General features: G+C 36.7%; 3 protein-coding genes, 1 non-coding gene and 1 pseudogene across 11 annotated transcripts in view; 4 read left to right on the forward strand and 1 right to left on the reverse strand.

The window, feature by feature from the left end:
- The first annotated feature begins 3150 nt into the window (after positions 1-3150).
- Als2 (alsin Rho guanine nucleotide exchange factor ALS2) lies at positions 3151-77265 on the forward strand. Of its 8 annotated transcripts, none has more exons than XM_071618907.1 (35): positions 3199-3226; positions 5968-6047; positions 15400-15479; positions 17961-18115; positions 21334-22271; positions 26177-26534; positions 29047-29215; positions 30112-30208; positions 31337-31414; positions 34497-34679; positions 40742-40913; positions 43065-43245; positions 45916-45981; positions 46314-46476; positions 50234-50365; positions 50754-50882; positions 51707-51777; positions 52209-52275; positions 52580-52782; positions 52894-52959; positions 54329-54427; positions 55098-55262; positions 56788-56899; positions 57067-57144; positions 62201-62334; positions 63226-63393; positions 67244-67361; positions 68616-68773; positions 70947-71069; positions 71531-71707; positions 72960-73005; positions 73193-73254; positions 73424-73573; positions 73920-74016; positions 75910-77265. In XM_071618907.1, the coding sequence occupies exons 3-35, from the start codon at positions 15460-15462 to the stop codon at positions 75946-75948; spliced, it is 4974 nt and encodes a 1657-aa protein (XP_071475008.1). In that variant the 5' UTR covers positions 3199-3226; positions 5968-6047; positions 15400-15459; the 3' UTR covers positions 75949-77265. The 8 variants fall into 8 exon arrangements, with proteins under 8 accessions (XP_071475007.1, XP_027797768.2, XP_071475012.1 ...); XM_071618908.1 differs by lacking the exon at positions 3199-3226 and adding an exon at positions 3434-3453; XM_071618906.1 differs by lacking the exon at positions 5968-6047 and having other exon boundaries at positions 3151-3226.
- Trnai-uau (transfer RNA isoleucine (anticodon UAU)) lies at positions 10785-10860 on the reverse strand. The gene has a single exon. It is a non-coding gene; the product is annotated as a tRNA-Ile (tRNA).
- A 6038-nt stretch (positions 77266-83303) lies between the features above and the next one.
- Mpp4 (MAGUK p55 scaffold protein 4) lies at positions 83304-124302 on the forward strand. Its single transcript, XM_027941996.1, has 21 exons — positions 83304-83379; positions 84149-84270; positions 86650-86727; positions 89550-89630; positions 90770-90901; positions 91568-91649; positions 93463-93548; positions 94805-94876; positions 95319-95515; positions 97639-97703; positions 99082-99099; positions 105057-105095; positions 107301-107321; positions 110107-110121; positions 111317-111358; positions 113372-113542; positions 115001-115081; positions 118605-118698; positions 119095-119203; positions 121228-121362; positions 124111-124302. The coding sequence occupies exons 1-21, from the start codon at positions 83304-83306 to the stop codon at positions 124300-124302; spliced, it is 1908 nt and encodes a 635-aa protein (XP_027797797.1).
- Positions 99926-100914, forward strand: LOC114097915 (endosome-associated-trafficking regulator 1 pseudogene; annotated as a pseudogene).
- A 1696-nt stretch (positions 124303-125998) lies between the features above and the next one.
- Tmem237 (transmembrane protein 237) overlaps positions 125999-144179 on the forward strand; it is a 23418-nt gene continuing 5237 nt past the window's right edge. The window contains exons 1-12 of the mRNA XM_071619294.1: positions 125999-126131; positions 128143-128174; positions 128785-128795; positions 129912-129968; positions 130834-130971; positions 134911-135031; positions 135677-135834; positions 139417-139540; positions 139956-140147; positions 140738-140811; positions 141518-141611; positions 142684-142805. Of these exons, the coding sequence (XP_071475395.1) occupies positions 126090-126131; positions 128143-128174; positions 128785-128795; positions 129912-129968; positions 130834-130971; positions 134911-135031; positions 135677-135834; positions 139417-139540; positions 139956-140147; positions 140738-140811; positions 141518-141611; positions 142684-142805 (1165 nt within the window). The 5' untranslated portion in view covers positions 125999-126089. The remainder of the gene's footprint in view (positions 126132-128142; positions 128175-128784; positions 128796-129911; positions 129969-130833; positions 130972-134910; positions 135032-135676; positions 135835-139416; positions 139541-139955; positions 140148-140737; positions 140812-141517; positions 141612-142683; positions 142806-144179) is intronic.

Raw genomic sequence — 144179 nt, forward strand, 5'->3', positions numbered from 1 at the left:
CAGTCCTTGACCCTGATGCCAATCCAATAATGAGGACACAGTTTGAAGAAAAAGGAAAAAAAAGTTTTGCTAGCAAAGAAGAAGCACGGGGGACCCCTTTCCCAAAGGCTGTGATTCTCCCCATCAGGGGAATAAGGAGAAGAGGGGTTTTTAAAAGTTGATTCAAAAGCTACACCCCCAAACTAGGGAGGAGATTAGGAAGATCAAGGAGGAGAAGGTTGGGAAGAAGAAAAAAAAATGTCAGTTTTAGAGAAGCAAGGACTATATTCAAAGCATAAAGTGGGCCACTGTTACAATAGCTATTCACCAACCTACCTAACCTTTTTCCGGAAAACCATATACATAACACAATTGGTAGAATACTACACACATGATCCAGCATCTAACTTTTTTTTCCTCTTAACAACCTAACTTACAGATCATTTTGTATAAATAATCCTCATTCTTTTAAATGGTTGTGCAGAATTGAAACCAGAGTTTGAGATGAAACTTGATGGATGGGTTCTATGCAGGCCTCGCCAATTTCCCTCTTGTTTGAAGAATGAAATCCAACAGACAATTATGGAAGGCAAGAGTAGGATTTATTTAAGTGAAAAGAGATAGAACTCTTGCAATGTGGGAAGGGACCTGATAGCAGGAAAACCTTTTGATGTGCTACCTAGGGGCTGATGTGGGTTTTGAGTATGAACATTGAGGAAAATCTGTTAAACAGGCATTGAAAGAGTACCAAAGCCATTGGTGAAAATACATGTTAAACAGGTATTGAAAAAAATATCAAGGCTATTGACTGGGTCCTTTAGTCTTCTGAGTTTGAATCCTTCCTGTCACTTCCATCTGGGTTCCTCCCACCTTCCATTTTCCCTGGGCTCTGGGACAAAGGAGTTGACTGGAATGTTTCCAGTCTCAATGGCTTGTGCGTATTTCCTTCAAGTTTCAGTATTTCTCTGTTTATCCTAAATCCCTATCTCAGCTTAGCTTCATGGTCTTTACATTGAAAAAGGCTTTGGTGGGGCCTATTACTCTGACTGCCTAACCATCTATTCTTATTTAGAGTGGTTCACCTGTTTGACCATATCATTAGATTCCATAATTAGGAGGCGGCTACTGCTTCCAGTAGACTTGAAAAAGCTTGGATTACAGACTTGGTAAGACTGAGAGGTCAGAAAGTAGAGGTATAACATTAGGTTGCAAAGGAAATAAGGCAGAAAAAAAAATAAAAATGAGACAGAGTTGGGTGCGGTGGATCACACATGTAATCCCAACTACTGGGATGGCTGAGACAGAGGATTGCAACTTCGAGACTAGCTTCAGCAACTTAGTGAAACCCGGTCTCAAAATAAAAACAGAAGGGCTGGGGATATAGCTTAAAGTGCTCCTAGGTTCAATCTCTAGTATGGGGCTGGGGTTGAGGGGAAGAGGAAGGGAAGGAGAGGGGAGCAACCTTATATACTGAAAGATTAAGAGAGGTGGACATTGAAAATACACACAAAAAAGTAGGGCTAAATCATGGAGCAAAGTCTCTAAAGGAATTGGAAGAGATGTCTCTGGAGAAGGGTCCAAGGAGTTCCCAGAGGAGAGGGGGAACTCAACTCAGAACCAGTGGGGTTCTTGGCATCGGTGAAGGAAAAGAATTTCAGCATAAACCAGACAAGGCAGAGGCAGAGGTTTATTTAGGAAGGTAGATATACATTCAAGGGAGAATGAAAACTGACTCGGGCTAGGGTTGGGGGTGGGATGTCCAGGGGCAGGGCTGGAGGTGCACAATTCTGCGTATTTCCCTCATTTTACAAGGGTATGGGCCAAAATTTACAACCTGTTTTGAGCCTCTCAGTGGCTTGTGCGTATTTCCTTCAAGTTTCAGTATTTCTCTGTTTATCCTAAATCCCTATCCCAGAAGGTTTCCCGAGTTCAAGTGGAGAGATTAACCTTGAGAGGTCATAACATTTCTCTTAAGGCAGAAGGGAGATGGCGAGATGGCGAGGAAGGCTGGTGTTGCAAGTAGACTTTGAAATAGTGGCTAGTGGAGTTGAGGAAATTCACTTCTACTGGTCTCATTTTCCTCAGAAATGTAGGAGATGGAGTATTTTATTTTTATTTTTCCAAAGGGGGTGGGGGTTAAGTAAAAGGTTAGGATTACAAGGGTTGGGACTAGCCAGGAGGGAAAAGCTGATAGTCTGAGAAGCAATGTGTAAATGTGACTGTTTTAGGCTCAATCAATAATACCTGACCGCATGGAAGTCCTGACATAAGTTGGACACCTTTGGTTTATAATGGCATCAATTCACAGGGTCGTGTGACTTCCTGCACTGGTGCAGGAGTGGATGGAGCTGGTTGACGTTGCAGAAGAGTTTTGCAGGTGGGTGGAGCATTGAGGAGGCTAGCGGTTGAGGGTTTGGTGAAAGACCATTCGTAGCTGGGAGCTTCAGACTCTGAATTCACATTCATCGTTGGCTGTTTAAATATATGTTTGCAGGTCCAGTGCACCGCCTAGCTTAAGAGAGTTAGCATCCCTGGGGCCTGGGTACCAAGACCAGCGGTGAAGGACTTCAGGGTGCTGGCGGGGTGGGGCTGTGACAAGCAGATGGTTGGGAAACTCATTTTATTCAGACCGTACACTGGGGAGCCCCGCAGGAATCATAGTGGGGAGGCCAATACCCTTCGGGGTTATAACTGAGTGGTAAAAAAAAGTGTGGACACTTCAGCAAACCGGCGCCGCGTGGCGATGACGTCATTCCAGGGGACAGGAAGCGATCACTTCAGATACAGTTCACAAAGGCAGTTTAAAGATATTTCAGGCTTTTTACTTTATACTTCCACCTCCCGCAGTTTGAAGTAGTAACAAAATGATACTACTTCACCGTCGCCCGTCACCATGGAAACGCTGGGCAGCTAGGCCGGGACAATTCCATATTACGTCATTGTTGAAGCGCGCCCGGGAACTGGTGGTTCCACCTTGGCCTAGGGAGGGGCACTGCGCATGGAAACGTTGGCTTCAGTGCTTAACGCATCTTCAATAATTTTGGTCCCTACCAGGCGCCGTCTCCAGTCTTCCAGTCTCACCCCACCTACTCCGGGAGCAATCCCCTCCCGCCCTCCACCCGCTCACCGCCCGCGGCCCCGCCTCTGTACGGAGGCCCCGCCCCCGTGAATCAGCTGATCCTTCGGACCCGCGGGGCTGCTGGGCTCGCGCCGGATGCTGATCGCGGTGCTGCGGGTGGAGCGTCAGGTGAGCCAGCTCGGGTCCCGGGGTGGCCCTTGGCTTCCGAGGACTGATCTATCGGTCGGGACCTCCTGGGTGCGGATGGCTGGGGTCCGGGAGCGAGGCGGAGACTCCAGCCGAGGCCCTGGAGTGCACTGCGGTGGCCTGCGGATTCGGCGCCCGGGTCTTCCCACCCAGTGTCTACAGACGGCGCCTGCCTGTCGAGGAGCTCCGGACGCTGCCCGGGGCCCCAGGTTGTCCCTCTCGCCCGTATCTCACCCTCCCCAGTCTGGCCTCCCCTGCAGTGGTCTCAGTGGCGTGAAATTCCTTCATGCCCTCTCTTCCCGCCTCCACCCACGCTGCTTTCCAGCCATTCATTCTTGAGGATTTATTGACTGCCCACACTAGATGCTAAGGAGATAAACCCGGGTCCCTGGCCATGAACCGTGGTGCGGGTCCCAGGCCGATTTGCCCTACGGTGCAAATCGTGGTGAAGAGTAAACCGAAGGCTTTGGTGTTTTGAAAAGGCGATTGCGGAAAGAAGAAAATGACTTTGATATTAGTAATTAGGAGTTTAGTCAAGTCTTTTTAGTGAGTCAAGTGATCCATTAGAAGAGAGGTTAAGTTAAGAAGTATTAGAAATTGAAGTGGTGTATTCCGGCACGGCATTTCCTTTTTGGTTTATGAAGGTGAAGGAAATAACTGTTGTATCCGAATGAAGATCCTTACTCTGTTGCCTTTATTTGTTGGTGACTGTAAATGTTCTTTAAAGTGCTATAAGAAATAACATTGTGTGACGTATGTTTATCTGAGCAGGTACAATATTTGACAAAGCAATTAGTCACACGTTTTTTTCTGTTGTATTCTTGTGTGACTCGGAGTGACCAGTTGATCTTTAGGTTAGAACTTAACAGATTTTTTTTTCTTTGCTGGAGATTGAACCCAAGTCCTCACGCATGCCAAGCGAGCGTTCTACCACAGAGCTACTACCCCATCCCTTTTTAAAATTCTATTTTGAGATAGGCTCTTGCCAGGTTGCCTAAGCTGGCCTCAAACTTGCAGTCCTTCTGCCTCAGCCTCTTGAATAGCTGAAACTACCATCCTGTGCCGCCGTTCTTGGCTATTCACAGAATTTAAAGCAGTGAAAATTTTATTTTGTAGTAGATTGCACTATTTTAATCTTAATAATATAGCATAGTGGCTTTGGCATGCTTACATCTTTCTTTGAGCAAGTTACTGAAACCTCTTCACATTGGTTTCCTTATCACGAAATCGAGGATAAAATTGCTTTCCTAACATTAGTAACCTTTATATGTAATGGTTCATGTATCTGTTTATTACAGTGCCTGGTTCATGGTAAATATTCAGTATATATTAACTCTTCTTATAATTATTTTTTCACTTCATCTTGGTCCAAACTATTTGGATTTTTTTCCCCTGAGTGGTGAGAAAGATATATTTTAGTAGAACAACTATTATTCATGTTTTTAAATCAAGAGAGTTTTCCAGATAATTTTGTGATACTTATATTTAGAGAATATGCTTTCAGGTTGGTCTCTAGTTACTTTGATATTAAATAAGGCATTTTAATGTGTAAAAGATGCCGTCTATACCTACCTTAAATTTATTACCTCCTAAACAGCGACTAGTTAGGCATATTGAAGGCTCATAATTATATCAAGAAAAAATTTAAAAACTACTTTGTGATGTTAAGATTTGATTAGGTAATGGTCCAGAAAATAAAGTACCAAATCATAATTTTTGGGAAAAAATTTGAGTACCATTTCTCAGACTGCTCATTTCTTAAATTGATATACAAAGTATGAACTGCATCCTTTCTTACCAGATTTGTATTTCACAGTTTAGACTATCATTTGAAACCCTTACTTTGAGCATTTTGACTGTTAAAGAAGCAAAGGTCATGTTAAGAACTTTACTGAGTCCTGATTTTAGTTTTTGTGTGATTAGGTGGAAACAATACTATCAGTCTACCTTTCATAAAAAAACATGGGTTTAAGCAGTAACTGTTGGAGTTCCTTCTAACAGTATTTCTAAAGAAATGTCACAGGATTGTAACAATCTTCTATGATTATTAGTATGAGACTAGTAAGGTATGAGTGAAAAACTACAAAGCAGGATGGAATGGTGATTTTTGGGACTGTGTTTAAGAAGGCTTGCTTTGATGTAGTAGAAAGTTGAATACCTTTTTCAGTCATTTTGAGGAATGACAGGATGATTTTAGTGACTTCCAAATCATTTAGCTTTTCAAAATAACTTTACAGTATTAAATCTACCACATAGTCCAGCTACATTAGACATATGGGTTTTCTTATAGAATTTCCTTTTTTTAGCAGATTTTTTTTTTCTTTTAACCCTTATCCATTGATAACCAAATAATCCAGTTATCACTAATAAGAAAGTAGTACATTTTGTAAGGTGTGGGTCTTTAAGAAACTGCTTGGTAATCACAAATAAAGTGCAATATACTATGATTTGATTCTTTTTTAGTATTGTACTAATTTTCCTATCTGTATTTCCTGTTTCTCTAGATATGTGATGGTGGTGTCTTTAGCTTATGTCTTGGTGTGTATGCAGATGAACTACTTGATCCAATTAGGGTAGAGCAAAACTATTTAAATTAGCCAAGTACTGAATACTTTTTTGGGATATTGTATAGTGTGTTTGTTTGTTTTGGTACTGGGGATTGAAGCTAGGGGAGCTTTACCACTGAGCTACATACCCAGTCCTTTTTTATCTTTTATTTTCAGACAGGGCTTGCTCAGTTGCTGAGGCTGGCCTTGAAGTGGCAATCCTCTTGCCTCAACCTCCCCAGATTCTAAGATTACAGGTGTGTACCACCATGCCTGCCTATCTATATTTCTTTTAAATTTAAAGAAAATGTAGTTTTCTCAGCTCTTAGGAAAAAAAGATTAGGGCTGTTTGGTAGAGGTTCATTTTGCTGCCAATGAAGTATGCTAAGAGAGATTAGCTTTTGTCTAATTAATTCCATAAATTGATCAACTTATGTTTCCCTTAATTATCACATATTATTTAAGTATTTTTCTTCTGAGTCATCACATGGTTCTTATTTGGAAGGTGGCATCTGGGTGGGCTGTAATTTATTTCAGGGTTCTTTTCTCTGACAGCCTAAATTTTTGTTGAACCAATTTCTTAACTGAACTTGGGGCAGTTTCCCAAACAAACATGTAACAAAGATTTAAAGTAGCAATATAATGCAGAATAATAATAATAATCCAACTGTATGTTGTAGGAAAACTGGTTTATGCATGCAATTCAATACTTATTCCCTAGTGAAAATGAACTGTGTCTTTACTTACCAGTATAGATACACCTCAAGTACATAATGTTAACTGAAAAGAATCAAGTTGCCAAAGGATATATAAAGTAAGATGTATTTTAAAGCCATCCAGTTACATATATTGTTTATTGATAAGTATATATCATGTATGTATTATGTATTTATCTAAAGTACATAAAAGTATAAGCATCTGTGTGGGAATGAGATCTATTTTTACTGAGTAGAGCTCCTTCAGCTCTCAATATAACTTTTTCTTCTGTTTTTAAAGAAAGCTGAAGCAAATTTGGAAATATGTTCATGAATCTGTTAAAACTGGGTGATGAATATGTGGATTTGTTTTTTATTTTTACAGTTTTATGTATGGCGAAGATGGTTTGTGAAACTCATACTTTAAAATTTCTTTTTTAATCAGGGTACTTTCCAACATGTTTTCTTTATTTTACTTTGTAACCTCAAAGTAGTAGAATGAAAAATAACTTCTCTCCCTGCCACAGGGAGTGCATCTCCACTATGTGAAGCTGTACTGTTTTGAAGACAGGAGACAGACCAATTCTTTGGTCAAGTTTTACTTTGCAGTTTGACTTTGGGTCCTGGGAAACACTTTTTTTTTTTTTTTTTTTAAGGAAATGAGGAGTGATCCCTTTTAAAGAGCTGCAGGGGAATTAAACTGCTAGAGATTCTGGGAAATACAGGCATATACTGGTCTTGAATTCTCAAAGTATAGAGGAGTAAGTTGAATCATAGTACTATAAAAGGAATTTGGATATAGATTAACTCAGATATGAAATTACCACAGATTTCATGTGATCGTTTGCATTAGTTATTCTCATGGGTATGATAATTCTAGCAATTGAATTTCAAATTCCCAAGTACTGCAACAATTTATGCTTCTTATTATATGGCATTATTACAGAATGTTTCATGGGAATTTTAGTAATTCTGAAAAATTCATTTTAAAAATATGCAGTAGTTACAAAAGAAGCTAAATGAGCTTTTAGCTCTTCCCTTTTAGAGGATTCCCATAATCAGAAGAGTGCAGATTTATTAGGTTTCGGTATAAAATTAGCAAGGCATCAAAAAGTACACTGTGAGGCTGGGCGTGGTGGAGCATCTGTAATCCTAGTGGCTCAGGAGGCTGAGGCAGGAGGATTGTGAATGTAAAGCCAGCCTCAGCAAAAGAGAGGTGCTAAGTAACTCAGTAAGACCCTGTGTCTAAATAAAATTTAAAAAAGGGCTGGGAGTGTGGTTCAGAGGTTGAGTGCCCCTGAGTTCAATCCCTGGTATCCCCCCACCAAAAATAAATAAATAAATAAATAAATAAACAAACACTGAGATATCTTCACGTCCCTGATCACACCAAAAGCTGTCTCCCTGTACTAAGGGGAAAGGGAGAAAGATATTATTCTTCCTTGGGTTGTGTAACATTTGCAAAGTGGCATGAGATAAAAGTGTCTCCATGGTTAGGAAATACCATTATCAAATTGTGTACAAGAATTTCTATTATGAAAGATATTTTACTTTTGTATCTTGATGTTTACTTTTATTATAGTCTCTAGAAATCTATAGCATTTGGAAGACTGTAGAATAGAACTCAAGATTAAGGGCAGTGTCTCCCACTCAAGTATTCACTTAAATGTAGCCAGCTTGTATGAAGTGGTTACTATGGGTACCAGCGTACTGTACCAATGAATAAGGTTTAGTGTCTTGGCTTCAGGAGTTTTGTTGTTGGCAATACTAGAGATCATACCCAGGTCTTGCAAGTGCTCTACTGAGCTACTTCCCCAGCCCTTTTAATATTTTTATTTTGAGACAGGGTCTTGCTAAGTTTCAGGCTGGCCTGAGACTTCTGATCTTCCTGTGTTAGCCTCCCTAGTAGTTGGGATTATTGGTGTGCACCACTGTGCCTGCCTTACCTTTAGTAATTTTTCATGAATGAATGACTTAGTAAGTGCATTATCCTATTGGTAACAAAGTTGTAAATAAGTAGCTTTCTAGATCAGCCTACTGAATTTATTCAATACATTAATTTACTGAGTTCTTCATCTGGGTGAAAATTTAAAGGCTAGTCAGCTCCTGAATTAGAGTTAGGCAATGCTCCCTATGCATCACTTACTGTTGAGAACGCTGGGATTTTAAGTGGATTTGACCTTCCATGGTGGTTGATTTGTCAAGGCTTCAGTGCTAGGCGATCTTCCTTAACCTTCTGTAGTGCTTGGTGAAGGTTTCAGGGCAGGATGTCCAAAAAATAGCAGTTGTTATTGTATAGGTTATTTGTAAGTCAGATGTTTGAGTTAATCCAGATGTAAATATATTGACTGAGACAAACATTTATTAAGCATTTACCCTGTGTAAATTCCAGATACTCTTAAATTATTATTTGCTGTATTCACAATATAAATTCTAGGTTACTACATTATAATAAAATATGACCAACTAAAACTTTATGAAGAAAATGTTAATGGGTACTTGAAATTTTGTTTTTGTGTGTGTGGTGCTGGAGATTGAAACCAGGGCCTTTATACATTGCTAGACAAGCACTGAGTCATGGCCCCAGATCTTTTCCTTTTGTTTTGAGACAGGGTCTTGCTAGGTTGCTCTGGCTGGCTTCAAACTTTTGATCTTGTCTGAGCCTCCTAAGTAGCTGGTATTGTTATTGTTATTTTGTGTTCATGTAATTTATTTTACTAATAATGTCCCCCAAAGTGTAAGAATGGTGGTACAAAGGAGATACCAGGATATAAAACATGGATGGATAATTTAACTCTGATACTGCATGATAATGCATGTAAGAAAAAACATAATAGGGCTTGGTACTGTCCCAGGCATCTGTTAAGGGACTTAGAACTTTATCTCCTGTGTATAAGGGTGGGGACTATTGTAGTATGGAAATTCTTTGAGGCAGAAATTCATATATTTACACATGTATGTTGTCTGTCTACAGATATTAAGTACCTTTCCTATATTAGAAACATGCTAAGCAGCTGGGATATGCACCCTGTGTCCATAGAAATTTTAGACTAGCAAAGTACCTGCAATATAATAATAAAAAAATACATGTAATTTAGATGTTGAAATTTAAGCACTTGAAGTTTTCACTATGATCCACAGATTTATCTGTCACTAAGTTATTAAGGAAAAAGGTCTTTATTCTTTTAAAGTTTACTAGAGATAAATACAGGAAATTCCTATACAATTTTTTCTTTTTTGCACTTGAGATAATAGTCTACTAATGCATTCCTCTACCACAAACATTTTATCTGTATCCTGCCCTGTTCCCTCCAAGTTTAAGGCAGCTTACAAAAGTGTATAAATGTAAGGTAAAATAAAGAAACAGAAAGAATAAAGCCAGGAGTGAGAATAGAATATACAACACACATATCGTAAAGTCCTAATCATCTACAAGCAGCATCATATGGGACATCCTCCTCTAGAATCCATAATCCTGCCTTTGTCTGTACTGATCATCTTTTTTCTTTTAAAAAATATAGACCCTCTTGTGAAAGATGAATTCTTCTACACATGTTCTGGATGCCATTCTCTTGTTTTTTGGTTGCTTTATATAATTTTTATTTTATTTTTTTTTCTCTCTCACTTTGGGACTTTGGTTCTGTCCTCTGTCCTCATCTCCCTGGGATGATAACCAGTGTTGTGCAAACAGGTTCAACTATCTCATCTCCCCCACTTCAAACAAAAGGAAACAAAACCCTTGATCTTCACAGTCCCCTTCAGCTACTGCTCCATTCCTTTGTTTTCCATTTCAATATTTTTCAAAAGAATCATTTCTAGTTCTTTATTTTGGGTCTTCATTTCCCGTTTAAATTCACTTTTTTTACAGTGTGGTTTTCACTCCCCAAACAGACCACTGAAATTGTGACCAAGCTCAGCAGTGATACCTGTCTGTTTTGGCAGATGCAGCGGATACTTTTTAAGATCTCATCATATGAACCCCTGCTGCCTTGACCTAACTGGCCTCCTCCTCTGCTTTGCTTTCATGTGCCCACAACATGGTCATGTTTCTCCTTCCTTTCGGACCACTTCTGACCTCAGTCATCTTTGTTGGGTCCCCATTCTGGTCAAGCTGTATGTGTAGGAGCTCTGTACAGCTTGATCCTGTGCCTTTCCTTTTTCTTTACCCACACTCGATGCCTATTGTGCTGATTTCAGATATTATTCATATGTCTTCCCATATGTCTTTCTTCTGAACTCCATGTTCTTATATTAAACTGCTAATTTGACAAGTACTTTCTTTGCTTTTTTTTTTTTTGATGGTGGTGCTGGGGATTGAACCCAGGGCCTTGTGCATATAAGGCAAGCACTCTACCAACTGAGCTATATCCCCACCCTTGACATGTACTTTTACAGGCAACTTGAACTTAACAAAAACAACAAAAATTTTACCAGAATCTTGTATTTCACTTGAGGATCTTGTCTCTCTCAGTCTTTCCCATTTCAGTAAATAGAACCACTAAGCTTGGGGCAGTGGTACATACCTATAATACTAGCTACTCAGTAGGCCGAGGCAGGAAGATTGCAAGTTCCAGGCCAGCCTTGGTAATTTAGTGAGACCCTGCTCAAAATAAAATTTTAGAAGGATTAGGGGATGTGGCTGAGTGGTAGAGTGTTTGCCTAGCTTGTATGAGAGGCCATAGGTTCAACTCCCAGTACTCAAAAAAAAAAAAAAAAGAACCATTAACATATAGCTGTTCAAGTTAGAACCTGGAGCCCAAACTTGATACCTCTTCCTTTATGTCATTTATTCATCTCTTTCATCTCCACCAAGTTGGCAGACTTATATGAAATGAAAGAGCCCAGATCTCCTCACTCCAATGAGAACATGAGCCAAGGGAGTATTTATAGGCAGGATGTTCCTTGCAAAATTAATTTGTGTGCTGTAAGTGAATATGTTCAGTATAAAATTGACTTAAATGTTTTCAAAGAAATGTTAATCATAGGACTGGGGTTGTGGCTCAGTGGTAGAGCATGTGTGAGGTCCTGGGTTCTATCCTCAGCACCACATAAAAATAACTAAAATAAAGGTACTGGGTCCATCTACAACTAAAAAAAAATTAAAAAAAAAAGAAATGTAAATCATTGCCATTAAGTCATCAAAATATCCATAGAATATCTTGGTGGAAGCAGTACAACTTCCTCCTATACTCTTCAAGGTGAAGTTAATGTTAAAAGTACAAGAAAGAACTGGATCCCTGTGTTTATAATCCCAGCCACTGTGGAGGCTGAGGCAGGGAGATCACTTGAGGCCCGGAGTTAGAGGCCAGCCTGAGCAACATAGTGAGACCCCCACCTGCCACTCCACTCCCCCCAAAAATACATAAACTGAAGAAAATATAAAAATAGTTAAAAGTTGGGAGACATGTACCAAAATGGTAGTTGTTTTAGAATACAAGATTCAAGTCTCTTGTTCAAAACCCTTGGGGCAAGATGTGTTTTGGAATTTATATTTCTTTTTCTCTTAAGAATAAGGTGTATAAACCATATATTATATAATACTTTGTGTAGGATCTATAATATTATTACATTATTATTATGTTAATATTTATGCAGCAAGATAGAGAGATATAAAGGCTAGACTACTTCACATTTGTTCAGGTCAAATTTTGCTGCCAGAGGGTTCAGGTCAGATTAGATTATTTCACCAAAAGAATTATGGAAAAAATCTAGTTTTAAAAGTTTTTAGATTTTGGATTTCTGGCTAAGGTATTGTGGAACTGTAGGTGATTTGTAGCTCTTCTTTCTTCAATAATTAGCACATCTAGACCAGATTAATTTTTAGGGCACTCCCAGATTATGGTATTAAATGATATCCTCAGCACATACCAGCTCCTTTTTCTGTTATATGTAGCAGGGGGATGTGTATCCAGTGGAGTCCAAAAATGGAGTTTGATCATTAAGAACTATTTGCTCTTATTTTTAAAGAGCATCTGAGAGTTTAATTACTTTACATTTTACTGTGGAAGAAATAGTAATTTAAAGTATAGGGTGATATACTTTAAAGTGGATCAAGCTTTGTTCTTTGGCTCATAGAACTTAATAGCTACAAGGAATGCTAGAGTCTAGTTTGCTTACTTTTTGGAGATACCATTGATCTATGGAGAGGTAAAAAGGCAAGAGAAGCCCATGTATTCTGACTCCAAGTAAGTGATGCTTATATAGCATCACACAGCTTCTTTATGAGAGCTGCTTAATCTAAAACAGGTCTATGGAAGAAAGTTATTATTAATAGAAGAAAAGCAATAGTACAGAGATCTTTCCCCTCAAAGAATGGAGGGTAAGGACCTTAAAGAGGAAGCCCCATGATTAAACAATTTTATAAAACTTTTAAAAATACAGCAATGAAAGCAATTAAGGAAGCTTAAGTGCTATTAAAAATCTTATAGATATCTTGGAGAGGCAATTCTAAAAATACTAGAAAAAGAAAAAATTTAGGTTTACTTCCCTTTTCTGTATGAATGCATAATTGAGAAAGAATGTCTTGATAAATTTACACATGTGAGTAAAACTTTATAACAAGCTTTTCATATTTAACTGTGATATTCCAATATTCTTTCTTTCTTTTTCTTTTTTCCCCAGTACTGGGGATTGAACCCAGGGACTGAACCCAGGGACGCTCTATCACTGAGCTACATCCTAGTCTTTTTTTGTTTTGAGACAGGGTGACCCTAAGTTGTCCAGGCTGGCCTTGAACTTACCATCCTTCTGCCTTAACCTATCAAATGGAATTACAGTAGTGTACCATGGTGCTGGCACATCTGTACCCAGCTTCCCTCTTCCACTTTGAAGAACTCTTGTGATTACCTTGGGTCCACCTGGATACCAGAATAATCTCCCTTTCTTAAGGTCAGCTGATTAGTACCATGTCACCTAATAGTCTCAGGGCCTGGACATCTTTGGGGACCATTATTCTGTCTACCCTATACAATAAGTAAAATAGAACAACAAAAACTTTGCAAAGCAGTTTATGGAGTTTTAATTCAATTTGGGTTTAGGGAAACAGGGGGGTGGTGATAAATAAAGATGTAATTGTTTTTTAAAGAAAACTCTGACTGTGTGCAGTGGTGCTCACCTGTAATTCCAGCAGTTTGGGAGGCTCAGACTGGAGGATCACAAGTTCAAGGCTAGTCTAAGCAACTCAGTGAGACTCTGTCTCAAAATAAAAAATAAAAAGGGTTAGGGATATAGCTTAGCATATAATTGCCCCTGGGTTAAAATTCCTAGTAAGCATCTCCCAAAATAACAACAACAAAAACAAAAAAGAATAGAAAAATTATTCAAAACTCTGACACTAAGGATAAATATTGATGATTTTATTCACTTTACCAAAAGATTCTCAATATTCTTGAGGTATTTTCCATGCAGCGAATCTATTGTGAGAAGTATGATGTGCTTATGTACTTCCGCATCCTCCCAGAGGAGTTCTCTGGCTTCCGTAGGGTACTGCTGGAATTTAGCCAAAGGTATAGAACTGCTTGATCTGCAACAGATAAGCACAGATTAGATCTGGCTTCAAAATTTCATTGTACACAACGAAATGTAGATTTTATTAAAGCTAGTTATTTATGCAAAAAATGCAGTAGCACTTAATGCTTGTATTTTTAAAATCAGTAACATTTATTAAATTTATTCTGATTTACTTCCTGTTTACACAGTACCCTTTATCCAACTTTGAATGATTCAAAATCTTTCTAAAATAAGCAGTAGGTAGAAAGTAATTTCCTTAAATATACAGATGGAAAACAGTAAGAATTCACAGGTAACCTGGAGTAAACAGATGGACCTTAGATTACCCCTGCCAGTATGGGCTGTTTCCAGTGCACTGTGAACCATATCCTTTTCCAGAAAAAAAAATCACAAATTTGTGCCCAGTATTTTTGTGGTCCACATATAAAAAGGCTTCATTGCTGTTATTTTCATGAGCTTTGGTAACCTTAAAAATGTAAATATCTGAATTGAAATGCTTTCAGCATTTCTTCAGCTTCTTTATTTTTCAATGTCTTAATATTTATTCAACACTTAGTTTCTAAACAGGTGGGTCATGATATTTGTACAGTGATTTAAAAAAATTTTTTAGATATTGATGGACCTTTATTTTGTTCATTTATTTATATGCTGTGCTGAGAATCGAACCCAGTGCCTCACACATGCTAGGCAAGTGCTCTACCCCCCATCCACAACCCCAGCCCCTGTACAGTGATTTTGATGTGGCTCTTTCCCACTGAATGGTGGATTTTAAAACAACTATTTTAAAATTCAAGCAACTTCTAGCCCTCTAGATGAGGCATGTTATTAGTTTTGAATTGAGGAATTGATTTGGGAAAAATACTGCTAGTTCCAATAAATGAAAAAACTTCCTTTTTTAATAATGTAACTTTTTGTTCATTACTGAAATACATAAAATTATTTGGATCTAATATATTACTGAGGCGATTTTAACAAATCTTCCTCAATTGATATTTAAATCTTCATATTTTCCAGAAACATTTTAAAAGTAACCTTAATATGTATGTAATTTTTGAACTTAACACATTGATTTTTGGGTTAAACCATCTTCTTCATAATACAAAACAAACAAAAAATCAGTTGCCTGGAGCAGTACAGTTTAACTGTAGTAGTCTTTTCTTCCTTGACATTACATTTGGCAGGTCAACAGGCATTTTTATAAGCTTGGTGGGCAGGCTCAGTCTAGATATTTGACTTTGGCAGGCAGGATGTGAAATAGTTTAAATAGTTTTGCTGTGTATTTATTGCCCAGTGAATGTACACTTGTTAGTGGGCAGCATACCCCCCTCCGTTTTCAAGTCTGAAGAATAAAATAGCAAAGTATTCTTAACTCTCTTTGTGTTTACCCTGTTTTTTTCCCATTTAGGTCTTGATATACTCTTTCTGAAGAGGGAATGGTTTGGTGATGGAGTGCTCCCACTGACCGATGGACTCAAAGAAGAGAAGGTAAAATCAATTCTTCCTTCTCTTCTATTGTTCTAGGAAAACAATAAACAATTCTATGCCGGTAGCTTTTCTTCAGTTTAATTTTTTTGGTTGTTGATGGTTGTTAAGTGGGAATAGTTAGTGACATTTGTAGTTGATTGGTAAAGAGAGAATAATATTAAAATTTGACTAGTAATAAGCTTTGTTGCTAGTTTCTTATGCTTGTAAAGACACTAAATAGCTTCACTTCATTATTTTAAAGCTCTTGTAGCCATTTTTTTCTTACAAATAATTTTAAGTTTTCAGAGGTATCTTTACTAATTTTAATCAAACTTTATCCTTAGAAAACTAGTCATAGAAGATATTTAGAAAGAAGGTTAAATTTGTGGCTTTTCTTCCATAGAACCATGGTATTACACAATAATAATTTAAGGGAGTATTGTTTAGCAAAAGTAGAGAAATTCTAGGTATTCAAAAAAATTGTTCCACATATCAACTAAATTTACCCCACTAAAATTTTAGCACCTGTGTTCTAGTAAAAAGGAAAAGGGGGAAAATTATCATTGTGGCATGTAGGAAAACTTTGTAAAGGAAAACAGAATAGCGTAATATACACTTTTCCTAGAAGGGGTGGCAGTTAGATTATAGTCATTATTTTTCAGCTGTGAGTTTTGTATTATTTGAAATAAAATCATCAAATTAGATGGAATTCTTAGGCTGGAAAATGAATAAAGCCTGAAAGATTTTTACTGGCATCTGTTGTAAATTTTTCTTAAATCTAAATAATGGAAAATAGTATAGAGAGTCTTGAAAAACTAGAAAAAGAACTACCATATGACCCAGAAATTCCACTACTGGGCGAATATTTCCAAAGGAAAGGAAACAAGAATATTGAAGAGATGTCTGTAACCCTGTGATTATTGCAGCTCTGTTCACAGTAGCCAAGATATGGAATCAGCCTACATGCCTGTTAACAGATGAATGGATAAAGAAAATGTGGTATATATATGCATAACAGAATATATTCAGCCATGACTGGGCACTGTGGGCATTCCTATAATCCTAGCTACTGGGAAGGCTGAGGCAGGAGGATCACAAGTTTGGGGCTAAGCTGGGCAACATATCAAGACCCCATCTCAAAATAAAACATTAAAAAGGGCTGGGCATGTAGCTCAGTGGTAAAATGGCCCTTGGTTCAATGTTCAATCCCTAGTACCGAAGAAAAATGGAAAAAAAATTCAGCCATGAAAATTTGAAATCTTATCATTTTCAGCAATATGGAGAGAACTGGAGAACATTATGTTAAGTGAAATAAATCAGGCACAGAAAAGTAAATACCACAGGTTTTTACTTAACATGCTGAAGCTGAAAAGTTGATTTCATAGAGAATAGAATAGTGATTGCCAGAGGTTTGAAAGGATTTGGGGGTTATGGGGAGATGGAGAGAGGGTGGTTAATGGGGATAGTATATCACTGTAGGGAAATATGAGTGACAGCAATTAATTACATACTTCAAAATTTCTAGTAGAGAGAATTTTGAATGTTTCCAACATAAAGAAATGATAAATATGCCATTTACCCTGATCTGATTATCTGATCATTACACATTGTAGACGCATATTGAAATAGTCACACTGCACCCCATAAATATGTACAATTATGTATCAATTACAAATCAAAACATTATTTTTGATACCAGGGATTGAAAAACAGGGGCATTTAACCACTGAGCCACATCCCCATCCCTTTTTATTTTTTATTTTGAGACAGGGTCTCACTAAGTTGCTTAGGGCTAAATTGTTGAAGCTGACTCTGAACTTTCAATCCTCCTGCCACAGCCTCCTGAAGCACTGAGATTACATGCATGTGCCACCATGCCTGGCTCAAATTATTTTAAAAACTTAAACAGAAATTATAGATTTAAACTCAGCTTAAAGTGAAATATGGATTTCTATTTCTCAGATCTTTCTCATCAAAACTTTTCATCAATTATAAACTAATTTTAAAATAAGACTTCATCTTGGGGGTACTTTATTTTTTTTAGTTGTAGATGGTCATAATACCTTTATTTTGTTTATTTAATTTTTTTTTTTTAATGTGGTACTAGGGAACAAACCCAGTGGGTATGTTTTAACTTGACTATTTAAACAAGGTATTAATTAATGTATTGAGAAGTTAGAATCTCAAAATTTTATGCTCCCAAATCATAAAACGTCCAAAAATATCCAGTTTTTTTCTTTCCTGCTTAGATAGAGAGAAATAATTTGTGGGCTTAGATTATCTTCCAGCCTTTATGTAAATAGTTGTTGTTGTTGTTTTTTTTTGTCTCTTATATCAAAACCAAAGCATAATGTAGGCAATAATTAAACTTTTAGGACCCAATCATCCATGAATCCTGATAAAAGACATAATTTCATGGAAAGTATTAAGACCAAAAGATACAGTTTTGAATTGTAAGAAAAAAAATATATATATTTATATATTTTCCCCAAATGTTTATAGTTCAACAGAAGCAGAAGGATCCAAAGAAAGAGGCCTGGTCCATGTCTGGCAGGCGGGATCCTTTTCCATCATACCAGAGAGATTGCCAGGCTGGGGAGGAAAGACTGTTCTTCAAGCAGCCCTTGGAGTGAAACATGGAGTTCTTTTGACTGAAGGTATTGAAAAGAATGGTTTAACAAATACTAACTAAAATGGTAATAAATGCCTGAGTGTGTAAAGTCAGGTAAGAGAGTTATTGAATGTTAGGGGTTCTCAGTGAACTTTGCTGCTTATAATAGTCAATGTTTATCAAACATTTGTGTGCCAGAATTAACACTAAACATTTTCCACATTTTATCTTTGAATCTTTACCTTATGACGTGGCTGCTCTTGTTATTTACAGATAAAATGAAGGTCATAATAAATAAACTGACGGTCAGGGAAGTTAAATAATTTCCCTTAGCATACATAGCTATTTAAAGTGTCAGAATCAGGATGGGAACTCAGTCTGATTTCTGATTTTTTTTGTTTGTTTTGGTACTGGGGATTGAACCGGGGTGGGGGTGGGGGCATATAACCACTGAGCCACACCCCCAGCCCTTTATATTTTTTATTTTTTGAGACAGGGTCTTGCCTAGTTTCTTAGGGCCTTGCCAAGTTGCTTAGAGCCTCGATAAGTTGCTGAGGCTGGCTTTGAACTTGTGATCCTACTACCTCAGCCTCCAGAGCCAGTGGGATTACAGGTGTGCGCCACTGTTTCTGGCCCCTCAAAGCCTAGTTTTTAAGTCACTGGACTGTATTGTATCAGTACAGTTTTTCTCAGGCATAAGTAGCAGCTCATAAGAGCACATAAAAACTTGTGCATCTAAAATAGAAACGTGCTAATGTAGAGTTGTCTTTAGTCCCCTGCCTCCAATGAGGATTGAACTCAGGGGTTCTCTACCACTAAGCTACATTCTCCAGACCTTTTTATTTTTCATTTTGAGACAGGATCTTGCTAAATTGCTAAAACTGGCCTTGAATTTCTGATCCTCCTGCCTCAGTCTCCCAAGTTGCTAGGATTATAGGTGTGAGCTTTGAGAGTTGCCTTTAATCTTGATGTCAATTTATCAACTCAATCATGGCAAATTTGATTTGGGCCAGGATTGCCACTGATTTCACTAATTCATACATTTTGCTGTATAAACATTTATTAAATATTAAATGCTGCTTTGGTATTTTCCTTCTAGGAACTAAGGGAAGATAAACTCTAGGAAATAAAGCTTAAATCTGACTTTGGAGTTCTCAAGCTCATAAAAGTAGAATACTGTTGTTTTGAATGAAAAGTTGGAATATGTTCATTAAGATATTTGGAAATCTTCAGTAAAAGCTGGGACAATTGAGGGATAACTTGAAATATATATAAATGTCCTATTATTGTTCGTGTTTAAAGCAGTATCCTCAAAGATGCCTACGCTCCAGAAAAAACAAAGTAAAAAAACCTCATTTCACACAATGTGAGCATATTTTAGCACAAAGATCTCTAATGTTATCCTTTTCAGGTGAGAAAATGAATGGTTCTGATTGAATGCTAAAATGATTCAAGATTCTTTGTCTGTATTAAATTTGACTGTTAGCTCATAATTCATTGATGCTCCATTATTATGTATTTCAGGGTAAAAATAAAGTGGTGGGGAAGTTACATATCCATTTATTTGCAATGTTGCTCTTGCTAGTGGAATAATGTTACTTGAAAGAGTGAGTGACTATTGTTTTATTCCTTGGGAGAAAAGTTTAAAAAGTCTTAATCAGTGAGCTTACTTTCCCATTCTTCTTTTTTTTTTTTTTTAATATTCTTTTTAGTTATAGATGGACACAATGACTTTTTTTATTTTTTATTTTTTTGTGGTGCTGGGGATTGAACCCAGGGCCTTGCACACGTGAGGCAAGCACTCTACCAACTGAGCTATATCCCTAGCCCTGCACAATGACTTTATTTTTTATTTATTTATTTTTATGTGGTACTGAGGATTGAATCTAGTGCCTCAAATGCACTAGACAAGTGCTCTACCACTGAGCCACAACCCCAGCCCCCCATTTATTCTTTATCCAAGCATAAATTTCTTAATAAAAGTTCCTATATCCCCTCTAGCCACTATTGTGTTCTTCCCTATATAACTATTGTGATGAGTTGGCGTGTGTAGCTATATATGCCACACACAATAGGACAGAGATAAAGTTTGCATTTTTTCAATTATCAACTTAATTGCTGCCTTGAGGGGAAAATAGTACTTATTTCTTCATTAATCAAAAAATATGGATAAGTTTCTGTTCATATAGAAAAGAAGGAATAGTAAATTTGATTCAATATTTTTAAAACTTAAGGTCAAGTCTTTGTTACACTTGAATTTTTAGCCAGCCTGGGTCATATGTACATGCTCCCAAACTCCTACAATATAGCAATAAAATTAAGACTTATAGCTACCTGGATACATATAAGTTATAATTTTGTGTATATCTCACTGCCTTTCATTTTAGTTCTAAAGTTAGCTAGTCATTTGTTAGTTTCATTTGCTTTCTGCTATGTTTATTTTGTTGTGATGATTTGCTTTTTAAGTAAATCTTATCTTAGAAAGGCTCTCTAGTATCTAGTATACAGTATATATATATGGAACATCTAAAAATTACATTTTATGTGACTTACATGTCTTGTTGATACTGGTTCTTTCTGTATAACCTAGAGGCATAAAGCCACTTTCCTAGTCTGGGTCCAAATGAATCTTTATTTTTATGCCATTGTATGATTTTCTGTTGCTCCAACTTCTAGACATTAGCAAATGTGTCTATTTTATTATCTTCTGCTTACTTTATCCTATGGTTACTTTTTTCTGAGTATTTGGTATCTGCTTCTCCAGTAGACTGTTACACTAGCTAGAGTTTAGTAGTAGATTCATGCTGGGAGTTTTAGGATGGGGCTGAAGGAAAGAGTAATAATACCCTTTGACTGAAAGTAACCTGCTGCGGTTTGTAAATTCTCATTATAGTATAGAATGTTTATTTGTTAAAAGTTATGTTATTTGTTGGGGCTTGGATTGTGGCTCAGAGGAAAAGTGCTTGCCTCGCATGCGTGAGGCACTCGGTTCGATCCTCAGCACCACATAAAAAATAAAATAAAGATATTGTATCTACCTATAACTAAAAAAAATAAATAAATATTAAAAAAGTTATGTTATTTATTAAAAGACAAATAAGTGTGAAATACTGTGTGTTTGAATCAAATCGCTACAACTGTCCTTTGGAAAGAATTTTTTAAAATTCTGTTTTGTTAAATCTGGGGGCATAGTGCTAGAAGTTTGCTGATAAAATTTTTAGTTAATTCACTAACCTTCTCTTTTTCTTTTTTTTAAACCTTCAGATGGTGAGGTCTACAGCTTTGGGACTCTTCCTTGGAGAAGCGAATCAGCAGAAATTTGTCCAGATAGTCCCATTCTAGAAAATGCCCTGGTTGGGCAACATGTTGTTACTGTGGCAACAGGGAGCTTCCACAGCGGAGCAGTGACAGAAAGTGGCATAGTGTACATGTGGGGGGAGAACTCTGCGGGTCAGTGTGCAGTAGCTAACCAGCAGTACGTGCCAGAACCGAATCCTGTCAGCATTTCTGATTCTGAGAACAGCCCTTTGTTGGCAGTCAGGATTTTGCAGTTGGCATGTGGCGAGGAGCACACTCTGGCATTGTCAATAAGCAGAGAGATTTGGGCATGGGGTACTGGTTGTCAGTTGGGTCTCATCACCACTACCTTCCCAGTGACAAAGCCACAAAAGGTGGAACATCTTGCTGGGCGCGTAGTGCTACAAGTCGCCTGTGGTGCTTTCCACAGCCTAGCACTTGTGCAATGCCTCCCTTCCCAGGACCTGAAGCCAGTCCCCGAGAGATGCAACCAGTGCAGCCAGCTCCTCATTACCATGACTGACAAAGAGGACCATGTGATTATCTCAGACAGTCACTGTTGCCCTTTAGGTGTGACACTATCAGAATCCCAGGCAGAAAACCACGCCAGCTCTGCCATCAGCCCCTCTGCTGAGACCCTTGACAGTCAGGGAGAAGTGTTTGAGAACACGCTTGTAGAAGCTGGACTGCCGCTTGCCTCCGAATTGAACATTGAAAGCGCCCCCACCACAAGTGGTGATACTACTTCCTCCCAACAAAACATCGAGGGAACAACTGAAATTTCTTCTGCCAGAAGCATACCATCATACCCTGACACCCAGGCAGTAAATGAATACTTGCAGAAACTGTCAGATCATTCAGTAAGGGAGGATTCAAAGAATGGTGAAAAGTCAATGCCACCTCAGGTACTTGCTAAATTTCATAGCCTCAGGGTATTATTAGAGTTGAACTGTATGCACTTTGCTTTAGAAACTTGGAAATGCTAAGATTCTGTGGTGTGTTTTAGTTTGTACGTTTGACTATATTTCTGTTTTGTTAGGTGAGCCTAGAGAAAAGAACCTATATTAATTAAAAATCACTGTGTTCACATTCTGGCTCTTTATCATGTTGAAAAATGTCTTGTTGGGCCTATTTTGGAAGTAGTACCCTCCTGTTTTTTCCCCCCTCATTAATGACCCCCTAGCATGGCTAAGGTACTGAATTTTGGTGGATCCCTGAATAGTTTAGTCTAATATAATCACATATGCACAGAATGTTCTGAGTTCTGTTTTGGAAAGTCCTTTACTTCCTAACAGGGAAGGTTTCAGGGTGGCAGATCCTTCAGTTGTAGGCAGAAAGACACTGAAAGGCATTCTGTTGCGTTTTTATCAGTTATAGCTGTGGTCCTTACTGAACTTTATTTGGTTGGGAGGTAATGTTTTCTTATCTTGTTAAAATCATTCTCATTTTGAATACTTGTGGCAAGATGAACAAAAGCTTTTACCTGTACCTTGCAATAAAGTTTGAGTCTCCCTGCTTAAAACTAATTTTTCTAAAAGGATAATTTCTGCTTTTTACTTAGGTGTAGCCTTTTGATTTTGCTTTTACCAAAACCCTAAAATTAAGAAACTAAAATTAAAAAAAATCTAGTCATAGAAGATCTGCCATGTGGTATTTTTTTCATGCTTTAAAAACCATATAGTCTCTTGATTCTTTATTGCTATTGTTACTCTGTCAGAATGAGAGCATGGAGGTATTTTTAGAAATAATCTTTATTTCACAATCCATTCATGAAACCATGTTGATATTTCATTTGTAAAGTTAATAATAGCTGGGTTTTTTCAACTTTTATTTGGCACTTTTAAAATTCTGTTTAGTTAGACAGGACAATAGAATCTATTTTGATGTATTTATACAAACATGGAATATATCTTATTCTAATTAGGATCCCAGTCTTGTGGATGTATAGGTAAGATTCACTGTGGTATATTCATACATGTACACAGGAAAGTTATGTCAGATTCATTCCACTGTCTTTCCTATTCCTATCCCCCTTCCTTTCCCTACATTCCCCTTTGTCTAATCTGCTAAGCTTCTATTCCTTCCAACCCTTGTTGTGGGTTAGCATCCACATATTAAAGAGAACATTCAACCTTTGGTTTTATGGGGATTGTCTTATTTCACTTAGCTGATAGTCTCCAGATCCATTCATTTACTGGTGTATATCATAAAGTCATTCTTCTTTATGGCTGAGTAATATTCCAATGTGTATATATGCCACAGTTTCTTCATCCATTCATCTGTTGGTGGGTATCCAATAATAGCTGTTTTCTAATATTAACTCTAGTCCCCGCTACTCAAGAGGCTGAGGTAGGAGGATTGCAAGTTTGAGGCTATCCTGGGCAATTTAGCAAGGTGACCTTGTGTAAAAATAAAATAAAAATGGCCGGAAGGCTATAGCTCAGTGGTAGAGTGCTTGCTTAGCATGTGTGAGGCTATGAGTTCAATTCCCAGTATTGCCAAAACCAAAACAAAAACCAAAAGAACATTCTTAGACTGCACATGCTTATTAAAAAAAGTGTGATTAAAAAAAAGTCATTCCTTTAATTTACTAAAGTTTAGTTTGTTATATATAGCTTATTTAATTATTAAATTGCCATCAATGAAATTGCATTTTACTTTAGACTTACTTTGTTAAATATGGAAAGTTTTTGTCACTTGGGCTAGTTTTGGCAATGTGTGTTCCTATTAAGTTTAATTCATTCTTCATAAACAGCATTTCAGTCATATATTCAACTTAGAAATTGAGGTTTGGGACAAGATTTTTCTCCTCTGGCCAGATATAACTGAAAGTGTTTCCCATTTATGTGAAGTAAACCAAAATGTTATTGGTTGACCAGTACTCCTAAAATTGTCTTTCATCAAAATTGCTGGTTTTGTATTTTTTCTGTCTTGTTTTTGTTTTATTTATTCACTTACTATATTCTCCAATGTAATTAAATAGAAAGACTGAATTAGAATAATAATTTAATGTTTATATAAGGTACAGATATTTTGTTTATTTGTTTTTCATGTATGTTTTCTTTGGCAGTGCTGAGGATTGAACCCAGGACCTCATATACACTAGGCAATTGCGGTAACTCAGGGCCACACCCCCAGTCCAATAGATAGCCTTTTGTTACTTTTCCACTACCTAGTGGTAAGAACACCTTAATAGCCACCCCTAAGTATATCACTACTTCTGTAATGAACCTTCATAAAGGGTGGAATATTGAGGTTGGTTCTTCTGAGCAAATTATGAGGTAAAAAAAAAAAAATACACACACACACACACACACACACACACACATATTTGTATTAGAGATTAAACCCAGTGATGCTTACCCACCAAGCCACATCCCCAGCCTTTTTTTATAGTTTATTAGAGATAGGATCTCAATGAGTTGCTTAGGGCCTCACTAAGTTGCTGAGACTGGGTTTGAATTTATGATCCTCCTGCCTCAGCCTCCCAAGTTGTGAAATTACAGGCATGCACCACATGCCCAGCTAAGTTATGAGAATTCTATTACCAAAGAAGTAACAGGGTTTTTATTTATCTTTCGTTTCATATGATTGGTATATTTTTTATTTCATTGACTTATTACAGACTACTCACTTTGTGTAGAAATAGCTCTCCTGAATTTAATATTTAATTCAATAGAACATATTGAGTACCTGCTACACTTCAGAAACTATACCAGGAACCAGGAATTATTTAAGAAAATCAGAAGCCAAAGTGAAGTACTATATATATTTTATTTTGTTGTTTTGGTTTGGTTTGGTGGTAGGGATTGAACCTTGGGCACTTGGGCTGAGCATGCATTCTGCTGCTGAGCTATTCCCCCTAGCCCTGGTTTGTTTTTTAATTCAGGACAAATTAAGGAATGTGTGGCTATCCTTTGGGATCTTAGGGTAGAATAAGAAATGATTTTTTTCATTATAATTATGCTTATATACCAAAAAGCTTTTTTGTATTAACTAGGTATATTTAATGACTCTTCTTTTTAGTGAACAATGGTATTTATTAGCTTAGAGTAAGTTTCAGCTCATTTTTTTACTAAGATAGTAGAAAACTTTGGTTTGACTTTTTAATATATCTGTGAATCACATTAAGGACATTGGTTCCAGGTGTTTAATTATTAACGTATCATTTTTGCTCTCTATGGTAACAAGAGCAAAGGTAATCCTGCAAATTGTCTAGGTACTGGGTCATGGAAAATAACTCATTGATAAAGAAGCAGAAAGCCTTAACATAATTCTGAGGATGTTAGATCAGAGGCCTAACTTATTTTTCTGTTTTTATATCCCATATCTAAATTTCCATTTATAAAATGTTCTTAAAATCTAATTTTTTTCTGCTATTTCTGAGTAGCAATCTGCAAGTTTTCCTAAAAGTGATCAGTAGTAAAGCTTGGATTTTTTTCCACCTTATATCCAGGCTGTATCAGTGTACCTTATATTAAAGCAGTGTTTTTTGTATCTTTCCTTCTCCTCTCCTCTTTTCCTTTGCTTGATTTTATGAAAACAGTTAGAGCTTATTTTTAAATGTCATGAGAAAACACAACACCCAGACAGAAGGAAGCACTTCAGATAAGAAACTGTATTTTGTGTCCATCTAATATGTTAACTGTGATCAAGAGGGGATACTTTTAAGTTGGAGATGAAGACTTCTCTTGTTTAAAATTTTTATATGCAAATAGTGATGGCTAAATTTTCTTTATTGATTATTTGTCTTATAAAGGATTATATTTTTATGTTTTTTTTTTTTTTTTTTTATGTGTGTGTATTTTAGCCTCTTGTAGAAGAAGCAGTTCCTAATCTTCACAGCCCACCAACCACAAGCACCTCAGCCCTCAACAGCCTGGTGGTCTCTTGTGCATCTGCTGTTGGTGTGAGAGTGGCTGCTACCTATGAGGCTGGGGCCTTGTCTCTTAAGAAAGTTATGAACTTTTATAGTACAGCCCCTTGTGAAACTGGAACGCAGGCAGGCAGTAGTTCCATAGGCCCAGAAGGTCTGAAAGACAGCAGAGAAGAACAGGTTAAACAGGAATCAATGCAAGGAAAGAAAAGTTCAAGTCTTGTGGATATCAGGGAAGAAGAATCAGAGGGAGGCAGTCGAAGACTCTCCCTCCCTGGATTACTGTCACAAGGTAAGGAAATAACCAGCTTTGTGAACTGACTTCTGGTGAACTGTAGATGTTATCAGTACTGTATGCTATATTATAATAAATTAGGTTTTCTGATTATGGAGCTGACATACTCAAAACTTTATATAGTTTTATTAAAATGGTGGCTTTAAAAAATGGGTCATATATATGCTTTGCTTTAGAAATAACTATAGAACATAATTTTTTCTTGATGTCTGCTTCTGCTTATGAACCTTGTTATGAATCTTATTTGTTCTGGAATGTGGCAGTAGCCTTATTTCCTTATTGGGACCTCTACTCTAAATCAATGAGTTTGTAGATAAGAGCATTGGGTAAGTGAATTTTTAAGCTTCAATAAGAGAAAACTTCATTTCTGTAACCATTAGTAATGTGGTTACAGAGTATTTAGAATATTACACAGTTGGGGTTCTTTTGCATTTTCGAATCAGTTTTGTAATCTCAGCCAAGTAGACTTTTGCTTCCTTGAAATGGTCTGCAGACTAATAACATTAGCATTATCTGGGAACTTGGTAGAAAGGAAGAATCTCAGACTTCTCCCCAAACTTACTGAATCAAAACATGCATTATAACAAGGTACTGAGGTGACTAGTGTGACATTAGTATTTGAAAAGTATGAGGTCAGACCAGAAGTTATCAAATTGTTTCTGTAAAGAGCCAAAGAAAAATATGATTTGTAGGTTACACAGTCTGTGATAACTGCTCATTTATGCTGTTGTAACATAAATGCTACTGCAGACAGTCTATAAATGAATGAAGTGCGTATTTCAATAAAATTTTATTTATAAAGACAGACAGTGGGCCTTATTTGATCTATGATCTATAATTTACCAACCCCTGATTTATACCATTTTGTGTAGAGCTCCAAAATTAGAAATCCTAGCCTGACTAAAATTTACCTCTTATGGCCCTGTTCCCTACATTTGATCTATTTCCCACAGTTTCTTGTGCCACTGTGTACTTCTCTTATCCGATCTCCTGATTCTCATTGCCACTAGATTTTTATATATGATATATATATGATATATAAGAAAGCCCTTGGGTTCTATTAAGTCTGAAGGAGAATTAAATTTTTTTTCATCTTAAATGTCCTTTAGCTTTTTAAGTATACATAATTTTGAGATCTCTTTGACCCACAGATGTGGAATATTCATTTTGTTATGTCACTAACACACTTCCATGCTAAGGTCAAATTTTACTTAGTAATCTAAAGTATACCTAGAAAAAGTTTATTTTTCCTCTCTCTTTAAAAATTATCTGTGGAGCTGGGTGTGATGGCTCATGCCGATAATCCCAGCAAATCAGGAAGCTGAGGCAGGAGGATCACAAGGTCAAGACCAGCCTCAGTAATTAAGTGAGGCTTTAAGCAACTTTTGAAGCAAGACACTGTCTCAAAATCAAAAATGTAAAGGGCTGGGGATGTGGCTCATTGGTTAAGCGTCCCTGGGTTCAATAAAAGAGGAATAGGAAGAAAGCAAGAGAAATGACAGTGTGAACTCTCATCCCGATATTACTGACTTTGAAGATGGACAGAGACCCTGCCACAGGGTTCAATCCCCAGTACCAAAAAAAAAAACAAAACAAAAAACCCATCTGCATTACATCTTTGAAGAAGCTTCAAGTAGTTTATTTGGGTCTCTATGCTTACAAATTGTACATTAACCAGAAAAGAATGTAAGAAATGATGATCACTTTGTGGTGGCCCACAAGTTAATGACTAAGTTCATGAGTGAATAGGTCTGCACTTAGTAACATTTTGATGATTTTCTTCAAAATTTATCTTGCAACCACATTGGTATGTAAGATTTACATAGTGTGGTGTATATTTGTAATAATTTTGAATACTACAAAGATGGCAGCATCCTTTCAAAAGATTATTTCTCTATAAAATAATTTGAAATATATAGGCAAAATGCAAAAGCTTTTAATACTAACATTTTATAAGCCTTTTCCTACCATACAAATTTTGAAATTTTTTATCTAAAATAAGTCCTTTAGGGGACTGGGGATGTAGTTCAGTGGAAGTGCACTTGCCCCGCATGTGTGAGGCACTGGGTTCAAAATTCTCAGCACTGCAAAATAAGTAAGTAAGTAAATAAGTAAATAAGTCCTTTATTACAAATGTACATGACTATTAAATCCCCCTTTTTTCAGAGAACCTATCAAAATATCCTTAAAAATACCATGTTAATGTATTTATTTGAAAAATTCTCAATTTTTAAACCCCTAGGATTATCAGCATGCACCACCACACTCAGCTCCATAGATAATTTTTAAAGAGACAGGAAAAATAAAAATTTTCTAGGTATGCTTTAGATTACTAAGTAAAATTTGACCTTAGCATGGAAGTGTGTTAGTGACATGGCAAAATAAATATTCCACATCTGTGGGTCAAAGAGATCTCAAAATTATGTATACTTAAATTATGATACTCTATGAAAACTGTATCTTTTCCCTGGCTCTCTGCTCCTTTATCTTATCTCTGGTTTCTTTTTAGTTTCCCCCAGGCTCTTAAGAAAAGCTGCACGGGTGAAAACCAGGACAGTGGTTCTGACTCCCACATATAGTGGAGAAGCAGATGCCCTTCTGCCTTCTCTGAGAACAGAGGTGTGGACCTGGGGGAAAGGAAAGGAAGGGCAGTTGGGGCATGGCGATGTTCTGCCTAGGTAAGTGCAACAAGCATTTACTGATAAAAGTTGGATTAAACAAATAACTGCCCGAGTATGAAGGTCTCTACATGTCCATTTCCTCTTAGAGGAAATCCGGTCCCTCTAGATCCAGGTTATAATGTACCATTAACTCTGCTAGAAAACAAAACAAACAAACAAAACTGTCACTTTAGCCTTGAATTTGCTTCTAATAATAAGGACTTAAGTATTCATGGTATACTTTTCCATGTCTCCTTTGATGTATGTTGATCTTGGAATTAAAAAAAAAGCAATGTTAAAGATAAGATGATATTTCATTGCATAATTTAATAGTTAAAATTTTTAACTTATGCAGTAATACCAAGGTTATTTTATCCAAAAGATATCTCTCTGCCACTGTCAAAATAACTGTAACTGAAACACTAAACTATGCGTACATCAGGGAAAAACTATCATTATGTTTAATATAAGTATAGAAATACTTATATTAAAAAGTATATATTTGTGAAGCTTGAAGATGTGTAAATGGAATGATTGTCTAAAACAATGGGTTGATATAAATGTCTGTTCTTAGCAGAGTGAAGGATACTATGAAATTAAAAAAAAAAAATTTAACTCACTCACTTCTATAGTTATGTTCTACTGTGTCCTTAGTATACCCTCTGCTATAATGAATCATTTGTAGTTCTGTGGTTCTTAAAAGATTCTGACTTATAGGGGTTCATTAGTGTTCAATAGAAAAAATTGAATTAAAAACCTTCTAAAATTATTTATAAAATTTGAAGTAGTGTGAACATATATGTGTTATTGTTATTTTAATGTTCATTTTTACTGAAAAGCCCCTATAATTTGAGCAGGATCATAATTCTTGCTGAGAATACATTGATTTTGTAACGTGTGTGTTTATCTTTAAGGCTTCAGCCATTGTGTGTAAAGTGTCTGGATGGTAAAGAAGTGATCCACCTGGAGGCAGGTGGTTACCATTCTCTTGCACTTACTGCCAAATCCCAGGTAAAAGATAGACCATTTAAATGCTGATCTTATTTCCATTCCACATAAAGCAAATATGGTTTATTGAGTACCTGCTCTGTCAGGCAAAAATGTCACATCTCATTTAAACTTTTGAATGTGTTACATGGTGCTATTTCCATTTTACACAGGAAGAAAGTAAGCTAAGAGAAATTTTGTAGCTTAAGATATTCTTAAATTACAAATGCCAGATAGTAGAGCTTGCATTTAGCACTGGTCTATCTTACCAAGAAGCTTTATTTATTTAATGTTGTTTTATATTGTTGATTTGTTCTTTGATGAAGAAAATCCATAGTAATACACAAAAAAGGGCATTTTTCTTTTGAAATCATGGGACCTGAAAGTGATTTCTGACATTATAAACCTTTCTAAGAAAATAAGTTGTTTTAAGTTATTCTTAAATATATTCAGATAATGGCTTCTTAACCAATTCTCTTATCTTTTTAAGAAGCCAGTGAAGGACTCTAGCTACCCCCCCTCCCGCCTTCCTATTTTGAAAGGAGTAGGATTTATTCAAATGAGAAGAAAAGAGAACTCTCACAGGGCAAGAGGGGATCTGATAGCAGGTTGTCCTAAACTCTTTAAATATTTGATTTTTATTTTAAATTTCACATACCTAACAATTTCTGGAAGAATATATGTTCTCAAAACACACTAGTAATTGTCTTTAAATGGCTAATTCATTAATGTTTTCCTTTTTGGAACTATCATCACAGTCTTATACAAGGACTATGAATTATTTACATGATCACTATAAACAAAAAACATTTTCATTTAACATAATCTTTGTGATCCAGTTTTCAGCTGTCTCTGGTAGAGCACAGATACTTTTGTTTTTCCTATAGTGACACTGAACTTCATATACCAAAAGCTTTCTGGTCATTCCATAGTTTCCCTTCTGCAGAGCATTTACCTTTATTTTTTTTTTATCACTTTCTTTGCAAGTAACTTCTAATGTTACTTTAAAATACCTGTTATTTTAAAGAGTGAATGAATAATATGAGTAATTATGCATGATTATTGATATATATTAATGATTTGAAAGGTTCAAAATTGATATGCAAGATCAGATTCACAACTCTTATCTCCATTCTTTTGCTTTTCTGGTAGGTTTACTCGTGGGGTAGCAATAACTTTGGTCAACTTGGGCATTCCGATTTTCCAACAACAGTTCCTCGTCTTGCAAAGGTACTTTTCTGAGCTTGATAACAATTTACTCAGACTTCTAAATTATAATACTTTCATGTTTGTTATTTCTAATTACAAAAAAATTAGGGGAATTGTATATTTGTAGCCTAATATTATTTTGATCCTTAAAATTTTTTTTCTAGTAACACGAAGCCACTTCTTTTCAAGCTAAATATGCTTTTTAAATATGTTTTATTTGGGCATGGTGGAACATGCCTATAATCCCAGCTATTCTGGGGGCTGAGGCATAAGGATCACAAATTTGAGGCCAGTCTGCGCAACTCTGGGAAACTCTAACTCAAAAAACAAACAAAAAGAGCTGGGGATGTAGTTTAATGGTAGAACACTTTCCTAGTATGTATATGACCCTGGATTCAAGTACTCTCTACCAAATGTGTTAGTTTTAATTTCTTAACCATAACTGTTCACTGAATATTTTATAGTTCTTTTGTCTTTTTTAAGGCAAAAAAAATCAAAAAGTGAAAGTTCTTTTTTATTTTGTATTTTTCTTGGTACTAGAAATTGGAACCAGGAGTGCTTTACCACTAGCTACCTCTCCTGTCCTTTTTATTTTTTAATTTGAAACAGAGTCTTGCTAAATTGCTAAGGGTCTCACTAAATTGTTGAAGCTGGTCTCGAATTTGAAATTTTCCAGCCTCATCCTCCCCAAATTACTGTGATTACAGGCATGTGCCACCATGCCTGACTAAAAGTACTTTCTTTTAAAACAAATGTTAGGACTGTGATATTTTCTGAGCTTTATTCGTAAAATGTCTACTTGACTTCTCACTTCAATTTGACTTTTTCATGTAACATTTTGTGGTGTTGTGTGTGTGTTTTGAACATACTTAGCAGTAAAATCCTTTTGAAAGCCTTTTCAGTTTCTGTAATAAAACTAAAAAGTATAGGTCACTTTTTCACTGTTTTATGAATGGTTTTTATTATATAATGTTGTTAAGAGCTTGGTAGCTTCTAGTTCCTTTTATATAAATCTGGAATAGTGTTTTTCAACCTTTTTTAACACTCGGAAGAAATATCAGATTCTCATTAATAATATTAGTTTCTTTTACAAGGGTTTTGATTTTTTGGTTGGGGGCAAGGTAGGTGCATGGGATATGGATCTCATTCCTTTATGCATTTTGATTCTGGTATCTGAAGGCATCCTCTTTCTATTGAGAGTGATAGAAAATTTAAAAAAGGATAGTTAGCTCAATTTTAGGAACATGATTTAAATTTAAACTATAGTTAATAAATATTCCAGTAATTCATATATGCAATGTTTACCATGTATCCATCACTAAGACTTTTCCATATTGCCTTTTCTTTCAATGAACTTAATTTTACTTGGAAGTAAAGATAATAAAGCATCAGAGGACAGATAGTCTAGTTTAATCTTAAATATTTTCAGTATATGACATTATAGTAGTAAGCCATCCAGTTTCTGTTATCACAAAAATATAGCAAATTGTTGTTTCTTTTTTTTTTAAATTTAAATAAAATAGAAAATATACTTATTCACACTAAGGAAAGTTTTAAAGTATAGCATTAGAGACCCTAGAAATCAAACATTCGTTTAACATTTTTAGAGTCAGAGAAGAATAGAATTTGTTATTCAGTTTCATAATTCTTTAACTGTATATATAAAAGTTATAGCATCACCTTTTTATTTTTTTAATTTGGGGAAGGGTAAACATGAATTTTGAAGTGATTCCAGTCAGTCTGAGAAAATTAAAAGTAAAGACAGTAAGATTTGAATTAGTTTTGATTAGAGACTGAGATGATGAGTTTTTTCTTCCTATTAAAATCTCTGTTCATTCTTTGCTGACCCACCCAGAGGTCAGGTAACTGAATGGCTTGAATGGCTTGAAAAGCGGAAAAGGATAGGTATCAAGTTGTGGAGATACACATGCACCCCCATCACCACTTGCACAGTCACCTTGTGCTTGGAGCCTATCTAGATAGGAAGGATCTAATGGATTAGGATTTTAGTTAGTTTTTGCTTTTGATTTTGTTCATTTTTTTTTTTTTTTTTTTTTTTTTTTGTCAGTTCAGGAATCAGACTGAAGCTGTATAGACACAAAAGATCAACAGATTGTTTTTGTTTTGTTTTTTTTTTTATCAGGGTTGGAGTCAAGGCTAAAGCTGGGTGTAAAGGTTTAGGGAAGTAGTTCTGCAGCAGTACACTTTCTTCAAATTAATTTATGACGAATTTGATATGTAAAACAGATCATGATGGAACCACCTTAGTTGAAGGTTTGTGGGAATTCCCTGGCACCGGTCTTTCCATGGTAGTTCCTGAATCATTAGGCAGAACCTCAGCTTTGAAAATCATTGGTTTAATTAATGGTCCTCAAGCTTTTGCACATGTCAGAATTACCCAGAGGTATTGTTAAAACAGAATTTTAGATGCCACCCTCAGTAACTCTGGGGCCAGAGAATTTGCATTTCTAACCATTGCCAGGTGATTGTTGCTGCTGCAGCAGCTACAACAAAGACCACTCTTTGAAAACCACTGGTCCAGGTTCACACAGATGAGCTTCTAGGGGTCTTGCCTATTTCAACATCCTGGGATTTGGCATAGTGAATTCATATCAGAAAGGTAGTAAATTATAAGTGGGAAACTGCGTTTTAGCACCCAAGGTTTAATTAGAAAGAAGAGAATATAGCCTTAATTTTTTTTCTTTTTACCTTGATATTTCTGCACACAACTAAATGTGGATGGACAAAGGTGTATTTTAGCTGTTACTTTTAGAGAGTGGGGCTCCAGACATTTCTGGGCCTCTTGATTGTAACACAGATTATCCTGGGGCTTCCAAAAATAACTCAAAAAATTAGATCTGCGGTTTTTCCTTTTTAGATACGAGTTTTTGGATTTTTATAAAAATAATCCAGTTCTAAATGAAAAAGCTAAACGTGGGATTTCTTTCTACTTCTTTATTTGTTCTGTATTTGATTGCACACTTTGCTGAGTGAGTTTTGCCCTCTGAGATATGGCTGACTTTGTGCCATGCCTGCTGAAGTAACCTAACATTTTGGTTCTCTGATTATCTTCATCTCAGACAGTATGTTTCGATCATTTTAGGTAAATGGTGAAAATGGAGTCTGGAGTGTAGCTGCGGGCCAGGATTATTCCCTGTTTTTAGTGGATACAGAAGACTTCCAGCCTGGGTTATATTACAGTGGCCGGCAGGACCCTGAAGAAGGTGACAGCCTTCCAGAGAATCCCAGTGGTACTAAGACTCCAGTACTTCTCTCCTGTAGTAAGGTGAACAGTAATTGGATCTTAGGCCCACATTCTGTAACACGAGAAGTCTTTGATTCTGTTTTTAATTGTATGTATACCTATTATTATAAAATAGCAGTGCATGCATATTACTGTGTAATTTACTTGTTTTGTGTATTGTCTATCCTTACTATGGTGTGAGATACATGAGGGAAAGGATTTAGGCTTTTATTCACTGCTGTATCCTCATAGTACATACTTTTTTTTAAAAAATCTTTCCATATTCCTTTATTGGTACATTATAGTTATACATAAAGATTCCCATCTCATTATGTATTTGTACATGTACACAATATAACAATAAAGTTTGGCCAGCATCACTCCCACTCCCCAGCACTTCTTCCCTTCCTACCCTCCTCCCACCGCCTGGTCCCTTTCCTCTACTGATCTTTTGGTTTTCATGAGATATCCCCACCCCCCACCTTTCTTTACCTTTTTCCTCTCTAGCTTCCACATAAGAGAGAAAACATGATTCTTGACCTTATGAGTCTGGCTTATTTCACTTAACATAATAGTCTCAAGTTCCATCCATTTTCCTGCAAATGACATGATTTCATGTTTTCTTTATGGCTGACTAAAACTCCATTTTGTGTATATACCACATTTTCTTTAAATAAATTCGTCCATTGAAAGACAGCTAGGCAGGTTCCATATTTTGGCTATTGTGAATTGTGTTGATATAAACATGGAAGTGCATGTATCACCGTAGTAAGATGACTTTGATTCTTTAGGATAAATATCTTTTGCATAAATATCTTTAGGATAAATATCAAGCTGGATCTTATGATGGTTCCTTACCTAGTCTTTTGAGGAACTTCCATACTGATTTCCATAATGGTTGTACTAATTTATAGTCTCACCAATAGTGTGAAAGTGTTCCTTTTTCTCTATATCTTTCTCAACATTTATTGTTATTTGTATTTTTGATGATTGTCATTCTGACTGGTTGGGATAAAATCTCTAAAGGTTTGCCAGGCTTACACCTGTAATTCGAGCGGCTCCAGAGGCTGAGACAGGAGGGTTGCTGATTCAAAGCCAGCCTCAGCAATGGTGAGGCACTAAGCAACTCATTGAGACCCTGTCTCTAAATAAACTACAAAATAGGGCTGGGGATGTGGCCCAGTGGTTGAAAGCCCCTGAGTTCAATCCCTGGTAAATCTCCCCCCAACCCCCCTGCAAAAAGAAATCTCTAAAGTTTTGGTTTGTATTTTCCCATGATGGTTGAACATTTTTTCATATATTTGTTGGCTATTTATACTTCTTTTTTTTTCCAGAAGTATTTGTTTATTTGCCCATTAATGGAATTATTTGTTTTTTTTGGTATTAAGTTTTTTTGACTTCTTTATATATTCTACATATTAATACTCTGTCAGAAGAGGAAAGATTTTTTTTCCCATTCTGTAGGTTCTCTCTTCATATTTCTAATGATTTTCTTTGCTGTGCAGAAGCTTTTTAATTTGATGCTGTCGCATTTATTAACTCTTGGCATTTATTTCATGAGTTTTAGGGGTCCTATTGAGAAAACTGTTGCCTGTGCCTAATTGCTAGTATTGACCCTACATTTTCTGGGAGTTGCATATTTTCTGGTATAATTCCGAGAGCTTTGATCCATTTTGAATTAACTTTTGTGCTGGGTGAGAAATCAGAGTCTAGTTTCATTCTTCTACCTGTGGATAACCAGTTTTTCCAGCACCATTTGTTTAAAAGGCTATCTTTTCTCCAATGTATATTTTGGGCACCTTTGTTCAGAATCATATGACTTTAGATGTGTGGGTTTGTTTCTGTGTCTTCTATTCTGTCCATTGATCTCTTTTATGCAGTACCATGCAGTTTTTGATACAATAGTTGTGTAGTATGATTTAAACTCAGGTATTGTGATGCCTCCAGCATTGCTTTTTGGGCTTAGAATTATTTTGGCTAGGGGCTGGGGTTGTGTGGCTCAGTGGTAAAGTGCTTGCCTAGCACATGTGAGGCATTGGGTTCGATCCTCAGCACCATATATAAATAAATAAAATAAAGGTATTGTATCTACCTACAACTAAAAAAAAAAAAATTGCTTTTGCTTTTCTGGGTCTTTCATGCTTCCAAATAAATTTTGAAAAAAACAAAAGAACGGGTTTTTTCTAGTTCTGTGAAGAATGTCATTGATATTTTGATGGGGATTACATTGCATCTATATATTGCTTTTGGTAATGTGGCCAGTTTAGCAATATAAATTCTGCCTATCCATGAACATAGGAGGTCTTTCCGTCTTCTGAGGTCTTTAGTTTTTTTCTTCAGTGTTCTGTAGTTTTTGTTGTAGAGGATTTTCACCTCCTTGGTTAGATTTATTTCTAGGATGTTCTTTTGTTTGTGTTTTTTTTTTTTTTTTTTTTTTTTGAGGGTATTGTGAATGGAATTGTTTTTCTGATTTCTTTGTCAGCAGATTCATTGTTGTTCTATGGGAAAACTTGATTTTTGTATGTTGATTTTATAAACTGTTACTTTGCTAAATTTATTTATTCACTCTAGCAGTCTTTTGGTGGAGTTTTTGGATTTCCATGTATAGTATCATGTCATCTGCAAACAGTGACAGTTCGATTTCTTCCTTTCCTTTTTTTATCCCTTTTATTTTCTTCTCTTGCCTAATTGCTCTGGCACTAATATTAAGTAGGAGTGGTATGAGTATACATGTTTGTCTTGTTCCAGATTTTAAGGAGAATGCATTTCATTTTCCCCCATTTATTATGAGGTTGGCTTTGGATTTTTCATATATAGCCTTTATAATGTTGAGGTAGGTTCCTTTTATCACTAGTTTCTTTGGTGTTTTTATCATGAATGTGTTCTGAATTTTTTTCTAAGGCCTTCTCTGCATCTATTTGGATGACTAAGTGATTTTTGTCTTTCATTAATTTATGTATATTAAACCATCCTTTTTTTTGGAGTACCAGGGATTGAATTTAGGAGCACTCAACCACTGAGCCATATCCCCAACCCTATTTTGTACTTTATTTAGAGAAAGGATCTCACTGAGTTGCTTAATGCCTCACTGTTGCTGAGGCTGGCTTTGAACTAGCCGTCCTCCTATCTCAGCCTTCTGAGCTGCTGGAATTACAGATGTGTGCCACTGCACCTGGCAAACCTTCCTTGCATCTCTGGAATAATATCAACTTGGTTGTGATGTACAGTCTTCTTAATATGTTATTGAATATGATTTGCCAATATTTTGTAAGTATTTTTACATCTGAGTTCATCAGGGATATTGGTCTAGTTTTCTTTCCTTGTTATGTCCTTATTTGGTTCTCATAGTACATACTTTATAAGTATTTGTTGAATTAATACCCTCATGTCAGTATATTGAAAAGCACATTTCACAATGAAGTTCTGAGTGTGTTTCAGGGAGCCCTCAGTTGAATTAGTATACAAATAGAGTAAATGAATTTCTCTTGGTGGGAAGTAAAAGCTGCAGGGTCCTAAGAAGGGCTAGTGGCAGACTATGACAGACTTACAGACCATTAACAGTGCTGTTTCTCATTGCTTCCCCTGATCTCTTACCTTTTCATTTTATTTTCTACTGCTTATAAAAATAATCCAGTTCTAAATTAAAAAGCTATATGTGGGATTTCTTGTTACTTCTATATCTTTTCTGCGTTTGATTGGGCACATTGCTTAGTGCTGCTTTTCTGCTTTGGTGTTTCTTTTTATAAATGTAAATCATTGATTTATTTCTGTTTTTGTGTTCCTCAATCAAATAACTCATATCCTCAAAGTAACATGCCATAGGAAAATTAACCCTTAGTGCTCCTACATTTTGTATTTCTTATTCTTGTTGAATAATATGTATTATGGACTGCTTTTTAATCTTTTTCTGGCTAGTAAGCTCTTATAGGACAAGATCTAAGGCATCATTGTTCAAGATTTGACTCTTGACTTATGTATAGCTTGTTTTTTCAGCATGTTGATTGGCTGTAGTTGTTGACCATATTCTCTTTGAAAGGGTCCACAGTTTAGATAAGGGTGAAATAGGATGATGAAAGGGATGAGGTTCCAATATATATCTTTGGTTACCATGGGATGTTAACTTTGCATTGTGTATAGATTTTGCCTGCTGGTTTAATAAAGATATGTAAATAAAGACATTGCATGTTTACATTCAGTGGTATCATGGGTGAATGATGAAAAATTCCTTTTACAGAAACCCCTTTTCCCTAAAAAAAAAAAAAAAAAATTCTATTTTAATGACACATACTAATTAAACATTTACAGAGTATAGTGTGACCTTCAATAAATGTATACAGTGTATAATGATCAATTCAGGGTAATTGGTATATCTGTCACCTCAAACATTTATCTTTTCTTTGTTGAGAACATTTAAAATCCTTTCTTACTTATTTTGAGATACTCAGTTTTTGCCAACCATAGTTATCCTACCATGCTATAGAACATTAGAAGTTACTCTTTCTTACTACACCCCTATACCCATTGACCACTCTTTTTCCATCACTTCTGCCCCTACACCCTTCCCAGGTTCTGGTAACCATGCTTCTGTTTTCAAATTCAATGAGATTGACTTTTTCGGTTTCCATATGTAAGAATGAACATGTTTTATGGGTCTTTCTGTACCTGACTTATTATACTTAATGACATTTCCTTTAGTTCCATCCATGCTGGTACAAATGACAGTATTTCATTCTTTTTTATGGCTGAATAGTATTTCATTTTGTGTATATATCACTTTTTCTGTATGCATTCATCCATCTGTGAACACCTAGGTTAATTCTGTATCTTGGCTATTGTGAATAATGCTGCAATAAACATGCTAGTGCAGATGTCTCTTTCACATACTGATTTTAATTCCTTTGAGTGTATATCCAGGAGTGGGATTGCTGGAACTTATGATAATTCTATTTCTAATTTTTTAATATTTATTTTTTAGTTATAGGTGGACACAATGTCTTTATTTTACTTTATGTGGTGCTGAGGATCTAACCCAGTGCCTCATGCATGCTAGGAGAGCGCTCTACCTCTGAGCCACAAACCCAGCCCTATTTCTAATTTTTTGAGGCCTTCATACTGATTTCTCTAATGGCTGAAGTAATTTACATTCCTACCAACTGTGTATGGAGTTTCTCTTCACATCTTTGCCAGCATTTATCTTTTTATTGATAATTCTTTTAACTGGGGTGAGATATCTCATTATGATTTAATTTGCATTTCCCTGATGAACTAGTGATGTTGAACATTTTTTCACATATATGTTAGATATTTGTGTATCTTCTTTTGAGAAAAGGCTATTTAGGTCATTTGTTCAGTGGATTTTTGGAAGATTTTTGCTATTGAATTTTTTTAGCTCCTTACATATTATTATTATTATATTATTAATCTTCTGTTGGATGGATGGTTTATAAGTATTTTCTCCCATTCTACAGGTTCAGTATTTTCTTTTCATTCTGTTGTTTCTTTTCCAGTATAGAAGCTTTTTAGTTTGCTATAATCCCATTTGTTAGTTTTTTTCTTTTATACTTTTTTGGATACTTGCCCAGAGCAACATCCTGAAACATATCACCTGTTTTCTTAAAGGAAATTCCTTTTTGTTTTACTTTCAAGAAGGCAAGATAATTCCTAGACTCTTAATACTTTCATATATAGCATAAGGTTCTTCTTCATTCTCATTAATCTTATGTCATGCAAAAGGGATCACTGAGACTTGTAGCTGTCATTTGGATCTATATATCTAGGATGTCTATGGTTCTAAGCACTTGAAATATGAAATAAAAAGTATCTTAGAGATAAATTGAAGTAGATATATATAACAATACCTAGGTCCAGATATATATAAAACAAACCAGTTCTAAAATAAACAAATGAAAAGGTCCTGATCTTTATGTTTGCAGATTTCCACTATGGTCAGTTTGAAGCTATCAATGGTTTATTGACCTGCTTAAAAAATTCCTGAATATTTAATCATTTGCATTTTCCAGTTGGTATAAGCCAGCTTCAGCCCACCAAATTGATGCTAATAAATTATATTTTATCTGTAATTTTAAAATTTTCCTCTTTTTCAGCTTGGATATATAAGCAGAGTAACAGCAGGAAAAGACAGCTACCTAGCCTTGGTGGACAAAAACATTATGGGGTATATTGCCAGTCTCCATGAATTGGCTACTACAGAAAGACGATTCTATTCAAAACTAAGTGATATCAAATCTCAGATACTCAGGCCTCTTCTCAGTTTAGGTAAGTTGAAACCTCTTCCCACCAGCAACTCCAAATCATCAGGGCTCTTGTTTTATCTGTTCTTCCTGTATTATAAATAAGACTTTGTGGTTTGATTGTTTTGTTGTTTTTTTTTTTTTTAAAAAAGGGATGAGGTCTTGCTATGTGACTCAACCTGGCATTGAACTCCTGGACTCAAGTGATCCTTTCTGCCTTAGCCTTCCAAGTAGTGGCACACACTACCTTAACTGGCTTTAAGAAAAGCCTTTGAGTTATGGTTTACTCCTTTTCTTTCCATTCCCCTTCCCCCTCTCTTTTTTTGGACACAGACTATTCAAACTGTTTTTAGTTTCTCACTAGCCCAGCTGTCTCCACCCTATCCTGCTGCTCCCAGAGCTCCTTCTTCGTATGCAAGTTGAAATTGAAACTTTTAGAATATTAATATCTGGGGAAATAACCCAACATTTGGACTTCCAAGCAACACTTCCAGTTTACTTGTGTTAAGATATCTTCCATTATACTCAGAATTTTTCATTTTCTTTGCTATAGGTCTTAGAATTATATCAAGTAGATTCATTTGGATTAACAAGTGATCTCCATATAATTGGTAAGGGCCAGGCCCAGTGACACATGCCTATAATCCCAGCAGCTCTGGAAGCTAAGAAAGGAGGATCACAAGTTTAAGGCCAGCCTCAGCAATTTAGCAAGACCCTAAGCAACTTAGACCCTGTCTCAAAATAAAAAAAAGGGCTGGGGACGTAGCATAGTGGTAAAGCGCCCTTGAGTAAAATCTCCAGTACCCCCACCCCCAATTGTTAAGGGTCTTATCCCACATTAGCACAAGTTGATTAAATCTATTATTTTTCCTCTCTTGGCTACAAAGAGGGATTAGAAGTGAGGCTGTGATGTGGAGAAAGTAGTTACTGTAGTACTCAATAGGATGCTGCTTTCCAATAATAACTGGGACCTGAGTCTCTGGGAGGTTAGGAAGGAATGTGGGGTAAATAGATCAGGGAAATGTTTGAAGATAACCATTCCTTTTTTTTTTTTCAAAATTTTTTTCTGTTTGGTCCTATGCTCGGAAAATGGAGAGGAAGTTTCTTTTTCTCTTTTACTCCCTGCTGCGCTTTGAGGACCTAGAATTTAGGCTAATCTCTAGCATATCAGTTTTCCTACATTAAGATGACATCAACTCGTGTGGGTTCACCTATTATTCCTAATAGAAAAACATCTGTTTTCCTAACAACTACCTCATTCTTTGTGAATACAATCACTTTGTAAATTGGGGATGATCTCATTTTTCTTTCTTTTTTTAATATGCTTTGCATTTTTAAGTGTTCACAGTCCCTATTCTGTAAATTCTCTCTCTTGGGTGGGCCTAACACTATAGGATTTAGACAAGGGAAAGGGAGCAACCCCTCCTTCCTGGATTACTCTGGAAAGAAAGTGAAGACTACCTTTCCCCTGCCCCAGTTCCCAATGTTTGTATTGGTCTTATCTGATCTATTCATCTATTTCATTTCTTGGAAAGAAGTCCTAGAAATGAGTAACTTTGGAGTGGGAAAAGGCAAATAATCTATGGATGCCTTTTATAAAATTCAGAGTGATCTAGGCAGTATTATTTTTGGTTTGCCCCCTCTGCACTAAACTTGTCTAAGGGGCAAGTAGAGCAGAAATTAGTACAAAATGTTGAAAAGGTTAATCAAGATGTAGCTATAGAAGTGAGTTTAATTCCTGGATGTCACTAATTGTGTGAAATTGAATAATTCACTTCCATTCTATTAGCTTCATATTACATGTTTTCAAAACCTGAGACATGTTGGGGTAGCTCAGAGGTTCTAATTTGGTTAATCTTCAGCTAGAAAGGACTTTTTTTTTTTTTTAAACTAACTAGCTGGAATCTTAATACTAGATCTACTGGGTCAGAACTTAAAAGTTCCTGTGAATTTGTTTTTAATAAGTTCCTCAAATGATTGGATTCCATGATTTCTGAAATGGCTTTCTGTAAAATTTTCTGTAATTATTTGGGTTCTATAGATGAAACTACATCTCAAAATGTTAAGTATTCTTAGAAAAGTAAAACTCTTGATCATATAATCATATATAATATAATCATTTAATCATAAGAAAGCATTTGGTCTTTGTGTTGTCATCATTATTATTCTGTTGCAGACAATTTGGGCACTGTGCCTGCAGTCCAGCTGTTACAGGAGGTGGCAGGCCGTTTCAGCAAGCTGTGTTACTTAATTGGTCAGCATGGAGCCTCCCTGAGCAGCTTCCTTCAGGGGATAAAGGAAGCCAGGAGTTTGGTCATTCTGAAACATGCAAGTCTCTTCTTGGATAGTTATACAGAGCAAGTATCCAGTCCCGTGTCATGTTCAATCTCTGCAGGGTTATTCTGCCAAGGAGAACAGCTCCTTAATCAGAAGAGACTAGATTAGGGAGAGTGATATAAGGTAATAGAAATTGAAAAGCAGTATTTTAATTTTAAACCGACTGTAGTTCTGCATTGCTAAAATTCAGTTTTCTTTAACGGGAAAAAAAATTCTGGATTCTCTTATTTCCTTCTATATTCTGGCAGTGATTGATAGTATACTTAATTTACATGAAATGTACTATAGTAAATCTGATTATTTTGTTTACTTAAGTAATTTGTAGTAAAATTTGAGGAAATAAGAAATTAAACAAAATTATTTTAAGACCAACTATAAATATGGAGCTGTTCTGATGTCTGCTTTTATTTATATAAATGGAAGGTTTAAAAGGTCTACTACATTTAACATATAAATATTTCCTCAATAAAACATAGAATAGTTATGGAAGGTTCTTTCTGTTGTTTAAGTAAACTTTCCTGGGTGTATTTGAAAATTTAACTTAGAAATTTTCTCATTTTGTCTTGATTTGTATGTTGATATTATGATTTAGGGCATACTTTAAGTATTATTTTAATGTATACTATTTTATGCTGCTATGCTGAAATATGTATTGGTTTTATTCTTTATTCATTCTTACCTCAACCATGAATTTATTTTTATTCCTATAGATGGTACAAAATATAACTGTGTTTATGATTTTTTTGTTGTTGTTGTTGTTACAGGGGTTGGACCCAGGGGTGCTTAACCATTGACCCACATCCTCAGCCCTTTTTATTTTTCATTTTGAGACCTGGTCTCATTAAGTTGCTTAGGGCCTTACTAAGTTACTTAGGCTGACTTTGAACTTGTGATCTTCCTGCCTCAGCCTCCTGAGCCACTAGAGTTAACAGGAGTGTACCACAAAACCCGGCATATTTATGAATTTTTTTAAAAACTATTTTTTAGTTGTCAATGGACCTTTATTTTATTTATTTATATGCGGTGCTGAGAATCAAACCCAGTGCCTCACACATGCTAGGCAAGCGCTCTACCACTGAGCCACATCCCCAACCCCATGAATTTTTTAAATTGTTTTATTTGTAGTAAAATTCATATCACCTAAAACTTACCACCAAAACCATTTTTTTTAAAGTCTGCAACATCTTGAGTTATTTTTATTAAGAATTTCCCTTCTTTTTTTTTTTTCCTACCATAGTTTTTCTTGTTCTGGAACTGCATATAAATGGGATTATAAAGTACATATAAGACTTTTATTACACATACTTTTTCGTTTTTTGATACTGGGGATTGAACGCAGGGGTGATTTTACCACAGAGCTACATTCCCAGCCCATTTTGTTTTTTATTTTAAGTCAGGGTCTCATTAAATCTCAGAGGTTCTTGGTAAGTTGCTGAGGCTAGCTTTGAACTTGTGATTCTCCTGCCTCAGCCTCCTGAGTCACTGGAATTATAGGCGTGTACCACTTGAGGTGGCTACTATGCATACTTTTGAAGTTCATTCATTTTGTTTGTGTATCAATAATTCATTTCTTTTTGAATCTGATTAGTATTCCATTAAATGAGTATACCATAATTTGTTTACCTGTTTGATAGATGACATTTGTTGGTCCCCCTCTCCCCCCCCCCGTTTAGGTATGTTCTGAATAAAGTTGTTAGGAATGTTTTTACACACACACACACACAAAGTCCCTTCTTGGTATCTGTGATGGCACATGCCTATAATCTCGGGGAAGAGAGGGAGGCTGAGGCAGGAGAATTGCAAGTTCAAGACCAGCATGGACAACTTTGTGAGACCCTGTTTCAAAGTATAAAGGGAGTCTGAGAAGTATCAGTGGAAAAATGCCTCTGGGTTTAATCCCCAATACAATAATAAAATAAAATACAGAATTTCCCTTCTCATTTGGTGCAGTGGCACACACTTGAAAACCCAGTGACAGGGGAGACAAAGGCAGGAGGATCTCAAGTTCCGTGCTAGACTTGGCCACTTAATGAGACACTGTTTCAAAACAAACAAACAAAAAACTGGGGATATAGCTCTATGGTAGAGTGCCTCTGGTTTCAATTCCAAGTATGACAAAAAAAAAAAAAAAAATAGAGAGAGGTGGGGTGTTCCTTTTCTTTCAAAATGAGTATAAAGTTAATGTACCTAGCTTAGAGCAGTTTGTCTACCTCTCTAGCCGTGTCAACATGTAATCAACATTTTCTAATATTTTCACACTCAAGCTCTTTAAACATGTTTTCTTACCTACACTATTATTCATTTTTTGAAATCTTAGTTGGGAAACTTGAAGTAAAGATTAAATTTTCATTAAAATTAAACAACCTTAATCATATTTTTTCCAGTTAGTTACCATTTACTATCTGCCAAATAAATTCAGCATCTTCATAGCTTTAGATGCTATTAAAATTTCCTGTTTTATTAACATTTTCCCCTAAACTGGAATTTACCACTCTCCACCCTCTTGTGATTATCCCACAATCTGCTCTTTTCTTCATTCCTTTACAGTTCCCGAATGTTGACATCACTAAAGTTCTGAAACTCATTGGTGAGATTTCAAGAAGCATCTGTTCCAGATACTTGCTTGAAAACTCTGAAGAACTATTTACATTTTATCACTAATATACATGTGTTTTCTTTTTTTGCTCAAGGTATTGCACATCAATTACAAATTTCCTGGTTATGGGAGGATTCCAACTTCTTGCTAAACCTGCCATGTAAGCAAATGTGTTCCTCCAGTTATCCTAATATCCAAAGATCATGTTTTATAGGGCTGTGTGTTTTTGAGGGCCCAGGGAAAGTCTTGACTTGATCCTTTTACTAAATGAATTAAAATTTAGACTTTTTGCTTTGAAAATAACAGGTAATGGTGTAATTTGGTCTCTGATTATTCCCCCAAACTGTGAAATATATGATTCATTTCCTAGAACATAGCACCTAAATATGTATATTCTGAACAAAGGTACTATCTGATAAAATTTTCTACACAATATCCTGTGTATTAGCTAATACAGAATTATTAACTGAATTTTTTTCCTTCTACCTCCAGTGATTTCTTAAATAAAAACCAAGAGCTGCTGCAAGACTTATCAGAAGTGAATGATGAAAGCACTCAGTTGATGGAAATACTGAATACATTGTTTTTCTTGCCAATTAGACGGCTTCATAATTATGCAAAAGTTTTGCTAAAGCTTGCTACTTGTTTTGAAGTGGTAAGTTTCCATATGTACCCCCTTTGGATACTAATGAAGCTAAAGGATCATGGTAGTCTGTTTGGGTTATGCTACCATAAGATGTAAAACTTCATTAGTATTTACATGTGTTTAATTAAATTTCTTTTTCTTTGGGAACATGAAAGTGTAGGTAAATCTAGTTTTCTTTGCTTTGGATTCAGCTTCCTTTCAGGACCATATCCAAATGGATTATATTCACTTTATGAAACTGTGTCTAAACTTGAGACTATTATGAGTGCTACTCATTCAGTAGTTGTCAGTGTCTGTGGAATGCATACTGAGTATGAGTGACACGGAACTCTTTAAACCCTGGCTTCTGTATAATGGTACACACCTGTGAGGTAATGGAGTTACCACCTGGCCTGGATTCATGCTAGACTGATGTCAGGTGTTTTGGTCACTGAAGCAGGTGCTTTGAGAAATCACTGTTATAGGATTTTCTCAAATGTTAGCCAGTCTACTTTCTGTGTAAAATTAACCAATTGGAGCCCTAGGAAATTAGAACCACTCTAGGATTTGGGTATAAGAGCTGATGCTGAGATATTCACTTTTGCAATTATACTGAAATGTGTGATTGCATTTTGTTTCTACTCTGAAGAACTGTAGAGAAACCGTAATGATTCCAGGGTTCCTTAAAACTTTTTTTTTTATCTTTATTTGTTTGTTTATTTTTATGTGGTGCTGAGGATCAAACCCAGTGCCTCACATGTGTGAGGCAAGTGCTCTACCACTGAGCCACAACCCCAGCCCCCCTTAAAACCTTTATAATTTTGGAATGTATCTTCTGATCTGGACAGATTCAGTCCCCAGAGTGACCCAGAAACTGATATGGGATTTCTGTATTTGATACTTGTGTGATCTCCTATGTCTTTCCTTTAGTCTGATTTTATTTTCACCCAGACTGATCTAGTTTTAGCTGTGCAGGTTTGAGCCACAAAATAACCCAACAAGATGGAGATTTCACCTCAATATGGCCTCAATTGATCAAAAGTTTACTCTATTAGATCAGCTTAGAATTGTTCAGCAAGACTGGTGTTGTACTATTTCTAATTTGAAGGGCATAATTCTGAGGAATAATCAAGACTGTTTGTCAATCAAGGCCTTGCATACTCTAACCCTCTTTTGTTCCTAGTCTTATCTTTTCCTATGTCTGATACGTTAGTCATGTGCTTTATATTTCCTTCCTAAAGTAACCTTAACACTATCCTCACTATGGAAACCTTAAAGGCCTGGCTCCAAAGTTGTTATTATTTTTTAAAAATCAAGCCCTTCTAGCCTATACTGCTTCTTCCTCCCATTCCCAGCTCTTAACTTAGTTACTTCCTCCTCTGTGCTTCGCCAGCACTTTATTTCTCCATTATGTTTATCAGTGTTCCTTGTCACAGTGTATTGAAATCATCTGTGGAAGTTTTCTCAAAACACACACCTGTGTTCCATTATTGTAAAGTATAAGTTAGTAAGTCTAAGGTACAACCTAGATCATCATTTTGTATATTTTTTAAACTTCCCCATAAAAATTAATAATATTTAATGTTTGTTTAATGCATTTCATCTTCTAGTTTTTTGGTCTCCACATCAAACCTATGAAATAGGTATTACTACTATCCCCCTTTTACAGATGAGAGAATTGAGGCACATCAGAGAATTGCCAGAGCTAGAATTCATATCAGGCATTCTGACTTCAGAGTGTGTTCTTTTAACCACTTTCCTTACTATATTGTCTCCTGATATAGAAACTATTTTAAAAACTTGCATTATCCTGCATTACATGTTTTTCAATCTTTCCTGCCTACTTATAAGCTCCTAGAAGACAAATCTCTTAGATACTCATTAAATGTTTGTTAAGTATTTTAAAGTTGCTGGGATTACAGGCATCCAGCAAATATGAATATAAGCCACTCTTACCTTCTGCTCATTTACCATATGGCGCAGCAGTTGTATCCTGTCTTGGCAGTTGGTTCTATTTTCATGACAATACCAAGACATTTGTCCTTTTTTCCATGTTGCGATTTGCACTAATAGTACAAAAGTAAAGATGGGTAAAACTGCTGGTTCCTTAGCAGGAATCAGGCAATGGTAGGTAACAAACTGTACTAGCCTTGTACTTGCAGTTTAAAACCAAAACAAAAATTCCAGTTTCCTTTAAGAATGAGGAAGCAGGGGCAGAGGTTGTGCCTCAGTGGTGGAGTGCTTGCCTAGCATGCGTGAGGCACTGGATTCAATCCTCCAGCACCATGTAAAAATAAAAAATAAAGGTATTGTGTCCACCCACAACTAAAAAATAAATGTTTAAAAAAAAAAAGAATGAGGACGCCATTAAAATTATTAACTTTATTTAACCCCGGCCATTGAGTAGATGTCTTCTTAATTCTCTGTGTGATAAAATGGAAAGTGCCCATAGAGCAGTTCAGCTATCACCCCAAGTTTTCTCAAGAAAAAGCACAATGGCAATCGAGTTGAGAATTGCTATTTTTTTTTTTAACTTGAGTGCACAATTTAAATGGACAGATGATAAACTATGGTTATTCAGAATTGGGTATTGTGAGATATTTTCTTAAATATGAGTATAGGAACCTATTGTTTCAGGGAAAACATGATGATATTTGTTGCCAATGGTAAAATCTGAACCTTTTTCTTTTTTTGGTATGGGGATTGGATTCAGGGGCACTTTACCACTAAGCTACATCCCCACCCCTTTTTACTTTGAGACAAGGTCTCACTAAGTTGATAAGGCTGGCCTCAAACTTTTGGTCCTCCTCCCTCAATCTTTCAAGTTGCTGGGATTACAGCACCCAGCAAATCTGGACTTTTATAAGCAAAAATTAGACAATCACTGATAGTTTCCCAATGCTTAGAACTTTTTCTGATCAAATAGATGGTAATATTAATGTTTTTTGATGTTGTATATAAAAATGTATCTATATTTGGAAGATCTGTATAACTTAGTGTTTTCCAGTTGCCCCATCTACAATGTTACAGAATCATGTATGATGAAAGTGACTTAAAGTGCAAGATACTCCAGTGGATATATAACAGTACAGAAGTTTCTTGCTGTGGTTTCAGATTTTACTTTTGTAGCTACCCTTTAAGAAACTATCTTAAGTTTTAGTATGTATCAAAGGAAAATATCTATATAATTATTTTAAATAGATATTAAAGTACATCTCCCTTTTCTAGTTATCTATCCTTATAAGGCCAGATTTTCTTCCGATATTTCAACCAAACAAAAGCACAAGTAGATATAAAAATCTGGCTATTGTCTTTTAAGTGATAATGAAGAGATTTGAAAAAATGAAAATCAGTGCCAGTTTTCTTACTAAAAATGCTTTTTTTGGGGAAATACAGTTATCATTTAAAATCTTAAATTTTATTTGAAATGAATGAATATCTTTAAAAAATTCTTATTATCTAAAATGACAGTTATCAATAGGTATGCCCTACAGGGACTCTGAAAATAAAACATTTGAGACCTCCTGCCCTAACCTGTGTCCTCACTGATAATTGCCAGTGTGCACTCTTCCCCTTGCATTATTCCCCGTCTCATGTAGACATACTTACATCGTAAGTATTTTTGGAAATGAATCTTTTTCCCAGTTCCCTTTAGTGTACTACTGCTGTCCTTGGGCTGAATTTTCTCCCTCAATTAAAGACTACATGTCTAAATCACACTAAGGCTACAGATTCTAGACAATTGTTTTATATTCTTTTCTTGTTTTTCTTAATTATTGGCCTCTAGACATCTCCAGAATATCAGAAACTGCAGGATTCCAGTTCTTGTTATGAGTCTCTTGCTCTCCATCTCGGCAGGAAAAGGAAGGAAGCAGAGTACACACTGGGCTTCTGGAAGACTTTTCCTGGAAAAATGACGGTAATCCATGCCAACTGACATTTGTTACTCCAGCAAACAGCAGGCATTTCCATAACAATTGCCATCATTTTCTTGGTTTCTCACTTGTTTATAACAATAGTGTTTTAATGATCCTATCATAGCAATGGGGGCTTTAAATACCAACACCTCCCTTCATTTCTAGGAATCCTCTGAAGGCTTACCTTCTTTAGTTTGTTCCTGTCTTCTTTTTAATATCCTTAGGGCTCTAATTTTATGAAGTATTTGGATCCCATGTAAATATAAGTAAAATACCACGCTGAGCCATGACCAGGAGATTCCCCTAAATGTGGTTTGTGTCTGCTTCACTTTTTCTTTGCATGTTAAAATAATTTTGATTGTTTAACATAGAATTTGTTTTTAATTCGAGGATTCCTTGAGGAAGCCAGAGCGTCGACTGCTATGTGAAAGTAGTAACCGAGCCCTCTCTCTGCAGCATGCTGGGAGGTTTTCTGTGAATTGGTTCATTCTCTTTAATGATGCTCTGGTCCATGCCCAGGTAGGCCAGATTTCTAACAGGCCTTATTCTTAATGGCTACAGTCATATGTTACTTAATGACATACTAAGAAACATGTTGGTAGGTAATCTTGTTCTGCAAACATCATAGAGTGTGCTTCAAAAACCTGGATGATATAGCCCACTATACACCTGTTGTTCTCAGGCTACAAACTTGTAAAGCAGGTACCATACTGAGTACCATAGGCAATTGTAACACAATGGAAAATATTTGTATATTTAAATGTATCTAAACAGGTTTGTTTACATCAGTGTCACCACAAACACATGAATAAGGTATTGTGCAGTGACAGGAATTTTTCACCTTTATTGTAATCATATGTGTGGTCCACCATAGGCCAGAATGTCATTAGGTAGTACATGACTATCAATTTGTATTAAAAACTATTGTGATTTCTCTGCAACTGTTAAATAAAAGAAAATATTTAGCTACAGCTTGCATTTGTAGTATAGGTTGGATTTCAGAGAACTTTTGTTTGTTTGTTTAGTGTTGGGGACCAAACCTAGGACCTTGTGTGCCACGAGGCAGGAGCTTTATCACTGAACAATATCCTTTATTTATATTGAGAATGAGTGTCAGCCATATGAAGAGGTCCCTGCAGCAGTGATGGCAATTGTCACTGGGTTTAGTTATATTATGGGGACTCAGTGGCAGAGATGGTAGCACCCACGTGGACTTAACCATTGCAAGGGGATTATGCTGCAGAGATAGGTCCATATGGGCCAAGGGCATGCAGAGGATGTGCGCAGAGACCCTAGGTGTGTGTGGACTTTCACAGACATACCTCTGTGTTCTCTTATTTCAGTTCTCCACACACCATGTATTCCCTTTGACCACACTGTGGGTGGAGCCACTTTCTGAAGAAGCTGGTAATGTGTAAGTGCACTTCCTCTTCCCAGCTTACCTCCACTTCTCTCCCTGTTACCCAGGTCATTTCCTTACATGTTTTTTGTTTGTTTAAAAAAAAAAAAAAAGAAGACACTCAGGAAGGCTTGGAAGGCTGAGTAATCAGACTTCCTAACACATTTGATGGTTAAGTGGCCTGTTGATAATAAAATGGCCCATTGTAAAAATCAAGATAGAGAGTAGAAGGGCATCTCCATTGCTCTCATCCCCATTGTTAACACAGAGCAAAGTAGCTCTGCATCCTTTCCCCTACTGTGGGATTCAAAATCAGGCCATTAGCATTTATATTTAATTGACTTCTGCCCCTCCTGAAATAAATAGACTGCTTTTCATATTTTAGGATTGATATTGTAATGACAGTTTGTCATACCTACTGGTATTTATCCTTGTAAACATTTTAGGAATGGCCTAAAGATAACTACACCTGAAGAACAATTCACTCTCATTTCATCAACACCCCAGGAAAAGGTTAGTCCGTTATGGTATTTTCTTTCAGTCTTTGATCTGGTTATTTCTGCCTCTTTGGGTAGTAAAGAGGAAATAAAAATTGTTCTTGCTTGACTAAGAATCCATAGTTATATAATTCTTTATTAAACCAAAAAAATGGGTTTTTTTCAGTGTAACATAATCTTAACCATATAACTAAGTTGTATTACTCAATAATTAGAAAAGTATTAGGAGACAGAAAAATTACAACAAAGAAAACTGTGATTAAAGTGGTGTTTGATGACTTATTGCCTTAAGCTTATTGACATTCACTTTCTACTCCTAGACTAAGTGGCTACGAGCCATAAGCCAAGCTGTGGATCACGCTTTGAGGGGCACATCTGATCTTCCACCTTATGGAAGTGGTAGCAGTGTTCAGAGGCAGGAACCACCCATTTCACGCAGTGCCAAATATACATTCTACAAGGATCCTCGCCTAAAGGATGCCACTTATGATGGGCGGTGGCTATCAGGGAAACCTCATGGCAGGTAAAAATGCTTAAGATTTGTCCCTGCAATTAGGAGAAATTAAAGTCACATTATAGAAAAAGTACCTGAAACATTAGTTGATATGCATTATTCTTTGCTTATGCTTTCCAGAGGGATCTTGAAGTGGCCTGATGGAAAAATGTATTCTGGCTTATTCAGGAATGGCTTGGAAGATGGGTAAGAAAATTGTTTAAAGCATAAGAATAAATTTTGAGTTTGATCACAAGTTATATTATGTTCAGAGTTGCTTTTCAAATATGCAATAGATTTTCATTTTGTTTTTTAGATCTTACACTGCAGATGTGTGACCATAAATGGAGCTAGGAATATGGGGTGTAGCCTCTGATTTACCTTAATAGTCACGTGGCCTCGGTTACATAGCCTTCCATCTATTAAAATGGATCTGTGCTTTCCCTCCATTTCCCATTCCTTGGGGAATGTCAATGGTGAGGTTGTCCAGACAGTAGTGCCCCCTTTACACAAAGAACAAGAGCAATTTTCCTTTTAGTTTTAAATCATCTTTAATTTTTGTGATATGTCTGTCCCAAGGGCAATCTTGAGGAGTTCTGCCCTGCCCTGCTCTCTGCCATTGTGAGATTTTCCTTTCTCTAGCCCCAGTGCACTTTGCACTCTCCTTTATCACCGCTTATCTTGTATTGTAATTTGTAATTATCTATGTCACTGACTCCTCAGAGACAGGCCTCAAGCATTTGGGACTGTGCTGATAAGGAAACTCCCATGCAAACTCCAACAGTTCCAGTACCTAGATTTATGAATTTAGTCAAATTATTTAATTGCTATATGCCTTGATTTCCTTGATTTATAAAATGGACATTAGACTCTTGTTGGCATTTGGTTGCTGGGAGACATGGTAGTAATGTATGTGAAATATGAGGCATAAGGTGTATTCGATATAAAGGGTACATTAAAAAAAGGAAATTTTGCAAGTGATGTATTATCCTAATGATACTCTAATAACATCTTTTTCATAAACTTGGCATAAATTTTTTTCATGAGCTTGTCATATTTTATAACACTGTTAATATATTTACACAATAAAATTATGGTGGTGACATTTTGTGTCATGCTAAGGAAGTAATTTATATATGAGTAGTACATGATTGTGTATATGTGATAATACAAATTTTTTTATGTCTTTTGATCTCTTTTTAATAGATTTCTAAAATGAAAGAGCCTTTAGATAATATGCTTTACCCCCTTTATTATACCAATGAGAGATGATGGATTCCCAGACTTACATAAGGTGATATAGCTTATTAGTTAGAGAGATAGGCCTGGAACACAGGGCTTTGCTTTTCACTGGCCTTGGAATAAAGCATCCATTCTGTCAGTACACTGTAGGCTTGATGTCCCTTCTAAGGCTTGCCAGTTGATCTAAGTAATAGATACAACTTAACCAACCTCCCCTTTCTTCCTGTGGGGAAATCTTTTCTCTGTCCACATTAAAATGCTTACTGACATATACATAATAAAGGTGAATAGATCATAAATGTATCTTCTGGTGTTTTTAAATGTTCCTTGGTAGGTATGGAGAATACAGAATTCCAAACAAGGCTCTGAACAAAGAAGACCATTATGTGGGCCACTGGAAAGAAGGAAAAATGTGTGGTCAAGGAGTCTATAGGTAATTATGTTAGAAAGGTTATTAGACTGGTATTGCTTTTTCAAAGAACCATGTAAATCTAAAGTTTGTGTAGCCAGAATTTCTAAGGAGTAAATTTTATTTGATGACTCTTTTTTAAAAAAAAAAATATATATTTTTTAATGTGGTGCTGAGGATCAAACCCAGTGCCTCATACATGCTAGGCAAGCACTCTACCACTGAGCCCCAGCACCTATTTAATGACTCTTAATGACTAAAAGTATAATCTTCCTATAAAGAGCAACCCCTCATATATCACAAGATGAAATTCTAAGCTATTAACTTTGATTCTTATCTAAATTGTATATGTCATATAAACCATAACATTTCCCACATCTTGTCTACAAATTTAATTTTATTACTCAACTCTAATATTCTTCTCTCTTTATCGACAACTTATTATTTAATTTTCTCATAAGGAACTAATATAATTTTTCTCCATGTTATTAATGCAAGATAACCACCCATGATGTCTTTAACTTCTTAGGCTCAATCATTGAAAAATGAGTTTTTGATTGAAAAATGATTATATAAACAAGTATATAGTTATAGTTACCACTGAGATAAAGTATAGTTTTAGAGTTTTTAGACTAAGATAAGCATCAGAATTCAATGTGTGTGTGTGATCTTTATCCATTCTTTCCAACCATAGTTATGCCTCTGGTGAAGTGTTTGAAGGCTGCTTTCAAGATAACATGCGTCATGGTCATGGTCTCCTTCGAAGCGGAAAACTGACTTCTTCTTCTCCCAGTATGTTCATTGGCCAGTGGGTAATGGATAAGAAAGCAGGATATGGTGTCTTTGATGATATCACTAGGTACGGTATTCTACTTCTAATCTCAAAAGTGTAGTGTGTGACAGGATAAGGTTCTTTTACTTCTCCGAAAATAGTGAAAGTTATATGAAGGCTGAGCATCTTCATTGAACGACATTAACAAAATTTTCATAAGGAAGCAGAGGTGACAGCCATCATCTTTTCCATTTTCTTCTTTTTTTTTTTTGTACCTGGGATTGAACCTAGGGGCACTCAATCACTGAGCCTCATCCCCAGCACCCCCCCCCCCTTTTTTTTGTCTTTTATTTAGAGACAGGGTCTCACTGAGTTGTTTAGGGCCTCACTAAGTGGCTGAGGCTGGCTTTGATTACGGCGTGCACCACCACACCAGGCTTCTTTTCCATTTTCTTGTGGGTCAGACAATAGATTACTTCTTTATGAAATCATAATAACTAAAAATTTATGTTTGTACTGTTTTCCCTAAAGCTTCACACAAAAATTTCACTGTCTAAAAGAAGCTACCACATCTTATTATACAAAGAAAAACTTTTCTTTTTTAAAATTTAGTACCAGGATTGAACCCAGAGGTGCTTAACCACAAAGCCACCCCTGCCCCCAGCCCTTTTTATTTTTAGTTGGAGACAGGACCTCACTGAATTGCTGAGGCTAACTTTGAACTTGTGATCCTCTTGCCTCAGCTGCCTGAGTTTCTGGGATTACAGGTGTACACCACCACACCAAACTAGGGAAAAATTTCTAATGCAGTCAATAGAAAATAGGAATAAAAGGTAGGAGAGAACCAATGGATAATGCTTAGAGGTTAAAGAGAATAGTCTGGAGCTGGGCAAGGTTATGCACACCTGCAATTCCAGCAGCTCAGAAGGTTGAGGCAGGAGGAGGATCACAAATTCAAGGTCAGCCTCAACACTTTAGGGAGACCCGCAGCAACTTTGCAATACCCTGTCTCAAAAAATGTAAAAGGACTGAGGATAAAGCATCCATGAGTTCAATGCTCAGTACCTCCCTTACCCCAAAGAAAGGATAGAATGGTATCTAAACAACTTTCTTCTTAGGGCTTCCTGTTAAGTTGGAAACTTGTTATTGTGCCTACCTACCAGAAATCAAGCCTAATAAAATTCAGTTAACTAAACCTTGGGGAGGAATATAATCCTTTTGCCTCCATATTTGATTTGGCTTAATTTACTTTGGACTTACTGTATACTAATCCCACCCATGTTATTATTTGCCACAGCTTCCATAATGTGGGATTTTAAAAATTGCTGTTATTATAAGCTGTGTGATTAAAGGTATCCAGGAAATCTATAAAGTCTATACAGATCTGTATCAAGTAGGCCACAATATTAAATTCCTGAGAGAACATTACTTGGAATAAGATGTCTTTTGCTATCACATTGTCCCATGTTTGAGGGGTTAGGTAACCACTTTAACTAGAAAAATGGAACTGATACCAACCTAGAGGTGATGTTTGGAATCTCTTTTGTCTTAATTTTTAAAATCTGATTTATCCTTACTATTGGTGATTTTTTTTCCCCTTATTTCTATGCAGGGGAGAAAAGTACATGGGAATGTGGCAGGATGATGTGTGTCAAGGGAATGGTGTGGTTGTTACTCAGTTTGGATTGTACTATGAAGGCAACTTCCACCTTAATAAAATGATGGTGAGTGAAGTGTTCACACTGACTTTTAAATCATCTTTTTATTAGTATTCTACCTTCTTGGTGCTATTCTCCTGTCTTTAAGATTATATTAAGCTTTGGGCATGGCTGAACATACTCTCAGTACTCACCTTTTGTGTGTTATGATTTTGTTTCGTTTCTTCACATAGGGAAATGGGGTTTTACTTTCTGAAGATGATACTATCTACGAAGGAGAATTTTCTGATGACTGGACTCTTAGTGGAAAGGTTGGAACTTTTTTATTTGTCTCCCTAATACATTCTTTTGCCAATTTTTCTTGACTTTAAAGAAACTAATTTATATACCATAAGATTCACTGCTTTTAAGTGTACATAACACCTATTTGAAGAAAATAGTTATGTAGTCATCACCGCATCCTAGTTTTAGAACACGTCTGTCATCTGAAAAGATCCCTCCTGCCACTCACAGTCACTCCCTTTTCTACCCAGGACCAAGCAATGGAAGTGGACTTTATTATGCTGTAGATTTGCTTTTTCTGGACTTTTCTTATAAATGGAATCATGCATGTGGTTTCTTCTTTGTGTTTTTTGAAACTTACTATAGTATTTTTGACAGTTACCATAGAATTTCCAAATTGCGGCATGTGTTGTACTTTATTCCTTTTTATTGCTGAATGGTATTCCAAAATCACATATTATCCTTTTGCTAGTTTGATGGACACTGGGATATTTCTAACTCTAGACTGTTGCAAATAGTGCTACTATAAGCATTCAAATACAATTTCTTGTGTGTACATATTTGCAATTGCTGGGTTATATGGTAAATGATGTTTAACATATTAAGAAACTGCAAAAATGTTTTCCAAACCGGCTACACTATTTTATATTCCCACCAGCCAATGTATATTTGAGATCCTGGGTTCAATCCCAGTACTGTAAAAATAAATAAACAACAGATTTATAGTTTTTTAACTTCTTCCATTTAGGCCTGTGGTTTACTTTGTGGTAATTTTTGTGGGTGATATAAGTCTAAATTCCTCTTTTTGTTTGTGGATGGCTAATTGCCCAACACCTTTTCCTGCTGAATCTTCTTGATACCTTTGTTAGAATTAATTGATCGTAAAATTGTTTATTTCTGAACTCTCAATTATATTATACTGATTAATATGTCTCTTTTTGTGTTAATATTGCATTATCTTGATTACTACAGCTTTCCAGTAGGTTTAAAATTAAGAAGTGTAAATCATTCAATCTTGTTCTTTTTCAAGGTTTCTTTGGTTACTCTGGATCTTTTGTCTTTTTGTATAAATTTTAGGGTTGGCTTGTCAAACTCTGCAGTAAATCCTGTTGAGATTTTGATAGTGATCTGTTGAATCAGTTTTTGCTGATCAATTTTGGGGAGAATTGATATATTAATAATTTTTGAAATCTTTCAACCCATAAATGTTGAACATCTCACAGTTTACATAGGTTTTTAATTTCTCTCAGCAGTGTGTAGTTTTCAGCGTACATGTCTTGTGTTTCTGTGGCTAAATTTCTTCCTAGGTATAATGCTATTGTAAAGAGAATTGTTTTCTTAATTTTATTTTTAGATTATTCATTAATTTTATTTTTAGATTGTTCATTGCTATAATATAAAAATATAGTTGATATTGTATTTTGTTCTTATATCCTGAAACCTTGCTCATTTATTATTAGTTCTGGTGCTTGGTTTTGTAGACTTATTAGGATTTCTTGTATACAGAATCATGTCATCTACAAATAAAGACAGTTTGGGTTCTTCTTTTACACTGTCTTGAATCCCCAGTAAAACGTTGAATGGATGTGGTAAAGTGAACATCTTTTTTTTAAAATTAATTTTTAAAATTTATATATGACAGCAGAATGCATTATAATTCATATTACACATATAGAGCACAATTTTTCATATCTCTGATTGTGTACAAAGTATATTCACACCAATTTGTGTCTTCATATATGTACATTGGATAATAATATCCATCACATCCCACCACCATTTATAATCCCATCTTCCCTCCCTTCCCTTCCAAATCCTCTGCCCTATCTAGAGTTCATCTATTCATGCTTCCTCTCCCTATCCCACTATGAATCAGCCTCCTTATATCAGAGAAAACATTCGGCATTTGGTTTTTTGGGATTGGCTAACTTCACTTAGCATTATCTTCTCTAATTCCATCCATTTACCTGCAAATGCCATTGTTTTATTCTCTTTTGTTGCTGAGTAATATTTCATTTTGTATATATGCCACATTTTTTTTCCATTCATCTATTGAAGAGCATCTAGGTTGCTTCCACAGTTCAGCTATTGTGAATTATGCTGCTATAAACATTGATGTGGCTGTGTCCCTGTAGTATGCCGTTTTTAAGTCCTTTGGGTATAGACTGGGTCAAATGGTGGTTCCATTTCCAATTTTCTAAGAAATCTCCATACTGCTTTCCATATATTGGCTGCACCAATTTTCAGTCCCACCAGCAGTGCATGAGTATACCTTTTTCCCCACATCCTCACCAACACTTATTGTTGTTTGTATTCATAATAGCTGCCATTCTGACTGGAGTGAGATGAAATCTTAGAGTAGTTTTGATTTGCAATCAAGTGGAATTCATCCCAGGGATACAAGGTTGGTTCAACATACAGAAATCAATAAATGTAATTCATCACATCAATAGACTTCAAGAATCATATGATCATCTCCATAGATGCAGAAAAAGCATTTGATAAAAAACAGCACCCCTTCATGTTCAAAACACTTGAAAAATTAGGGATAACAAGAACATATCTCAACATCATAAAGGTTATCTATGCTTAGCCCCAGGCCAACATTATTCTAAGTGGAAAAAAATTTAAGGTATTCCCTCTAAAAACTGGAACAAGACAGGGATGCCCTCTTTCACCACTCCTACTTAACATAGTTCTTGAAACACTGGCCAGAGCAATTAAATGAAAGAAATTAAAGGTATACACATAGGAAAAGAAGAACTTACATTTGCACTATTTGCTGATAATATGATTCTATACCTAGAAGACCCAAAAAATTCCACCAGAAAACTTGTAGAACTAGTAAACGGATTCAGCAAAATAGCAGGATCAACACCCATAAATCAAAGGCATTTCTGTATATCAGTGATGAATCCTCAGAAAGGGAAACGAGGAAAACTACCCCATTTACAATAGCCTCAAAAAAATAAAGTAAAATACTTGGGAATCAACGAAAGAGGTGAAAGAGGTAATGAAAAGTACAGAACCCTAAAGAAAGAAATCAAAGAAGACCTTAGAAAATGGAAAGATCTACCTTGCTCTTGGATAGGCAGAATTAATATTATCAAAATGACCATACTACTAAAAGCACTATACTGATTTAATGCAATTCCAATCCCAATCCCAATGACATTCCTCATAGAAATAGAAAAAGCAGTCATGAAGAGTGAACATCTTTACATTGTTCCCTGTTTTAGGCAAAAAGCATTTTTGTTAAAGAAGGTTTTCTGCATCTATTGAGATGAACATATAGTTTTTGTCTGTTATTTTATCAGTATTATATTGGTTGCTTTTCTGATGTGAAACCAACTTTGCTTTTCTGGGGTAAATTATACTTGGTCGTGGGTATATAATCCTTTTATATATTGCTGGATTTTTTTAAAAAATAGGTTCTTGTTATGTTACCTAAGCTGATCTCAAATTCTTGGGCTCAAGTGGTTGTCTTGCCTTAGCCCCCTGAGTATTGGGACTGTAAAGCATAAGCCATTTCATATTTTATGGAGGATTTTTGCATCTATATTTCTGAAAGGTAATAGTTTGTAGTTTTCTTTTCTCATGTGCCCCCCAACCCATTCCATTTCCTGTCCCTCCAGAACTACACTAGTGATTGAACCCAGGGCCTCATGATACATTCTATTAGGCAAGCATTCTATTATACTCCCAGTCTCTTTGATACAAGTTGAGAAGTTTCTCTCTTGTTTCCTGAGTTCATGATGCCCTGGTATTATTTCTTCTTTTGAGTGTTTGGAAGAGTTCACCAGAAAAGTCACCTGGACCTGAGCATTACTTTATAAGAAGATTTTTATCTCTGTTTTTTTTTTTTTTTTTTTTCCTTTCTTATTTTAGGTCTATTTAGATATTCCATTTCTTCTTGATTGAGTTTTGGTCATCTGTGTCTTCCTAGGAATTTTTATTTTTCCTCTAAGTTATCTAATTTGTTGTCATAAAGTTGTTGTCTTAGTATTCTCTGTTTTAGTTCATTTGTGGTGCTTTGACAAAATACCATAGATTGAGAAGCTTATTTCCTGACAAATCTGGAGGCTGGGAAGTCCAAGATCAAGGCACCAGCATTGGTGCCTGGTGAGGGCCTTCCTGCTACACCCTTCATGGTAGAAGGTGCAGACACATGGTGGAAGGCAGAAGGGCAAAAGGTTGTAAACTACTTCCCTCTATCCCTTTTATAAGGCATTAATCTATTTGTGAGGTCAGAACCCTCATGACCTCTTCACTTTCCCAAAAGACCTCTATACCTCTTAATTCCACCCTAATGAGAATTAAGTTTCAACATGAATTTTGGAGGAGACACATACTAAAACCATAGCACCTTCTAACCTTTTACATTTCTGTAAAAATGCTAATAATATCCCTGTTTCATTCTTTATTTTATAAATTTATGTCTTCTCTTTTCCTAATTTGTCTAATTAAATATTTGTTAATGTTGTACCTTTTCGAAGAAAGAGTTTTTGGTTTCATTGATTTTTTTTTTTTTTTTTTGGTCTTCTGTTTCATTGATTTCTGCTCTAGTCTTTATTCCTTTCAGCTTCTTGCTTTGGCTTTTGTTTGTTCCCCTTGTTCTAGTTTTATAAGGTAGAATTTCATATTACTGATTTGAGATTTACTAATTTTCCTAGACAGGTATTAACAGCTGTAAATTTCCTCCTAAGCACTGCTTTAGCCTGATTCCATAAATTTTAATAGGGTTTAGATGTTCATACATCTAAAAATGTTTTCCAACTTTTCCTGTGGATTTTTTTTCTTTCACCCATGGGTTATTTTCCTACATTTTTTGGACTTGCATATATATGTGGTTTAAGCTTAAAAAATCCATAAACTTTTAATATTATATATATATATATATATATATATATATATATATATATATATATATTTGTTGTTGTTGTTGTTGTTTATCAAAGAATTGGAGACTGGTAAAATCAAATTAAAAAGAAAATTGTTAACAATTTAGTGGTTTGGGCTCTTAATTTTTAAAATTGAAAATAATCCCTCTAAGTCCACATTTTTTTCCCCTCTAACTTTACCTAGGGAACACTGACCATGCCAAATGGAGATTATATTGAAGGATACTTTAGTGGAGAATGGGGATCTGGGATAAAAATCACTGGAACCTACTTTAAACCTAGTCTGTATGAGAATGACAAAGACAAACCCAAAGTTTTGTGAGTAACTGATGTTAATTCTGGATTAATTATTGAATGTTTGAGTTGTTTTGCTTTCATCAAAGCTGGTTAATATTTTAAAAGAAAAATCAAGTTTTTAAAGTCATCATTGTAAAACCGTGAAACTCCAAAATTGTGAACTGACACTGTATAGATAGCTAAATCTATAGTCTTGGCTTAAATTTTAAGTCTTAGTAATAGATGTTTAAAATAAAAGTTACTAGGGATAAGGGTAATCCAACTGTTAATGTTGCAGGTGTCCAACTGACTAAAAGAACATTCTTAAATAAAATCCCTTCACAACTTTAATTTGAAAAGTAAAGATCAGCAGACAGATAGATATATGCCCACCCCATGTGGACTAGTACCATCTGCATATGAGTTAAAAAGTCAAAACCAAAATCTATTTTTTCTTCCAAGGTTTTGCCCTATGCCTTTCTTTTATTAGCTTTGCTTTTTATTTTTTGGTATTATCTCAGATTCTTTATTCCAATGGGAGCTGGATGTGTCTTCTGTACTATGCTTATTTTTAGGGTATTTTTTAAACCCTCTGTGTGATATATTTCATAATTCTCATCATTGACTATGCTAAGTTCAGGAAGCCCTTTTTTTTAACATGAATCAATGTTACAAAATAAATTCTGTGGAAATGTAGGAGGCAGACAAGTCAATTCTGATGTGGTTTAAGCTTAAAAAATCCATAAACTTTTAATATTTAATAAACATTAATTAGGTAAAAAGCATCCCTTCTAAATTTTCATTCAGTGTTTTTAAAGTAGAACTAAACAGTTTTAGTCACAGAACTGTTCTCAATTGTATATTAGAAAGTTTTTATTTTTCAGAATGATATTGTACAAAAGAAGTGATAATGGGTTGCTATGGATTTATTAGCAGGAAGCTAGGAAACCTGGCAGTGGCTGCTGACGAAAAGTGGAGAGCAGTATTTGATGAATGCTGGCATCAGCTGGGCTGTGAGAGCCCAGGCCAAGGGGATGTTTGGAAAGCCTGGGACAATATTGCTGTGGCCTTGACCACCAATCGGCGCCAGCACAGAGACAGGTGAGCACTTGCCTACCCAGCACAGGACATAGCATTAGGAAGATGTAACTTAGAACTAGTCAAGGCTCTGTACATTCAACTATAAACTACAATTTCATTTAAAAGTTAATCATGTATTCCTTCTGTGTAAGATGGATTAAAGCATACCTCCCTTATCTTCTATTAAACTCAAATAAAACCTGAACAGAATACTTGATAGCTATTTGAAAATTCTGAAAAGTAAATATCAACAATGAAGTGAAGAACTTCTAAATTCAAAGTGCCACCAAACCAGTGGTTAGTAGCAAGTTAGTACTGAGTTTTTGCCCCAGTGTTTCTCAGCTTGAACTCAATGCAACCTGAAACCTAAAGTAAGCAGACAGACAAGAGATCTAGAAAATGTCCTCTGCTTCTGACTCAAGGAGTGAGATAAGGACTCCTAAAACTCAGAACAGAGCTTGTGCACCTGGTTTTCTTCCCCTTCCTTTTCCCCAGTCTCTCCTGCTGTAGTCTCTAGCAGAGGTAACAATGGCAGTGGCTAGAGCAGCCATTAACAGGAAGCATAACTCCAAAGGAATGGAATCTTGTTCCTCTATTGATAGATTATCAGGTCCAGGAGGCAAGGTTAAATTCCATTTTGGGTGGACGGGGGACTCTGTTCTCCCATCATTCAGTCCTAGATATGGCACATTCATGGAAGTTGGCATTTTCTGGCTGGAGTACTTAAACAGGAAGTCCTGAGAACCTGAAAATGCCAGGGAGGTAAAGGAGAGAGAAAAGCTCTGGAAACAACCCCATAAAGTTGTTCATGAACTCCTGGGGTCCCCTCAGACCTGCATCCACATCTGTTTGGTTTTAATTAATTTATCAAAGACTTTGAGAACTGAGCTAATAGGTCAGTTCCAGACTGACTGTTAAATGCTACATTCACAGTTCAGACCTAAATAGGATTACAGAGGCTATTTTAGCCTACAAAAGACTAAAATGTTGGTTGTTTTAGAGATTCCCAAGATTATCTATACTTTCACTAATTCACAAGACTCAGAATATAATCACACTCACAAGTAAGATTAAGGCAACATGGGTACATAGCTCCATGAGAAGGGAAGAAAGAGGTAGAGTGTAGAGGATTCCACAGGTGAACTTCCCACGTTCTCCTTTCTGTGAGTGGTCACACCAAAGCACACACTTTTCCCAGCAGTAAAATGCAGTTACATATGTACAATGTTCCGGCCCAGGGAAGCACATTGGTACCCAATGTAACTGGTCACATTGGTACCCTACGCCTGGCACCTACCAAACTTCTACAGTCACAGACGGAAAGCAGATGTTCACCATAAATCACACTGTTAATACATCTGTGGACAGCATATACCCTTATCAGTTCAGAGAACTTTTAACAAGCTGAGTTCCTAGGCTCCAGCCAAGGGCCAGCCTTACAAACAAGTTATTCTAAAGATAACAATGCAGGCAAAAAGATAACTATTTTATTCATGTCAGTATTCTCCATAGGATATAAACAAGATCCAGAGTAAACATGAAAACCTCAATTCATTAGGGGAGACAGTCAACAGACACCAACAATGAAATGATGTAGATGTTAGAGTTGTCTGACAAGAACTTTATTTGCTTATTTATTTTTAATTTTTTATTGGTGCCTAAAAGAACTTTGAAGCAGCTGTTCTAAAAATTCTGAAGTGAACAATCACAGAATCCTTGAAATAAATATTAGAACTGAAAAAGTCAGCAAAGAAATTATAAAAAAACATAATTAAGAACCAAATAGAAGTTGCAGAGTTGAAAAATACAGTAACCAAAATCATTCGCCATATGGACTCAGAAGCAGAATAGAAATGGCAGCGTAAGAGCCAGTGAACTTGAAAACAGGTCAGTAGGAATTAGCCAGGCAGAACAACAGAGAAGAAAAACAGTGGGGGAAAAAAAGGATAAAGCCTTGAGATCTATGGGTCTAAATTTGTGTCCTGAGAATTCTAAAAGAAAGGGTTAAAGATTGTGGGGTTAACTATTTTTTAAAGAAACAATAGAAGAATTTCCCAAGTTTGGTGAAAAAATATGAATCCATAGATTCAATAAGCTAAGCAAACTCCATCCTGGAAAAATCTTTATATACAAAGGTGTCATATTTAGATTCAAAGAATAACGATCTTGAAAGCAACTAGAGAAAAGTGTTTTATCATACATAAGGAAACAGCAGCTCAAACGACTGCATGTTGATTCTTGTCAGAAAACTTGGAGGCCAGAAAGAAATGGCACAACTGTTTTGTGCTAAAAGGAAAGTTACAGATGAACTTTTAAATCTTTCTCCCTTTTCTTGTTTTTCTCCTGCATTTTTCCAACTGCCTTTTTTATTTCCTTATTTTTAAAATTTAGCTAACAACTCCCATAAGGATTGTTTAGCATTTGGACCTAAAGAATTTACTAATCCCTATAGCAAAACCCTTACTAAACTACTTGTGTAATTCTAAGTAGTTATTTGAGCTATTCCTTTATTGTTAGATTTATGCCAACTTTCATTTACATGTATCAGTTGCTTTCTAATACTCAGGAATTGAGGAAAGAAAATTCATCAAGTGTCCATTTATTCAGAATATAAATGTTTGTTCTGAGTAATCAAATATTGTGGTTTCCTAAAAATTACTTAATTCTCTAAATAAATTATCAATTTTCAAGTAACTGAGATACTGAGCTCAATATAATCACATAGAAATTCCAGAGGTTGAAAAAATTTTCAGGAAGTTTAAATATCTCACAATAAAGTCTAACAAGTAGACTTTATTCTAGCCTAGAGAGGTTAATCTAGCTTCTAATTCAGTACCCAAAAGGTATATACTGAGTCCCAAAAGGTATTCAATTCCATCTTTGATTGGGATTTAAAATAAACTATATTATCTTTTTTTCTTGCTGTTTTTCTGTGTATTTTATTTTTAAGAAATTAAATGTATGAAAGTCTTTTTTATAAAATATTTGGGATAAAGAGGTATTGATTATAATGTTTCATTAATGTAGTTCATGATTATTACCTTCTATTCTGTCGGTGGAAGAAATTAGAACTTCCAGAATTGACTATAATCATGGACTGGCCCTTGTGTGTGATGCAAATGATCAGTTTTCATTGTAGAGCTGTTGGTGTAGACCTTAGCCGATAGCCCTTCAGCTAACCTTGCTTAACTGCCAGTGGGTATTCCTGAGAATTGAGAATGAACGGACTTGTACATAAAGCCACATTGCAACCACAAAGATCTTATTTATCTTAAGTAATATAATAATGATTATGTGCTGTTTCCAATTTCCAATTGGTTGTATTATAACAATAGAGTGCCTTTGCCAAAAGTTTCTCTTGGTTTCTAGCATGTGATTTGTCATTAGCCTTTCCATCCAAAACATTCCTTTACCCATTAGGTGCTTCCCTTGCCAGCTGTTGGAATGCTCTCATCAGCTTGCCTCTTGAGCTCATTTTCATTTCTTTCTTTGCCCTTTGATTTATTTTCCTTTTCCCTCAGCTACTCCCCCGTTTTTATTCTATTTTCCTCTTATCAGTCTAAACAGGTCTATGATCAATTTTCTTTTCAAACTAATGTCACAGATTTCTCAACACCATGTTTTAGATTGGAGCAAAATCATTAATTTATTGTAGTTGGTATGAAGTAATCTTAAATGCCATTTGAATGAGTGCTATGTTAACAGGGTAACTAATGGCAGGTTGTTTACCATTTTTGAACTTATCTGGGCCCAATACTTTGCTTGATGTTCTACTTCATCCTTAGTTCATAACTATGTTTCGTGTGTACATTTACATTTATTTGCTTTCTTAATGTGAAATACATAATGGCTTTCCTTTCCCTTTTTACAGTCCAGAAATACTAAGTCGTTCACAAACTCAGACATTAGAAAGTTTGGAATTCATTCCACAGCATGTTGGTGCCTTCTCTGTGGAGAAATATGATGACATCAAGAAGTACTTAATAAAGGTAAACTGGAGTTTGAATTACATTGGTTTTGTGAATTAATAATGAAACTACAATAACATTATGCAAATGTTAACCTAATCCTGGTTTTACTTTCTGAGTATTTCTTTTGCAAATTCTCTTGAGTACTAAGATCACATTTCTACATGAAGATTATCCCATTATTAGGATAAGACTTTTTGAGTTTTGTAAGGTATTTGAGAGAGTTCTTGAAAACTTAAGACAAGAATTTAAAGTGGCTTTTTGTTACTAACATTAGCAAACTAGAGATCATATATAAAGCACAATGTCCTCACCCTCTAAAATACTCTTTAGTTCTTTCTCAACCCTGTAAGATCAGCTAGAGTTCAAAGTATGATAAGCATTAGTAGGGGGTGCAGGAAGGAAATACATATCAAAGATGTTAAAAGCATTCTTTGATTAAGAAGATTAGGAACTCTAATTTTTCTCTTCAACACATTTAGGTTTCACATATGAGTGAGAACATGTGGTATTTGTCTTTATTGGGGTGGAGGTACTAGGGATTTAATCCAGGGGTACTTAATCACTGAGTCATATCCCCAGCCCTCTTTTATTTTCTACATTGAGATAGGACCTCGATAAGTTGCTGAGGCTGGCTTTCAACTTGCAACCTTCCTCCTCAGCTTCTGAGTTGCTGGGATTATAGGCATGTGCCCCCAGCTGGCTTATTTCTCTAAATATTGTGATCTTCAAGTTCATTCATATTGCTACAATGACAGAATTTTGTACTTTTTTATGACTTAGTAGTTTTTTTCATTGTGGATGAGTAAGGGATGGTGTTCTGTTACACAGAGGGCAATTATGCTTAAAGGATTGTATCATATAGTTGCAAATAGCTGGAGAGAGGATTTGGAATGTTCTCATCACAAAGAAATGATAAATGTTGGAGATGATGGATAACCTCAGTATCCTCAGTTTATCAATATGCAGTGTGTAAACATACCCCGCAGTAGCATACTGTTCCCTATACAGGTGTGCAGTTAGTATCTATCATTTAAAAAAGAAGAGAGAGAAAAGATTAGAAACTTCAGCTCTGTATAATTTGGATAGACTTAATACTTTCAGAAAAGTTAAAGTATTTGAATTTTCCTGATCTATAAAATGACTCCTGACATTTTGAAAATTGTTTACTGTTTATGAAATTGCTTATTATTTACTCTTTATGAATTGCTTGTTATTGATTGATCTTGTTATTAATGTGTGTTGACTGACTTCCTTGGTTCTTTTCCTGCTCAGGCCTGTGACACTCCTCTGCACCCTCTGGGCAGGCTTGTGGAGACACTAGTTGCAGTATATAGAATGACATATGTGGGCGTGGGAGCCAACCGCCGATTATTGCAGGAGGCAGTAAAGGAGATTAAGTCCTATCTTAAGCGAATCTTCCAGCTGGTGAGGTAAAAGATCTGTTCATTGAAGTCTGAAAGTTAGAAAGTAGTAATATATATTAATGCCTGGGTATCTTCACCCTAAATCTAGATATTACAACTTTGTGAAGAATAATAAATGTTACCATTTATCGTGGAAATTATTCATCAAAAAAATGATTTTATGCCATAGGTCCTTAAATAGATTAAATAATGAGTTGGGCACAGTGGCACTGCTTGGAAAGCTCACAAGTTTAATAAAGCCAGCCTGGGCAACTTAGCAAGACCATGTCTCAAAATAAAATGAAAAGGGCTGAGAATATAGCCCAGTGGTAGAGTGCTTGCTTAACAAATGTAAAGTCCTGGGTTCAACCCCCAGTATGTCAAAAAAGATTTTTCAAAAAAAATTGTTTATTCTATAAACAATAAAAAAATATGAACCTTAGCCATTGTTACTTATTTCCTTTTATGTTTTCTTGCTTATTAAGTGTTTCAGAAGGTTAAAATAAATATTTGTCTGTTTCCAATTCTAGTTGGTATGAAATGTAGTTGTCTTCTTATTTGTATTTAAGTTCTAAGCATGCCTCTAAAACCTAACCACAAAATGGATGAGGTTTGACATAAATTTTTGTGCCTGATTATTATTAACATATATGATGCCTGTCCATTGACAACGGCATCATATATATTATTTTTTTCAACAAATAATCTATTGAGTATTTCTGTATGTTACCGACCATTCTCTGCTTTGAGGGAATTTATCAGTGAACATGGCAAAAAACAAACAAAAAAATCAAAACAAAACAAAAATAAACTGCTCTATGCAAATAAAAAAAATGGGATATCAGGGTGATTAGCACTTTAGAGAAAAATAAGGAAGGGAATGAGATGGCTAGAGATAAGATGCTGCTATGTTAATAGAAGGTCAGGGAAGCCTAACTAGTCAGGTAATATTTGAACAAGGTAAGGAAGTGTTTCAGGTTTTGAGGGAACAGTCTGTCCCACTTAAAAGATAACTGAGTTGGAACGGGTACAGTGGAATGTGCCTTATAATCCCATCAGCTGAGGTGGACAAGGCAGGAGAATCACAAGTTTGAAGCCAGGTTTGTCAGTTTAACAAGACCTTGTCTCAAAAAGTAGAAAGGGCTGGGGATGTAGCTCAGTGTAGAGCACCTCTGGATTGCTCCAGTAAACCACCCCCATCCCACTCTCCGCACCCATCTCCAAAATCTCTGAGCTGGAAGTGTTTCAGATGACATTAGGTAGATGTGAATAATGAAGATAAATTTCATGACATTTATTAATTTCCCAACTATAAAATTTGGGCAGAGGAAGAGGCAAGGTATAAAAGTCTACACAAATAGAGATTATCAGGTACTTTTGAAGGATGGAGATTTAAGTCTATAAAAATAAAGAGGACAATAAACTTATTTATGGTAGAGGCCACAGGCATACGAGAAGTTAGATAAATCTGGGGGAAAGTCTCCAGAAAACCTAGGGAAAAAAACAACCTCAATAATTTAGTCTCTTGGTCATTTGAAAATTAGCTTTCAGCATCTTCACTTTCAAATTTTACATTGAGTTTTCTACTACTTAAAACCATTTTTTTCCTTAATTTTGAACAGATAAGTAATATCCACTAGTATTTGCATGTACTCTAAGAATAATGATTTCTGGTCAGAGTTAGTACATAATAACCTCAAATAAGCTTTGCCAAAAGAAATACATACCTTGTATAGATCATAAATTTTCATTTCTTAGTAATTAAGCAGGATAAAAGCACAGCAAATAAAGGTTTTAAAATATTATTAACTAACTGCACTGTTTTGGTTCTAGAGATTTAATTCAGAGGTACTTTACCACTGAGCTACATCTGCAGCCATTTTCGTTTTTTATTTTGAGACAAAGCCTCATTAAGTTGCTGAGGGCCTCACTAAATTGCCGAGGCTGGCTTTGAACCTGTGATCCTCCTGCCTTGGCTTCCCTATACTGCTGGGATTACAGGTGTGCACCATTATGTCAGACACTAGCTGCACTCTGTTTTATTCTGTAGGAAGCATCAGTTAAGAACCTCAAAGAAATAAAATACTTACTTGATGATAGAGTTTGATTTTATAGGCCTTGAAATGGATTAATTAATGGAAATGTATTTTTACTCTTTGCAGCCACTCAGAGTACAGTTATATTTATTATTCTTTCTTAGGTTCTTATTTCCTGAACTTCCAGAAGAGGGCAGCACAATTCCTCTCTCTGCTCCTCTGCCGTCAGAAAGGAAGTCATTTTGCACAGGAAAGTCGGATTCCAGATCTGAATCACCAGAGCCAGGGTAAATGCAGTTGGGTGAGATGGTGAAGAAAGGGTGTGAGAGCTAGATGATCCTATCCAAAGATTCCTAGATCAGTTTCTTCATTTCTACAATGACGTAATTGGGTTAGGAGATCTCTAATAGAACTAAAGACCTTAGGGGAACCTAAGGTCTTTAGTTCTATTAGCAACCACAAATAATACTTACCAAGCAACCACAAATAATACTTACCAAGAATAATCCCAAAGAAAGCAGCCTCAAAGTATAAACATAGTGGATTTTCAGTTAGATTTTGAGTTATTGAATAGAATTCTTAATTGGACCAAGATGAAGCTCTGGAGCCATAGATGAGTTCCTTCTCTCAATTCTGTATGTAAAGAGGAGAGTAGCATTATAATTTCCTTAAAATTTTCCATTCATACTTTTGACTTTTAGAAACTGCAACTCTCTTTGATTCTATATTTGGTTCTAATATTGTGTAGTTACGTTGTAACAAGTTCTGGATTACTGCTTCCTGTGCTGCTCCCCCGCCTCTATCCACCTCTGTTCATGCTTTATGCTTTGGACAATGATCGCGAGGAAGACATTTACTGGGAATGTGTTCTGCGACTAAACAAGCAGCCAGATATTGCTCTCCTGGGTTTTCTTGGAGTACAGAGGTAAGGACAACAGTTATGAATAGAACCAAAAGGTTTTAATTGAAGCTCTATCATGTTTATCAGGAGTCTGGTACTTCAATATCTATTTTTACATATATATGACTTGTAGTTTATGTACTTATTTGTATATCTTATTTAGCAATATAGTGATATTTAATATTTCTTATTTCTGAGAGTATTTGGAGATGAGTATGAAACTGCTTATTATCAATGTGATTTTTATTATGTATATATAGGTTAAATATCAGTTATCTTGCTATTTTGTACTTCTTTAAAACAAAATACTTTTTTGGTACCAAGGATTGAACCCAAGGGTACTTCCCCATTGAGTCACATCCCCAGCTCCCCCCCACCCTTTTAAATATATTTTATTTAGAGACAGGTTCTCACTGAGTTGCTTAGGTACTCGCTAAATTACTGAGGCTAGCTTTGATCCTCCTGCCTCACCAGCCGGGATTACAGGTGTGCACCCTACACCTAGCTCAAAAACATTTTATATTCATATTCCTCAGAAATAAAAGTAAATTGTATTCAGTTTTTGGCATTCTTCCTTTTTTTCCCATCTGCAATTTGTAATTTAATATTCTGGATATACTTAAAGAAACTTCTGCTGGTCCTGGAGAATGCTAAATAATAATCATTGACTTTTTTCTCCTGTAGTGATAAAGCTGATCTCTTACCTGTTTCATGATTATGTATTGTGCTATCAAAAAAAGTGAATGAACTTTAATTGGACAGTTTTCAACATCCCCCCTCCCATAGTGCAATAACATAGTAATAAGTAAAAATTAGATGAAACTGAATGAAGGAAAGATTTTGGCCAGTACCTATTAGTGTACAGGGTTGTTGAAGTATAGAATTATAAATCCCGTAGAAATATAATAGAATTTTTTTTTTTTTGGTGCCAAGGTTGAACCCAGGGGCACTTAACCACTGAGCTACATCCCCAGATTATTTTTTATTTTGAGACAGTCTTTTAAATTGCTGAGGCTAGCCTTGAACTTTTAATCCTCCTGCCTTAGCCTCCCAAGCTGCTGGTATAAGAGGAGAAATGCTGGGATAAAAGGCATGTGCCACTATGCCCATCTCTTAGAAACTCTTAAATCACTTCTGGAATGTTTATTAAAGCTTAGCCAATTGGCAGAAGTTATTTTTAATGAGAACCAGGAAGCAAATATAGCTGTCAACTGTTTTTATGGGGATCTTTCTATCATAGTAACTATATATTAATAATTTATGGATTTCATTCTAGGAAATTTTGGCCAGTGACCTTGTCAATCCTTGGAGAGAGTAAAAAGGTATAGTAGAATTTAGTTTCCTCTGTAACTATATTTTTCTTTGCCATGAAGGATTCAAGATAGCAAAAAAAATTCCATTTTACTTGGATCCGTTACCCACCAGTGAGCTGCACTCTGCCATCAGCAGCACTTATTTTTGTTGAAAAAGACAACTCTCCTCTCTGACCCTTGTTAATTTATTTTGTAGGTTTTGCCAACCACAAAAGATGCTTGCTTTGCCTCAGCAGTAGAGTGTCTGCAGCAGATCAGGTAATAAGTCTGTGATTTATGGAGAAATCACACAAAGTAGTGGTTAGTTTATTAAGATATTATATTAAGATCTGGTCTTTGCTATATATCTACACACACACACACACACACACACACACATCTATCTTTGAGAGGATATATTTTTGTTTTGTTTTGTTTCCCACAACAGCACAACATTTACCCCATCAGACAAACTTAAGGTTATCCAGCAGACTTTTGAGGAGATCTCTCAGAGTGTCCTGGCATCGCTGCAGGAAGACTTTTTGTGGTCCATGGATGACTTGTTCCCTGTTTTCTTATATGTGGTGCTACGGGCCAGGTAGCTTATCTTTTCTGACTTTATTACTATTAAATCATTATTTAACGAGTCTGCTTTTTACTTTTGTTGAACTGATGCCAAGAATATGCTCTCTTACAAGGGGGAAAAACAATCCACTCTCTTAATCCATTCCACCATGACATTACCTTTTTTCCTTTTGTTATTGGGGTCCTGGGGGCTGAACACATGGCCTCATACTTCTAGGCAAGTGTTCTACCACTGAGCTATATCCCCAGCCTTGGTATTATCTTTTTATTGAATTGTTCTTTCTCTTCCTATCCTAGATTAAAAAGGAAGATAGACTTGTAAGCAGAAATAACTTAGCATCTTTTTCTCTTTGGGACAGGATTAGGAATTTAGGCTCTGAGGTACATCTCATTGAGGATCTGATGGACCCCTATCTTCAGCATGGGGAACAGGGCATAATGTTCACCACCTTGAAGGTGAGTGTAGGTATTAGTTAATAATAAAAAATGTCCTTCATGTACTATATTATAAACCTGTCATTAACTGTTTTCTTCTTTAGAGAAAATTTTTACTGCAAACATTAAATACCTTTAGAAAAGCACGTTATTGATATTTAAAAGCATGATAACATTTTGAAGAAAAGTAGGATTAGTCAGTTATTCTTCAAAATACTAAAGCAAATTATTCATTATCCAATGTTCTTTGTAAATTGAACATTTCAAGTGATCATAAATGCTTACATTTATATAAATAACTCTAGAAAAGAAGCAGAGAGGATTCTTAGTGTCCTAAAAAGTATCCAGCAGTATAGCTATGTAATGAAACTAAGGAAAGACACAGAGGCAACATGAAAATAATGAATTTGAATTCCATCTTTTTCTTTCACTTGTATTTACTATAACCAATAGGTTACATGAGGCTCTCTGATCTGAATACCCTCTAGGGATTTATTAGAAGTAATTTTCACTTCCCACCTTAAATTTTTTCTTGGAATTTCGTAGAATTACTCTAAAGTTTATCAGAAGAGCAATAGACAGAATATCTTCAAAAGAAGAGGGAGGAAAAATAGATTCACTCTGTCAGTTAATGGAATATCATGAAATTATAATAATTCAGATGAAATAGTATGTTGCTGTCATAGAAATAAATAATACCTAAGCAATAACCCCTGTATAGACAGCACTATAATAAAAATTTCTCATGAAAATAGAAGCATCAAAAATGGAAAAGGCAAATAAAAAAATGGAAAAGAGAGGAATTATTTAATAAATGATAAAGCTTATTAGCAGTTTGGGGGATGGGTAGACTAGCAAGTTATAGATGCTTTGGGGTTTAAACAGAAAGGAAGAGAGAAGAAAAACAGGTAAATTGAAATAAGAAAAAACAGAATTTAATGTCAGATTTCTGGCAACTTTTAAAATTTGTAGTTAAAATCATTAACATTTCTATTAAACAGACTGAAAAAGGGGGGAAACTAGGAGACACTGGCTGCAAATTGCTTGCATTATTAGTATTTGTTACATGAAGAGTGCCTCTAAACAGAGAACAAGAGACTAAATGAGTGAGTTTAGATGTGGAAAAATGCTCAAACTTGCTGAAAATCTAAGTACTGCTGATTAAATAAGATATCGTTTTGTGCTTGCTTAATTAGCATGTGTTAAAATTATGCCCAGTGCTGGTGGCTTTATAGTGAAATCATTTCCCACATTGACAGTGGGTAAATAGCTGTCATCCTTTGCTGTTATAATTACAATTGCTATAAATTGTTATTAACAGATATGTTGAATCTGACTGAGTAATCTTACTCCTGGGAATTTATCCTAAGGAGTTAAAAAAAGAAAAATGGTATATATTATCTGAATGTGGTGTTCTTTATAGTATGAATTATTCCCAGACCTAGGCACTTTCAGAAACATTGAGGGTGTTTCTTTAAAAATGGATTCCTGGGAATTCTGGCTCACTAGATTTGCAGTGATGCTTAATCTCTGTTTGTTAAATGTCCCAGGTGATTCTGATGACAGTTGTTCTAGCATACCTTTAAAAGATCAGTATATTCTGCTCAATCATAAGTGGTTCATTATGGTATTTCTACTTGATGAAGAATATTATACATCTTGTAAGAAGTTTTTTTGTTTGTTTTAGAATTAGAGGAAAAAATGCAGAATTTTATCTGTATTAATTACAACTAGACAAGAAATAGCCATTGTATGGGGGACTTGACAGGAACAGGGAAAAGTGTAAGCAACTGAATTTGTTGGGTCACTAGTTTTTAATGAGGGATTTTTCTTTCTTTAGTTACATATTTCATTGCTTTGTTTATGTAATTTCTTTAAAAGTAAATTTGAAAATTATTTTGAACTTTTTTCCAGGCATGTTACTACCAGATTCAGCGTGAGAAGCTTAACTAGGCTGCATAATAGCTTGAAAACTGGATTATCATCTACCAAGGGTCACAGCACCATCTGGAATCTTTGTAGTGGTGAAAAAGAATGGTGTTGAAAATTGAAAAGGACTGTTATTTTGGTTGTTATTTCAGAGCCTTACTAAAAATTAGAGCCCTGAGCTCAGGAAAAAAACAAAACAAAAAAGACTAGTTTAAAGGGAGGATGGAAAAGAAGGTAGAAATCAATCAGACCAGTGCTTGGCCTGTGTTAAGTCCCAGAAATTTCATGCATCTATTTGGAAAAAGAGGATATCCCTTCCTTCAGTGAAGGGTATGTCAGCCACGTGGATTTGTAAGGCAAGTTCCCAGCATCGCTTCTTGCATTAAAGAAGTTAATGATGAATATTTTTGAGTTTCTGGTTTGCCTGAATCCATCTGCAGTTACCCCAGATCTCTTTGCAAGGAGCAGATTGTACTAAAAACTGTAGTAGCCACACCATGCCTTTTTAGATCCCTTCCAATCATGTGTGTGTTATGCTTCTTTGCTTAGAGAGGGGAAGGAGGAATTTTTGAACTGCAGTTTTAACTTTTTCTAAGCTTTTCCACCAGGATATTCATGATGGGAGAGATTCTATGTAGTGACTACCACATCCTGACCCAAGACACAGAATGAATCTAAATAGGAGCCTTCTGCCTGCTGAGTGAAAGGAACATAGGAATTTTGGTTTTGGTTTCCTCAATATGCTGCAGGAAGTTGAGTACACTGGAATTGAAGCACCACTCAGCTGCTGTGGAACCCTTATTTGTCCATGTGTAAATGCTGTATTCCGAGGCCTGTGACTGGCAGCTTGAAGAGCTTCTGCATACAAGCTGTTGTTTTGGAGCAGGACTGAAGTTTGGGAAATACAGAAGCAAAGAACTGCATCGATCCCCAACCTAGTGTTGTGGTTCTTCCCTATACCTCACACTGAACCCAAGATGGAAAGAAAAAGAATATAAGCTTTGACTGTTTCCATCTCTAAAGTATTGTGGCACCTCATCAGTTTAGTGTTTTCTTTTTTAAAAAATGTCTTACTGTAAGTTTTTGGTTTACACTGTACCAGTAACACTAGTAGCTGTTTTGGATAACATAGGTGCTCTCCCTCATCTCATCTCCTACCCACTGCGGTGAACATATGGAGTGTCCTGATTTATGTGAAGTGACTCAGCTGATGTTAATTACTTTTGAAAAAAGATCATGGTTTCTGCTCTACTTTATAATCAAGACAAGTGTTTGTTAAAATACTGTTTTGGAATGTTGGCTTGTAACAGCGATTTTCATAATAAAAAACATTCATCTTTATGAGGTGGTTTTATGATTACAGAAGAAATGACACAGGGCAGCCTAAAAATTTAGAATAAACCCAGTATTTCCTCTGCCCATATTGTAATTTATGCCTTTTTGACCTCAGAGGAACTTTTAGGACTTTAGAGATCTCTCTCTTTAAACATAAACCAATAATTACAGCACCTTTGCTAGCAAAGAACAGATTAACTTTCTGATCCTAAAGATCCTAGGACAAGTCTTAAATCTAGTATTTCTTGGGGAAAAAATGGTGTATTTGATAGTTACCCTAAATAGATTCATGGAAAGGGTAAGGAATAAAAGTTTGGTGAGAAACATTAGGCATCAGGTAATGATTAGTTGTAATGTTTTCTCAAGGAGCCTTTCCATTTCGCCATGCCTTCTATTGGAATGTACACACTTGTAGTAGGAAAGGGACCAGTTCTTAAAGATTTGTCTATGTTAAACACTTTGCATTTCCACTGGGGATTGTTTTGTCTTTCTGAACAACCACACAAATGCCTCATTTGGCTGATAAAGACAAATTATTGAATATCTAGCTCATTAAGAGACAGGGATAATATGTGGAAATGGACAAAGGATGCTAGGCTATCTTAGTTCTAAGAAAAACATGTTACAATTCATCCTTTTACTTGGAGTCTTGAATGAAACTATCCAAATACTTTAGATTCTTCATTGTATATTTTATTTTCAGATTGCATGTTAAAAGAGACCTGAATTTCCAGTTCTTTTGGGGGAAGCCCTAAATAACCGGGCCAGTATCTATAAATAGAAATACCTAGCACTCACGCAACAGTTGATGGCGATCTTTCACTTGTACCAACAGTTGATGGCGATCTTTCACTTGCACCAATACTCACAGCACCTCTTGGCTGCAGGTATCTGTGATTTGCTCACTTTTCAACAAGGAGTGTATGATTTGCTCAATTCTGGAGCTGGTATCCCATCCTAAAACCCCTCCTGTAGTCCCAACGCATTTTCTGACTACAGCTGCCAGAGGTGTTTCCTAGCTGGGTTAGGCATTGGTAGTTCTCAAAAATAAAAAAGTTAGTTGAAAATGAAAACTGCATAAAAATTAAGTGCTTTTGATAAACCATTCTGTGCTCAAAACACAAATGTCTTAAGTTCCCAGCTTGTATTTCCCTCTGCAGTGGAGAGATGAAGAAAATTATGTGTTTAATTGGGATAACAGGGCTGGAAAACCTTTTAATAATTGCCATTTGCTCTTCACCCTTTCTCATGTTCTTTGTGTGATATCTTTGTCAAAGTGCTCTTTCCACTGACTATATCCTGTAATATAAATTTTCAAATACCAGAAATACAGTTGACCTCTATCTGTGGATAACATCGTGGAGTCGGCCATGGGTGGAAAATATTCATGAAAAAACATTGCATCTGTACTGAACATGTACAGACTTTGTTTTTCCTTGTCGTTATTTCCTAAACAATACAATATAATAACCTCATGGCATTTGTGTTGTGTTGGATACTGTAAGAAACCTAGCGATGATTTACAGTAGTGCATAGGTTATGTGCAAGTACTGTGCTGTCTTATAAAAGGAACTTGAGCATCTGCAAACTTGCATATCAGCAGGCAGCCCCGGAACCAATGCCCCCATGAATATTGCTGGGTTCCCTACTGTAGCTCCTATCTGAGAATCAAGCATGGGCTGGCTAATTGTTAAATTCAGAACAGAGTCTTGACAGAACAGACCAGAAGGAGCTGTTTTTGATGGTGCTCTCTCTTTATTACTGGCAGAAGAGTCCCATTGTTTTCCCACCAGAACATGAGAAAATAAGGCTAATGGGGTTAGTTTACTCCAAGTGCCTACAGGGTTTTTGCTTTTGTTTTTTTCATTAAAATTAAAAATGCCACCTTCTGTTGTAGATTGTTATCCTGAAATAGTTAACAGAAATTGTGTGTGTGAGTGTTAACTTGTGACAATGTAAGAAAATACTAGGTAAAGGTTGAAAATTATAAATTAGATGTTTAGACTAAGGAATATTTTAAGATTTGTGGCAGAGGAAGCTTATGAGTTCATGGTTAGGCTAGGTTAGGTCTGTGTGTGGATTAAATCAAAGAGGATGTGCAGAGGTTTTATTTAGAGCAGTCAGGTGACTTTGGCAGCTAATAGCCCATAGTATTTTCCACTCAAGGTTTTGTCTGCATAGGAGCAACCTTGCATGTTCAGTCTTACAGGTAAGATACTGCAAATAATCCTCAGTTACCAGAGATACCTCCTATAACTGTCTAGCATGTCTGTTCATTTTTAATAGCTAAAATATCATTCTGGATAATCTAATTCAAATAGTTGAATTTCAGAGCAACTCAAATATGGAGAATTATATGACTTTGGAAGAAGAGGTTCTGCTTTGAGAAACCATTTCTTTAAATATGGAATAATGGGCTGTCATGGAGTTTGAGTAAAACTGAGCATTTATCCCAGTCCTATACAATAGCATTAGACTCTGGAAGCCAGTCGTTATCATAGGGACCATTTCTCATTAAGTCTTCAAGTGTTTTTTTTTTTTTTTTTTCAGTGTTTGTCAGCTAAAAAGCATTATTTTAAAGACAGGATAAAAGAGGTAGTAGGTTGGATCATTGAATAGTAGTTAGTGCACTTTAGAAAGCTAATAGAAATAATTCTAAAATAATATTTAAGACAAATGCCTTAGGAGTCAGCGACAGTACTGCAGCTTCTAAATCCATGACAAGAGAACTGGTTATTCATGTGTTACTTAATCACCCAGAATTGCATGTGGCTGGGTCTACTGTTGCTTTTTTAAAGTCAGTGTCCTTATCTGGAAATAAAAGTGTTGTATTTTATTTTCTCTAAGATGCCCATTGGCCCAGTTTTGAAGTCTGATAGGACAAAAGGTTAAGGTCAGTATATCCAGGCACTTGCCTTGTCAGCTGTTGCCTCATACATTCATATCAGAAATCAGTCTCCAGTGCCCTTGTCTACTGAATGAGTAGGCTTCATTCAGTGTGTTATCATTTAGGCATTAAATATGGAAGAAATGTGGTCCATCTTATGTGCAAACAACATTGGCTTATTTAATCTGTGCTGTTTTACCAAGGATAGTGATTTGTGGGACATGCTGGGCTAACAGGTTTTAAGAGGTTGCCTGGTATCAGCCCCATCTGTCTGCTCTGACTTTTGCCTATCTGGCAGGCCCTCCCTTTCCAATATACCTACTCAGGATTTTTGGAAAAAAAAAAAAAGCAGAACACAGGAAAAGGCCCAGTTTAACCTGGCTGGGCTGGATCTAGAGTGGAGTGGGCAAAGGAAAGGCACAACAATGTCAGGTTTTGGTGAAATCTAGTAAAATACTTCAGTGTGACTGGAAAAGAATGTGTATGGGAAAGCAGCTGAAAATTCTGTGCAAATTTCTGAGCTGTTCTCACTGCTGTAGAATTTAGAGACAATGTAATAATGATCTTTTTATCTTTTAGACAGATTTCCTGCTCAACCCCATAATTGATTTAGTGTCTAGACAGTGGTTTGCAGCCCAATCAGATTCAATACCCCAGTCTTAAACAACTAATTTTAAATGCTGCTGCTTCCTTTTTAAAAAATATTTATTCTTAAGTTTTAGATGGACACAATATCTTTATTTTACATTTATATGGTGCTGAGGATCGAACCTAGTGCCTCTTGCATGCTAGGTGAGCGCTCTACCACTAAGCCACAAACCCAGCCCCTTAAATGCTTCTTTTAAAAAATCCTAATTTATTCTTTTTTATCCTACTATAAGAAATGTTATCATTGCCCTACCCACATATATCACCTCGGTGCTTTCCATTCTGGTGTACTCTGGGCCAACTGCTAGCACCTATCCTTGCTATCTGAAAGTCTACCTGGAGCAGGCTGGAAAGGCCAGAAGAAATGCTCTCAGGAATGGCCCTTAACCAAGGACCTGCAGCAACATTGGTATTTAAATACCTCCATTCCTGTGTTCCTTCTTACCCCATGGGATTACCATCCAATTGCCACTCACAGTATTTACTCGCTTGATCACACTTTTAATGACTTTTCTTTCCTGACTTTATACCCTACTCCTCTATGGGTATTTCCTGGGGTCCCTTTATAAATAAATTATCTACCCTATAGTCCTTGCTCATTGATCTAAGAGAACTCAACCAACATACCTACTCATGAGTTTTGAAAAAAAATTGCATATAATTCCCTAATAATAATTAAAAGGATAGTTGATCAAGCTGGGAATGGTGGAACAGACCTGTAATCCCAGCAACTCTGGAGGCTGAGGCAGGAAGATCACAAATTCAAAGCCAGCCTCAGCAAATTAGTGAGCCCTAAGTAACTCACCGAGACACTGTCTCAAAATAAATAAAAAGGGTTGGGAATAGCTCAGTGGTTAAGTGTTCCTGGGTTCAATCCCAGTACTCTTCCACCAAAAAAAAAAAAAAAAAAAAAGAATTGATCATAAGACATTGTATATTTCAATATGTAAATATGTGACTTCTCTACATTAAAAGTTAAAAGAAACTTACAAAAAACTTTACACAAAAATCTCCTCAAGGGATTTGGCAGTTTTGAATACAGGCACAGATGCAGCCTGATACTGATAGGCTGTAGTGATTTCCTGGGTACCACACGCAGCATTACCATTAGTGACATGATTTTCTGAATTGGTGGACAGCTTGGTAAAGTTTAAAGCAAAACCAAGTAAATTCATTCCTCAATTACGGTGGTACCACTCTATCCAATGAATGTGCAAAATCTTTTGTACTTACATGTAATAAAAAGTTGGGTGCTAGATTCAGATAATTATAGTTTTTTTGTTTTTTCCAGTGGGACACTTGAAAATTCCATGGGGCTTAAGATGATTCCCTGTTATGGAGGGCAATTTCTAAGAAATTTTCTTGAAGAGCAGTGTGCATGTTCCCTCTGCCCTTGTTTTTCTAATCCTTTCCAGTCCTGCTGGCTGAAATGTAGACAAGATGGCTGGAGTTTCAGCCACCATGTTGGAGCCTGTAGATGAGAACAATGTCACACCTAGGGTGGGGATTGGGAGCTGGAAGTAGCCTGTTCCCTAAGGACTTTGTGGAGTTAGACTGCCCTGCCAATCCTGGATTGTCTCTGCCTCTGAACTTATTTTGTGCTTCTCTTTCTCAAAATTAAACCCACCTAAAGCAATATGGAAAATAAGCATTAAAATAAGCATTTCAAGTAAGTTGTTAAAGATTAGTATTGAATCTGATAGGGCTCTCTAGAATTTAGATAGATCGTGGGGTTGAGTCAGGAAGGTTATAGGAAAAAAAATCATTATCATGTTGTTTGTAAATTCTAAGAGTCTGCCTCAGCAGCAATCTATCACACATGGATTCAGTTAAGTCTTCTAACAGCAATTGTACAATTGTGACTAGTTTTTATTATTTTTTTATGAAGAACTGTAAGGTGCAAAATAAGAAGCAGGGCACATACAAGCAGTCAGGCCAGGGGAGACCCTTTTGAGCTTTGAAAGATAGGTAAAATTAATGAGGCAAATCAGTGGAAGATAAATATAACATTGTAACTTGCTTTTAAAAAGCAGAGGGATAGTGGGAGTACTTTTTGAAATAGTAGTTTTCTCCTTCCCACTGCTGGTGATGGTTAATTTGCTATGGGGCAAGACTAGGTTTTATTTACTTATTTATTAGTAATTTTTGCTTTGTTCTTTTTAGATATCCATGAAAGAAGAGTGTATTCTGATGTATTATACATATATGGAGTATAACTTATTCTAATTAGGATCTCATTCTTGTGGTTGTACGTGATGTGGAGTTAACTGTTCATGTATTCATATATGAATATAGGAAAGTTATGTCCAATTCATTCCACTGTCTTTAAGACTGCATTTTATTTGATGTGTACCCCAGTGTGTAGCACAATGCCTAGCGTGCTTTATAAATGCTGTTGAAAATATATTTCTGCAGGCTGAGTGTGTGGCCAGTGTGATTGCATGAACTCTGAGTTGTTTATGATCTGCTTCCTAGGTCCCACCTCCCTTTGGAAGCTCTGGCAGGGAGGATGATACAGTCAGACAAAGGAGGAGATCCTCCAGACAGGGACAGGAAGCTCTCTACTGCAACCCAGCCACGGAATGGTACATGTCACCAAGGTCCCCTTGAAACCAGAAAGAATGGTATCACTCTAGATACGCAATCTAGGCATGGAATGAAATTCTAACACATTTACTGTCACCCCAACCAGGGACTTGCTATACACTTTTGATCATCCTACTACAACTGCTAGTGACAGATTGGAAACAGTTTTCAAGGCAGAAAGGAAAGAAAACTGACAGTAGATTCAGACCTCCCTACCTCCCCCATTCCCACAATGCTTTATGTAAAACTGAGAATTGCATGACTTGTTCACATTCAAAATATCACTTAAAAAAAGAATTTTTATAAATATACTTGTGGGGGGGAAAAATCAAGCATTCACTGAAAACTACTTAATCCTTTTACCCAGCAGACTATTGAAATTTGTATTAAAATCCTATTGTGAGTTAAATGTTTTTCAGTATAACACTTTCCATAAGAATTTTCAGAAAGGATAAAAACAAATGACTCCATATTTGGATGTGAGAAAGAGGATCCAGGAAACAGTTAGATAATTTTGGATAAACCACAGGCTAGTAAGATGGAGGAGGGGGAAGCTCTTATGATATCTTACTTCTGAATATTATGATCTGTTTCATCTAAGATTAGCCACAACCCTGTAAGAAATCCAGCATATTCTCATTTAGCCACAAAGAAACTGGTCTCCAGATGGTCATGGGACTTTCTGAAGTTGGCCAGTTGCCTTTCATATATACAGCAGCTTTTCTGACCTTTCTCACCCCATCAGTCTCTGTCCTCTCCCTTTTCTAGGCCTCTCCCAAATCCTGAGGCATGTGCTGCAGGAGCTGAGCCTGTTCTACAGCCGAGATGTGAACGGAGTGTGCCTTCTGTATGATCTCCTGCATTCCCCGTGGCTGCGGGCCCTGCTAAAGGTGAGCACTCTGTGGCTTGCAGCTCTTTGCTAACTGGCTGGTTAAAAACTACTCCCTTAGTCCATTCAGGCTCTGTAACAAAATGCCACAGACTGGATAGCTTATAAACAGCAAACCTATTTATGATAGATTTGGAAACTGGGAAGTCTAAGATCAAAGGCGCTGGCAGATTTCATGTCCCATGAAGACCCACTTTTTGATTCACAGAAGGCCATCTTTTTACTGTGACCTCATGGTGGAAGAGGTGAGGGATCTCCCCAGCCTCTTTTATGAGGATGCTAATCCCATTCTTGAGGGTGCAGCCCTCATGACCTCATCCTCTCCCAAGGGCACCACCTCCTAATAGCATCATCCTGGGGTGAAGATTGCAACCTACGAATTTGGGGCCGGGGGCCACTTTCAGACCATAGCAGCTGTTTACCCAGTGGTATTACTTGTTACCTGGCAGGAAATTTCAACATGGAAAAAGTTCTTAGAAGGCCATCCTCAGAGAAGACCCACACACACCTCTTAGCTTTGAAAGGAATTGACATAGGTGGAAAAGAAAAGAGCAGCTCCTTTCTTTTCTACCCCTGAGTTACTCAGCTTTGTGCCACTGTGACAAGATACCTGAGAGGAATCAGCTTAAAGGAGGAATTATTTATTTTGGCTCATTTCAGAGGTTTCAGTCCATAGTCACTTGGCTCTGTTGCTTCTGGGCTTGTGGGGAGGCAGAACATTGTGGATGAATCCACTGTTGGGGTTGGAGCCCTTGTGATCCAGTCTCCTCTGCCTGTTGACACTACTGCCCTGGGGACCAAGCCTTCAGCACATGAGCTGAAGATCAAGTCATAACAGATCCAAGTCATAACAACCTGTAATTCTTTTTGTTGCAGAGAGCCCTAGAATCACAAAGTTGCCACAATGGCAATCAGCAGCATCTTATCAGCAATTCTATAATTATTATAATCATTTGTTCTTGAGGCCAATCCTGGAAAAAAAATACACACACACACACACACACACATGCATAATAATTGTTTAAATATATATATATATATCTTTAAAAAATTATTCTTCTTTGTTAAAATCAGGAAATAAGACATCCATGTTCTGTTTGGGTATCTTAACATTTTCTCATCCCTAGGTTTCTTCTTCTTTTTTAGGGTTGGGGGGGGTTCCAGAGATTGAACCTAGGGGCACTCAACCACCGAGCAATATCCCCAGCCTTTTTTTTTTTTTTTTTCAATTCTTTTAGGTTTCTCTTTTAATTTGATTAAAACTTCATGCATTATGCAATAATCAATACTACTATAATTTTGTTTTTCTGAACAAATCTTGTTATTAAGAAAAATCTTGAAGTCATTTTTGTGTGGGTGTTTCTCTTAAGTGTGGGTTGTGGTCCGTCTTAGAATGCGTGCTAATATTATGTTGTTTAAGACTTAAAAAGGCAACGTCTTAAACATGAACACTTGGCTTGTTCCAAAGCACTTGGTGTCTATTGGACCTCCCTACCCAAAAGAGGGGAGTTTTCGTTTCCTCATGGACATTGTCCTTGCTCCCCACTAGCAGGCTGTTTGTGCTTTGTGCTCTTGCATTGATCCATCAACTTGGATCATTTCCAGGTACACTGATTGCTGGTCCCTAGGGAAAGTTCAAGCAGCAGTAACACCACAGACTTGGTAGAAAAGACTGGACTAAGCTGGCCCCTTGGGCCTTGCTTCTCTATCTATAAGAAAAGCTTAATTCCTGAAATAAAATTAAGGACTGCACTGTGGAGCTAGGGTTTAGTATACTCAGCCTGATCCTACATCCTGGTTCAGAAAAAAATTCCTAGGGACCCACAGAGATGTGATTGGAATTTTTATAAATAAAGTTGTATTGGAAAATTAAGGGAGGGATGTGAAACAGACAACCCTAAAGATCAGCGCAGAGGACAGATAAGTATAGTGTTCCTGGTGGGTCTCTTCTTCAGGACATGGGTTGGCCCAAAGCCACACAGTTTCCCTGTGCAGAGATCTTCATGGGTCTCTATTCTCACAGAGTCCCTTCCTTGAGACACCCCTGTGTGCATCATCTACCAATCCCTATTGGTCTCAGCATTGGAAAATTTATTCAGTGTAAAAAGGGTCAAGTTTGGCTGTTTTTTTTTTTTTCAATAAAATTTCTTGGAAATTCAGTGACTCATGGCAGCCAATAATTAAGTCACTGAACCCAGGACTTGAGTTCATTTCTCTTTTGCAATTAGAGACACACCTTATTAAAGGCCAACTCACATCCTGCTATTCAGCTGCTTGGACAGTTTCCCAGGTTGTTTCTTCCCTTTGAGAGTCTTAAATCCAGAATGTTAATAGTCATGTATGTTATTAACATCAATTCTCCACCCTCACCCATCTACAGGTTTATGACTGCCTCCAAGAATTTAAAGAAAAGAAACTAGTTCCCGCCACACCCCATGCACAGAAGTTATCCTGTGAGGTAAGGGGATTTCACTCCAGAGCTCTGACTTTTCCTCTAGTGCTTTAAAAAAAATTTTTTTTTAGATGTTGATGGGCCTTTATTTTGTTCATTTATTTATATACAGTGCTCAGAATCAAACCCAGATGCTAGGTAAGCACTCTACCACTGAGCTACAACCCCAGCCCTTCCTCTAGTGCTTTTTTAAGTGAATTAAAGATCTACTGGAAAAGTTTGAGAGATGATCATGCATCTTAATAAGTGGGGTTTTTTTTTTTTTGGAACAGAGATTGAATCCAGTGGCATTTAACCACTGAACCACATCCCTCTGCCCTTTTTATTTTTATTTATGTTTTTAAAACCTTTTTAAATTTATTTTTTTTCAAATTGTTGATAGATCTTTATTTTATTTACTTATTTATATGTGGTGCTGAGAATCGAACCCAGTGCCTCACACATGCCAGGCAAGTGCGTTATTATTGAGCCCCAGCCCCAGCCCCCACCCATCACCCTTTTTAATATTTCATTAGAGACAGGGTTTTGCTGAGTTGCTCAGGGTCTTGCTATTTGCTGAGGTTGGCTTTGAACTCATGATCCTCTTGCCTCAGCCTTCCAAGTCGCTGGGATTACAGGCATATGCCACTGTGCCTGGCTTTAATAAATGTTTTTAATTGAACTTTTTTATAGTTATACGTGACAGTAGAATTCATTTTGATAAAATTACACATGCATAAATTATATCTTATTCTAATTAGGACCCTATTCTTGAGGATGTACACAATGGTGGGATTCACTTAGGTTTTTTCATTTCACCGTCTTTCCTATTCCTATCCCCTCTCCTTTTTAACTGAGTTTTAATGAAGGAAATTATCTGGATATTTCCCCAAATTAAACACCCCTACATTTTTAGCATGTATCCATCATTTCTCTCTTTCCCCCTAAACTTTAAACTCAATTTACCTCATATAAATGGAATAATATTACACTAACGATTCTCCAATTTCTCTCTCTAACCTGGACCCTTTCTCTTACTACAGTCTCAACTACCCAACTGTCTCCTCCCCATATGATGAGGCTGTTTAATGTGCACTTCAACCTTAAAGTGTCCTTAACTGAACTCCTGCTCACTCCGCCTCCTCACTCCTTTTATAGCCTTCTCTATCTCAGTTAATGACATCTCTGTTCTTCAGTGCTCAGGCCAAAATCTGCAGGGTCATCTTTGACTCTCTCTTTCTTTCAAACTCATACTCAATCTGCTGGCAAATTCTATCAGCTCCACTTTCAAAAAACATCCGGAATCTCATCACCCCTGTGCCACCTAATATAAGCTGTGATAACTGCAGTATAGCTTCCTACCTATTTCCCTGGCTCTACCCTTGCCCCCTGTAGCCTGTTCCCCACACAGCAGCCCTTTGGTTGCTCTTGAATCACCTCTTTAATTTCCTCTTTAATCACCTCTCTGCTCAAATTCTCATGACTTCCCATCTCAAATGCCAAAGTTCTTACATAGCTGAATATAATTGAGCTGCCATGGGCTCTTTGACTCTGAGTTTACTATTCTCCACCTGCTCGCTCTGCTCCAGCCATATTGGCCCCTTGTGGAGGTTTGAATTTGAATCGGACACTTGCTTTTCCCTGTGCCAGTCATGCTTTGGTCCATCTACCATGATTTGCTCACTCATCTCCACTCAAACACCACTTCTCAGTGACTCTTTTCCTGATAATCTTCCTAAATCTGCATGCCCTCCTCCTAGCATCTCCTAGCCAATTTCCCTGGTTTATTTTTGTTCTTAACTCTTCTTATCACCAAACAAAATTATTTATTTTACACATGTATTTGTGTGTGTATGTGTGTGTTTGGGGGGGAGGAGAGACCATTTCTCCTCACTAGTATATAAACTCCATGAGAATGGGGATTTTTGTCCACCTCTTTACCACTATTTTCACATCACCTAAAACGGTACCCATTACACAGTAGGTGTTCAAAAATATTTGTGGAATGGATAAATAAGTGAAATCCCTGTTATTATTATTTATTGTCCAAATTATATTAAAATATATAGAAAAAAATTTAAAAACTATACTTTCAATTCCAATAATTGACAACTCAAATTGTCCTCATTTCTAAACAAAAAAATACACTCATGATATTTCATTCAGTTGTAGTCCTACTGAAAGGGGATAAAGTTTTGTAAGCCGCTTGTTTTCATTTGTCTGTATGTACAATGTCTGAACTGCCAAAGATTCATGGGGCTGACTAAAGTCTTGAAAGAGCTTGTGTCCTCTAAAAGCAGTTCTGCATTTAAACTGCAGCAAGGTATCAGAGTCAATTTTGTTTAGCATTTTTATATTACAACAAACATGAAAATTACTAATCAAATAATTTACCCTGAAATAAAAATTATTATTCCCATTTTCTGTTTGAAGAGTGGAGAACCCATTGGGTTGAACTTCCCAAGTTCTTCTGTTCACCCTAAATGCAGCTTCATCTGCCCTTGAAGCATTGACATTGGCAAACAGTGACTTTAGAACCACTAGAGGGCTCTTGTCTTGGTCCACGTGCTATTAGAAAATCCATATGTTCTTCCTCCAGTGCTATAATGTACCAGGCCTGGGATTGGGGTTTAGATCCACCTCCAATTTTGAATTACCTGCTCTAGTGAAGTTTAATGACTAAGGAAGGGCTGCTAGGCCCTGATTTTAAAGATGAAAAAGGAGGCTCTAATAACAGCTTTTCTTAGGTCAATTTCATGTTAGTCAGTGTAGCTATTATCTACTGGGTGGAATTGACTAGATGGTGAAAGTTTTTAAGAATTTATAACTTGTGCTTTTCCATGAGCCAGGTAATGGAGCTGTTACGAGATATCCCTAATTCTCCTGAGGTCCAGGAGCTGAGAAAGCTCCTCCAGGCTCCACACTATAAGGCAAGTACTTGCTAAAATAGATAAGGTATGACAACTGGCACACAGACAAAGCTGGAAAGAATGAGTACATGGAGTAGAAAACGTGCTCTCTGAATGGATGTTCTGTTACTGTATATGAGCGACCAACAGATTATACTTGAAGATGTGGGATTCAGTATTGTCAATCATGGAGCCAGGCCTGTTGTATTTATGACGAGGCTTCCAGAATTTTCCATGGTGTCTTGTTTCCTCTACAAAACAATCATCCCTGGAAAATTCTAAGGGGAAATCAGGGGAGCTTCTAGCTAACATCCCCACTTTCTTCCCAACTTGAAAATAATTTAAATTTTGGATATAGTGTGTGAAGGTATTTGGAATATACAGTGTTATGATGATTAACCCCTGTGAGTTGCTATATGAAGAACATTTGATTGCATAAAAGAAATCTTCTCTTAGGATTTATGGATTTTGAGATCATTTTATCAATACATTGGAACTTTAAGAGAAGGACTGAATTTGGAGTCATGGAATTCAGGGTTCACAAGATAACTGGTTATCACATATCTTCAACACCACAGCCTATATGGACAACTTTCCTTTGAGTTCTAACTACAGCATGTCCAGTGTCAGGCAGGCTGAAGAATGACAATAGCCTCCCCACCTGGTCAGTTGAAAGTTTGAATGGCCATTAGAAGGAACTCTCATCACACCATAAAACAAGAACTAATTTTCCTATTCTGTTCCACATGGGCCCTTGGGTGTTACTGATAAGTTGAACTAGCTAGATGTTTTGATTACTGTCTTCATTCTGCCTTCATTATACAAAATATTATAGAAATTGTTTTGTAGGCCAAAACTTCATAGGAGCACTTTGGATTACTTGGGCTTCCCAGAAATCAGAATATTATGGAATAACACATTTTAGCAAAAATGGGGGAATATTCAACATTGCTTAACCCCTCTGTGGCTTGTTTCCTTATCTTTAAATAGAAGGCAGTAAGTGATCCTGCCTCACAGGGTTACCATGAAGACTGACATTGCTTAGAACTATGCCTGGCACGTGTGTGTTGGTGTACGTCTCGTGTGGTGTGCAGTCATCATCTTCTAGATGCTCGTGACCCATGAGTGACATTTGTTCACTTTTTCTTCCCTGTTCCCAGGCCTTGCTCAGTGCCCATGACACGGTAGCTCAGAAAGATTTTGAGCCCCTTCTTCCCCCACTGCCTGACAATATCCCTGAGAGCGAGGAAGCCATGAGGATTGTTTGCTTGGTAAAAAACCAGCAGCCCCTGGTAAGGAAGTCATGACATCTTTTCCTTAAGGATTATTCCAGAGTTATTTTGGGCAATACAACCTCACTCTGGGTCATACACAGGTGACAGTGATGGTACAGTGAGCTGTCTGATTTTTGTCTGTGATTTTAAACACATGACATGTTATAAAGTGTTTGTTATGGAATGATTTCTGCTTAGCATTTTTTCCTTTTAGAAAAGTAAGACAAGTCTTACAAGACTTATTTTGTGAGAAATCAGAAATATATATTTTTTATTTTATTGTTTGGTTTTCTGATGTGCTTATATTTCACTCAGTTCCAATGCACTTGCCTAAATTTTATCCTTTATTAATGGGAAACCAAGTAAGGCATTAATTTGATGTTCTAGGAGCAGTCTTTGCATTTGGGTTGTTATTATGGGAACTTTCTTTATCTTTGGAAGGATCTAAATATTCTTTTATATTTGTACGATTGTAAGGCGACGTCACGGGGCCAAGGTCGAATGGTCTGTCCTTTGCTGATAGCCTGGTGTCACTGGCAGGCTACAGGACACTGTGTGGCCCCTCTCTCACTAGTTGGTATACATACCCTTGTCTGAAAGGCCAGAGCTGCATTGATTGAAGGAAGCCACCAGGAAAGTGGCCATGTGAGGTAAAAGAGGGACCCCGTTTTATTTTCTCTCTAGGGAGCTACAATCAAGCGCCACGAGATGACAGGAGACATCCTGGTGGCCAGGGTCATCCATGGCGGGCTGGTGGAGAGGAGTGGTAAGCAAGAGCATCAGGGTTCTAGTGTGACTGGAACTACTCAAAAGCCTTGATTGTATGGTCTCTTTTCCAAGGAACCCTCTCTCCTTTTGTAATTTCCATGGTTTCATGAGAGTAACAAAGAAAGAAAGATCAGATAGATAGTCCAGGGAAGTCTCGCTTCCCTTCTTCACAGAGTCCCTCCCATTCTAGGCACCATATAAAAGCTCTCTCACTTTACATTCTCATGGTAGCCTAACATTACCATGCCATTTTATAGAAGAAGAGACAGAGGGTCACAGAGATGAAGTCACTAGCTTGATCAAGGTTATACAGTTTGAGTCAGGATTCGAGTACCTGAGTTCATAGTCCCCACTTTTTGACCCTTCTGCTTTCAAAAAGACATAGTAGCTCTTTTCCATCTTGAAATGCCTTTGGTTTGCTCTTTCTACCAGTTAAGCACATTTTCCTCCTTTCACTAATGTGCTTCTGATATGAGTGTCTCTTCACCGGCTGCCTCAGGTTCTGGCCCCAGGGTTCCCATGTGGTTCACACCCCAACATCCTTCTGGCAAATACTTAGGAGTTCCCAGTTGCTAAGTCCCTTGGGACCCCCTTTTCATCCTCAGGCTTGTTTTTCCTGCTGCATCACATTTGCTATGGACACCTTTCTTGACATCTTGTTACCTTGGTGTCTTTTCTGTGAGGTCATTCTGCTTTTTGCTCATTTCCCTCACAGCTTCTCCTCCATTTTACTTCCATTTTACCTCATATTTCTCAAGGTTTAATCCTTTTTTCTTTTTTTGTACTGGGGATTGAACCCAGGGATGCTTAACCACTGAGCCACAACCCCAGCCCTTTTTATTTTTCATCCTGAGACAAGGACTCACTAAGTTGCTTAGGGCCTCACTAAGTTGCTGAGGCTGGCCTTGAACCTTCGATCATCCTGCCTTAGCCTCCCAAGATGCTGGGATTACAGCCATGTGCAACCATGCCTGGCTCCTTTTTTTTAAGAAAAAAGCATTTATTTTTTAGTTGTAGGTGGACACACAATATCTTTATTTCATTTTTTTTAATGTGGTGCTGAGGTTTGAACCCAGTGCCTCACATGTGTTAGGCTAGCATTCTACCACCAAGCCATAACCCTACCCCTCCTTTAAAAAAAATTAATACATAATAACTATATTAAGAAGGTACAGTGTGATAACTCAATTCATGTACACATGTGTATTGATCAGATTGGGGTAATTCACATTTCCATCTTCTTAAAGGTTTATCATTTCTTTGTATTGGAAAACTTTGAACTCCTCTTTTCTAGTCTTTTATAAAATGTACAATAAATTGTGAAATATCATCACCCTACTGTGCTGTAGAACATTGGAGCTGCTTCCCTCTACGTAGCTATGTTTGGGTACCTGTTGTCTAACCTTCGTCTGTATCTGCTCTCCCCTGTCCTTCCTAACCTCTAGGGGTAAGGTATAATCTTGAACCCCCCCAAATTTCTCCACATTTTCTCTTCTGAAAATACCCTCAAACACACACCTCTTCCTTTTATCATTTATTCACGACCCCAACATCTTTAATTTTAGTGCTACTTCTTACAATGTTCTCCTTCCATTTTATATCAGATTAGCAGAAAGAAAAATATCACCATTTGCATTGGAAAAGAGGTGGATGGCATGCTCACAGATCTCTGTGGTGGTATAGGTTGGAATAAACGGTTTATTTAGAATGTTTAGAGGATGCTTGGGCTAGTGAGTTTGCTTTTAGCTTTAGAAATAGTGACCTCATTTTTTCCTTTTTTTGGTACGTTTTCTTTGTTTCTGTTTGCCTAGGGTTGTTATATGCCGGAGACAAACTGGTGGAAGTGAACGGAGTCTCAGTTGAGGGACTGGACCCGGAGCAAGTGATCCATATTCTGGTAACTGTCTTCTCTTTGTCTTTTTGTTCATGACTTAGTGAAGAGCTGAGGCACTGGGCCCATCGAGCCTGTGGTGTGTGCATTGTAATGTGGGGACTTGGGTTCCTCTCCGCGGCCTCCAGTCTCCAGGCCACAGATCTTACCTGTTGCCATGTAGTTCATTGACCTTCCTCCTTTACCCCCCAGAAATTCTGACCCTGGCTGGGAAATGTTCCTACCTAAGCTGCTCCTTAGGGGATGATCAGGTCCCCAGTTCAGGTTTCTTGTCACCTGTTTCTCCATTGGAAACTGAGCGCGGGTGGGCAAAGTGAAGCTTTGGAGGAGAGTTTGAGCCTAAGCAAACCACTGCTTGCTCCTCCCATCCCTGCTTTTTTTTCAATGCTGCGGATTGAACCCAGGGACTTACACAGGATAGACAAGCACTCTACCACTGAGCTGCAACCCCCATCCCTCCCCTAACACATTTATGCAGCTGAAATCTGCTTAACCTCTTTCTCCAGGGCAGCTTTGAGGGGAGAAAGAAGTCACCATGGGACAGAAGATAGGGAGGAGGACATCCTTGTGTGGCCCCACCCCTCTTCCTTGGTGTTTGAAGTTGAGGATTCATAGTCTGATTCTATGAGACTTTGGTCTCTCTTGTTTCCATTCCCACCTCTTAGCCCATTCCCTGAATTACAGTCCAGTATTAACTAGCCAAAGCAGCATAGCTCCATCAATCTCCCCAATGCATACCCCAGCTTTGGGGCCTGCGATTTGTCATTATATATTATATAGACAAATGATTCTCAAATTGGGTGCCTGGGAGAACTTGAGCCTTTCACAGTGATGGCTTAGAGACTGAGAGGAGGAAAGATATGAAAAGGACATGGCCTCAACATTCTGTGCGGCATGTAAGGTGCTGCAAAGAGAGTTTGAAGTATTGTAAATCACAGACATGAGGACAGAAAGTCAGACAGGGCCTGTGAGAAGGAAACCTTACAGAGTAGGGTGTTTCTGTCAGCAGTAAGATGGAGGGGCCCTGGAAAAGGGTGTGGATTTTAGCAACCTGTGACTCTAGAGCCCTGCAGCAGGGCAGACACAGAACAACTCTGATTCCTAATTTCTTTCCATTCCTGGGTGGGAACAGATGCTGAGCTCTGTGAAAGTTACTGTGGGGGATGTCACCATTAGTCCTAGACACATTCAGCTGTGACTGCATCTGCCAAACCCCAGCAACCTTGCTGACTCCGTGACTTCTCCTCCATGTCATTTTCTAGGCCATGTCTCGCAGCACAATCATGTTCAAGGTGGTTCCGGTTTCTGATCCTCCTGTGAATAGTCAGAAGATGGTAAGAGCTGACTGAACCTTTAATTTTGCACATAGTGAGTCTCAAAATAATGACACTGATCCAACATGATGTATCATGTCCCTGTCCTCTATGCTGTTTTGACATGTGTTCGATACTGTGCTGGATATTTTTCAGTACTGATGAACGAAGAGGAAAATGAGTAAAAGAGCACAATAAAGGGAGATGGGGTGCCACAAAGTCATGAAGTGACATTGAAAATTCTGAAAAATTGAACATAAACATTTCAGAGCTATTACCCCAGACGCTTTTTTTTTTTTTTTTTTTTCCATGGTACTTAGTTCAGGAAGCAAATTCTCTTTTTTGGAGAGAGTGGAGAGGAAAGATATGACCAGTTCATGGAAGAAAGGCAGCAATGATTTTAAGTCTTACCAGCCCAAGGACAAAGGCTCTTCTCATGACACAATTATGCACTTGCCATCAGATTTACGTTCGTGCCATGACCGATTACTGGCCACAGGAGGATCCTTCCATCCCCTGCATGGATGCTGGATTGCCTTTCCAGAAGGGAGACATCCTTCAAATTGTGGACCAGAATGACGCCCTCTGGTGGCAGGCCCGGAGAATCTCAGACCTTTCTACCTGTGCTGGGCTAATCCCTTCTAACCACCTTCTGAAGAGGTAAGGTCATTCTCCTGTATTCAGGACTGGGCCCTCAGGAAAGGTCTGGGATAGCAAGTTTATGTTAGTGAAGTTACCATGAAATAAAGAGAATCAAGCAGTGGACAAACACACACTTGGCTTATAAATCCAAATGCCAATTTATTGATGTGCTCTAAGCATTGTAAATATTAAAGGGACCAGAATAATCAGATGAAAAAGAGAGAAAAGTGTTTGTGAAACTAAATTAAACTTAAGAAGTGCTATGGTCTGAATATTTTTGCCCCCATCTCCATTCATGTATTGAAACTGAATCCCCAAGGCAATAATATGAAGAAGTGGGACTTTTAGAAGATGACTGGGTCATGAAGGTCAACCTCTTATGAATGGGATTACTGTCCTTATAAAGAACCAAGGGAAGAGGATTGTTTACCCCTTCTGCCAAGTAAGGGACAGCTCAAAGATGCCCTCACTAGATAACCACATCTGCTGGTAGCTTGAAAAACAGACCTCCCAGACTCCAGAACTGTGATAAAATAAATTTCTATTGTTTGTAAACTATCCAGTTTATGGTATTTCATTAAAGAAGCCTTAACTAAGATAAAAAGTATTAATCTTTCAAGGCTGAGCTGAGCCCTCAGCTACTGAATCTCAATCCATCACTGTAAGATTTGATGAAATCACTTAGGGAGTGAGTGAATATAGAAAGATGAGGTCCAAGGCTCAGCCAGTGTTAAAGATCAAGAAGAAGAAAAGGAACAAGCAAACGAGATTGAGAAGGGGTAACCACTGAGGCAGGGTGAAAATCCTGACCATACTGTGTCCTGATTAGCTATATCTGTCAATTGTGGTAGAGAGATCTGAGAATTGACCATTAAATTTGGCAATGTGGAGGTCATGGATGATCTTGATACAGCAATTTTGGTGGATGGATGGAGCAAAAATCCTTGTTAGAAAGGTATTTAAAGAAACGGATGACAATAAGCATGGAAAACGTTTTGGGACATTTGGATATAAAGCAGAGTAGAGGAATGGAGAAATATCTTAAAAGGAAAGTGGAGTGATGTGAGAGAATTTTTAGATGAGATGAATAATATTAGTGGGAATAATACAGTGAGAGGGGAATTTTTTAAGTCTCAGGAGAAAGTATTGCTGTTACTGAGGTCCTTGAACAGGCAGAAGGAGTTACACTCTAGTGTACAAGAAGTGGGGTTTTCCTGTTGTAGGAGCAGAGACAGTTCATCCACAGGGCTAGTCACAGGAAAGAAGGGGATGGTTGGGAGTGGTGGGAGTGTGTGAAATGAGAAGCAGTGTCATAAGCTGAGAATAAGGTGGGTAAGGAGGTGTTGAGAAGGAGAGAAAATGAACTAGGTCAATATAGTATGATTGGCATTAAGGATCTACTGAAGGTTAAAGGTCATAAACCTGAAGTGCTTCTGGTCAGCTTTTTGGATGCAGGTCCAGATTAGACAGAGGGTTAGATTTAACTGCAAATCCAAAAAGGACTTAAGAGAAGTGATGGGTCATGGCATTTAAAGTGTTAAGGAGGAAGATGAGGAAATTAAGCAGATGAGGATCCATAAGAAGGAAATAAGATTAATAGATTTTAGGTCCCTATAGGGTCAACAGATAATTGGAGTTTCAAAGATGGGAAATGTTGTTAGGTAAAGGGATGCCAGAAATTGAAATTATGGAGAGATTAGCTATTGGTACTGAACAGGTCTAGTTTATGACAGTGGGAGGGCAGAGGCTGAGGGAGGAGGAGGGAAGGTCATTGGCAAAAACCAGATCAAGAACCCGAAAAGCCAGGGTATTAGAAGGGCATTTATATGTTTAATAAAACCATCAAGAATTATGACTGAGTAGTATGAAGAGCATGGGAGCATCCAGGAGTGATCGGGGATGATGTTCAAAGTGGGGGCTCTTAAGGAAAAGGGAGATGAATATGGAAATGGCTTTGAGGACAAGGACACACTGCACTCCAGGTGCAGTGGAAGGGGCCATGCACAGTGGCATGCTGGAGTCCCCAACAAGAGCCCACTGTGGCATCTCTGCTCACATCCATGTCCAGTGCAGTCATTAGCCAGGGTGAGGAAACGGACACTACCTGACTCAGCAAGTCTCTGCTTTCATTTTTTGCATAGGAAGCAACGGGAATTCTGGTGGTCTCAGCCGTACCAGCCTCACACCTGTCTCAAATCAACCGCATGTGAGTGAAACCACCTCAGACACAACAGGTGCACAGGGAAACCTGCTCCCTCTGTCCAGGGTGGGCTTCCTGCCCAAGAGAGGACCTCTAAATGTCTCCACTGCTCAAATAATCTCCTTGGTTGATGGTCACATGTTCTTTAGATGACTAAATAGGAGGCCAAATTATTCCTAACAAATGCAATTTGATTGTTAGACAATATTATTCAAATAATAGGGGAGTGATTAGTGAAGGGATCCATGGTGGCAAATGCTTGGGAACTACTTATGGTCTTAATAAAGGGGCCATGAGAGTGGGAGGCCATTCTTAGGACCAGGACAGAGGCCAGCTGCACCTGACAGAGGGCAGTGTTAGGGATCAAATTCAGGCCCCACACATGCCAGGCAAGTGCTCTGCCAGTAAGCTACATCCCCAGTCCCTGAAAAACCTTTGTTCCCCCTCTTAAACCAATCTAGATTGAAAAAATTCTTTATTCACTTACCTATTTCAATCACCAAAGGCACAGGGAGATGTTAATTAGACTTTCCAGACAGTATCTGATAACTTGTACGATGGATTGGCATGTCATTTGCTCCTGTAGCCTAAGTGTGATTTATAGTAGACTTTTAATTATACTGAAAGTAGTTTACATCAGCCTCTTAGTATATTCACACATTCCTGAGTACAGAAACTAGGTCTGGAGCCACTAACTTAAAGAGACATCTCTCACAGGGTATGTTTCTGATGGAGCATGATCACTTTTGAAACTACTAGATCATTTCTTTTTAACTGTTGTAGATGATACTATAATAAATATTATTTTACATCTTTTAAGTTCTGCTTAAATCTTCCCATGGTGGGGGTGCTGGGGGAGGTGGATCTCAGGAACAAGCTACTAATTGAATAGGTATAGTCAATTGACTCAGGGGTTTTGAAAAATTCCTAGCCTATGGTAGTTCACAGATTATTGTTATACTGAAAAGTGTTTGTTGTCATCTGCCTTTCTTTCCCTCCCTTCCTACTCCCTCCTTCCTTCTCTCCTTCCTTCCCGGCTACTTTTTTTTCCTTCCTTTATTCCTTCCTTCCATTCAAGATTTTAGTTCCTTAAATACACTGAAGTGTAAGAGCATTAATTCAGAAATGAATCAACTGTGTGATTCTCATACAGATAATTGGGTTGAAAGATGATGGGAGTTGCCAGAAGCAGGGAGCTTCTCCCAAATATATTTTGGGAGTAGTCATTTATCATTTGTTATTGAATTTCCACTAAGATTCTCGAAGATCAATTACAATAATATTGGCACTTTGCTTTTCTTAATGTAAATTAATCTGAGAAATGAGAGCATAAACCATTGTGTTCCTTTTTTCTCCCCCTGCTTTCATCATTTGAACATACCAGTGATTTCTATGGAAGAAGGTAAGAAATAACATTCAGGGCAGGAGGATCTTATATTCAAAGTCTCCAGAAATTTCTTCTAGTTTTAAAAATTCATTTCAATTCAGTTCAGGTATTTTTTTAAGCTTCCTATGTACCCATTAGTGTGCTAGTATACAAAGCATAACTATCCTAACACTGAGAAGAATCAAGGAAAGAAAAGTAACATTTATACACAACTCTGAGTCTAACACAGCGCATGATAAGAACCCAATGAGTTGTGAAACTGATCAGATATCTTGTTTCAACTGCTTTTGATGTATTTTATAAAAAAGACACTGCAGGGAATGGGAGAATATCACTACTAGCTACTCTTCTGACAGAGGATGAATATCTAGAATATATAAAGAACTCTAAAAAAACTTAACAAAAAACCAAGTAACCCAGTTAATAAATGGGCAGATGAATTAAACAGACACTTCTCAAAAGAAGAAATACAAATGGCCAAAAATAGATGAAAAATGTTCAATACCATTAGTAATTAGGTAAATGCAAATAGAAACTATAACTATACTGGTGGTGCGGGGGGCTGGGGCTGAGCAGTAGAGCGCTCACCTGGCACGTGTGAGACTCTGTGCTCGATCCTCAGCACCGAATAAAAATAAATAAAATAAAGGTATTGTGTCCAACTACAAGTAAAAAATATTTAACAAACAAACAAAACCCTCTACTGAGATTTCATCGCACACCGTCAGAATGGCAGTTATCAAGAATGCAAACTATGGGAAGCAGTGGCCAGAGGATGAGAGCCGTGGCTGCGACGCGGTGGCCGGCTGTGAGGCCGAGGCCCGGCCACGCCACTGCCATGATGTCGGGCTACTCGCGCCGCCTGGGTGCCGCACCGATGTCCCGGGCCGGAGCCTCGTTGTTCCCCATAATGACAAACTGCTGGAAGACCTTGAAGAGGCAAATCCATTCTCCTTTAAAGAGTTTCTGAAAACCAAGAACCTTGGTCTAACGAAAGAGGACATGACCAACAGCAGAATTTATCCAAAGGAAGCCTCGAGGCACTCATTGGGACTGGACCACAGCGGTCCCACCCACCCGGCTGTGGCGTACGGCCTGGAATATCAGCAGCCATTTTTTGAAGGCCCCACAGGGACTGGCAACATCCTGGATGAGGAGGCGAAAGACGAAAACAGGCGGTGGAATGGGGCCTATTTGCCATCTGCCGTGGAGAAGACGCTCTCCTGCAGGGCCTTGGCTGGCACAGCACCCTGTGCGGCGAGTCCTGGTGCAGAGTTTACAACTCTTGGGGAGTCTCTGGGTGACAGACACCTGCGCACGCTGCAGATAAGTTATGAAACCCTGAAAGATGAAAATTCTAAGCTAAGAAGAAAGCTGAATGAGGTTCAGAGCTTCTCCAAAACTCAAACAGAAATGATAAGGACGCTTGAGCAGGAGCTAGAGGCAAAGAGGATCAAGGAGGTGAGTGACTACCATGACCTGGAGTCAGTGGTCCAGCAGGTGGAGCAGAACCTGGAGCTGATGATGAAACGAGCTGTAAAGGCAGAAAATCACGTCATAATGCTGAAACAGGAAATAAACTTGCTCCAGGCACAGGTCTCCAACTTCAAGCGAGAGAATGATGCCCTGAGGTCGGGCCAGGGTGCCAGCCTGACGGTGGTAAAGCAGAACACTGACATGGCCTTACAGAATCTCCGTGTTGTCATGAATGGTGCACATGCCTCCATAAAGCAGTTGGTTTCTGGAGCTGAAACGTTGAATTTTGTTGCTGAAATCCTGAAAGCGATAGACAGAATTTCTGAAATTAAAGATGAGGAGGAGAAGTCATAAAGGACCTCTGGATGCTCCCAGCTCCGGTGTGCCCTGATCAGCAGTGCTTCATCTGAATGTGCAATTGTGCCCCAAACTATGCCGTCTTCACTCAGCATATTTATCATGAGATATTAATTTCATGACCTAAAACAGTGTTATTGGCCACTCGCAATAAGAGCAGCTCTTGTCCATGAGTTGCATTTGTGGTTTATGTGCAGTCCTTCTTGGTGAAATTCTCAGTGTTTTGTAGATTCAGTAATCTGTTGGAAGAAATTTTTATAAAATCCAGTGAGTTTTTAAATTATCAAACATGAAAACAAAAGTTCTGTAATAAGTGCTCTTCCATTTTCATCCCAGAACATTGATAAATTCAGTTGATTATCTTGACTAGGTAAGTAGAAAAGAACACTTACAACCACCCAGGAATGAACAGCTTGAACAGAGACATGTACCTTTTTGCTGTCACTCAGAACCTATCATAGCCTTCCTGGGGTGGTTTCTATGGTCAGTGGCCCAAGTTCAGAGGCACCACTTGGTGGATGCTGCTATTCCTCCCACAGGGACACAAGGTTGCAGACATTCCACACTGTGATGGTATCTAAACTTGGGCTTTGAGCTTTCAGCTTTGAAAAGCTGTTTTGGCTGGGCTGGTGATTTTGATACACATTTCAAGTGTGGTTTGTACAATGAAGCTTAGAGTTTGGTAGTCTAAAGTGTGTGCAGAGCCTCATCGGGTAGGCATATGGTCTTTGGGCTCCTTATACTTGTTTTACTATTTGGGAGGGCACAACAGGTTTGGGCTGTTTTCCTGGAGATGCTATTTTTTACCTTCCATTCCCCCTCTTGTTTAAATCTACAGGTTTCCTGTTTAAATAAATTCTGAAGTTTTAAAAAAAAATGCAAACTATAAGAAATGGTAGAGAGGATGTAGAGAAAAGGGGACACTTTCACACTGTTGGTGGGACTGTAAATTAGTACAACCCCTGTGGAAATCAGTATGGAAGTGCCTCAAAAGACTAGGCAAGGAACCACCATATGACCAAGCAATACCACTTCTTGGTATTTACCCTACAGAATTAAAGTCATCTTATTATAGTGATACATGCTACCCATGTTTATAGCAGCGCAATTCACAATAGCCAAACTATGGAATCAGCCTAGGTGTCCATCAACAGATGAATGGATAAAGAAAATGTGGAATATATACAAAATAGAGTTTTATTCAGCCATAAAGAAAAATGAAATTATGTCATTTGCAGGAAAATAGATGGAACTTGAGACCAGTATGTTAAGCAAAATAAACTAAACTCAGAAGGTCAAAGGTTGTGTGTTTTTTGTCATATGTGGGAGTTATAGAGGCAAAAGGAAAAGAAAGGGGGGTATGGATCTCATGAAAATCAAAGACGAGCAGTAGATTAAAGGGACCAGGTGGTGAGAGGAGGGAAGGATCGGGGGGAAGTGCTGGGGAGTGATAGTGGCCAAATTATATTGTTATCTTGTATGTATGAATGTGTAGCAAAAAAATCTCATCATTGTGTACAACTATAATGTACAAATTAAAAAAGGGGAAAGAAAAAAAGAAAAAAAAAACACTGCAAGGAGATTGCAATTATTTTCCCCATCTTATGGATGAAAAGATTGAGGTTCAGAAAAACCCCAATAACGTTTGTCAGAAGTTGCAAACAATGTAGCTTCCATCTTATCTGAATGGCCCTGTATCAGGGGCAAGTAGAACCTTCAGTGACTACCTCTTCCCCTTGTCCATGTCCAACCATCCAGATAATGCACTATGACACCACAAATGCACATGTACATGCACAAACAAGAGACCTGAGAACTCCTGAGAGGGACTTTTTGAGAATTATCTCTCAGCATAGGCTCCAGCCTGGGTCCTCCAAGGACAGGAGTTATATATGACACAGGCAGGGAACCAGAGGAGGTGGAAGAGAGCCAAGTCCAGGGTTCGCTTAGGTTTGTGTATCCAAGGCCACGTCAACTGCAGCGCTGTGAAGGGCAGTCTGGCTCTGGCACTTGGGGAGGGGTTGGACTCAGTGGGTGGGCTATCTTAGAGTGGGCCGCCTAATGAGATACACAGACATTTATTTTCCAGTTCAGGAAGCTGGAAGTTCAAGATCAAGTTGGTTTTGTTGTGGCCTCTCTTCCTGGCTTGTAGACAGCCACCTGGTTACTGTGTATTCATGTGGCCTTTCTTAAGTACATACTTGGGAAGATAGATATCTATGGTCTCTTCATCTGCTTCTAAGTCCTTTTGGCATTAGGCTCCATCCCAAGGACTTCATTTTACCTTAATTATCTCTAAAAGACCCTATCTCTAAATACAATCATGTTGAGGGCTGGTGCTTCAACCTATGAACACGGTGGGAACTAATTCATTCTGTAGCACCCACCCTAGCTAGTAAGTAAATCATACACTAAGGCTGATTTGGGAGAATAAAAGCAGTTCCCCTATCCTAGATTCCAGAGTCACATGTCAGAAGAGCCTCAGGGGTCCTTGTGTGATCATTGGAGAATCATTTCTGGTTTCTGTACCTATGTTGTAAAATAGAAATGACAATTGTAGTTTTTATTTGCTTTCAAAAAAACACTTTAGCTCTGACCTGTTAATATAAATGGCTAATCTGGAAAGTAATCTCTAAATGAATAAAAGCTTCCATCTTATCTGAATGATAAGATGCAGTCATACATGTACCTAGGGTAATGATGTCTATCTCATCCCATAAGTTGTTTTTAAGTTTCATTCTTTAATTCTCTTATATATGTGTCAGCTAAAGGTAAAATCAGCTACCATTTATTGAGCACTTACCATGTACCTGGGCTAAATATCTCAGCTGTGTCACTTGTTTATCTGTGCTAGTCTCCATGAGAATATTACTTCTTAAAATTTATCATGTTTCATATTTTATTTAAAAACAATAATGAATGATATAGTTTTTAAGGCAGTGGTGATAAGTGTTACTTTATAATATTATAGATTGTTGCTTAGACTTTGAATTTTGGTGACATGTATAAGACTCATTTATTAAGCCACTATTTGTTTTGAGCATCTGGGAAGTGCTGGGCACTATGCTAGGCACAAGATATACAATGCTGAAAGAAAAAAAAAAATTCTCAGGAGGCATTTTCAAATCAACTATTTTAATCTTCAAAAGTAAATTCAAATTAATGAATAATTAATCTTATAGCTACTATGTGCAAGGCATTGTTCTGAGCTCTGTAGAGTATGTGAAAACTAGATAGTGCCTGCTTTCAGGGAACATTCTAGGAGAATAAGTAAAACAAACAGTCAAATGGTTACATTACAAAAGAAGAGATATATAGTAGTCCAAGTTCAAGGTAGTTGGAAGAACATGCTGTGGAGGTTTAGAGAAGGGTATTTATTTTAATCATTGTTTGAGGTGGGCCTTGATGTGTCATAGGCACAGGGAAAAAACAACATACACTAAGGCACAACAGAAAGACCCATGTGGTGAGCTCTAACAGTGATATAAGAGATGTAAGGGGAGATATGGACCTTCTAACTGGGGTCACATGATGAAGGCTTTTGAGTGTTAGGATAAGTGTTTTTAAAAATAATTAATTTTAATTAGGTAATGCAACAGCAGAATGCATTTTGATTCATTGTACACAATTGCAGCACAACTTTTCATTTCTCTGGTTGTACACGAAATAGCATCGCACCATATATGCAGTCATACATATACCTAGGGTAATGATGTCTATCTCATCCAATAAGTGGTTTTTAAGTTTCATTCTTTAATTCTCTTATATATGCGTTAGCTAAAGGTAAAATCAGCTACCATTTATTGAGCACTTACCATGTACCTGACATTTTCATGAACTATCTCAATGAATCTTATTCTGTATGGTATTATTTCCCCCATTTATGGCTTTGAGATAACTGATTTTCTCAGCATTGACAATCCAATGCTCCAATATAACATTTTATGTATTTTGCCTTCTACGTTACACATTTTCATCTAATACAGTAGAGTCCATTTTATCTCACCAAATAAGTGATAGTTCCACAAACAACATTGTAAGGTGGTCTCAGTTTTGTTGACACAGCCTCTACATGTGGAACGCTGTTTTTAATGCTGACATATTATTAATTCTCTTTCCTTTCTATGCTCTTTTTATAGAAGATGACATGAGGATTGATGAGAAATGTGTGGAAGCAGGTAACATTTCCTCTTGATTGATTCACCCCCAGAAGGAACATGAAGCACTTCAGCTATAGATTATCTGGAGTAGAGGTGGTAGAAGAGGCCATAGATCCTTCCTCTAGAATTGACATGTAAAATGACCCCACCCCTGTTTTTGTGGCTCTGCACATAGAAGGAAAAACACAGTTTGGGGATGTCTCTAGGTCCCCACTAAACTTCTGGAAAGTGTTCTAGAAAGCTGCATCTTGGAAATGACCTCAGGAACACGTGCTAACAATCAGCTTACCAGACAGTGGAACACTTGGAACCCTCCTCCTCCTCCCTGTGTTTTTGCGGAACAGCATAAAATCTGTGATACCAAATGTGTAGAAAGCAAAACACATCTTTTTGTCATTAAGTTTGATGCCCCATCTTCTGGTAAATTCTGGTATAGATAGGTAGTAATGGCTTCCAGAATTTTGAGAAATGTATGAAAGCTTTTACATTTCTATATTTCAGGTTTTCTAAAAAATTTGGAATTTTTTTTTTCAAATTTAGTGGGTGGTACTAAGGTTGGTTCAAAAATCACTAGGGTTTTTCTGAAAGTCTTTTGCCTGACACATGAATTTGTCTTCGCTTTATGGGTTAATCTAGGTTTTAGAAATGAAAGAACTATTTCAGAGATTTACATATATTTCCCAGAACAACTACAAAATAATGCTCATGCTACAGTTAGTTTACCAAGTATGCATTCCAGTTTTTAAACTTGTGGTAATATACAATTCCTTTCTGTGCAGTTAATCAAATTTTTATTAAGTAATCTTTTCACATCATTCAAAAGTTAAAAAAAGAACTGCAAAAGTGTACTCGGTAATAAGTTTCTCTTTCCATTCCCCTACTCAGTTTCTTTCTTGAGCCAATAAATGTCATCAGTTTCTTAAGTATCCCTTTTCTTCTACACTTCAATCTTGTCTCCCCAAACATGAATGCACACATCCTTTGATGATATGATATATACACTGTTCTGTTCCTGGCCTTCTAACTGTATATCATTTTTTTTTTTTTCCCTTTCAGTACTGGGGATTGAACCCCGGGCACTCTACCACTGAGCTGCATCCCTAGTACTTCTAAAAAATTTTTTAAAAAATATATTTATTTATTTATTTTTCCCTTTCAGTACTGGGGATTGAACCCCGGGGCACTCTACCACTGAGCTGCATCCCCAGTACTTCTAAAAATTTTTTTTTTTAAATATATTTATTTATTTATTTTTATGTAGTGCTGAGGATCGAACCCAGGGCCTCACACATGCAAGGCAGGCGCTCTACCACTGAGCTACGGCCCCAGCCCCTTAAAATTTTTAATTATAAGACAAGGTCTTGCTAAATTGCCCAGATTGGCTTCAAACTTGAAATAATTCTTCTAAGTAGCTGGGATTATAGGTGTGCACTGAAGTGCCTGGTTAACTTCATATATCTTAAAGATGATTCTATCTCATCATCTTTTAAAAATTGCTTATTTGTAGATATTTGAGTTGTGTCCATTTTCTACTATAAGCATTGTTACAATGAATAGCTTTATAGATATGTCATTCACACATGTATACTTAAGACGTACCATTGCCTGAGCCAAGGATATATACACTGGTAATATTACTATATCTTTCAAATTGTCCTCCATATAAATTTTTACTTTTGTAATCCTTAATCCCTTTTTAAAATGCTAACAAGAATTGTTTTAATGAAGGAAGAAGCTGGTTTCTCTCATGCTTTCTCAGTCACCTGATCTTGCTCAGTCAAGACATTCAAGTGCTCATTCTCCCTTTCCTTGCCTGTAGCCCCCAGCTCTGCAGGCAAAGGCCTCCCTCCCACACATGCGAGTCTTCCAGAAGCAAGGTGGTGCAGTGTACAACTATCCATAGGGTTTTCCTGTGACATTTCACTTTTCCCTTCTCTCTGAGCCTCTTTTAAAATTGTGTTTTACTTATTCTCTTTTGTTTATTTTATTTATTTATTTTAAGTTCCGGCTACACCTCTGGTTGTCATTACAGTCCAACTAGTGAATATTATGTATCTCATTTAAGACATCTGTATATGATTTAGAGATACCACTGTCTTGACCTTGATAAAGGTAGCATAGGCACAAAAGCATTAGCCAGGCAATTAAATTATTAAAGTATAGACTCAGTGTAGATAGTAATATAATAACCATTTTGCTTTTTGCCTCCATGGAAAACCTTAGATGAAGAAACATTTGAATCTGGTAAGTGAAAAATTTGTACTGAATTTAAATATATATTCCACATTTTAATATAATTTAGCCATATATTTAGAGATATGATATAATAATTGTTTAGATATAACAGTAAAAATAAACATATGAGATGATAAACATGTTAATTTGCTTCACTGTAGTAACCATTTTATTATCTGTATATATTCTTTAACATGTTGTAAATCTCAAAAATACAAGTTTTATTTTTAAAAAATCAACAATGTGGTTGTGAGATATAAGTTTTACCTTAACTAGTGCTTCTCCTAGAGTCAATATTACCCTCAATTGGGCATTTTGGAACTCTGTGGGAGCATTTTTTGGCTGCCACATGGATTGGGGTCCCTCCCAGCCTTTACCTAGTAGGATCAAGAATGTTAAATGTCCTGCACAATGAAGGGTCAACTCAAGACCCACATATCTTCCTGTTAGGCAAAACCCATTACCAATCTAATGGAAAAGCTCTTTACTACACGATAGTAAGTTTTCACAAGTCAACATGAAGGGCCCAGTGGTTCAGAAGATGGTCACTCTAGAGAGACATAATGACATTGCCTTAGAAATTATAAAGTCCTTTATTCCAAACTTTCTGTCTACACTACATGGATAGTAAATAAATTGGAAAGTATGGTATCTATACTGAATCCATTTTCTTCTTCCTTAATACATTACTTGTTATTATTGATGACACCTAGTAAGTATCAAGGGTCTATCCAGCAAAATAATGTTGACCCCATTTGTAGCAAAATATATCCCACAGGGAGGTTTATAAAAGCTGGCAACCTATTGGGGCCTGTTAACATTACTTACCTGATTCCAAGTATATTACATTTCCTCATTTTCTCTATTTCATTGGTCTCCAATTGCTTTGGTATATTATCCCTATTTCAACTAAAGCAATTTCCCTTTCTTATCATATACAAGTCAATCTGGTCTGTTATTACTTGGCAGAATACTTTTGATTCTAGTGTCCACTTCTTTCCTTTTCTATTCTTCTGCACTTCCTATAAAGAATGTTTTCTTGATCTTGATTCTTTTAAATCTATGCCTCTTCATTTAAGTAGGTATAAACATCTACTAGTTTTCTATGTCTTTTAGAGATGTTGCCCATAAATTTATATTTGGTATATATACTTTTAAAATATAAATTACTTCCTTTTGTTTTTCCTTTACATTATAGTTAGAGCATTGTATAGGTTTTTAAAGTTACATGTGTGGTAGATTATATCACCGATGAATTATATTTCAAAAAAAATTGCTACAAATATTAGTTATAAAAAAGATAAGCATTGAATTAGGTAGAGTTTGGAACCACTCACTTAAATTAGCCTAGTTATCATTTATATTATTTCTAAAATTTCCTGTATTTCATGAGATGGTTGGTCTACTGGGGATAATTTAATTATTTATACTTGGGTCAGTGTTTGGGATTGGTTTTGTTTTTCATTCCTCTGAGTTATACCCATCTTTCTTTGTTCTGCTCAACTCATTGTGTTGCTGGAAAATACTCCACCAGCTAAGGCTGTGGCTGAGGCTCAGGGGCGTTATTTTCAGGGTCTGTGAAAGCTAAGCCAGTGTGTCATTGTAGGTAAGACCATGATCTCATGTCACATTGTCCAAGTATGAATCCTGGGTCCATTACTCATTAACTCTGGCTAACCTTCTGGTGCTTACCCCCTCTGCCTTCAGATTCCTCATCTCCAAAATGGGCAGGGGATGTAGCTCAATGGCTGAGTGCTTGCCTAGCGTTCACAAGGGCCTGGTAACACATATATACACACACACAATGGGAACCATAATTAGATTATTTGCATAAGTAAAGTGCTTAGAATAGTGTCTCACCCCCCACCACCTCCACACTTAGTAAATGCTACATGAGGGTTAGTTTGGTGTTATTATGAAATCTTGTTCTTTAGGGCAGTTTGTGGCTGGTTCTTTAAGACCAGCCCTTCAGAGGAAAGCATGCAGTGTAAAGCACTCCTTTGAAAGCCTCTCAGTTGAAAGAGAACTCTCAAGAACATGCTGAACTGGCTCTAGTAGGAGCTCAATTAAGGAACAATTAGCACCCAACTGGTGTATTTTCCAAGTAGATAACCCTTGGCATTCATTCATGGTACTTACTCCTGTTACCTAGACACTCACTTAGTAGCAGTTAAGGTTCTTCAGTTTTGATCTCTGCATGAGGTATAATGTGACTTCCTTAAATTTCTTTGGGAGGCTCATTTAATTAAGAAGGCCATTTAAAAAAGAAAAGAAAGTACAGCTGTTTAAGATGTCTAGACAACAAAACAGTTTGCTTCATATTCAGTTCCCCTGTCTCCAAGGGGTCAGTTGGAGATGGAAGTGTGTACATTAGACCAAGGAAGGGCTAAGGAATGATGATGATCAGACCAGAGGTTGGGGCAGCGTCTGTCCCACCCCTACCCTCATGTCCTTTTTTCCTCCCTTTCACAAGGTGCCACAAAATGGCCTCTGGGAGAGGAGAGAGAAGCCTCAAATCCATTGCCTTTAATGGGTTGTTGTCTCTTTCAAGTCTCATCTTGTACCAACCCACAGAGTCTTCATGGATCAAAAGACTTCATGGAGAGTCTCAGAGGCAACTTGCAGAAAAAATGGTTGTCCCTCAGGGGTAGAGTGAGGTCAGATGAGTGTCCTAGGCCTTACCCAAGTTAAAACTTTTACTAATGGTGACATGAATGCTGTCATTTGCCTGTATTTGATGGCTAACTTGGCTTAACTTTTTCACGTCTCTTTCTGCACTTGACCAAATACCCAGAGGAACTTTCAGAAGGTAATTGTTCATTTTTATTTCCTGGGCACACTAGACAGAGCTCTGTTTAAAGTCTTTCAGTGTGCCACAAAGTGAATAATCGACAGGATAACTTCTAGGATGAGGTGTTGATATGTTAAAGGTGAAATCAATGATAAAATACTCAATTTCATAGACTGCATTTTAAAACGAATGATGATTAGAGCACTTACCTAACATGTACAAGGCCCTGGGATTTCCAGTACTGCAAATAAGTAAATAAATATAAATGATGGAAGTAATTAAGCATTATTAAACTATCTCTCAGTAGACATTGTCTTTTAAACTTATTGAGATGAAAAATTTACTTACCAGCAGATGTAACTAATATTGGTATGTCTTTTTTGTATTTTAAAATGTGTATTTAAAAAATTTTTTAAAAATAAAGATTAAGAAAAAGAAGGCTGTATATGTCAGTTCATCCTATGAACAAATGTTTTTTATATGTTATTTAATGAGCAAAGCAGAGTTGAATAGATGACAAGAAATTTAAGTACAAATAATTTGGAAATGACATTTTTAGAACATTTTTTTATGGAGTTTATAAGTTTGTCCAAGGACTCAGAGGAAGCAGAAACAGGTTTCTGAACTAGTTCTATATGCTACAGGTCCCAGGCACAATTTTCCTTACTTAGTCTTATAGCTTCTTGGCAATAAGAAAACAAGTGATCATCATAGAACAAGGACCAATTTTATATAGAATATTAATTAAGATGGAAAATAAAAGCTCATATTTAGCAAAGAGATTAATTATAGGACCTGTAAGAACTCTGTATCAGCAAGTTAAAGACAAAAGCCAGTTTCTTTCTTTTTAAAAATCAGTTTTCTTAGGATATGTTCAAAAACGAATACCCAGCTTTTGTGTTTTTACTATGGCTCCATCTCTTTTCTTACATCTTTAAACAAGCCTAATTTTTTTTTTGTTTTTAACCATACTATAAAAATATTTCAGTATAATACGGAAGTTCTGAAGAATGTTTTTCTATAGTTTATTGAGTGAGAAAAAAAGGATGGAAATTGCTGAGAACAATCTTAGAAAGCCACTCAAGAATCAAGTCAACTGTGCTGTCACCTAATAAAATGACGTCACTTGACAATCTGAAGATGATTTCATGCATTGGTTCTAAGTAAACTTCTCTTTGTCCTCATATTCTGTTCTTGCCATTCCATGTCCCAGACAAGGAGGAATTTATTGGCTCTGGTCAAAAGTTCTTTATTGGTAAGTGATGATTAATAAGAGGTGAGTCTTAATTGTTTTGAAGTGGTATTCATATCAGCCTGGTGTTCTGCTGAAAGTTTCTTTTGCTGGTGGACATTTCCAAAATTGTTCCTTGCCTGTTTTCCATCTGTCTACTTTTTCTTCTCAGTGCTCTGATCTATTATTCATTGTTAGTCTTTTAATTTCCACTAGGTATCTCCTAATTATTTATGAAACATACTTCTTTTCATTGTCTCCAAGTCTGTTCCACAACCTATTTATCCTTCTAAAGAGACCATTTCTCTAATTACTAAACTCTCCTTTTATGGCCACATTTCTATATGTTTGTCACCTGGCAGAGCTTTCTGAAGGGACCAGGTATCTCTCATTTAGAGCTACTCTGGGCTTCCCTCTTCACAAGATAGGAGAGAACCACAGAGCTGCAGTCTGTAAACCAGAGTGTTGGCTCCCAAGCCTAGATGCACTTTGAAATCATTGGGGGGACCTTTAAAAAAATAAGTGGGCCCCCTTTCTGTACTACTTCCAGAATTATCAGCCCCAAAGCCATTAGGTAAGGTAGAGCAGGGTAGGAAGCAGCATGAAGATGGAGAATGAGGAGCCTGAGTAGAGCAAGGTGGAGGGTATCTGTGCAGGGGATGAGGGCGGCCTGATGCAGGTGGTCAGTGTCAGAGGAAATGAGGATGGCAGTTGTCATTTGTTGGCCTCTAACACTCCACAACCTTTACAAAGATGCCCACCTCATCTCTCATGGGCTGACACTTTCTGTCAGGCTGCCACTACTGTTGGTCCCATCTGACACAGGTGTTCTTAGCTGATGTAATAAGTAGATGTATTGAGAATCAGAATGACAGGGTTCTTCCTGTTAGAAAAGGGAGTCGCAAATAAAGGGGAAGGCCGCAATGAATCCTGTGGTTTGAACTCATTTCATAAGCATTGGTATGATCTTATGACTTTCAATATGTATAGGTACAAATACAAATAGTAGCGTGTGTATATATTACACACACATATGTGGTTTCTAGTTGTACTGCTAGAAACAGCTCTGAAAGTACCAGAAAGCTCTTTGATTCAATGGGCAGACAAAGCAGGATTCTAGGAGTTTGGAAATCAAGATGAAGAGGTCCAACTTTTCCACTGATCACACAGTCCTGAGCAACCCAGTTAATCTGAGTCCTAGTGTATTCACCTGAAAAATGTGAACGAGAAGCCTGTCCACCCTGGCCCAAGCCACTATCATCTCTTACCTGGACTAGAGTGGTAGCTGCCTGACTGCTCTCCCTGAGGCTGACTCACTCTCTACAGTTTGCATCCTGCCAACAGCAATCAGAGGAATCCTTTAGAAACAGAAATCAAATACAGTCACAAACTGTCTCTCCACTGTCCAATGGCTTATACTTGAACCACATTCCAACACTTCACCAACTCGTGCTGTGTGATCTGCCTCCAGCTACCTCTCCAACCCCATTTCCTCCTACACTACCAATTACTCTCTGCCCTGCAGCTATCCAGGCTTCCTGGCCTTCCACAAATGCTGCAAGTGCAGTCCTTTCTCTGCTCCTTTGATTTTCTGTTGCTTCAGCCTGGATTGCTCTTTCCCTAGATGCTTCCTTAACTGGCTCCATCTCTGCATCCAGACAGCTGCTCAATGCCAACTTTTCAGATTCTTGAACTGTCTGAAAAAGCACCCCTGTCACTCTGTCTACTTACCATTTTCTCCAAGTATTTATTTTGGTTGTTATCATCTATTTTTGTGTCTCCTCCTCCATTAACATAGGTTTCAAGAGATGATGGGCTTGGGCTGGTTGGTCACACAGCTCCAGCACCCAGTGCAAATGCCTGGCACATAATGGATGCTGGATGCAACTTAGATAGCACATGGGACATTTGGGTATTTTCCCTTCACATTCTTTCTTATTTTCTAACTTCAGATAGATATCACAGACATTACGTGCTTCATCAGAATTGAAGCTCCTTCCCTGCAGCTCATGTTCTGTGTGTTTCCATCCTCCCCAGCTGGTTTCCGCCGCAGCATGCGCCTTTGTCGAAGGAAGTCCCACCTCAGCCAGCTGCATGCCACTGCATGCTGCGCTGGCAGCTGCTACAATGCAGTGGGTGCCCCTTATGAGGAGGTGGTGAGGTACCAGCGACGCCCAACAGACAAGCACCGCCTCATAGTGCTTGTGGGTATGTCTCAGTATGCTCTGCCTCTACTTGTCATTGGGGAGTTGCCTTCTAGATTTAATTGTCTTGCATTGTGAGTAGTAGAAATCCTTATAGACCTTTATATAATTCCTTAAAAAAAAAAAAGTCTGTTTCAGCAGGGTGTGGGTGGCACACACCTGTAATCCCAGAGATCTAGGAGGCAAAGGCAAGACAATTGCAAGTACAAGACCAACCTCAGAAATTTAGGAAGATCCCATCTTAAAAACAAAATAATAATAATAATAATAATAATAATAATAATAATAATAATAATAATAATAAAAGGCTGGAAATGTAGCTGAGTGGTAGAGCACTCCGGGTTTAATTCCCAGTACTGGGAGAGAAAAAAAAAAAAAGCTTATTTCATATTTGTGTTTATAAACAAAACTTTATTGTAGCAAGCTTTTGGGAAAATATACAATTGAATATGTTATGCCATGTATGAACCTAATAAACCTAATTATTATGTTCATATTATGTATGAACATAATAAAAAGTTGTGTTAGGACAAAGTCATAATTGAGATTTCTTCTGTCTGTTTTAGAAGTTGTTCTGTAAGCATACATTGTTCTGTATGCCCCCAAACTGGATCATTAATCTGTGTTAGGAAAATAAACACTTAAAGTTGATTTCCCTAAGAACTTTGTAACCATTTCCTCCAGAAAAGTGGCTGAAGTCTTCTGTACTCTATTTTTGGGACTAAAGAACCAGGCAAATGTTGAGCTTGAGTGTCTTGCTTTTGTAACCAAGATCGCTACAAAGTTAGCAGCTTATATCTTACTACCATTTTCTGTTCAGCTGTGAGCAGGGCAGGCCCCTGCAGGGCAGAACATGTCATAGAGCCAGTTATCTCCTTTGCAAGGAATAGTGTAAAATGAAAACATAAGAGTTGTTTGTTCAAATTATTAGGACTTCAAGGTAGAATAGCAAAGCATTAATGCAAGTAAGGTATCCTAAGCATGGGCCCTCTGTGCTCAGAAAATCAGCCCTGCTTCCAGTTAGACATATTTTGCTGGTTTAACTACCAGTCAGAAATGTGCCCTTGAATTCCTTAAGTCACAGAACCTATGGCTGTCTGATTTCTGACTGTGATATATTAGTAACTTCATTTGAAGAAGAAAGGCAGGATGTCTCAGATTATCCTAAATGAGACCAGCAAGTTCTCACAGCATCCAACATTAGGAAAAGTTCACTGGAGTAACAGGCGCTTGCAATTCCTTACCTCATTTCTGCATGTTGAAGCAGTGTGGGTTACTCGACCGGTCACCAAGAAAATTCCCAAGAGTTTTATTGATTCACAAGAAAGGATGTTACATAATTTCCCCAAGAAACATTTGCTCTCAAGTTTCTTCAATAAAAGGACTGAAATAATGACCTTAGCACATAATTATTTGTATGCACATCTAATGATTTTCTGTATGTGACTCTTTTTATATTTAGGACCTTCTGGCGTTGGAGTCACTGAGCTGAGAAGACAACTTATTGAATTTAATCCCAACCATTTTCAGAGTGCTGTGCCACGTACGTTTGGTTTCTGTTTTAGCAGTTCATGTTTTGGTAAAACTTTATTTCAAATGTCTCAATCTTACTTAACCATGTCATATTGTTGTAAGACAAGGACCTGAACAGACACTTCTCAGAGGAGGACATACAGTCAATCAACAAGTACATGAAAAAATGCTCACCATCTCTAGCAGTCAGAGAAATGCAAATCAAAACCACCCTAAGTATTTCTAACTATATACTGGCATTTCAGATGGAGAGGCTTTTCAAATGTGACTTTCCATTTCTTAACAGTAATATAAATGACCTCTCAGGAAAACGAATATTTTAGCAAAAAGGCTAAAATATCTTATCTTCCTGGCACTGTTCTTGGCTCTTGCCTATCTTACTATTTTTTTAATCTAAAAAAATAATATTTGCACATATAACTTTATGTAAATTTTAAGTATGATTAAACCACACATGGTGTTTTTAAAAATCATATTCTCTTATTACCTTTTACCCAGGGCTCCTTTATTTCTCATAAGCTACCTGTTCACCACTACCACCTCCCAAGATGCAATCTTTCAGATTTTTCTATATTCATTATCCAGTCAGAGTATGTTTTCTAAGTTTTAAGATATTTGAGAACTGTACTTCTAAAAAATAAGGTATTATTATTATTTGCTTCATTATTCAAAAAAAAAAACCTTTAAAATCACTCTAAGAAACTCAGTTTGGTTGCAAAAATATAGAAGACAAAGACTTAGAATTCCTGAGTTCAAGAAAATAGAAAGTTTCTAATCATATATAGTCTATTACATGTAAAAGGAGGGTAAAGTTTTAACTGAGGCACTAAGATGTAAACTTTTAAGTGAGGAATGTAGAAATTATTTAAGCCTGGCGCACATATAAGCAGAGTGAAAGGGGGCAGGAATAGAAATAATGGGAGATTTTAAGGACACTTTTACTGGAGAAAGCCATGCTGTGGGATGGCTTCCAGGCCAATGTGAGTGGGAAGAGCATGTGGGTGTGGTGTTTCCCCTTCCCTTCAGAACAGGAGGAAGGAACATAGGGAGACTAATTTAGGGAGCTTTATATGTGCTCCCTACATGGAGGGAATGTGGAGGGAGGAACACAGAAGACTGATGTTAGAATTATTCCTGAAAAATCTAAAGGACAAGAGATTAGAGCAAGAGGCCAATGGTGACTTTGGGAAATAGCTGCCTGTGTAGACAGGCAAATCTGGGTAGATGGTGTGGGAAAATGTCAGCCTGGGATTATTTTAGCACCTGCCCAAGAGGAGGCCTCAGTTGAAAACCAAAAGGGACTCCCAGACGCATCAGAGTATAGAAGGAATTACACAGACAAGCTGGAAAAGAGATTGGATTTGCGAGCCCCAGTTGTTGTGTGGGTGGTGATGGTAGGGTGGTAGGGTTTGCAAAATAGTCCAATACCTCATCTATGAGAGAAAGAGCCAGATTTAAACATCTGACAAGTCTAAAGGGCAGCCTTGGTATTCGTCAAGTGGAAACTTCTCTGACCTGTTTTTCCTTTCTCTGCCTGCACTTTAGCTTTGGAGAGTTATAAAACGGAGGGAGGAGTGGTAGAAATGCAATGAAAAGAAAGAGAAGAGAATATTATTCCCTTTCTTGACCTCTGGCTTCTCTAACTTCAGGCTTCCCTCTGTGCAACACATTTGAGACAGATGTGAAGAAATGCCAAAAATATAAATGCAGCTCATAATTTTGATTATTACATGGAAAAGGAATTTAAATTATTAAATTGAATCTGAATGAAGAAAATGTAATTGTGGAAGGAATGATGGTAGACTTTAAAAATTGTTTAAAATTAAACCTAAGGCTGATCAGAAAAGTCTGAGGAACTACTAGATTTTCTTCCAAGGCAACGGAAGGTCTTGCTTCCCAGAGGCAATGGGAGACCATCAATGTTGCTTTATGGTCCCACCCCATCAGTTGTGTTTTGTGAAATATCGCTTACATATGCAAGAGCAGACATTAATCTCAAAGACAAAAACTAAGAAATCACCATTTTTCAGTAGTCCAGATAAAAGCAAGATGCCCACAGATCGTAGAAGAATTTTAAGGGGCATGGATACCTATCATTCAAAGTGAGGGGAAAAAAATGCCCATATTTTGTTTTTTTAAGTTAGCTGAACAGTTTTAAACTTAAAATGGCTATCCCGCTTCTGTATTAATTTGTGGACTTTAACCTACTTTATAAAATATCAGTCCAACTGAAAAAAAGGAGAAGGAGTCATCTTAGAGACTTGAATGAATAAAAAACAAAAATGACCCCAAGATGGCATTTACTTTTTTTGAGCCACTTGAAGGTCTGTAACTTTGATCATTTAGGGTGTGTTTCCAGCTCTGGCTTGGTCATTTCCATGTTTTGATATCATCAGATATTGATCCATTTCATCTTTAAACTTTATCAAATGCAAAAACAGAAGTTCTTTATTAATAAGGGAAGATTTTTGTAGTGGAGAGTAAGGAACTAGCTTTGCAGCATGTGGGATACAGAGTTGGAACTGTGTATTATTCATCTGAGTTCTAAGAACCTAACATGATATTTGGAACACAGAAGGCCCGCAGTACACATTAGTTGAATAAATGGATGAGCAGACAATAAGTAACTCACTTTTAGGTATTTGATGAACTCCTATATTTTCTACCAAGTGTTATTTAAGTTGAAGATTCTAAAATTAAAGCAGCCATATCAAAGAATCAGACTGAATCTAGACTTGGCCTAACTTTTCCTTTCAGTCATCTCCAAGAATAATCACCATACTGACTTGGGTACTATTACATTTCATTTGAGCAAGACTGCAGAATGACATGGACTTTTTCCATTTCAAATTTGAGACAATCTGGTAGAACAGAAAATAGTAGTCTAGGAGGAGGCAGAATACCTAGGTTCTAGTTTCACCTTCACTTTTCATTAGTCTCATGAATGTGAGAAAGCTAGTTACTCTCCCAAAGCATGAGTTACTTTTCAGGAAAATATAAATAGTAACATTCATCTAGCTAGGAGTATGGGGGATGAAATGAAATAATTAGAAAGGTACTATCCAATCGAAAGGTACTGTTGGTATTGCTAACTGGGAGTATACAGGAATTTTAGGGTCCACACATAATTAATCATTGTCTGTTTTGACTAAGGGACTTTCTCCCCAGTGCTGGGAATTGAACCCAAGCTCTTCCATAGGCTAGGCAAGTGCTGTACCACTGAGCTACATCCCCAGACTCCTGTTTTGAATTCTAGCAGGTGTTCTGTTAGGGCCTTCTTATCCTGGCTTAATACCAATACATTCTTTTCCACACTCTGAGCACTCAATAAAGGTTTATTGATTGTTTATGATATGAAAACTTCTTTCTTATCACCAATTCAGCCTTCCTCTTTTTGGTTTTTGCATTTTACTTATCTGTTTGTTTACGTATTCACTTATTTGTTTTGATCAAGCTTCTTTATCCAAATGCATATCGATAACAAAGCAAAATATTTTGAAGATTCTGAAAACTTTCATTCCTCTTTTTCATAGATACTACTCGATCCCCAAAGAGTTATGAGATGAATGGGCGTGAATATCACTATGTGTTGAAAGAAACATTTGAAAACCTCATGTATAGTCACAGGTAACGTTCAGAAGCTAATTTTTGCTGCTAGTTGTTTGAAATTTAAAATGTTTGACATTCTCCATTTTTTAAAATGCATTTTCTAAAGCTCCTCGGGGAAAATTCCTCTGATCTAAAGAGTTAAGTAAGGAAATGTACATTGATACACTAGTACACCAGTCCATTGGTTTTGGAAAGGGGGCAGAATCAGGTTGCAAAATTTAGAGAATCTGAGGAAATAGTTAAGACCTATGTCTTCTAATATATTTTCTCCCACCGAGTATCCACTAATTATTTTCTTTGCAAGCAAATATAAATCTCTATATTTATATTCAATTCTATTGGAAATTATTTTCATGTTACTACTATGATTTTACTTGTAGAGAAGTTCTTGTTTCCTTTGTTCTACCCCTGCAGGATGCTGGAGTATGGTGAGTACAAAGGCCACCTGTATGGCACTAGTGTGGACGCTGTTAATGCTGTCCTTGATGAAGGAAAGGTCTGTGTCATGGACTTAGAGCCTCAGGTGGGTGTGTGTGGCAATTTTTCTGATCGCCCCAAAGTCATGAGTGCATCACCCATGTTATGCACATGCTGCAGGTTATAGCTGAGACATTTATTCTGTTAGCCTTATAAGACCCCCTCTCTAAGGACGAGGTTGTTACTTGAAGTATCAGTTCCTAACATCTTATTCTCAGTTATGGGAGAACTCTTGCTTCTCAGACACAAGAACAGAACTGAAAAGTTGGTCATAAAGAAAATTTAGAATCTTTCTTGCTTTGACCTTCATCATAAATGCATCAAGGTAACTTCTTGTGGAAGCAATAACATGTGGCTGTGTACAAGGAGGGTGAGGTTCCTAGGTTTTCATGTCTTTATTAATTCTCTGAGACCACATGTAGAGGAGCAGGGGTGAGCAACATAGGGTAAGTTCAAGAGCATGCAAGGAATAGGTTCACTTTTTTTGATTCATATTTTCTTAGTCATTTAAAAATATAAATTGGCCAACAAATATATGAAAGTGTTTGACATCCCTAGCAATTAGGGAAATGCAAATCAAAACTACATTGGCATTTTATCTCATCCAGTCAGAATGGCAATCATTAATAATACAAATAATAATAAATGCTGGTGAGGATGTGTGGGAAAAGGTATATATTCCTACATTGTAGGTGGGACTGCAAATTAGTAAAACCACTTGAAAAGCAGTATGGCATTTTTCCAAGATTGTTTCATTTTTCATTTAAAAATTAGGAAGGAACCACCACATGACACAGCAATCCCACTCCTTGGTATTTTTCCAAAAGAACTAAAATCAGTATTCAATAGTGATATAGCTACTTCAATGTATATAGCAGTATAACTCACAATAACTAGGTTATGGAATCAGTCCAGAGGCCCATCAATTGATGAATGGATAAAGAAAACATGGTGTATATACACAACGGAGTTTTACTCAGCCATAAAAGAGGAATGAAATTATGGCATTTGCTGGAACTAGAGAACATCATGTTAAGTGAAATAAGCCAGACTTATAAAATCAGTGTTGAATGTCTTCTCTCGTATGCAGAAACTAAAATAAAGGAGAATTTTTTTTTTTTGTGTGTGTGTGTGTGTGTGTGCAGAGTCCCATAAAAATAGAAGGGAAGTCAGTGGAGCATTGGAAGGGCTTGAGGGGGGGAGGGAGGGTAAATGGGGAAAAGAGAGGAATGGTGGAATGAAATTGTCCAAATTATGCTATGTTTAGCATAATTTATATATATGTGTGTGTGTGTGTGTGTGTGTGTGTGTGTGTGTGTGTGTGTGTGTATATATATATATATATATATATATCTCACAGTGAATTTCACCTTTATGTATGTCTATAATGCACTAATTTAAAAAAACTATAAATAAGTAGAAGAAAGACTAGAGGAAGGGGAACAGAGGGAGGAAGAAGAGGAAGGAAAAGGGAAGTACTGGGGACTGAAGTAGAGCAAATTATATTTCATGCTTATATGATTATGTCAAAATGAACCCCAATGTTAGGTATATCTATAATGCACTAATAAAAACATTAAAAATATACTTTGTATGCTAGAGAGAATCAAAGGAAGAGAGATTCTTTTTCATTGGGTCAAAGCCAGTGGTCAAGGTGAAGATGGTAGCAGTATCCAACATAAGGTGATAGCAAAAGGAAAGAGAAATGAGGGTGAAACAGGGTTGACTCATCTTGAGTTTCTGTCTGTGTCATATGAAATCATATATAGGATCCTATTCTCAGTAAGATTCTGTCACATAATAGAACTTAATCAGCTTGTAAGATTTACGTAGCAAGTCATAACTAGAAAGAGGAAGAACCAGGATTGAAACTTAATTTTGATTCTTGAACCCCATCTCCCCCATCTCTTAATTATTAAAAAACATTTACTATTTTAGAGTTGAGGAGTTGGGAGTTCATGAGACTATTAGTTTATTTCTGGTCTTCTTAGAAGTTTTGAGAATATTCCTGTTGACTCTAGGAAGTTAGGAGTCTGGTTTTTAAATGTACATTCAATTTTTTCTTTGTAGGATATTCAAGCGGCTCGAACCCATGAACTGAAGCCCTATGTTATATTTATAAAGCCATCTAGCCTGAGTTGCATGAAACAATCTCGGAAAAATGCCAAGATTATCACTGACTACTTTGTGGACATGAAGTTCAAGGTAGATCAACTAAAAAAATTACTGTATTTCTGTCAGTGATGATGAGGCCAGGAGATCCAAGCCAGGTTGGGCTGAGCTGAAGACCTTGACCTCATTGTCCTACTCACCCCTTCTTTGATCCTTTCCCCAAGAGTCCCTCAGAATGGTTCAATAAAAAATAAATAAGAAAATAAAAATCATTGTATTGCTTTTACATGATCCCCATATCAAAGAATGTAATTTTTGTTCCTAATGAGTAGTGCCCTTATATTTTATTCTTTTTTACTGGACATCACTTATAGATATTTAAATAAAGTTAGTAAATGCTATGATGCTTATTTTTGGGGGTCTAGTTTTTTTTTTTTAAAAAAGACCCTCATGCCACAGTTTGCAAAGCCAAACAGAAATGGGTATGTACAAGCATATTTATATTTTGAACAGATCATTTATTTTTACTTGGACATTAATTTTTAAAAATGCTTTAGTGAATGTATTTTTGTAATATGAAGTATCTCACAGAAACTTTTTAAAAAATATTTTTAGTTATAGACGGACACAATACTTTTAATTAATTAATTAATTTTGGGTATCAAGGATTGAGCTTAGGGGCACTCAACCACTGAGCCACATCCCCACCCATCCCTATTTTGTATTTTATTTAGAGACAGGGTCTCACTGAGTTGCTTAGCACCTTGCTTTTGTTGATCTGGCTTTGAACTCTCCTGCCTCAAGTCTCCCAAGCCTCTGGGATTAAAGGCGTGTGCCACCCATCCAGCTTACTTATTTATTTTTATGTGGTCCTGAGGATCGAATTCAGTGCTTTACACATGCTAGGCAAGTACTCTAGAGCTCAGCCACAATCTCAGTCCCTAATAAAAACTCTTATTAATGATGATAGCAATAATAGAGAAACTAAGCATACATACATACATACATGTATGTATGCATGTATGTGTATATTTAAATTAAATCCACTTGAGATGTTTTGGGTCCTAAGATATGATACATTAAAGTGCATAAATCTTATGTGTACAGCTCAATGAATTTTTACATGTTGTATGCACCCTACAACCATCACCTAGACTAAGATATTATACTTATTTGTGTGTGAGGGAAGTAAAAAATGCACAACATAAAACCTACCTACCAGCTTTACCAAGTGTACAGTTCAATAGTGTTGAGTATATTCACATTACTGTAAAGAGTCAAATATTTTTCATCTTGCTAAACTGAAATTAAAAATATGACTACTTCACAAATTTCCATGTTATCCTTGCAGAGAGGACATTGCTAATCTCCATACTATTATATTATTAGTATATGTGCTGCCAAAGTAAGCACAAAGTGGCTTTATATTACCTTTCATTTTTAACTATTTTTGTCATCATATTTTTTCAATGAATATTAAATTTGCCTTTTGGACTGGAGTCCATGAATGTATTTTCTTGAGTCTTTTGGGCATTTAAAATTGTGTTCTCACCGGGTGTGGTGGTGCTTGCCTGTAATCTCAGCTACTCAAGACTAAGGCAGGAGATTGACAAGTTTGAGGTAATTTAGTGATATCCTGTTTCAAAATTTAAAAAAAAATGTAGTTTAGGGGCTGGGGCTATAGTTCAGTGGCAGAGCACTGGCCTAGCATGTATGAGGCCCTGGGTTCAATCCTTAGCACCACATAAAAATGAAACAAATAAAAGAATGCTTTCCATCTACAACTACAAATAAATAAATAAATAAAAATTTAAAAAGTTTTAAAAAGGGACAGGTTTATTTAAAAAAATGTAGTTCAGTGGTAGAGCACTTGTCTAGTATGTGTGACGCCCGGGGATCCTTTCCAACACTTCCAAAAAAAGTGTGTTCTTATTTGTAGCCGTCTAAACAAATTAATAAAATTATTTCTGGATCATGAGTATGATTATCACCTTGTAAAGAAATACTGCCACATATTTCTATGCCAGCATTTATATGTGCATTTAAGATTGCATTGGCAACAAATTGTGCTATTCTAATTGTTGTAGACAACTAAGAAAACAACAGCAATGAATTTAGTGCCTAGGGACAAATGAAGGCCAAATGACCTTCTTTTAAGGACCATTTCACAAGGGAAGAAATAGACAATATTATAGGTAAATTATGTCATTATAGAACAAAAGGTAATTTATGTATGCCCAATGCAATAGGAATATGTCAGACTACCCTAATGTCGCAAGTGGTCATTTTGTATCTGCAAAATAATGTCATTCTTATTGGGTTAATGTTCATTTGAAATTTACATTTAAATTTTATTTAAGTGGGTAATTTTCCTTTGGTTTTATGCCACATATGGTTTGAGAGCTTCAAATATGTAGATAATGGAGCAAAATAAGTCTACATGGGAAGTTGAGGAGTAATTTGTCTATAAACTATTCCTAAAATTTGCAATACTGATGAGAGAGACATTGAGTAAGACTAAAGGTCAAATATGTAAGTTTTGTAATATAGAATAGAGGGCATTTATTTAACATGTTTTTTAAAGAGAGAGATAGAGAGAATATGAATCTTTTTTGTAGATGGACACAACACAATGCCTTTATTTTTATGTGGTACTGAGAATCCAACCCAGGTCCCACCCATGCTAGGCGAGTGCTCTACCGCTGAGCCACAATCCCAGCCCCTATTTAACATGTTTTTATAAACTACTTCACAACTGAATGTGACAGTATAACAAATTGTGTATTATTTCTGTGTCACTAAGTCTGTGCCATCAATATATATATATTTTTTTCTCTGAAGGATGAAGACCTACAAGAGATGGAGGATTTAGCCAAAAAAATAGAGATTCAGTTTGGCCAGTTTTTTGATCATGTGATTGTGAATGACAACTTGCAAGATGCATGTGCCCAATTGTTGTCTGCAGTACAGAAGGCTCAGGAAGAGCCTCAGTGGGTACCAGCAACATGGATTTCCACTGATGCTGAGTCTTAATCAAGCCTCCTGCTTAAAACTGAAGTTTTAATATTATACCCTTGTTTCAGAGATCTGAAATGACAGTTGCAATCTAAAACAGTATTATTTGACCCATTATAATGTGTACAACTTGTGAAGTACTGTAGTTTATTAATTATTATTATTTTTTAAAATGTATGGTTAGATATGTTATTGTATGGTTACACAGATTTACCTGTTTGGCTTTTAGGCATTTTTTTCCCTTTACTTTATATGAAAATTGGTAGAAATATGAATTATGTTAAGTTGCTAAAAATGAGAACCTTTCATAGATTTCATATGGTCTAAGTTTCAGGTAAAAAGAGCTTTCCTAAATAAAATAAACAGTACTTAATTTCAGAAACTGTATTTTTAGTTCATGAAACTTGTTTTATGAAATTTGTTTTTACAAAAAGTGCCTACTGGACAAAATCAGCAAAAATAGCTAATATGTACATTTCATATCTAACATCAAAACTTCTACAAATGCCATTGTCATTTATGAATCAGGCTACAAGGAACACATATTCTTCTGATCAGAGGTATAACAATCATAAATTTTCCTAAAAGCCAACATCCATATGTATGCCTAAATTTGGAAAAGATGATGGACTAGTCCTGTAGATCTGAGAACACCATAAGATGAGGATATTATTCCAAAGACTTACTTTTCTTTCTTTTCCTAGATCTGAGACTTTCAGTTGCTCTCCCTGCCCGTATATTTGTTAATCTTTTGCATCACTTTCTTTCTCCATATGTACACCATGCCTCCAGTCTCTTTCTTAAGTATAAAGCAGAGTGTATGATTCAAAAATACTTATGGTTCTTTTTTACTTAGATAACAAATTGCTATCTTTCTGATATAATCAGGGGACATCATAGGGACAAAGGGCAAAAGCACTCTTGGGCCTTGGCTCATAGCCTGACAGCCATTAAAAGGTCCCATTTCACTCGCAGATTTTCAGATAACAAATGTGCCTCATTTATCCACTATCATTACAACCAAGGTGGTTTCAGGCGATTCATCCCTATCACAGGGCAAAGATGCTTGAAGTGACCTCACAGTTTGAAGAGTTTCTAAAGCCAATTAACATTCCTAACCCCATCTCTACTAAGAGCCAATAAAAGGAGCTCTTTTATTTCTTGTGGAGCTGTGTCTCCCTTCCCAAGTAGAGGCCCAATAAAAGCTTAGCCTGTATGTTCCTGCTCGCCTTGACTCGATTTCCTGGCTGTCTTCACTGAGACAAAGTTCCCACTGCAAGGCATCATTTTTTTCCTTTAAAAAAATATTTTTAGTTGCTGATGGACATGATATCTTTGTTTATTTAGTTTTATGTGGTGTTGAGGATCAAAACCAGAGCCTCACACGTGTTAGGCAAGTACTCTACCACTGAGCTACAATTCCAGCCCTTAACATTTCTAAGGAAAAAAAAAAAATTACGAAGAAAATTGTCTTTTTTAATACTTATGTGAGATCCGATTTGATTTTATGTTGTGGTTCTTTGAGAAAAAGTTTCTCCAAACTTGATGTAGGATGGAGGTTGAGCAGAATTTTTTTTGGAGAAAAGCAGAATTGCACGCCTTAATAAAAAGGCAGGCAGGCACGGATTCCTTCAGTTCTAAGCCAGCCGCCTGTCAAATCGGGGGCGGGCGGGGATCTGGACCAGGGGGTGGTGGCCTCGCCCGGTGCCACGAAGCTCCAGCATCTCGCAGGTCTTGTAGGCCGCGGTGTCGCGGAGAGCGAGGCTCTGGTCCGCTGCATTCGAAGAAGCCTGGGGGAGAGCACCATGAGGACCCACGCCGGGCCTCCGCTGGAGGAGGGCCACCCGGTGAGCGGGCGAGGGTCGCGTCTGCCCCTGGGGCTGGCGGGCCCGAGGGTGCCCTAAAGCAGTAGCTATCCTGGGGCAGGGCCGATTCCAGCGTGCGGGTATCAGGAGGCCTTGCATTCGTGTGGTGCGTACCGGCCCCTGGAGCCTGTCTAGGGTGGGAAGGGGCTGGGGACAAACAGGAAGTTTCCCGACGCCTGAGTTCGCGTTGCCATGACGACGCGTCGCTTCGCCGTCCCCGGGCGGGATGCGGTGCTGCAGCTAAAGCCCGGGTTCCGAGAGCTCCCAGACAGGCCTTTCAGCCTTTCAATCAAGGACTCCTCTCCTATTCTCTACCCCTACCCCCACCACAATAAATCACGGCAAGCACTTAGCCAACCATGGGGGAAACCGTGATCGCAGCCCCATCCCCGCTGGAGTCTCGGCTCCCGGGCAGTTTGGCCGCGATCCGGAGGCCCCTTTTCCGTAGTGCTGGTTTGGAAAGGTCAAACTAGGTCCCAGCGCCCCCGTCCCCCTCACATCTTCCTCAGGGGTCACGGGCGCTGGACGGCCTGTAAGGCGCAGCCCGATGACGCACTGCGCTTGCGCGAGGCCGGGCAGCCAGGCTGCAGAGTGGCGCTCTGCGCCCGAGGCCGGCGGTCGCTGGCTGGGCTGAAGACGGAATGGGGAAGAAGCAGGTGGTAAGCGAGCCTTAGTAACTTTGGAGCTATTAGGACTTTTGTCTTCAGTTGAGCCATCTACTTTCGAGGGTCTTAGAAGTTAGGTTTCTGTACGGAGGAAACGTCATTTTTTTGCGGGGCTTTTGAGATGCTGCAGTTATCTAGGGTTCTGGGTCCTTGGATAGAACTTGAGAATAGTGTTTTCACCAGACTTTGCCCTCTCATTCTTTTCCAGTTGTAGTTTTGACTATGGAATAGTATTAAGACATCCTGTCTTGTCGTAATAATGTAGCATTTGTGTTAAAACTAGGGTTTGAATGGACTGCTAAATAGAACGTAGTGTGCTGAATGGGACAGACTACCAGGGTGTCTAAAATGTAACCCTTTGGAATCAGTGTCTTCTGCAAGCAGCATGAGCTACCTGGAATATTAAATTCGCTTGTAGGCATTTCTGTATTTATTTTTGAAATATTTCAGAATGCTTCTTAACTGTAGTACTTTCTGAACTGCACACACTTTTTTATTCATGTATAGCAGCATATTTGAGCCCACCCCCATTTTTTTGTCGTAAAATCCATTCTAAACTGTGTATTCAAAGTGATTTTTTTAAAAAGCATATTACCATGTGGCTTAAAACTTCCACTGGCTTCCCATTTAATTCAAACAAAATCCAGATTTCTTCCCTTTGTCTTCAAGGCCCTAATTAATCGGATTCCTTCCTACATGTTCTTGATAACTGTGCTGCAGCCTTGCTTAGTTTTGCCCGAAGGATTTAGCATTTGCTGCCCATTACCTTATTCATTCATGTCTTAGCTCATGTATCTCAGAGAAACTTTTCCCTAAGTAGCACTCCTCATTTTAAAATCATATATATGTTTATTTATCATATATAGATATACATTTTATCATATATAACATGTAGATATATACATATCTACATATTTTATCATAAAATGTGTATTTTATTATATATACTTTATCTTCTAATGCTTAATCGCTACAATGTAGGCTCAGAAAAGCACTGATCTCTCTTTTGTTCCCATCCCTAATGCTTAAAATGGGGCCTGGCTTGTGGACAGAAAGAAATGTAAGAAGGAAAGAATTTTATGTGAAATTTAGAAATGGTAGAACAAATTTACACTGACCCATCTGATTTATATCAGTACCTCCCAGGTTTTGCTGATGAACACAGTTATCAAAAGATTTGAGGATATTCATCTGATCCATTATATTTTCCTGCTGTGTCTGAACAATAGGCTTTTTAGAGGATAGCTTTATGGTACTTGAGATACATGATGGTAAGATGCTCCAGGATTTTACTTACAAGCAATTTTCTTTCTTCCCCTCTCCAATAGCGTCCTCCACGAGCACTTCCACCTGCACCAAGGTAAAAATCTCACTAATTTCATTATTGAGTTTTAAAAATGTAAAATGAGTAAAGTGGAAAAATTGACTAGTACCATTGAAAAAACTATGATGCTTCAGAGAAAACTTCCTGAACATTTTAGGAAAAGGGTTCCTAAAGTTTTAAAGGAAAAAAAAATCCTTGAATCATGAAAATAACAGTTATAATTAAAAGTTCTATTTGAAAGCCTGAATATCAACATGATAGAACAATGAATCCATTCTGAATGTTTTAGTGTCTTGTTTATCAGAATTTTGATCCTCTTTTGTTTGCTAGAATAGTTTCCTCAGAGTTTAAGCTGATTTTAGTCAGTGACAAATAAGAGTTCTTAATCTGCTTAATCCACTTTATTAATAGACAGCAAGGAATATATTCAGGAAAATTTGGGGGTTATTTTATTAGCAGTGCAATTAAAAGGCTTATTAGTTATTACTGATAAGGTAGTTTATAACTAGCTGACATTATAAAAACTATTTTTACTTTAAATTTGTAATTATTTAAGTCAGTTTTCATTCATGCAATAAATTTCTAATTAATAGTTTCCTTTTTTGTCTTTGTTGTGCCTATTAAATTTGGTTGGTGTCATATGAAGTGCTGTTCAAGGTGAGTTAGTTTGCTGTTAATATAAAATTTTCTAAATATAGTTTTTGGTGTTCAAACATAAGTTTGAAAGCTGGGCATGGGGATATACACCTCTAGTCTAAGCTATTTGGGAGGCTGAGGCAGCAGGATTGCTTGAGCCTGGGAGTACAAGCCAGCCTGGGCAACACAGACCATATCCCAAAAATAAGTGCTCTCTCCCGCTACAAAAATAAAAATCAGTTTGATTTCTTAGTTTGTTTCTCTTAAAATTATATCTGAATAGTGTCATTGATAATACTATAGTATCTACTAGTCATAATCATCTTCCATTTATTAATTATGAATGATGTATGACACCAGATTGCTTTATTATAAGAGCACTTCATCCCTGAAAGAAGTTACCCAGAACATAACTGTTGACTAGTTTATAACTGTAAGATAGATTGCCCTTTTTTTGCCCCCTCATTTAGTCAGCATAGGAAAGATCATGCTACACTAACCACTTTCAAATCTCAGTGACTTAATATCATGTAGGATTATTAGAAATAATATTAGGTTAATTGCAAAGTTCATTGTGGCAACAAAGTTGCCCTCCTTTTCCTCTTCAATAATGATATGAAATCCTGGTTACTTCTATCTTTTGTTTTTTTAATCTTAACATGCTGCTCTTAACATAGCAGATGACTTTTTCAGTGTTTTGGCCTCCATGTAACACAGATTATTTCTCCCATTCAAGTGCTAACCAGGTCTATCTGCTTAGCTTTTAAAGTCAGACAAGATCAGGCACCTTCAGGGTTGTAGAACCAGAGGCAGATATATATCCCTTCTACTCATAGCCCATTGACTATAACCCATCAGAGGCCACACCTAAGTGCAAGAGGCTTGGAAGTCAGATGAACGTTTGTTAAACTCACTTTCTATTATCACTGTTTCTGACATTACTGATCAGTGTACTACTGATGCCACCCTATGGGTTCTCTTTGACCTTGTCAGTTTCTTGCCTTTCCCTTCTAATGTGTAGAAGTTAGCTGGATCCAGGGAAGAGAGGGAAAATATTCCCAACCAACAGTTCTCTTTTGACTCTCCTCTGCATTGAATTTTAGGTAGGCTTTTCTGTTGATGTTCTTTGTTTTATAGATGATGTTTCACAAAGTCGTCCTAAAAGAAAGAAGTCCAGAACCAAAGCTACACTAGGTAAGACGTTCTTTTTAGCATGGGATCACAGGTTTCCCCAGGACGTGAGATGTGACAAAACTCACAAATCAGGTAGAGACAAGATCCCAGCAATGTACTGAAAGGATAGATTCTGCTAAATTGCTTTCACCGAAGCATTAGTTATTTTCTCACCACCAATAGAGTTTAAGAGTGTTATATTTTCTAAATTTCACTTGATTAATTTCAAAATTAATTAAATGGGGTGAAAAGTAGTTTATTTTAGTTTGCATTTCTCAAATACTAGTGAGGTTATATATTTTAATTTGCTTATTAATACATTTCTATTTCTTCTTTTTGTAAAGAAGATAGGCAAGCAAATGTAGTCAAGTGAAATTATTGAAATCCTGTTAAAATATTTCATGAGGGGAGAGATTGAAATGAATGAACAAATGAAGAGATTTATAAATTACCTGTTATCCGATTAATTATCTGTGATGACTTCATTATGGGTTAATAATGAAGGATTAGAGGCTGATAAAAATTCTTAAGGCAGGAGACAAGTAGAAGAGTTCTCTATGGTGTCAACTTTTATAACATTTTTACCTTTTTGATAATTCTAAATATTCTGAACCATTTTGTCCTTCTCCCCTTCTAGTATTCTTCTTTCTAGCCCTCCCCTACTCTTTTCTTCCTCAGCCTTTCTTATTTCCTCATTTATATGTTTGCTTAACTTAAAGTCTAAAGTTACAAGTGAGGAGGAAGAAAATAAGATTTGAGGCCCAATTCTGAAAGAGAAAGTGTTACTTTGCAGGAAACATTTTAGTTAATCTTTTTCCTATCTTTTAAAGACTGATTAATCTCTGTTCAAGTTACCCATGTTTTCCTGCTCTGTTTTCCCCTGTAGCTAGTGCTTCTTTGGAAGGTTTTGATGAGACTGTTGTTCATAGATCATCTGAGGGCATTGAGCCACCAACTAATGAACTCAAAGAGCATCCAGAGGCTCCTGTTCAAAGGAGACAGAGGAAGACGAGGCTACCTCTTGGTATGTGAAGAACCAAGAAAATTAATCCAGCATTACCTCATTTTAACTTGATTATATCTGCAAAGATCTTTTTTAAAATTTATTTATTGGTATGTGGTGCTGAGAATTGAACCCAGTGCTTCACACATGCTAGGCAAATGCTCTACCACTGAGCCACAAACCCAGCCCCTGCAAAGATCTTATTTCCAAATTAAGTTATACTTATAGATTCTGGAAGTTAGGACTTGAAAACATTTTTTTCTTTTCCTTTTTTTTTTTTTTTTGTTGGGGGGAGCACAATTTGACACAGAAAACACACACAAACACAAAGAATGGAAGGACGTAGCATGTTAACAGTGGTAGATTTTTAAGAAGGAAGGATGATTTTTATTTTCTTCATTTATATGTTAGCAGTTGTGAGTGGGGGTATGATAATAACATATCTACCCTCATTTTTCCCCCATCCATTTCTCACAGGTGTTTTCTTGCTTTCTTTCTTAAAATATTTACCACTACAACTCCATTGACTTCAGTCAGGAACATGTTACAGGCCTCTTTTGATAATACATGTACAAATTTAGGACTAAAACAGAAAATTCAGATCTTGGTATACATAAGAATTTAGTAAGTGATACCAGGTGTGGTGGTACTTCCCTGTAAACCCAGTAGACGCAGGAACCTTAGGCAGGTGGATCAAGTTTAAGGCCAGGCTTAAAGTCAAAATATTAAAAAGACCCAGACTTCAATCCCCAGTACTGCAAAAAAAAAAAAAAAAAAAAAAAAAAAAAGAAAGAAATAGACATTTTAGATTAGTGAAGAAAGCATAACTTCTGTGTTAATGATAATATAATGAAAACACTAGCTGACACTTATTGAGTCTTTATTCTATGAATTGTTCACAAGGTAAACAGAATACTATATCATCTTTTTTGGTAATGCTTTTTGGCAATGATTGTTTTCAAATTAGAAAACCCAGTGTTTAGAGGAATGGACTCAAACACTGATGGGAGTGTAAACTGACATAGCCTGTCCGGATTGCTAGAAATAAAACAACCCTAATAGCTATGGTAATGAAAGAATGTTATCAGCAACATTATTTTAAGAGTAGAAAATGGTAATAACCAAATACTTAACAACATGATACTATAAATAAACATGATTTAGCCAATAAACGGAAACCAATTATTTCTTTAAAAGAATTGTTAAAGTGAAACAGTGATATGGAAAACTGACTATTGGTAAATCCCAAACAGAGGTTACAAAATAGTATGCATTGGAGGATTCCAACTTTTTTTAACAGATTAGTTTCCTGGGGTCGGGTAACAAATTACCACAAATTGGATAGCTTAACTGGAATGTATTCTGGACGATAAAAATATGAAATCAAGGTGTCCACAGATAGGGCTGCTCTTCCCCTAAATGCTCTACGATGAATCCTTCCTTGCATCTTCTAGCTTCTAGTGATTGTTAAGAATCCTTGGCATTCTTGCATGCTGAGTCTCTGTGGCAGGGAATATACCCCATGTGTAGAGATAACTCAGTTCTGGAGGAATTAATCCTCTACTATTAGAGGACTATTGAAATCTTGAACCTGATTTTGTCTAACCTTGCTCTGTCTACTTTTTTATTGTTTTGCTGTAATAAACTTTAATGTGTGTGTCATGACTTTTGAGTTCTGTGAGTCTTTCTAGCATTATGTGGCAGCAAAATGCCAATCTCTGCCTCCATCTTCACATTTTCCCCTGTGTATCTGGGTCCAAATTTTCCTCTTTAAATATAAAGAAATGGGTCATTAGATTTAGGGTTCATCCTAATCCAGTATTACCTCCTCACTTCATCTTAACTTGATTATATCTGCAAAGACCGTTTTTCCAAATAAAGTTATACTGACAGTTTCTTGGAGTTAGGACTTGAATTTTTTTTTTTTGAATGCACAATTCCATTTACACATATACAATGAATTGGAAGAATATAGCAGTGTTAAAAGTGAAAGATTTGGGGCTGGGGTTGTGGCTCAGCAGTATAGCACTCGCCTAGCACATGTGAGACCCTGAGTTCAATCCTCGGCACCATGTGAAAATAAACAAATAAAATAAAAGTATATAAAAAAAGTGAAAGTTTTTAAAAAGTAAAGTGATTTTAATTTTTTTCATTTATATTGTACTAATTTTCACATAGAGGTATGTATGGCTTTTATAATAGAAAAAAAGAAAACAGGTTTAGTCAGTGTAAAACAAAGGGAAGAGCATAAGATTGTGAGATTAATGCTCTCCTTTTAACATCAGCCCCTGTGAGTAACTTATTACAATTTAGTTTCCCTAATTAATTGTCCTCTTATAAAATAGCAGGTCCTGATTGGATAAAAAAAATAGGAGTAAAAAATAATAGGATAAAAAAATGAGGGGGGATAGTAGAGGATAGGAAAGGCAGCAGAACACAACAGACACTAGTATGGCAATATGTAAATCAATGGATGTGTAACTGATGTGATTCTGCAATCTGTATATGGGGAAAATTGGGAGCTCATAACCCACTTGAATCAAAGTGTGAAATATGATATATCAAGAACTATGTAATGTTTTGAACAACCAACAATAAAAAATTTAAAAAAAAAATTAAAAAAAAATAATAATAGGATAAAAAAATAATAGAAAAGAGAGGGGAATGCAGCACAGTTTTGGAAGACAAGTTGAAGTGGATGCCACAGAGCCTGGAGTATGGAGTATGAGGAAAAGGCAAAAGCAGAAGAGAGCAGAAGGAAAAACAAACCAGGAACAATTCCCAGAGTTTTATTTCAGTGAAATAATTTATCACTGACTCTAAATATAGTTTAATAAAAGCTACCCTTTTTGTAATTCAATTGACAGGCAGATTTGAAAATTAAGATGGATATTAATAACAAGTTTTATAGTTTGCAAAAAAAAAAAAATGTCTGTAACAGAAATGACCAATTTCAGAAAACTCAGGATCCAACTAAGCTTGGATTCAGTAAAGACCTGTCACTATCCTGAGTGTACTCCACCTTGCAGGTTGAGCTTTCTGAATTGCAAGATTTTAAAATTTTGTTTTCTTTTGCTTAGAGTGATCACTGTAGGATCCACTGCTTATATAGTCTTTCCAGCTGAGGATAGAATTGTTTTATTCAAATTGAATTTGAATGGATTTAAGGGCATTCTTGGGAGCCAATATTTCCAGGAAGGAAGAGTAGCTAGAAGGTTAGAAGTCTCTGTTGACTCATTTAAACGTAATACCTACCTTGGGTGCAGAAAGGAGTTAACATAGAGAGTTGATACTGCTATTCTTAACAAGGCTTGCTTGTGAGATTGGTCTTTAGTATATGGGAACTTAGATGGTAAGCACTTCTTTACGCTGACATAAAACTATAAGGGTAGCTCATTGTGCAGTTGTGCATGAAGTATAGTTTATGCTGAACTCCTGGGAATCTGGAATTTTGGCATGTGCTAAGCCTATTGATTAGCCCTCAATGAAAACCTTGGGTACTAAGTCTCTATGGCAGGGAGTAGACCCCATGTGTTGTGATAACTCAGTTCTGGAGGAATTAATGCATCCTGTTTGATGCTACTATTAGAGGACTATTAGAATCTTATACCTGATTTTGTCTGAACTTTGCACTGTCTACTTTTTATTCTTTTGCTGTAATAAACTGTAGTAGTGCATGTCATGGCTTCTGAGTTGTGTGAATCTTTCTAGCAAATCACTAGACCTGGAGATAACCCAACTCTGGGTGTTAAGATCACTTAACTCTTATCCATCTGTTTGGCATTGCTATCTTGAATTAGATGTTGAGAATTTATAGATGTCAGCTTTCAGAAATTAAGAATTTGTAAGAGTAAAAAAAAAATTTAGCCCCATTAAAATTCTCTTGTCTTACAAGAGTCTTGTACATTACTTTTATTGTTACCTTTTAGTCATTGAAAATATAGTTTATTTTATTTTCAGAGCTGGAGACTTCTTTCACTCAGAAGAAGACATCTAATCCATCTTTATTACGAAATGAAAATGGTATTGATGCAGAGCCAGCTGAGGAGGCTGTTATTCCAAAACCACGAAGGAAGACAAAGTAATAGTTTATTTATCCTTCCAAATCTTCTCTAGGATTATTCAGATGTTTAATTCAGAGCTACCAAGGGTAGTTTCTTATTAGGTCAATATTTTTTGGTATATCTCTAGCATTATGAAATATCAGACCAACCTACTATTAAATTTGAAAAGAGGTAAAAACTAAGAAAGGAAAAAAAATCAATATTGTACTTAAATAAAAACCTAAGGAGTCATCTCTAAGAAATAATAGACTATTTTATATAAATTACAAAAAATTAGATATTAAAGGTAATAAATTAGGCCATTTGATTTATCTCCTCATGTTACTAGAATTTGAATTATGATTATTTTAACAATAGTAATACTATGTGTTTTAGCACAGGAGATTGTCTTGGGTAAAATAGAATGATGTAAGAAATACCCTGAAAGTTATGTAACATATTTTTATTTGAAAGTGACCCTACAAAGTGATTGATTTATATATGGAATCATATAATTTTAAGTCTGGAAATATCTACATTTTCCAGATGAGAAAACTGAGGCCCAGAGAAATGTTTTACTCATTTGAGTAAAAAACTATTTCTTGACTCTAAGTCTTGGACTCTTTAAAAATTCAAGAATCCTTTTTTTTTTTTTTTTAACCTAATGTTCTCCCTGATTACAGGAAAACCCAGAGAGCACAGTTACAGTATGCCAATGAACTAGGAGTAGAAGATGAAGACATAATTACTGATGAGCAAACAACTTCAGAACAACAGTCCAGATTCACTGCACCCACTGGAATTAGCCAGCCTGTAGGCAAAGTATTTGTGGAAAAAAGCCGTAAGTAGTTTCTTATTTTGTAACATTACCTCTTTAAAAATTATGTAAGGAAATCCTTTGACCTTCTAATTATATTTCTGCAATCTGAAAAAAAAGTGGACAGTAATTTATATACTGAATTTATCACCACACTTTATCAGGAGAGTGAAAACTGGACAACCCTAAATGTAAAATAAGGGGAGTGATTTCAGAAGGCTAGGCTTTGTCTATAATAACCTATTTTGTGGTATTAAAATCTTCAGAGAGAATTTTTCATTTCATGGGAAGATTCTAATGAAAAATTATCTCCCACATACATATACACAGTTTGATCTCAAATATAGAAAAATGCATAGGACAAAAGACTTGAAGGAAATATACCAGAATATTAATGCCGGTTCATTGTGAGTTATGAGTAATTTTTATATCTCCCCCCATTCCCAACCATTTCTTCATGTTTTATTGTTCTTAATCAGTTTTTGTCAATTGGTAGTGGTTATGGTAGTAGGGCAGGTAATAGTATAACTCAAGTAAAAACAAAAGAGAAACTACATGATGATACTACCATATTGAATAAGAAATACAACTTTGTAGCTAAATATATATTTTTTGGAAAAATAGTTCTGATGTTGTGTAGCATGTACTGCTTATAAGACTGGGCTTGCCAGAGCAATTAGAAGAAAGAAATTAAAGGGATACAGATATGAAAAGAGGAACTCAAAACAATCACTATTTGCTGATGACATGATTCTATATTTAGAAGATCCAAAAAATTCCATCAGAAACATTATAGAACTAATAAATGCATTTAGCAAAGTAGTAGGATAAAAAAATTACACCTATAAATCAAATGTGTTCCTCTACATCAGTGATGAATCCACTGAAAGAGAAATTAGGAAAACTAATTCCTAATTTCTAATTAATTTCTAATTAATTCACAATAGCCTCAAAAAAAAAAAAAATGGGGACTCAATCTAACAAAAGAAGTAAAAGACCTCTACAATGAAAACTACAGAACACTAAAGAGAGAGATTAAAGAAGACCTTAGAAGATGGAAACATCTTCCGTGTTCTAGGATAGGCAGAATTAACATCAAAATGACCATACTACCAAAAGTGTTATACAGATTTCATTCAATTCCTGTTAAGTTTCTAATGACATTCTTCATAGAAATAGAAAAAGCAATCATGAAAGTTATCTGGAAAAATAAGAGGCCCAGAATAGCCAAAGCAATCCTTAGCAAGAAAAGTGAAGCAGGAGGCATCACAATACCAGATGCTCGCTTATACTACATAGATATAGTAACAAAAATGGCATAGTATTCACCAAAACAGGCAAGAAGACCAATGGTACGGAATAGAAGACACAGAGACAAATCCACATAAATACAGTTATCTCATACTAGAGAAAGGTGCCAAAAACATACGTTGGAGAAAAGATAGCCTCTTCAACAAATGGTGCTGGGAAAACTGGAAATACATATGTAGCAAAATGAAATTAAACCCCTATCTCTCACCATGCATAAAACTCAAAGTGGATGAAGGGCCTAGGCATTAGACTAAAGACCCTGTGCCTACTGGAAGTAAAAGTAAGCCCAAATCTATACTGTGTTGGCTTAGGAACTGATTTCCTTAACAAGACTTTTAAAGTGCAAGAATTGAACTGAAAAGCGTCTTCACAGCAAAGGAAACAGTAATATGAAGAAAGAGCCTACAGAATGGAAAAAAATCTTTACCACACACACCTCAGATAGAACATTAATCTCTAGGATATATAAAGAACTCAAAAAACTTAACACCTAAAAAACAAATAACCCAATCAATAAATAAATGGGCAAAGGAACTGAGCAGACACTTCACAGAATAATAAATACAAATGGTCAACAAATATATGAAAAAATGTTCAACATCTCTAGCAATTAGAGAAATGCAAATCAAAACTACACTGAGATTCTATCTCACTCTAGTCAGAATGGCAATTATCAAGAATATAAGCAATAATAAATGTTGGTGAGGATGGGGGAAAAGGGCACACTCAAACATTGCTGATGGGACTACAAATTGGTGCAACCACTCTGGAAAGCAATATGGAGATTCCTCAGAAAATTGGAATGGAAACACCATTTGATCCAGTCATCCCACTTCTAGTTTATACCCAAAGGACTTAAAATCAGCATACCACAGTGACACAGCCGTATCATGTTTATAGCCGCTCAATTCACAATAGCTAAACTATGGAACCAATTTTGGTGCCCTTCAACAGATGAATGGATAAAGAAACTGTGGTTTATATATATACAATGGAATATTACTCAGTCTTAAAGAAGAATGAAATTATGGCATTTTCCAGTAAATGGGTGAAACTAGAGAATATTATGCTAAGCAAAATAACCCAATCTCAAAGAACCAAAGGCCAAATGTTTTATCTGATATGTGGATGCTAATTCACAATAAGGGGGGAGTAGAGGTATTTTGGACTAGAAAGGGGAGTGAAGGGAGGGAAGGAAGGGAGGGGAAAGGTCATAGGGGTAGGAATGATAGAAGAATGAATCAGACATTAGTACCCTATGTGCAGATATGATTACATGACCTTTGTAACTCTACATCATATATAACCGGACAAATGAGAAATTACACTTCACTTATTTATGATGTATCAAAATGCATTCTACTCTCATGCATAACTAATTAGAACAACAACAACAACAAAAAGACTGGGCTTGCAGTTAATTTTAACTTTGGCTGCTGCAATAACAACAGACACTTATTTCTTATGGTTCTGGAAACTGGGAAGTCCAAGATAGGTGCTGGCAGATTCTATTTTTGGTGATGGCTCTTTTCCTGGCTTGCAGATGTCATTTTATATGGTGGAGAGAGCTCTGGTCTCTTCCTCTACTTAAAAGGACACTAATCCCAACATGGGACCCACCCTTGTGACCTCATGTAAGCCTGATTACTTCCCATGGTACCTCTTCCAAATACTAGCACACTGGGGTTGAGCTCAAGCCTATGAATTTTGTGGGACATATTCACTTCATATTACAATGTTTAAGAAATCCTGCCCCAAGTGTGATCATGACCATGTCCTACTCCTATGGATATGCTCTGGATAATCTTAAGATAGATTTATGAAACAATTAATTTCTTTTTGTCATTACAGAAAGCCACGCTATACATCTTGGTGTCTTTTCCTAAGAAATTAATTGGTTTTCAAATATTGGCTTAACGTTGATAGTATAGGCATTTAAACTTTAATACTTCTTAAATCTCTAAATCTGAATTTTATAGACTATGTCATGTTAAGGTTTTTAGACTTTGAGTTGAAAGTTTATTATTAAATATAATTGATTCCTAAAATTGTTACTTTAACATCAATTTGTTGAGAAGTGCATTGACGTTGCTTATCTTTTAAAAAGATGAAGAAATTGTATGATGAAGTAACACCCCACACACACACAAAGAAAAAAAAAAGAAAAAAGGTATGAGTCAAAGAGATTTTTATATGGAAAAACAGCAACATTTCAGTCTTAGGATGAAGCTTCTTAAGTATGAAATAATAGATTCTCTCTTGCTAGTTTTTCATAATTGTATTCTGTGTGTTTAGGGCGATTCCAGGCTGCTGATCGTTCAGAATTGATCAAGACCACAGAAAACATAGATGTGTCAATGGACATGAAGCCTTCCTGGACCACCAGAGATGTGGCACTTTCAGTACACCGAGCTTTTAGGTGGCTGCTTTTATTGAACTTAAGATAAATATTAACTGGGTTTCATAATTTAAAATGAAAGAAAAGTCTTAGCTGTTTAATTCTGTTAATGTAATTGCAATTTAAAATGGGTTATAAAAATTATTTTTTAAGCCTTCCAATAAAGTTACACTACTTACCAATTAGTGTAAAGAAAAAGAACAGGCTTGGGGCTGGAGATGTAGCTCTGTAGTATAGCACTTGCCTAGAATGCATGAGGCCCTGGCTTCAATTACTGAGCGCATGCACACACATGCTTGCATACACATACACACACAGTCTTGTTTTTAGTTTTGATAATATGTCGAATTTTATTCTTTTATGTGAAAAAATTTAAAAATATTTCAGCCTTTTACTTAAGTAGTTTGTGTATAATAGTTAACCCTTTTTCATGCAGGATGATTGGTCTGTTTTCTCATGGCTTCTTGGCTGGCTGTGCTGTATGGAATATTGTCGTGATATATGTTCTAGCTGGAGATCAGCTGTCTGACCTCTCCAACCTTTTGCAACAATATAAGACCTTAGCGTATCCATTCCAGAGTCTCCTTTACTTACTTTTGGCTTTAAGTACAGTTTCAGCTTTTGACAGGTAAGATGTTGTGACTAAATATTCCTCTAACTTTTATTCAAGAGAAAATGCTGAAAGAAATGTGTCTCTGAGTATGTCAGTTTTAAAAATAGAATTATAGAATATTAGTATTTCTTTACCATTTTTAAGCCAGTCTTTGAATCAGGGTGACTTATTTTAACATTATTACATCTGCAAAGACCCTATTTCCAAATAAGGTCATGTTTATAAGTACCAGAAGTTAGGAGTTCACCATATTTTTGGAGGGAATGCAATATAATCCATTAAATGCACATATACCCCTCTTTGTAACCTAATGATATGGGTAATAGAAAAAGGTAGAAGCTAATGAATTTTACAGATCAAGTATAATTTGTTTCTTCAGTATGTCTAAACTGCAGAATAATGTTTCCTAAGATAGCCTTCTAGTTAGGTATTTTGTGTGGCCTTTGTAAAGAAAATATTCTTGTGTAAGTATAAATTATAGATATGTAAAGCCTAGTACTAAACAATATATTTGGTAATAGAATAAAAAAGGAAAAAAATATATAAAAGTAAATTTTATTAAAAGTTTACAATTGCACTGTGATGAAAGCTTTTGTATTTTCTAGAATTGACTTTGCTAAAACATCAGTAGCAATCCGAAATTTTTTTGCCCTGGATCCAACAGCTTTAGCGTCTTTCTGTGAGTATTTTATAACTATGTAATACTTGAATTATATTGTAATTTTGACCCAGGAAAAATATAATCTTATTTTTAAAAAAGTTTATATTATTACTTAGAAATCACTACCTATAGATGTTTAGTGAATTTGTAATTAAAAACACGGTAGATATAATTTTGATGTTATTTTTCACTAGAGGTTCATCTAAATATCTTGTAAAGGTTTCATTTGTACATGAGGACCTGGGTTCAATCCCTAGCACTAAAAAGAAACAAATAAATAAAAGTTTAACTTGTGTTCTATATTTAGAATTTTTAGTATTTTTAAAAACTTTTAGTTTTTTTTTTTATTTTCAACTTTACATTAAACAGAATCAACCTTTTGGTAGCAAGCACCATTTGGTATCTTTCTGGTAATTTAGAATACATTTTATTCTAGATTATGAGAATATTAATAGAGCTAGTTTTGGAACCTTGAGAAAGTTCATTTAATTCCTTAAAAGATCTTCTAGGTTCTTATTAGTTTTAATGATAAAATAGCATCTAAAGGACTGTATTGTGTTCTTGAAAAATACTATAAGGCTCTCTATTGAAATTGATCAAGTGAATGTCTTTGATACCATCACTCACTAAAGTATATAGTATTTTTGACCTTAAAGAAATATATAGGTCAAAATAAACTTGAGTCGTTAAAAATCATTAGCAATTTTATCTGTCTTTTTCTCAGTGTACTTGACTGCTCTTATACTATCTCTGAGTCAGCAAATGACAAGTGACAGAATCCACCTTTATACGCCTTCTTCTGTTAATGGTAGCCTCTGGTAAGAATTTATAGTAACATGTTAATGGTAATAACAGCAATAGTGGAAATAATGGAATTTTTCCTTCTATGCTTTTTTTGGTTCCAGGAATTGAACCCAGGGCACTTAACCATGGAGCCATATCCTCAGCCCTTTTTTGTATTTTATTTAGAGACAGGGTCTTGCTGAGTTGCTTAGAGCCTCCTTGAGTTGCTGAGGCTGGCTTTGAACTCGCCATTCTTCTGTCTCAGCCTCCCCAAGCCAATGGGATTACAAATGTATGCTACTGTGCCTGGCCCTTCCATTCTTTTTGTTTTCATTTATAAATAATATTAAGACCCTGTTTTGATTTCCAAAAATAAGGAAAGGAAATCCCTATTCCTTTGGTTAATTGATAGCTATTGTTATAAATGCCTCCATTTTAAATAAAATGTCTTCTTTTCAAAAGTATATTTAGGGGGCTGGGGTGGTGGCTCAGTGGTAGAGTGCTTGCCTAGCATGTGTGAGGCACTGGGTTTGATTCTCAGTACCACATAAAAATAAATCAAATAAAGATATTGTGTCCATCTACAACTAAAAAAAAATTTTTAAAAATTAGATCTTTAAAATAAGTCATCATGTGATGGACTGGATGGAAGAGAGTGGTTGGAATAGATTCAGAAAACCAAGCATGCTAGAAAGAGAAGAGTAGGGAGAGCCAACGTTTGCAGATTAGTGGCCAAACATAGAGCTGACAGGACCCTGAGGTTCGAGTTTAAACTCAGAGGGACAGTCCTTGGGAGAGTGGCTTGGGAATGGGAAAGATACTAAATTGAAGAAAAAGGTCATGGTAGTTGGAAGGGAAACTTTTAGGAAACATTTTGGGAACACTAACTTTCCATTTATGTTAATGTTAACAGCAGATCTATTTACAGTTTGAATAACCTTTGAACCTTATTCTCCTGATGTATATAGTGTACTTCATAGGGAAGTTATATTTTATTTCATGTTTTGTTATTTTACTGCTTCCCCCACCCCAAATTCGTAAAATAACCGCATTTGGGTATATAAACCAAAATAAAGATGTTTCTAATGAGTGTTTCTATATCTCCAGGGCAGCAGGAATTGAGGAACAGATTCTCCAGCCATGGATTGTGGTGAATCTGGTGGTGGCTCTTCTTGTTGGATTATCTTGGCTTTTTTTGTCTTATAGGCCAGGCATGGATCTTAGTGAAGGTATTCAAGAGAAAATGATACAAAATATCCTGAAATCTTCTCTAATTATTTCATAAATCTTATAATATTTTAAAACAAAGATATATTCAAAATAAAATAGTTCAAAAAGAGTAAAAATAAAGTGGTCTAACAGAGTGACAGGAGAAGCATGGAGAAGGACCTAGAGAGCGGGAGGGTGGAAATGAATGGGGGGCATCTGCTGAACTTTTGCATAATCAAAAGGTATTTCTCCTCTTGGAATCTTCAAGTAATTTATAGAAATTCTTTGTTCTTTGCTATTCTTAGTATCTTTCTGATGAAAGTATTTCTAAACTTAAAATAAATTGTGCTTTATCCATATTGTCTCTGTCAGATACATATTCAAATAAATTATTCTTATCACTTCCTCTACTTGGCAAAAATTCTTTAAATTTTTTTAGTATATTTATTTATTTTATGTGGTAAGTTAGAGATGACTATAAAGACTGCTACTCTTCTCATTGAAAGATGGGGTGTAATTACATTTTCCTTGAAACTAGGCTTGCCTTTTGACTTCTTTGTATAAGGGGAGCAGAAGTGATGTTTGGGAAAGCGGGACACAGTCATAATGTAGCTCACAGACCCTACTCAGACTTTTTGGAACATTTGCTTGTGGATATTTCCTCTTTAAAAAATTTGTTCTTTTTAGATATATGTGACATAATCTAAATAATTAATTAGAAATTAGAATAAGTCATACTCCATATTTATATAATATGTCAAAATACACTCTATTGTCACATATATGTGGCGTATTTCAATGAGCATTGATAGTCTTCAGATCCCTCCATTTACCAGCAAAAGTCATAAAGTCATTCTTTTTATGGCTGAGTAATATTCCATTGTGTATATATACCACATTTTTTAAAGAAACTTAAAAAAAACCTGTTTTTAGTTATTTTGTTCATTTATTTATATGTGGTCCTGAGAATTGATCCCAGTGCCTCTCACATGCTAGGCCAGTGCTCTACCCTTTCTTCATCCATTCATCTATTGAAGGGCACCTTGGTTGGTTTCATAGCTTAGCTATTATGAATTGGGCTGCTTTAAACATTAATGTGGCTGCACCACTGTACTATGCTGATTTTAAGTCCTTTGGGTATATACTGAGAAGTGGGATAACTGGGTCAAATGGTGGTTGCATTCCAAGTTTTCTGAGCAATCTCCATATTGCTTTCCAGACTGGTTGCACCAATTTGTAGCCCCACTAGCAATGTATGAGTGTACCTTTTCCCCTGCATCTTCACCAACATTTATTGTTACTTATATTCTTGATAATCGCCATTCTGACTAGAGATAGAATCTCAGTGTAGTTTTAATTTGCATTTCTCTAATTATTAGAGATGTTGAACATTT

This window comes from Marmota flaviventris, chromosome 11 (genome assembly GCF_047511675.1).
Source record: "Marmota flaviventris isolate mMarFla1 chromosome 11, mMarFla1.hap1, whole genome shotgun sequence".
NCBI classification, from domain to species: domain Eukaryota; kingdom Metazoa; phylum Chordata; class Mammalia; order Rodentia; family Sciuridae; genus Marmota; species Marmota flaviventris.

Coding starts and splice junctions, on each gene's coding strand:
- Als2 (XM_071618906.1), top strand. CDS start 15,460: ATGGACTCAAAGAAGAGAAG. Junction 15,480..17,960: donor ATGGACTCAAAGAAGAGAAG/GTAAAATCAATT, acceptor AAATGTTTATAG/TTCAACAGAAGCAGAAGGAT. Junction 30,209..31,336: donor CACTTACTGCCAAATCCCAG/GTAAAAGATAGA, acceptor CTTTTCTGGTAG/GTTTACTCGTGGGGTAGCAA.
- Mpp4 (XM_027941996.1), top strand. CDS start 83,304: ATGATACAGTCAGACAAAGGAGGAGATCCTCCAGACAGGGACAGGAAG. Junction 86,728..89,549: donor CACAGAAGTTATCCTGTGAG/GTAAGGGGATTT, acceptor TCCATGAGCCAG/GTAATGGAGCTGTTACGAGA. Junction 89,631..90,769: donor TCCAGGCTCCACACTATAAG/GCAAGTACTTGC, acceptor CCCTGTTCCCAG/GCCTTGCTCAGTGCCCATGA.